This window comes from Lontra canadensis, unplaced genomic scaffold (genome assembly GCF_010015895.1).
Source record: "Lontra canadensis isolate GAN:19392208 unplaced genomic scaffold, GSC_riverotter_1.0 scaffold169, whole genome shotgun sequence".
In the NCBI taxonomy this organism is placed as follows: domain Eukaryota; kingdom Metazoa; phylum Chordata; class Mammalia; order Carnivora; family Mustelidae; genus Lontra; species Lontra canadensis.
Genome location: NW_022631163.1, coordinates 342,309 through 474,175, shown reverse-complemented (window position 1 = coordinate 474,175; position 131,867 = coordinate 342,309). Strand labels below are relative to the sequence as shown.

General features: G+C 43.4%; 2 protein-coding genes, 1 long non-coding RNA gene and 1 other non-coding gene across 11 annotated transcripts; all 4 read left to right on the top strand.

The window, feature by feature from the left end:
- Nucleotides 1-4,252: 4,252 nt before the first annotated feature.
- Nucleotides 4,253-4,386, top strand: LOC116860034. Its single transcript, XR_004381257.1, has one exon. It is a non-coding gene; the product is annotated as a small nucleolar RNA SNORA71 (small nucleolar RNA).
- Nucleotides 4,387-18,825: 14,439 nt separating this feature from the next.
- Nucleotides 18,826-96,778, top strand: RALGAPB (Ral GTPase activating protein non-catalytic subunit beta). Of its 7 annotated transcripts, none has more exons than XM_032845791.1 (32): nucleotides 18,826-19,063; nucleotides 33,085-33,300; nucleotides 36,252-36,454; nucleotides 41,344-41,507; nucleotides 43,123-43,309; nucleotides 46,689-46,820; nucleotides 47,488-47,666; nucleotides 49,078-49,226; nucleotides 49,354-49,570; nucleotides 51,820-51,855; nucleotides 53,063-53,264; nucleotides 56,062-56,229; nucleotides 56,746-56,860; nucleotides 57,234-57,381; nucleotides 59,963-60,027; nucleotides 61,218-61,347; nucleotides 62,451-62,459; nucleotides 63,127-63,248; nucleotides 64,724-64,906; nucleotides 65,947-66,098; nucleotides 72,404-72,591; nucleotides 74,935-75,041; nucleotides 76,855-77,007; nucleotides 79,107-79,316; nucleotides 81,378-81,536; nucleotides 85,177-85,342; nucleotides 87,941-88,063; nucleotides 89,652-89,788; nucleotides 92,875-92,983; nucleotides 93,776-93,854; nucleotides 95,024-95,172; nucleotides 95,870-96,778. In XM_032845791.1, exons 2-32 carry the CDS (start codon nucleotides 33,115-33,117, stop codon nucleotides 96,061-96,063), a joined length of 4,521 nt encoding a protein of 1,506 aa, XP_032701682.1. In that variant the 5' UTR covers nucleotides 18,826-19,063; nucleotides 33,085-33,114; the 3' UTR covers nucleotides 96,064-96,778. The 7 variants fall into 7 exon arrangements, with proteins under 7 accessions (XP_032701682.1, XP_032701680.1, XP_032701683.1 ...); XM_032845789.1 differs by having other exon boundaries at nucleotides 63,115-63,248; XM_032845792.1 differs by lacking the exon at nucleotides 62,451-62,459.
- Nucleotides 96,779-102,384: 5,606 nt separating this feature from the next.
- ADIG (adipogenin) lies at nucleotides 102,385-108,000 on the top strand. Of its 2 annotated transcripts, none has more exons than XM_032845809.1 (3): nucleotides 102,385-102,557; nucleotides 106,210-106,345; nucleotides 107,955-108,000. In XM_032845809.1, exons 1-2 carry the CDS (start codon nucleotides 102,431-102,433, stop codon nucleotides 106,302-106,304), a joined length of 222 nt encoding a protein of 73 aa, XP_032701700.1. In that variant the 5' UTR covers nucleotides 102,385-102,430; the 3' UTR covers nucleotides 106,305-106,345; nucleotides 107,955-108,000. The 2 variants fall into 2 exon arrangements, with proteins under 2 accessions (XP_032701700.1, XP_032701701.1); XM_032845810.1 differs by lacking the exon at nucleotides 107,955-108,000 and adding an exon at nucleotides 106,732-107,044.
- A 16,242-nt stretch (nucleotides 108,001-124,242) lies between these two features.
- On the top strand, nucleotides 124,243-131,404 carry LOC116860020. Its single transcript, XR_004381252.1, has 3 exons — nucleotides 124,243-124,372; nucleotides 130,869-130,947; nucleotides 131,317-131,404. It is a non-coding gene; the product is annotated as an uncharacterized LOC116860020 (long non-coding RNA).
- The last annotated feature ends 463 nt before the right edge of the window (nucleotides 131,405-131,867 follow it).

The following is a 131,867-nucleotide window of genomic DNA, read 5'->3' as shown; positions in this document are numbered from 1 at the left end:
TATACTATTTTCCATAGCAGCTGCACTAATTTGCATATTTTATCTATTTTAAAGTTTAAAAACTGAGGTTCAGAAAGATGAAGTCACTTGTTAATACAGCTAGAATGTGGTAAAGAAAAGTTTTAAGTATGTCTGTTGTATTAATTTCCTAAGACTGCCATAACAAAGCACCACAAACTGAGTGGATGACAATGGCAGAAATTTATTCTGTCACTATTCTGGAGACCCGGAAGTCTGAAATCAATGGTCAGAAGACATTCACAAGACAGGAGCGTGGTTGCTGCCCTTTAAGGGCACTGGGGGCCACAGCTGTTTCCACCTGAAGTTGCCAATATATTTTTAAAGATGTTTGCATCTACATTCATGAGATGGACTATAACTTTTTTTCCTTCCTTCCTTGCTTAATTTGGGAGTCATGGTTAATCTCTGAACTGAGAACAACTCCCTCTTCTTCTATTATCTGGGAGACTTCGTAAGGCTGAAAAGCTGGGTACGAGGTTTTCTTTGTGGAAATATTGTTAACTACTGATTCAACACTTTAAAATGTTCTAAGATGATTCAGGTTTTCTGTTTTTCCTTAAGGCAATTTTGCTATATATTTTTCAGGAATGTGTTCCTTTTATGTAAGTTTTCAATTTATTTTTCTCTAATTTCTTACTTTCTGCTCTGACCTGTCCTCTGACCGCTCTCTCACTCCTGAAAGTGTTTGTCTCTGCTGTTCTAAATGTGACCTCAAGGTCCTGGGATCCAGTCCCCCCTCGAGCTCCTTGTTCAGTGGTGAGCCTGCTTCTCCCTCTGCCTGCCTCTCCCTCTGCTTGTGAGTGGGTGCTCTCTCTCTGAAAAATAAATAAATATCTTAAACAAAAAAGAAAGGAAGAAAGAAAGAAAAAAAAAGAAAACAAAGAAAAACACTGTTATTCCCTCAGGCAGGCCCTTGCTGTCCACCCTGGCTAAATTTGTCCCCACTATTATACCACCCTGTCCCTTCCCTTTGTAGCACTTGTCATGATTTTTTAAAACTCTTTTTTTAAGAGCTTTTAAGGCAGATGTTTAACCAACTAAGCCACCCAAACGTCCTGATTAGTTATGATTTTTAATTATTGCATTCGCTGTCTCATTCCTACGAGAATATAACAACAAAAAAATCAGGAACCCTGTCTGTCTTCAATATACTTCCAACGCTTAACCCTGTCCCTGATACGAAGTTGCTGCTCTGTAGATTTTTCTGGGGTGTAGATGGAAGTCTAGATGAACATATAGATGTATGAATGGTTAGATGTGTGGGTGAGTGGGTGGGTGGATAGATGAAAAAGCTGGTGCTCCCTAAATAGTTTCCGGATAAATGGGTGGAGTGACGGGAAGATAAAAGGATGCTTGGGTACTTGGCCGCTCAGGTTTTCACCTCCTATCCACGAGGGGGCGGAAGAGACCGCGCGCGCGGGTTCAGCTGGGGAGACGCCGCTCTAAGCCGCAGCCCGCGCCCCAGGGACATTTCCGCCCGCGACCGGCTGGTGAGGAGGTTTCTTGTGGCTGCAGCTGCCTTCCCGCGCCGTCCCGAACCGTCCGGAACCGTGCTGCACTTTCTCTCGTCGTTCCCTCTGGTCCCGTCGACTACAGTCCTGGTGCCCCGGGTGAGTCACTACGGGGCCGCGCAGCACAGCGTCAGCGCTGCATCCCCCTCTCCCAGACAGGAGGAGAAACTGAGGCCCGAAGGGGCGGGGAGAGCCGGCGGAGGTCAGCCGGGATTCCGGGCTCCGCTCCAGGCTCCGCGTCCGGCCCCTCCGCCGGGTGCGGACCTCTCGGGAGGCGGGTCCTCGAGAAAGGGGCCCCGAGTCCGATCCCCCGCCCTCAGCTCGCTCGCGGGAAGGACTCGGATCCCGCCCGGGCCCCCGCGATTTGCTCACACACACCCACCTCCGGACCCTGAGTCCCCCAGAACCACTCTTCGTTTGCCTCCGAAGTGACCTGAGGAGCGTGAACCCGTTTTGCCGTCACCCGTCGTTAACCGAGAGCGTGAAAACGCCGGTTGGGCGGAGCTGTTGTCTGAGCTTTCAGTTGGGGGCGCTCGCAGGGCCCCAGAGGGGTAGCATGTGATTGCTCCCTCCCTGCCTGGCACTAAAGCCCCTTCCCTGTTGTCTTGCGTGCCCAGGCCGTGCGGACTCTGCGGCTGTCTGGGAAGCAGATGGAGACTGTCCCCTGGACGGCTTTGCGGGCCGTGCGGCAGGCAGCACCCGCTTCTGTCCCACAGAACCCTGATCCGCCGCGCCTGAGGCCGCCCCTGTGTGCAGGGGTGAGGCCTGCTGGGTAAGTGCTGCTGGGCCCGAGCCCCTTGACCAGGGGTGGGTTGCCTTCCTGCCACAGCGCGGGGAGGGGGGAGGTGATCCTGGAGCGCAGGTTCTGAGAGCCGCCTTCTTGAAAAGCGCTTGCGCAGAAGGGGGCCTGGTGTGGTAGGTGGGGTGGGTTTGGATTCCAGAGAGGTCTGGATTCAGGTCCTGGTTCAGCGGGTGGCCCACCGCATAACCTTGGCTCAGGTCCTTCCTTGTCCTGAGCTTCAGTTTCTTTTTAGTGGGGAAACTGCCAGAGCTCTGGGAGGACAGAGGTCTCCTGTGTGTCCTTTGTATTTGAGCCCAGGATGGGTGGCACATAGTAGGAACTCAAGCTGTATGTGTGGGGTGAATGAACACTGTAGGCGTTTTTCCCAGGAGCTGGTCTTCCCGTTGTTGATGGGAGATGGAATCTTTACATAAAGGGCTGATGATGCTCGGGGTCGTGGGCCTGGCGGCACCGCTTTCTCCTGCCTGGGAAGATGGCAGGCTGCTAACATGGGCTGCCTGTGTCCTGGTCACTGATAGTGCAAGGAAGGGATTTCCTGAAAGTGTTTCCCCATGTTTGGAGGGCCCTTTCCTGTCCCTTCCAAACCTGGAGAGTTCTCACATTTCCTCTTTCCTACCACCTTTTAGATGCCTTCTGTCACCTGTGCCAATGTCGTGCTCATGGGTGGTGTAGGCGGAGGATTCAGGGAAGGTTGTCCTGTGTTTGGAGTGTGCACATCCTCACCTTCCGGGAGTTTGCCCACGTTCCAGCTTCTCCACAGACACCTTGGGCCTCCAGGCCCCAGGGGGGCAGTCATGGGTGCATTAGTGTCATTGTTGGGGCTTGACTTCTGTCCGTGCTGTTGGGAACCAGTCTGTGCATGTTACTTGAGTTTTCCTCAATGTCCAGGAGGGTTGCTGCTGGGCAGCCAACACACACTCCCATAAATCTGGCCTTGGCATCCTTTTCAGCCTGGTTAATGATGCATTCATCAGCATTGGCCACCTGTCATAGGCCATGCACTCTCTCCCTCTTGAGAGTAACCTCTATCCTTCTTACGAGGAAATAGTGTGATTGTTGGGGAAATAATAGCAGCCAGCATTTGTTGAATGCTTACTTTACTCTCTGATAGCTACTGTGCTAAATCCTTTCCTGATGCCTCCCACGCCCTGCTGTGAGCAGGAATAAGTTGGGTGCCCATTCCTGGATTTTTGTCTGTTGCAGGTGAGCCCACCATGTGCAGAGGCATCATGGGAGTTCTCTCAGGAACATGCTAGACCCCAGTGTCCTTGAGATAAGATTTCTTGACTTTTCTCTAGAGTGTGGTTTCCTTGCATCTGGTACAGTCATGTGTAGGTTCCTAGGGGCTTCATGTGAGGGTATCGGGGAACTGAGAGGTGAGAAGGTAATGTCCGTGAGTCCCCAGATCTGTTCCTCAGTCCCAGACAACCTAGATCACATCTGGCCCTTGCTAAGTTCTCAGTGGCTGCTGCAGAGGAAGGGTCTCCAGAGTCCCACTGGGTAATGAGAGTTCTCTGGGGTATCTGCCTTCCATCTTTGGAGTAATGGCAGAAGCATGTTTTAATGGGAAATGGGACCTACACATCAGATACTCTTGTCCCTGGCTTTGAATCTCCTTGTGCTGCTCTCTCAGTAACCTATTCAGAACCTTATTTTCTTTATTTAAGAAGCACACTTAAAATAGAGGTGATTTCCGTGCTGCTTAATACCACAGGATTCCTGTCATTTCCAACCCTTAAGATTTTCCCAGCGTTTTTGCTCAAAGTGACTTCTCTGATTCCACTTGGCAGGGAGGCTCTATGGGGCTTTTGTAAGAATGGCCGCTCCTGAGGTCCTGTGCTCGGCTGGGTGGTTTCCCCAGATTCAAAAGGCCAGTAGCATTTGCTGCTCTTCCTAGGTCTCTCTCTGCCCTTCATGCACCTGCATTCAAAAGCGATCATGGGCTGCCTGTGCTCTGGTCATTGATAATGCAGGGAGAGGAATTGTTGAAAGCGGCTTCCCGTGTTTGGAGGGTCCATCCCTGTCCCTTCCAAATGCTGATGCCTTCACACACTCCCGCTCCTCTCCAGCTAGTGCTCTCTGGTCTCAGGCATTGAGGGCTGCTGTGTGAGTCAGTGACGGGACACAAATTTGATGGCCCAAATTGATGTGATGGCCCAAATGTGATGTGATGGGAAATAGGAAGGTATGGGGAGGTGGGGCAACACGAGGAGTTTGACCTTGGGGTGAGCACAAGCATCAGAGAGACAGATGTGCTGGCATGTAATGACAGTGGAGGGAGGCTGCAGTGGTGGCCTTCACTCCCAGCATGGGGAGTGGGGGGGGGGGGGGGCTCCGTGGGAGGAGCTTCTGAGCTTTAGCTCTCTGGCCAGCTCTTTGCCAATTGCTCTATCTGCTCTTGCCCTGAAAACACCCATTTTTTAATGGGTGTTTATTTTGACTCTGTGAGCATTGAGATTCATTTCTGAGCTGTTTGGTGTGAAAAAAGCCGGTGTGAAATCAGCTCGTGCCTGATTCATTGGGGCATTCTCATCGATAGCAGCTTAAAGATGAGACCACACTGGAACCCAGACGTCTGTTATGACCACCTGCTGCTCCATGGCGTTATTCTCACTCCAAGAGTGCTGCCTTGAATCTGGTGATTGTTGGCGGAAGCCAGAGGGAATGGAAGCACCGGCCCTTTCATGGTGAGCTGGGTGCCAGCTGCCCTGGGGGGACCTCCTCATGGTGAGTTAATGCCAAAGGGCTAAGTCAGCCTGTGTTTCTGATACGGAAATTCTAGGCTGCTGTTCTTATTGGACTTTCTCCTTTAGATGATGTTGGGGTTGATCGTGGGCGCTGGAGCGGCATATGGTGAAGAAGGACATTGCCGTGTGAAGCTTTGCCAGACCTCCTTGCCCGGTTGCCTCAGCACAGCATGGAAGGCCTTTTCCGTCTGTGTAAGCAGGCCCGAGGGAAAGCCCTGGCACTCTGGAAGTTTGAGTTCCAGAGCTAGAGACTTTAGCTGGTTCTGCCGCTCCCCCAACAGCTGTCACCAAGCCCTGTTGACCAGGAAGACCAGTTCCGTTCCACCTGGGCCATGTTGTCCAGCAGCCTCCACGTATCCCCACCTCCTCCCCCTATAACTTTTTAGAACCAAGAGTTTTCTGCACAGTGCAACCTTGTCCTCTCACCCACTCAATAAATTTTGAAACTGCCCTGCTGCTTGTTTTTGTTGTTTTTCTTCTCTTTTGAAGCCCATACCTCCATGTGCCAGTAAGGTAGCTATAAAGAAGGTGGGTCATGAACAAACCTCCCATTTTTTACTCACTGAGCTGTTCCGTTTAGTGCACTCCCGAGGCGCGCCTAGCGCTAGGCACTGGGATGTAGAATTTGGCCTAGGGGTTGAACAATCCCAAGTGCTTCTGGGGGGCTCAGGTTTGGGAGAAAAGGAAAACATTAGGAGTGTTGGCTGAAGGACATCTGGGCCCAGGCTTTGGAAAAGAATACTTTTTGACAGTGAGGAGGCAGGAGTGCCCTGAGTGCTGGCACCGGGGCTCCCCCGGGGGATTTTGGGAGATGGTTCTGAGCAGGGGCAGGTGACGAGCAACACCTATCCTTTGGAGAGCTCTGTGGCTGGGGTAGGCAAAGGCCTGGTGTTAGGATTTTTATTGCTGTCGCCACGAGGTAGATTTGGTCTCTGAGAGTCATGTTCAGTGTGCCTCGCAAACCTTGCATGGAAATTGAAATCACCTTGATTGGGGCTGAGGTCAAAACCAGGTGGTGAGGCCTACCTTTGTGAGTTCAGCACCATGACAGCCTCGGTCCACAGGAGGCATTCTTGGGGCAGAAGCGACTACACTGCCCACCAGCTCCACCAGAGGCCCTTCTTTCTCCCTCTCCCCTCTCCCGAACTCCTACCCGAGGACCTGATGTCACCCACTCTCTCTTGAAGGTCCCCCACCTACTCCACTCTGGGCCAGTGACCTCCCACCGTGGCCCTGGTCCCCTCGTGAAAAATGAAAGCGTTTTCCCCAGCTTGGCCCAAGTTCCTTTCCAGTGAGGTTCACAGCTGGGTGTTGCCTTGCTAGTGTAGATGTCCTTTCACACTGACCGGCCCCTCCTTGCCAGGCACCTTCCCGCCAGCTTTGGGTAGCCCCATGCCCTGCATTCCCTTCCCCTTTCTTCTGTTTATTTTCTCATGTTTTCTTAACGGCCTCCCTGCCCTGCACCTCAGTCCTGTGGCATTTCTGCTGCCGGTTGGTCCATGATCTGTAGGAGGGGGCAGCGACGAGGTGCTGGGGAAGAAAGGAGGAGGTGACATTGCCATGGTTGCTGAGATGGCCAAGGGAGGGGCGTCTTGGGGCTACGGAGGCGTGATCACTGACCGTGGCTTGGCCCAGCATCGCCCAAATGTCCTTCCCAGTAAGTTGAACTGGTCAGGTTGTGGAGTGTCAGCCATCGCTGCCCTGTTCCTGCAGCGCCTTAGTATAGTGGTGGGCCGGGGAGGTCAGAGAGGTCCTCGTGGCAGCAGCTGGCACACGGTCCACACTCAGAGCACAGCTCTCCTCAGTCAACAACTTGTTTGCTTTCAAATTGTGACCAATCCTTACCCCAGGCCCAGCCTCTTGTTCTGCCCTCCCCTGCCCTCTGCCCCCCTGGCCCCATCTGAGGGGCCCTAGTAGCATGGACATTCCATTCACCAGGGAACCTGCGGGGCCCTCCTCACTGCCCATGGTCTGCGTATCCATCCTTACCTCACACACCACGCCCTGGGATCACCAAAGGCCACAGCCATGCTACTACGGGAGGCTCCTGAACGTGCTCTCCTTTTCCTGGCCTCCCTGCTTGGCATGCGTCCCCCGTGTCAGAGGCTGGACTTGACTCAGCTTGTGTCCCTTCTTTAAGGAAACCCTCCTTGGCTAAACAGCAGCCATACTGGATTCCCTGCCCTTCCTTTCCTTCATACACAGTGTCAGTCACGTGCAGTACCATTCCAGATACTGGTCAACGAAAGAAGGCAAAAGAACAAACCCCTGCCTTCATAGTACTTAACATTTTAGAGGACAGAGACAGACCATAAATAAAGTACTAAAACGTGTAGCATGCTGGAGATGGGCTAAAAGGAAAAACAGGGAAAGGAGGCAGGAAATCTGGGGCAAGAGGGGGAGTGGCGCTTGGAACTGAGCAGACAGGGAAGGCCTCACCTGGCAGGTATGACTGGAGTCGAGGGAGGGCCTCTCACCTCTGGGTGTTCATGGCAGCCTTGCTGCCTCCATTACAGTGTAGATGGGGCGGTAGGAAGCTTTCCTCTGGGGTACCAGGCCCAGGGAACTGGGGGCACAGGAGGCCGAAGAGGACATCGCCATGCTGCATCTGGTTATGAATGTCTGTCACATGGCGAGGGTGGCGACCCACTCAAGCTGGTACTGGCTGGTCAGTCTAGGCTGTGTGTGTCTTGAGGGTAGGCTCCGCCTCTGCCAGCCCTGCAGCCCCTCCCCATCCTCCACCGCAGCTCAGTGGATAGGAAAGCCCAGCCACCCAAGGGCAGCCCTAACCCATGACTTTGGTCTCGGACTAAGAGCAGGTTTTCCTCTCTGGGAGTTGTGACTGGTCACGGGAACAGAAACTGGAAGAGACGGAGGGATTGAGTCCCTTTAACCACAGGATCTCAATTACAGAGCACTGGCTCCTGATGCAGGTGAGGGACCATTTCTAGAACTCTTCTAAAGGGAGGAGGATATTTCAGTTTCCAAACCACATCTGTGTTCTGCAAGGCCCAGGGTCTAGTTTGTCTGAATTTTTGTGAGATGTGGCCAAGTGACCAAAACTCCTGTCTTCCTTTTCTTTTCTTTTTTTTTTTTTTTTAATGATTTTTTTTTTATTTGTCAGAAAGAGAGCACACAAGCAGGGGGAGCAGCAGGCAGAGGGAGAAGCAGGATTCCCACTGAGCAGAGAGCCCAATGCGGGGCTCATTCCCAGGACTCTGGGATCATGACCTGAGCCGAAGGCAGACGTTTAACTGACTGAGCCACCCAGACGTCCCCCGTCTTCCTTTTTTTTTTTTAATCAGAAACCTTACATTTACCACCACCGTGCCATTTGTTACAATCAGGATTCAAGTGAGCCTCTGCCACTAACAGCCTGACGGGTACAGTGACTGACACATGCCAGGAGCTCAGTCAGCGTTCAAGGGTGAGGAAGGAGGCCAAGAGTGGTCTTGACCATGTGCACCAGGAATAGCTCCTGGAGGCCTCTCTGTCCCCGGGACTATAACTGCCATGACACCAGGATACCTAACTACACCTGGGAAGCAGCCTAACGAGATCATTTAGAGCCTGTTGAATTCTCAGTGTCCTTGTGAGACTGTGAGGCTGGAGCATGTCATTTTGCCTCCTTGGACCTCAGTTTCTGGCTCCGTACTTTGACCATCAGCACCCACCCCCACAGCAAGGACGAAATAAGTTGATGGATGTTCACTACATAACACAGTGCCTGCCTCCTGCTGTGCTCTCACTAAACGTCAGCCATTTTTATTGGATGAGCATGTCTAGCTTGTTGATGGTTAATATGGAGAACAAGTATATCATGATGACAGACTCATCGGTTAATGTGACACCACAAATACTTCCTTCTTTGCTAATTTGCAGATACCCCAGTAGGACTGGTGTTAATCATCGCCACCACTGATCAAACTTTGATTAAATGCCATACACCGTACTAAGGAAGCCTATAGATGTTATTACCTCATTCAATCTTCACAACAACCCAGTGAGGTAGATTTCATTATCTCCCATTTTATAAATGAGGAAACCAAGGCTCAGAGTAATGAAGGGACGTGTCTTACTTCTAATGAGTGGCTCAGCTGGTTTTCCATTGCTTGGTATATTAAGTAGTGAAAAATGTTGCAGGCTGATTTCATAAATAGCATGAGCATATCAGGTTGTCAGATGCTTGTTTGTGCTGGAAAACCAGAAATTAGGGTATGTTACTATTCTGTCCCATCTGCTTCACACTGCCTATTTTCCAGTCTTTCTAAAATATTCTCCATCTAAATCAACAGCTTTTAGCATTGAACTTGTGAACCTGACATGTACAGAGACAATACGCATGTTTCAGCCAACACCAGAATTTCAACTGTTGATCTTTACTGTTGTTGCTTTTTGCAATAGAGACCTTACATTTGCCACCACTGCTGCTACTGTAGGAGAACAGAGAGCCAGAAGAATGAAGTTTTACTCTTCCGTTCAAAAATACTGCCAGGCACTACGCTAAGAATAGAGATACAGTGATGAAAAAGAAAGTTTCTGCCCTGAGGATCACACACAACTACCTAAGATAGCAAGTTTTATTAATCCACACCCTACATTTCTATGAACCGTCACTGTATTCTCAGTCTTGCTGTAAGCTGGGCGTGCAGCTCTGACAAAAGCAGAGGAGGGGGGCTCATTGAGCTTATAGTCTAGAATAGCAATATCCCACAGAAATACAGTGAAACCCACAAAGGTAATTTAAAGTTTCCCTAGTAGTCCCTTAAATAAAAAGAGGATGAAATGCAGTTTAATACTGTATTTTATTTAACCCAACATATCAGAAAATATTGTCATTTCAGTATATAACTAATATAAGAAATTACTAATGAGATATTTTACATGTTTTGCCAAACTAAGTCTTTGAAATTGGGTATGTATTTTATGCTTATACATCTAAACCCACATCTGGGTTTCAATTAAGCACCTTTAGAATGTTCAGTTGCCACATACGGCTGGTGGCTACATTATTAGACAGCAAAGATCCAGGTGGTGAGAGGTTCAAGGCTAATTCCACGTAAGAAGAGTGTCCTGAGGATTTCTTCTCTACAGAAAGGTTGCTGCATTCTGTAGAGTCTTAAAGAAGCTTCTCTTGCCTAGGTCCCCCATTCTCTGGTACCCCACCTGGGGATCCTACATCCTGGCAGAGAAGGGTGGGTATACATTCACTGTGCTTGATGGAATCCTCGCATCATGTTCAGAGCCTTCTGGAAGCAGGAGACCAAATTCTGTAGTGCTTATCTAGTGCAAGCCCCACCTCCTGGAATTAAGCTTAGTGTGCCCAGAGTTTGTACATTCGGTCAGTCACTACTTGTTTATTGAGCACCTACTAAGTGTCTGCCTCTGGGGTAAGCAATGGGAACACACACCGGTGAATACAGGCCATTGTAAACTCACAGTCCTGTCATGATAAATGAGTAACCAACAAATGAAGAAATAAATGCTCTGAAGGACAAATGAAAGTTGCCATGGGACTAAATGGGGACACTGGAGATCTGTCATGGGGGAAGGGGTCAGAGAAGGTCCCTGAGCAAGTAGAATTACCTGCGCAGTGGAGGAGTGGTGCACGGGCGCAAGCAGCGTGGGGGACGTAGGGGGAGCTGGAGGAGGGCCAATGTGGATGGCATGCAGCATGGAGAACTGGGGCAGCATCCTGGAGTGAGTGTGACAGCACTGGCTTCGTTGTGCCACACACACCTAATTCAAGCCAGCTGCATAGCTTGGGTGACAAGTTTCACCCTCTCTGGGTCTTGGTTACCTCCCTTAAAGGAATGCGGTAAAGACATATGAAAACACTGATATAGCAGATGCCCTGATTCATTGTGAAATTATTGACCTCCTTTATCATTTATTAAAGATTCTTCTGCACCAAATCAAGATGGCCAAATTTTGTGTTTGTTTCCTTGTCTTGGGGACATTGGGGTTGAAGGCTCCAGAGCAGTTTTTAGAGAAGTAGAGACAGACCCTTCCCCTTATTGTTTTCCTTACTTTATTTTTACTAGAAGATTTGAACAACACACGCAACACACTTGAGTTTTAAAAAGAAATCTTTTCTTTTGGAATAATTTTAGATTTGCAGAAAAGTTAAAAGCCTAGTACAAAGACTTCCTATACACCCTTCACCCAGCTTCCCCTAACAAGCACATGGCTATCATGTAGCCACAGTATAAGTGTCACCATTAAGAAATTAATATTGGCACATGACCATTACCTGAACTCTAGACTCAGGTTGGATTTCACCAGCTTCCCCTGTACTGTCCATTTTCTGTGCCAGGACCTGATCTAGAACACCACATTACATTTCATCAGTGTGTATCCTCATCTTCCTCCAATCTGCAACAGATTCTCAAGTCTTTCCTTGTTTTTCCAGAGCTTCACAGTTTTGGGAATGTTAGTATTTTGTAGAATGTCCTTTCTTTGCCTTTCTTTGCTGGTTTCTCATGACTAGAATGGGGTTATGGGTTTGGGGAAAGAATTATCACAGAGGTGAAGTTCCTCTTGTCACATATCAGGAGCACATGATATCAACATGACTTATCCCTAGTGATATTAGCCTTGATTACTTGGCTAAGGGGAGGCTGACAAACTTCACTATAAAGTTCCTGTTTCTTCTTTTCCAAAGATTCTGGTCTTTGGGATATAGGTATGATTTTAATACATATTTTAGAAAACATGTTTAGAAATCTTTGCTCAACAGTGAGAGAGCATATATTTTCTCAAGCACATTTAGAACATTTCTAAATATTGACCACATTGTATGTTGCAAAGCAAATCTCACATACCAATGCGTCAGTATGATATAGACTACAATATGTGACTACAACAGAAAGGCATAAAACCAAAACAAACTTTAGAGAATATTCAGACTTGAATTAAATGAAAATACTATATATCAAAATTTGTTGAATGCAGCTAAAGCCTACGCAAGGAGTTTATAACCTCAAATGCTTTTGTTGAGATTTCCTACCAGTAAGGGAGCATGTGACCCATCACACAGGAGACTTACCTGTATTGACACCTGTAGACAGGAATTCAGAGGGTTCAGAACTCCCTACTGTTCTGGTCTTTGGCACTCCATAGCCATGAGGGAATCAGAAGGCCAGCTTTATTCCCTGGTAGCTTTATTGGGGAGGTCATTAAGGGTCAAGATGGGATTCCTTGAAATCCTTTGGAATGGGCTCATCAAGGGCCACTCCTCACCAGAGAAGGATATGCTAGGAAAACCTATCCATTTCCTTCCATTTTCTGTGGCATTGGCTCAGCCAAGCATCCCCAGCATCTCTGTTTCCCAACAGTAAACGACGATGTGAATGGCTCCCATGAATTGTCCAATGCACGACTCTTATGTGGCTGTCCTGCCCACCCTCAGTGGAAGATGGATGGGGATGTGCCCTGGCATAAACCCAGCATATGTCCCTCACTGTATGCAAAAAACCAGATTGAGTGTGAAGTCAGCAAGTCCACATACAGAGAGAGGCAGAGATGTAGAACAGGAAGTCTGGTGGCATTCCAGTCCCTGGTATGTGTTGTGTTGGGCCAGTTTGACCCCTGCCCTCCCCTTCACTTGATTCTCTAAGTTTTCCAAAAGTTATTTCTTTTGGAAGCATAAGTTAGGTTTCTGTCACCAGTGCATCCTGGCAAAAAGCCTATTTCTTCCTTAACTTGCCTCCAAATGGCCAGTTATTACGGTATTCCATGGACGCTTTGCATGGGGTGTTGTGGTCAGTTTGCTTATCCAGGCTGACTTTCCCCTGTATGACCCTGGGCAGCCTAGCTAGATTCCCGCAAACAGGCAGCATGTCAAGTTCTCAGAATAAACATGGTGTGATGGCCCTTGCTCATGGCATTCAGACAACAGTCCATTCTCAGTGGCTTGCCCTTATTTAGTCACAAAATTTATCTTCTGATCTTAAAAGAGCAGGCACACTCGCTCCAAGCAGGAAAGGAGTATATGTATGAATTGGACCTTTTGATGGGAGGGGATGATCTGGGCACAAGCAGCTACTCCAGTGGGGCCCAGATTGGCAAGCAAGACTGCCTGGAAGATGGTGCTTTCAAGAGTGGAGGAAGTGAGCTCAGGGAAACTCAAGGGGGCTACTGGGGGAAGAGGACACTAGCCAACGCAGCCCTAGTATGTGCAAGGCCTTGAGCAAATGTTTATTGCGTGGCTCCTTTCTATATAAGCAATTTGCTTAAAAATATATCACAAAATTCATGGGCCCATGTGGAATATAGTGGTTCATTGGTGGTGATTTAGAATAATGGCTAGGGAGGAGGTCCTGGGGCTGTATTTATCATCCTATCAGGGCACAGGAAGGTTCTTGGTAGTATCCAGACACGATCTCTTCCAGTTCCAGTCCAAGAATCATCCCTTCATTTTTTTTACTATAAAATTTGCCATTATTGCCTAATTTCATATTTCCCACTGCAAAAATATGCTATTTGGAACCTGTTATTACTGAAGCAATATAACATAACTTTGTAGCCTTCTAATATATTTATTTAATGCTTGTATATTATTACTCATGATGCTTCATCATCCATGAGCGGGGGTGTCGATACACTGGTTTCCAAGGACTCAGAGATTTTTCCTGGGACTCATTGGTGAGATCTACAAATACAAATCTCACCCAGAATGTGCAAAAAAAAAAAAAAATGTGCATGATAATTTATTTTCTGGTCATGTTAAATTTACCTTTTGGAATATTGTTTCATAAACATGGACAACACATCTTCCCATCATGTCTTGAACTCTTCAGGCAGTAACCACTGTGTTCCTAAAATGTGATTGATTTCAATGCTGACCACACTCACCTTCCACATACCACCACCAGCAGGGAGCACAGGAAAGGGGTCTGCAAGAAGAGCAGTCCCATTCATACAAGATACATCCACCCTTAAGCCACTTCTGTATGGCTTAAGATGATGAGAGCACCATGCCATCAAGTCCATCAGAGGTAAGAAAGTACATCAATGGGAAGAGCATGACTATTGCAGAGCAACATTTCAAGTCGTTGGAGGAGATAGGCATAGCAACTCCTGCCAAAGGGAGTGAGGTGACGTCCCTGGGGGCCAGCTGAGGAAGGGACTGCAGATCACACAGAGTAAAAGACCTCTGCTACTCCCCTCCCCCATCGCCCTGGCTGCAATAGGTCAGAGCAATCTGAACATGGCCTGAACACAGAGGTGCAAACCAACACTTAGGGCTACATCATGCAACTCTAGCCCAAGCATCTGCAGTGGACTATTGATAGCTCAGAGTCCTCAATTCAATGCTCAGAGTCCTGGTTTCAATGTGAGTGAGAGTCACCAAAATCATCATGCCAACACCATTTTGGGAGCCCAATCTCACACAAACTGGTGAAAGAAATTCTGCTAGCAAGAGTGAGTTCCTCACCAGGCTATCCTCCTGGAACCAGAACTGGCCATGAGACTCCAGAATGATTCCATATATATAAGTCCTGGAGCTCTTCAAGGCATCTGGTCAACCTCACACATAAGTGTTGGGGGTGGGGGGTGGTAAGACAGAAGGCTGAAGAGGTCTTCAAAGAGTGGAAATAAATATTGACTCACAGGTGATGGACTTGGGTCTGGGAGTGCATCACTCTGCCTGGATGGCAGTTCTGGCTCTGGCCAGTCTCAACCGCTGGAGTGAAGCTTAGAAAACTTCAGGGTGGAAATTTCTAGCTTACAAGACCCATGTGGGGCCTTTTCTGAATTGGGGCACCCTTCCAAGGTGGCATTGTTGGCCTTGGAGAGGAGCTTGGAAAAGTCTGAGGAATACCGATCCAATATGCAGCACTCGTTGAGGCATGGGGTCTGGGACAGGGGACTTCTTACCTAGATATAATGATGGTACTACCAATAGCCACTGGATATCATTCACTAAGACTTAACAGTAGAGCAAGAAAGTGGGTTAGATGCTGAGCCAATGAATTTCCATCCACTACCCATCCCCCACCCCACATCTATCCATCCATCCAACGAATGTTTATTGAGTACCTACACTGTGCCAGTATTGTTTTAAGTTCAAGAGAAATAGAAGTGGGTCTTCCCAACCATTATCCACCCCAAACTAGTTCTGTGTATTTTGAAAAAGAAGAAAAAATTGGCTACAGATGACATACCTCTCATACGTCTGTTAACAACTTTTCTTAATTATGGCTCTTGAAAGTGTTTTAATTACTATAAGTGCATACAATTTACCCCAAAACTTAGTGGTTTAAAACACTGACAATATTTATTTTGCTCATGAATCTGCTCTCTGGTCTGAGCTCAACAGGATTACCTTGTCTCTGTTCTGCTCGGTGTCATGTATGTTGGCATAAAAGCTGGGGACTGGAATGATCTGAAGGCTTCCTCGTTCACGTATCTGGCAATTTAATGTTGCCAGCTGAGACATTAGCTCAGGCTAATACCTCCACATGGTTTCTTCATGTGACCTGGGCTTCCTACCAACGTGGCGACTGGTTTCCAAGGGTGAGTATTGCAAAAGGGGGTAAACTAAGTGGAAGCTGTATCCTCTTTATGACCTAGTTCCCTAAGCCACATAGTATTCCTTCTGCCACATTGGCCAGAACAGTCACAACCGGACCAAGCAGAGGGAACATGGATCCTATTTCTCAGTGAGAAGAGTGTTGGTTACATTGTAAGAACTGTGGGATGGCTTTTGTATATCTTTCTTTCTATCCATCTACCTACCTATCTAGCCAACTTTGGAGAAAAAAGGTAATATAACTCCATTTTTCCTTTTCTGAATGCAACGCCTTTTATTTTTTGATTTTTTAATTTTTTTAAAAAGATTTTATTTATTTATTTGTCAGAGAGAGTGAGCACAGGCAGACAGAGTGGCAGGCAGAGGCAGAGGGAGAAGCAGGCTCTCTGCTGAGTAAGGAGCCCGATGTGGGACTCGATCCCAGGATGCTGGGATCATGACCTGAGCCGAAGGCAGCTGCTTAACCAACTGAGCCACCCAGGCGACCCTGCAACGCCTTTTAATACACAGTAAATAAGTACACAATGCAAAGTGATTTTTTTGACATAACAGTTTCAGAAGAAGAGACTCCCAATTTGTTCTACTCTTCTAGTTAGAAATTATGATGTGGAACACGTTTGAATTGGGCACTGTGTCTGGAGAAACCATAAGGTTTCCCCCTGTGTAGTGTTTCATGTTTCCTCAGTCTGTTGCAGTCTGAAACACTTTCCTCACATGTTTCAAAGTGTTATGTTTGATCTCCCCCCACCACAAGTGTGTGTGTGTGTGTGTGTGTGTGTGTGTGCGCAGGTTATAACTTTATTCTTATGTTGGTTTAAGTGAAGCCCTCAAAAATTTAAAAGAAAAATGTGCAGAAATGTATTACCTTTAAAAATGACTTTTGGAGGGGCACCTGGGTGGCTCAGTTGGTTAAGCTGCTGCCTTGGCTCAGGTCATGATCTCAGGGTCCTGGGATCAAGTCCCGCCTTGGGCTCCCTGCTCTGCGGGGACTCTGCTTCTCCCTCTCCCTCTGCCACTCTCCCCCACTCGTATTCTCTCTCACGCGCTCTCTCTCTCAAATAAATAAATGAAAAGAATGACTCTTGTGGCACATGATTGGCTCAGTCAGTAGAGCATCTGACTCTTGATCTCAGGGTTGTGAGTTCAAAGCTCCACATTGGGTGTGGAGCCTACTTAAATAAAAAAGAAAGAAGGAATGACTCTTGCATCTTTTCTCCACCAACCCCCACTAAATATTGAATCTTATCTTCTGAACAGTACAATAGTTCTTACACTTTGCATTTTATGTAAGAGCCATACTATTGACTTAAAATAATTTGTTATATAATTTTTATCTTCATTACTCCATTGATATATTTTTCTGTTAAAATATTTCGGTATCTTGGGTTGGAATTGAACATTTTTTTTGTTTTCCCATTAAAACTAATAGAAACATATAATCCTCATTTAACAGCTTTCGCTTAGAGTCAGAATTTTCAGAAATGAATTAAAGTCACCAGGGAGAACTAGATGTATTTTCAACCTCTCCCTAAGAGTTTTCAGACAGCTTCCTAGTCCTGTATCTCTCAATTTTCCAATTCCTACCATCTGTTGCTCTTTCAATCTATCATCCTCATTACAGCCCCTTACCTGTCTGATATTGTACAAGTATTCAATATTTAGTATGCTAGAAATGAGTCTGGTTGAAAGTAACATATATAACTCAGCGAACTCTGATCTAAATAAGATTTTCCCTATCTCACAAAACAAGAAGGTAGTCCAGGGTTTGTGCAGCTGCTTGAGTATGTCCTAAAGAACCATGCTTCTTTTATCTTTCTGTTCCACCTTCCTTAAGCATAGTCCTCCTCATGGTCTCAAGATGACTGCAGCACCTCCAGGTGTTGTGCCTGAATTCCATGAATGAAGTAAGGAAAAGGTGAAGATCACAAATGTCTCCAAAGACTTCCTTTTTACTCTGGAAGGGAAGATCTCCCTTCGGACTTCTATCTACATCCTATTGGCCAGAAACTTTGTTGTGTTGCCACTCCTAGCTGCAAGGGAGGTTAGAAATGGTATGCTTTGCTTTCCAGTCTCTGTAGTTCTGAAAGGCAAGGGATAGGTGGTTGGAATAGCTATTGAGTGAGCCTCTGGCAGTGTTCGTCACACTGTGTTTAATTGAAATGCATTGCTTTGACCCACAAAGTGTCCTGGATATAGCCCCACTCCTGTCCTGGAACATTCTTACTCCTTATTCCTCTTTCCTCTAACAACTTTCTTGGGGTGGGGTTGGGGAGGTGGCAAGGTCTTGGGGAAACACTCATATCTTTATGAGAATATCAGTTCCCGTGGTCTGTCCTAACTGAAGGTAAGGAGGAGTCAGCATTTTCTCTGCTCTCTTCAGCCTCAGACAACCATGCCTTCAGCCTACTCAACACCCTGATCCCCTATCTCTAAATATCAGGGACAGTCTCAAGGCCGTGGCTTCCCACCTCTTCTCTCTCAGCCCAAGTTTCCCCCTTTATAGTCCCAAGGCACTTGAGTTGTACCATTTAAGGGTATTTATTATCTTCTTCGTTGAGGATGAAACCAAATTATTGAGAGAGGTAATGTTTACAAAATCTACGGTGCATCGTAGGTGCTCAAACTGGTTTCTCCTGCTATTATTATTACTATTTATGTCTTCTCGCCTATGTCAGACTCAGCTCCTTAACCAGAGGCTCTGATGTCTGATTCATCCTTGTAGTCTGTTCCGGGCCTGAAATTGAGTATTTCTTAGAGTTAACGCTATGCCCAGGTAATAAGGGGGCAGTGAGAGAAGGGAAACATTTCAAAGAAAAGGTGCTGTTAACGGTGGGAGTGAGAAACTCCTAGAACCTGGGTGGGAGTCAGAATCTTGCACAGAAGTCCTTTAATCCATCCGCACCGAAAACTAGCGAAGCCTGGACTGATTCACAGGGACGCAGGTGGAGCACCCCCCACCAGGCGGTATTGAGATGAAGTAGACGCCTCCGTCACTTCACTCCTCCCACTCCATTTGATCCGGAAAGGAAGGAGGGACTATGCCCCGCACGGCGATCTGGGATAGCTGCGCACGCGCAGCTTCCGGCGCCGTGTCTCGGGAATTATTTGACGCCGCGGCTTCGGACCCGCAGAAGTCTCTGATCAGGCGCGCCACGCACGCGCGGTGGTTCACTCGGTTCGGGGAGTTATTTGACGCTGCCGCCCCTGGCAGTCGGAAGTTGCCAGAGCAGAGCCCAGCCGGCCGGCCCGACCGGCCTTCGTCGTCCCCCGGCGCCCTCGGAGAGTCGCTGACGGGTGGACGGACCGACCGCCTGAGAATAGCCGGCCTGGGCAGCAAAAGCGCCGGCACTATGGCGCGGGTAGCGTGAGGCGGAAGGCCGAGCGCGGCCGGCGGCGGCGGCGGCGGCGCCCGCCCTAGCGATGCGGGCCCCGCCCGTCGCCTCAGGTAACCGGAGGGCCCTCCCCGTCGCGGCCGGACCCTCCCCTCTCCTCCCCTCCGGGCGGTCCCGAAACGACCAAATCCCTGCCTTCGGAACCACGACTCTGCCTTTCTCGGGGGACTCGCGGGGTCCGGCAGAGCCCCGACCTAACTCGGGGTGGGGGTGCTGGGAGTCGGCGGCTTCTATCGGGTCTGTTCGGACTCAGTCTGGCCCTTGGGAGCTCCCTGGGCCGGGCGATGCGCTCTCCTGGCAACCTGGGGGAGGGGGGCGGGTCAGGAGCGAAGCTAGACAACTCCGGCGAGGAATTTGGTTTAGCAGAAGGGTTGCTTGAGTTGCTGCCGCCCTGTGGGGATGATGCTACCCATTGCACAATGACAGCCGGGTGAGGAAGAGTTAATAACGAGGATAAACAGCTAACCCTTGTTAAGCGCTCACTATATGCCAGGCATTGTGCTAGGCCATTACGTTCACCACATCTAACTTCACAACAAGCGTGTAAGGTAGGATGGTTATCCCCATTTTACTGACGATGCAACTGAGGCTCTGAATGGTTTGGTGACTTACTTGCCCAAGGTCGCATAGCTGGTAATTTGGACTCAGGCAGCCTGACTCCAGATTGAAGTTCTTAACAATTAGGTCAGTGGCTCTCCAACTTTGCTGCACGTTGAAGTCACCTGGGGCCATTTTCAAAGATTCCCGAACCTTAGGCAGCACACCCAGACTGATTAAGTCAGAATGTTTGAGGGGAAGGAGAGAGGAAGCCAAACCAGTATTTTTTAAGGAGTCCCATGTGATTCCAGTGTGTAGCAAACTTTGGGAAGTGCTGGGGTGGGTAGTCCTGTATCTCAGAAGACGTCTCAGTGTGCCTCCAGTTTAAGTGTGTAGGAGAATCATCTGGGAGTTTGTTAAAAATGCAGGTTGCACTTGCAAAGATGGTATCTTTAGGCCCAGTGACTACTCCACTTTGTGAAAACCACTTGGATGAAAAGTGACTTTGTCTACAGGATTTCTGAGTTGCTGTACCTTTACAGTGTATACATCTCATGTAAAACTGTTAGTTTGCAGTTTTCCTGAATGTACAGTACTCATGGGTCTAATGTCTTTAACTTCTGGGTCATCTTTGCATATGCTGTTCTCCTGCCTAGGCTATTCATGCTTTGTCCCCACTCCACTCAAATGCACACACTTCTGCTCTCTCTTGCACATGTGCACAGAGCTTTTTCTTCCAGTCTCTGGCTGCCTAACTCCCCACATGCCCTTCAGGATGCCTGTGTCTGTGACACTCAACTACCCTGGGTCGTTCTTATGTGCTGTTTAGCATCATCATAATGGAATTTACTAGTTCTTTGTCTGTGTTGCTTTTCTGTCTCTTCTGGATTATGAGCAACTTGAACTATATTATCTCTCTTCCTTCCAGTGTTTTGATACAGACTTACACTGGTTTTAGAGATTGGCATGTTTGAGTCTATTCTATGACCTAGACTTCACGCTGCAAACAGATTCTTCTCTATTTCCATTTTTGCAAAAGGTGTTTGGTAGTTCTTAGCCCATAGAGTTTTGTTCTTTTTGGTTGGAAACACTCTAGTTAGGGTCATTAATTTATCCATCTAGCAGTTGGACAAACACATTGAATTCTTACACTGGCATGGCACTATGTAGGATGATATGTAATTAGCATTGGTCAATTTTTTTTTAAATCTGATTTTATCATAATCAGATACGATCAGTTCTGCAGTGGAGACCTTTAATTTTCCTTAGGCCTTTGCATATGTTCCCTACCTCGTTGTCCAAAATAGTGTGTAGTTGTCATTTACTAAATGTTATTACCTCATTGGTACTCAGTAAATGCTAGTAGACGGAATTGGCTGTCGATGGTAGTTCATCCTGTTCACTAGGAGAGATGATACAAGTAGTACTTAATGAAGATGAAAACCTTGATGTCAGAGGATTTGACAAACTTAGTATATATTTATTTTAGAATAACTGAACTGCTATTGCCCAGCATATTTACTGATTTTAAAGAAAGGCAGGCCAGTAATTCAGATTGTATTTGTTCTTGGCTAGTCTTCGAACCACTTAAAGTTTATAAAAGGGAATGAGTGAATATGTGTGTGAAGATCATTATGAAGAGGTTTTTGGACAATAAAGATTTTTTTATAGCACTTAAATATGGTGAAGTAGGGGTCCCTGGGTAGTTCAGTGGATTAAGCCTCTGCCTTCAGCTCAGGTCTTGATCTCAGGGTGCTGGGATGGAGCCCTACATCGGGCTCTCAGCTCAGTGGGGAGCCTGCTTTCCCCTCTCTCTCTGCCTGCCTCTCTGCCTACTTGTGATCTCTCTGTCAAATAAATAAAGAAAATCTTAAAAAAAAATATAGTGAGGTATGTGGACTAAAAATATGTACGTTTTTAATAAAGACTTTCTTTAGGGACGCCTGCGTGGCTCAGTGGGTTAAAGCCTCTGCCTTCAGCTCAGGTCATGATCCCAGGGTCCTGGGATCGAGCCCCGCATCGGGCTCTCTGCTCAGCATGGAGCCTGCTCCCTCCTCTCTCCTCTCTTTCTGCCTGCCTCTCTGCCTACTTGTGATCTCTGTCAAATAAGTAAATAAAATCTTAAAAAAAAAAAAAAAAAAAGACTTTCTTTACCGGATAAGGGTTGTTATAGAAAGATTCTCTTGGTTCCATTTTGAACTGTTATGTCAATTTTTAGGCTAAAGCTAATAGAGAAACTGATGGGACAATTCTTGTTAAATTCAGATACTCAAGAAACTTGCCCTTGTTTCTCTCTGATCAGATATGAACAGAGTATCCAGTTCTGGCCTCAACGCATGGAAGAAACTCAATCTTTAAGCCTGAGGTTTTACTCTGTAATTGATATCCAGAGTAAAGGTGAAATATTTCACGTATTCTTTAAAGACCAAAAGTGGCTGCAATCAAGATAGCCTGAGACTTAGAAATGGATTCTGTTTAATTTGAGATACTCTTCAGTGTTAGCAGATGTGTTTTCTGACGTGTAAAAACCTTTTTAGGATAGAATACACGATTTCTTTTGGTACAAGATGATTAAAGTTTTAGAATTAAAGTACCTGGAGTTTAATACTAACTTTTTAGACATGAAGAAAGTAGGTAGTTTGCCCAAGATTACATGGTTAGGTTCTAGTACATCGGGCTAGAAAGCAGGTTCCTTCCTCTGCACGCAGGATTTCCTTCCACCTCCGTACCCCACGTGAGAGGATGTTTTGTTTGTTATATTGTGTGTGTGTGTGTGTGTGTGTGTGTGTGTGTGTGTTTTGGGGTGGGGGAAATGACAGAGTAGTCTATGTTTGAGATATTCAATTGGATGTATAGTGAATGCTTATTGTGTGACATGTACTTTATATCCTGAGAATACCAAAATAAATAAGACACAGGCTCTGTCCTCAAGGAGTCTATAGTCTAGTTAGAGTTGTAATAACAATAGAAGTGTGGTATCTTAGGCAGCTCTGCTGGGTAGAATTTTCTGTAGTGATGGAATTATTCTATCTTTGCACTGTCCGGTATGGTAGCCCCTAGCCACATGTGAGTACTGAGCACTGGAAATGTGACTAGTGTAAAGGAGGAACCGAATTTGTAATTTAAATGTGAGTAGTTACATGTGGAAATGGCTACTGTATTGGACAGAGCAGGTCTGAGACATAAAGGATGAAAAGTGTGGGTGCTGGTTGGAGGCGGGCAGGGTGTTCGTAGTATTCATGCCTTTTTTTTTTTTTTTTTTTTTTGACAGACTAGCAAAAACTACCTGTTTACCCTTTTAGGGAGGAATACAGGCACAACCTGTATTTCTTTCTTGTGATTCAGTTGTCTGATAGGATCCCCAGCAGAATCTGGTATATAGGTGAACACATTCCTTTCTGATGAAACTTGATTGATATTTGCCTTGTAGAGTCACTGAGGCTACAACAGAAATGTGAACTATAACCCTTCTGTCTTTATTTGTCATAAAGTTATACGGGTGACCTTGAGAGCAATTTGTGCTTGAAAATCCAGCATGGTTCATTTATTTACTCAGTATTTTGGCACCCTGTACCCTGTTTTCCCTAAGAGAAACAAGGCATGCCTGATAGTGTGTACTTTGCCTTTGTACATCTTAAAGTATGTTGACTTATGTCACTTTATTTGATCCTTCCCCCAAGTTACTTTAGGTACTGCAGGTGTTCTCCCTGTTTTGTAGGTGAGGAAACTATGACAAAGAAATGCCAGGTGACTTGTCCAAGGTCATAATGGTGAGGTATGGAGTCAGAACAAAAGGGAAGAGCATTGGACTTTGGAGCAAAAGATGGAGTTTCTTGTCCCAGCTTTACTGTCACTTAATATGACTCTGAGCAAGTTACAGCCTTTTTTGTTTCCTCACCTCCTGTCTAGTACATCTGTTTTACTGAACTTAATAAGCTTGTTATTGGAATAAAATGAAATAACATGTGGGAGTTGTTTCAAAATGATCAGTTTTTACAAAGGCACATTGTTATCAAGCAAGATCTCTAGTAGTTTTTCTCTTGTTTAATGCTGACTTCAAAACTCATCATGTCAGTTAATCATGTTAAATACTACAGTACTCTGGTGTCATGGATTTTCTCTTGACTTCCTCCCTGTGAAACCTTCCCTTGGGCAGCCATCGTGTCCTGTTTATATCTGCGTACCTATCCTAGGACAATACCTGACACATAACAGGGGTTTAATAAATGTTTCATGAAATAACTGATGTCTGGATTTACTTTATGAAGTCTTAAAAAATTGTTCTCTGCAATTAGACTTGAAGTTTCTTGGGAGCAGGGATCTTATTTATTCACTGTTATTCTTCCCTGTGCATGGTGTATAGAAGGCATGCAATAAATACTGGTTGAGTCAGTTGATGTAATTAATGTCAGACTGTGGTCTCAGTGCATCTGCCACTACTACTGTATTGATCATTTTGGTAATCTGTCAGTTAGACCAAGCCTTCAATGTTACTTTGTGGTAGTACCTACAAACCTTAAGCTGTTACCAGCACACAATCACCTGATAATAGAAACCTCCAGTGAGATTACCTAGAAAATGGATACATGTAGAGTTAGAAAGAAGTTAAGTGAACTGCAGGGGTACATTGTCATCATCTTCTCCTTCCTCCTGTCGTATTTACTTTTGGAGACTTCTCTGCTAGTAGCTCAGGATGATAGCTGACCGAGCCTATCTGGGAGTTGACCCAGGATCCTTAACTTAGCAGTCAGAGTCCTTAATTATCTAACTTCAGTTTTGTCTTTATTTCTCACTGCAGTGCCCAGTCCTCTCTGCCTCGTCCTCATCCTTACTTCCCTCCCCCTCAGTATATTAGCTACACTAGAGTTTACTTTTCTATTGTCCCTCAGCCTGTCTTGGATACTTACACCAAATTCTAGTTCCTACTGTATCATTTCTATGATAAAGTTAATATTCTCTCATTCTCTGCCCCAGGTTTTTTTTTTTTTTTTAAGATTTTATTTATTTATTTGAGAGAGATCACAAGTAGGCAGAGAGGCAGGCAGAGAGAGAGGGAGAAGCAGGTTCCCCGCTAAGCAGAGAGCCCATTGCGGGCCTCGATCCCAGGACCCTGAGATCATGATTTGAGCCGAAGGCAGAGGCTTAACCCACTGAGCCACCCAGGTGCCCACTGCCTGAGTTTTTATTAAATTAATTATAAATCTCCAATCCTAGCATTTGTACTCTTTCAAAATTGGTCACTGTTTATCTTTGAAATTTTATCCCTTCTACATACAACTTTCTTTCTTGCCGCTCTAGGTTTTTAGTTTAGGTTTTTTAGGTGCTTTTTTTGCTACTTGAAGCAAACACCCTTCCTCATATATTTTCCTTTTTTACCTGCCTCTTTTTACTCTCACCCTTATTCACTTAATTTTCTTATCTCTGTTAAAATTGTAACCTTCCTTCAATACCCTATTCGTTCTTCCTTGATCTTATCCTGTTGTTTTTCAGCTCAGCCCTTCTTTCAATCAAAAGTAATCAGTCCTCTGAACTTCTACAGTGTCTTGCCTATAGCTTACCACAATGGGTTTAGTTAATATTCATCATCTCTGGTAGATACAATAACAAGAAAAAAATATTTTCCTTGTAATGGGAACTCTTAGGATCTGCTCTCTTAACAGCTTTCCTGTATGTCATTCAACAGTGTTAACTATAGTCATCACACTGTACATTATATTCTTAGTGCTTATTTATCCTGTAACTGGAAGTTTGTACATTTTGACCACCTTCCTCCAATTTCCCCTCCCGAAAGTGCCCATCACTGGTAACCACAAATCTGATCCCTTTTTCTATGATTTTGGTGGGGTACTTTTGTTTATTTTTAAGATGCCACTTTTAAGTGGGATCATATAGTATTTGTCTTTCTCTGTCTAGCTTTACCTAGCATAATGCCTTCAGGATCCATCCATGTTGTTGCAAATGGTAGAATTTTCTTGTTTCTTTATGGCTAAATAATGTTACATTACACACACACCCCCTACAACTTCTTTATTCGTTCATCCATCAGTGGGCACTTTGGTTGTTTCCATGTATTAACATTGCTGTGAACATGGGGGTGCAGGTATCTTTTTTGAATTAGCATTTTCATTTCCTTTGGATATATTCCCAGAAGTAGAATTACTGAATCATATGTTAGTCCTTTTTTAATTTTTTGAGGATATTTCGTACCTTTTTTCTGCAGTGGCTTGTAGCAGTTTACAATCCCACCAACAGTGTACAAGGGTCCCCTTTTCTCCATATCCATGCCAGCATTTATTATATCTTTTTGATGATGGCCATTTTAACAGGCATGACGTAATATCCCATTTTGGTTTGAATTTGCATTTCCCTAATGACTAATGATGTTGAGTACCTTTTCGTGTAACTGCTGTCCATTCATATATAGTCTTTGGAAAAATGTCTGTTCAGATCCTTTGCCCATTTTTAATTGGATTATTTGGGGTTATTTTGCTATTGAGTTGTATGAGTTCTTTGTGTGTTTTGGATATTAACCCCTTATCACATACGTGGCTTGCAAATATTTTTCCCCACTCAATACGTTGTCTTTTTGCTTTGTTGATGGTTTCTTTTGCTGTGCAGAAGCTTCTCAGTTTCATGTGGTTCCACTTATTTTTTCATTTTGTTACTTGTGCTTTAGATATGATTTCCAAAAAAATCCATTACCAAAACCCATGTCAGGGAGCCTTTTTCCTATATTTTCTTCTAGGAGTTTCATGTCTTATAAGTAAGTCTTTAATCCATTTTGAGTTAATCTTGGTGAATGGTGTAAGGTAGGGGTTGTTTCGTTTTGTTTTGTTTTTTTTACATCTGAATATCCAAGTTTCCCAGCACCATTTATTGAAGAGACTTTCTTTTCTCATATATTTGACATTTTGAAATAAGGACTACAGAAATGTATATGTAGTTCTTGTGATTGTGTTCCTGACAGCAGTGTGTGGTATCAGCAGCCCAGATACCACCAGTGGCATAGCCTTTGGTGATGTGATTTTTCTGAAATGGTCAACAATTTTTTTTAAACAATTCTTGGTATGGTAATGTTCTGAACATAGAAGGTCCAGTCTTTTTGCAGTTTACACGATTAATTGTACTTCTGGAAAATTCAGTGTATATTAAACTAGCATAAAATATTTTATATTTTTGTATAAAATGGAGTTACATTTCTAGGCTTAGATAGTTAAGGACAGAATGATTTTTTGGCTGACATTTGATAGTCATGTGAAAAGTAGCGTAATTGTTCATTGTGCAGGACTGTCTCCTGGATTGCAGGATGTCTAGATTTCCTGCCTCTGCCCATAAATACCAGTAGCACACACAAGTCATTGTGTTAACCAGAAGTGCACGTCATATTTCCAAAATGGCCGCTAGGAGGCAGTTCTTTTGTATTGAAAACCATTGACTTAAATTCTTGAGTGTGTCTTAGTGGCCTTACCTGCTAATCAGAATTGAGGTTTTTTTTTTTTTTTCTTTTCAGAATTGAGTTTTATCACTTATTTTGCTAGCTTAATAGGTACAAAACAATGTCTTTGTTGCTTTGCTTTGTTTTTTTTTTTAATATTTTATTTATTTATCTGACAGAGAAAGATCACAAGTAGGCAGAGAGGTAGGCAAAGAGAGAGGGGAAACAGGCTCCATGCTGAGCAGAGAGCCCGATGTGGGGCTCGATCCCAGGACCCTGGGATGATGACCTGAGCCAAAGGCAGAGGCTTAACCACTGAGCCACCCAGGCACCGTGCTTTGTTTTTTTTAATTCATGTTTGTTTCCAGTGTTTATTTTCTCTTGTTTTATTTAATTTGTCTGTAATTATAATCACACTTTTGTCTTAATACTTTTTATTTATATGTATTTTGTTAAAATTTAGCATGTTTTTTCTGTTATATAGATTTTAATACTTAAGTTCAACTTTGTCACTGTATCTTTTCTGTACCTTCCTACTTTACATGTTTGTTTCTTAAAGTCTTTAAGAATTTAAGAGCTAGGGGCACCTGGGTGGCTCAGTAGGCTAAAGCCTCTGCCTTTGGCGCAGGTCATGTTCCTGGGGTCTTGGGATTGAGCCCCGAATCGGGCTCTCTGCTCAGCTGGGAACCTGCTTCCTCCTCTCTGTCTGCCTCTCTGCCTACTTGTAATCTCTGTCAAATAAATAAATAAAATCTTTAAAAAAGAAAAAAGAATTTAAGAGCTAGGGGCGCCTGAGTGGCTCAGTGGGTTAAAGCCTCTGCCTTCGGCTCCAGTCATGATCCCAGGGCCCTGGGATCAAGCCCCACATCGGGCTCTCTGCTCAGCGGGAAGCCTGCTTTCCCCTCTCTCTCTCTGCCTGCCTCTCTGCCTGCTTGTGATCTCTATCAAATAAATAAATAAAATCTTTTTTAAAAATTTAAAAAAAAAGAATTGAACAGCTATTAAACCTGTTTTGATTGGTCTTTCACAGTGTTGTTGTTAAAGAATAATACTCCTGTCTTTTTCAGAATTGGGAGGGATAGCAGCTATTTCTTAAAAATGCTTATTCCAAGGCCCCAATGCAGACCTATACAGAATTTCAGTTTCTAGTGATACGGGACCTAGAGATACGCAGCAGCAGCACCACCACTCCTGCCCTGCCCCTCCATGATTCTTACATGTGCAGTGGAGTTTGAAAGCTAGCTTGTCTTCTTTTTTTTTTTTGCGTTAAAACATTTTTTTTCTGCCAAAAGTGTGTTGTCTGGAATGCAGGCTAAATATTAATTAAATATTCTTTAGATATTTGGAAACCATTTACCTACCACTTAAAAAATTAATAGTGTAGGGGCACCTAGGTGGCTCTGTTGGTTGAGCATCTGCCTTTGGCTCAGGCCATGATCCTGGAGTCCTGGGATCCAACCCTGACTCCCTGCTCAGTGGGGAGTCTGCTTCTCCCTCTGACCCTCTTCTCTCGTGCTCTCACTCTCTCTCTCAAAGAGATAAAATCTTAAAAAAAAAAAAACAAACAAAACTAATAACATAAAACAAATGGACATTTCCCAATTTTATTTGTGTAGGACATGCAAAATTTTGGACATACCTCAGTGGAATAAAGGGAACTTTCTAATGTCTTCTGGTTTCCCACTGGTAAACCTGAACATTCTGAAACATTTATTTATATCTGTTGCATGCTAGGAACTACTCAAAGATTTAGGAAGTGAAGTTTTCACTCAGAAAAGGTTGACACTATTGTGGTGAAGATATCTTTACATGGTTAACAAATAAGTTAATGTGAAGCTTGATAAGACCAGCATGTAATAGGCACATGGAGGAGGCGTGATTCGAGGAATGTAGAAAAGCCTTACCAAAGGGAGGACATTTGTGCTGTTACTCGAAGGAGTATTATTTCATAAAGTGAATCAGGGTGGGGCGTGGCAGTGTAGTCAGTGGGAATAGCTTGAGCAGTAATACAGGGTATGAAAAACCTTGTTGAGTTTGAGTGATCCATTAGTAAGGATCGTTCAGTATCACTATGGATCACTAAGGATCCATCAGTAAAGGATCAGTGATCCTTTGTGGCCACAGTTGGGGGGAAGGGTACTTGTGGGAAAGTGTCAGTAGAAGATGAGGCTGGGATGGTAGAATAAGCAATTTCAATTAGATTCCTAGCAAGGTTTTGTTTATTTTTTTAATTGTATAAAATCATCTTAAATTTTATATAGAAGAATACATATATAATAATTTGGTCTGAGAACAGTCAATAAAGTTTTGAAAAAGAATAGGGGAGGTTGGGGGGCTTCCTTTTCAGATCTTAAGACATTCTATAAAGCCACCGAATTTAAATTATTAAGGCATTGGCATAGGAATAGGTAAATAGTTGAATAGAACAGATTCATAAGTAGATTCCTATATAAATGAGGATTTAGTATATGACAAATTGGTGTTTCAGTTTGGTGGGAAAGGATGTATTTTTAATAGATGATGATGGCAGAACTGACTGTACATTTATAAGAAAATAAATTGCACCTTTCCTATACCATTTACGGAAGTAAATTCCAGATGAATATAAAACTTAAGTGTGAAGAAATAAGCAATTGTTTTGCAGGAAGTCTAGGAGACTACATATACACTTTAGGGTTACGTTTTCACACTTTGGACCTAGTCCTATAATAAATGTATTTTATACTGTGACCCAGAAATATGCATTTATGAAAAGTGAAACAAATTTCACAGAATATTGGCTTTACTATGTCTGATGCCTTTATTGTATATCTTATTCCAGGTAATTAAAAACAAAAGTGTTACCCATTACATTTATTTCATGACCCACAGTTTGAAAAACACTGACAGAGGAGATGGGAGGCAGAAACCACCTAAGCCAGACTCAAGCTATAAAATTTAAATATGTGACCAGGAGGCGCCTTCGGTGGCTCAGTGGGTTAAAGCCTTTGCCTTCGGCTCAGGTCATGATCCCAGGGTCCTGGGAAGCCACACATCAGGCCTCTCTTCTTCCCCCTCTCTCTCTGCCTGCCTCTCTGCCTACTTGTGATCTACTTGTGTCAAATAAATAAATAAAATCTTAAAAATTAAAAAATAAATATGTGACTAGAACAATGAAATTTCACCGCATACCTATCTAATTGGCTAATAAAGAAAGAAAAAAGCAAGCAATTCCTGGCAGGAGATGGAGTGTGAGAGGAGGGAAGGGCGCTTATCCATTCCAAATGTAGATGGAAGGTGTTACAGCTTTTTTTGGGGAAGCAATCTGGCAAGACCCATTAACATTAAAAACAAATGCCCTTTGATCCAATCGTTACATTCTTGGGAACTTGTCCCATAGAAATTAAAAGGCCAGTGTTTATATGAATAAGTATGTTTATTGCATCATTTCCTGGTGATAAAAAAGTGGGAAATGAAATAAATACACATGTTGGGAGATTGGTTGAATAAGTTATACCACACCCATGTTGTGGAATGTTACACAGTCATTAAAAAGAATGTATTATTAGTTGGAAGGATGTTCATTAGGCATTGTTGAATGGGGAGAAAAAAAGATACAGAAAAGTGTACAATGCCTATCTATGCAAGTATGTAAAATTATTTTAATATGATTGAGTTAGGGTAGAGCAAACACAAGAGGAAACATTAGGTTGTGAACATGGATTATCTGTCTAGGGAAGTGAACTGTTTTGATAGGATATGAAGCCAAATAAAATGAAAAAGGTAAAGAAATTACACTGAAACAAAAGCCCTTGTGTAATATTCTTGTGCATTTACGTAAGAGACTACGTCTAGCGTTTATATTATACTGTGTATGCACTGCATGTATATGTACTTGTATATATGTTGACTAGAAGAGGTGAGAAAAAATGTATGGCATAGGAATATAAGTTGTCATCTGATAGGGACGGCTCCTTATCAGAAATTTCCCTTTTTTCCCCTTCCATTATTTTGGGAGGGGTGGGGAGGGCACTGGAATATCCTTGGGGGAATTCCTTATAAACCCAAGGAAACTGAGCTAATCTTAGTAGTCGAATCCACCCTTCCTTCAGATGGTAGGTACCTTGTTAGATGCTGGTCCAGCTCTCTTGCCTTCCCATTTTCAGGGCCTTTTCGTCCAGAGGAGGACATCAGATCTCAGAGGGTATGGAAGGGTGCAGGGCCCAGAGTCCATCAGATTCCCAGAGAAGCTGAGAAGATTGAGGAGGGTTGGGGGTAGGAGGTATGAAAGAGGGGAAGGGAACGTGGTGGGTTCCTCTGTACGGAAAAGAGAAAGAAAGGTAGTTTGGGACCAGTCTGTGAATGACTTTGACTTTCATGCTAAGGAGTTTCATCTTCATTCTTCAGACCTGTAATTGTCAAATGCCATATCCTCATGAAAAATACTGATACTTGTTGAGCTGGGAATGAAGTTTTTATTTTTTTTTTAAGATGTTTTTATTTATTTATTTGACAGAGATCACAAGTAGGCAGAGAGGCAGGCAGAGAGAGAGGGAGAAGCAGGCTCCCTGCCAAGCAGAGAGCCCGACGTGGGGCTCGATCCCAGGACCCTGGGATCATGACCCGAGCCAAAGGCAGAGGCTTTAACCCCCTGAGCCACCCAGGCGCCCCTGGAATGAGGTTTTTAAAGATAAAATTGAACAATGCTAGTCTTGCCCAGTATGAAGGAAAATTAGCTTAAAAGATAGAACTTTTTAAAGATTAAGTGTACCCATGTATTTTGCTTAAACTCTGCTGGCTGGGCATAAAGATTTCAGAACAAGTAGAAGTTGGAAGTTAGCAGAGATTAATTGGAAAGAGCTTAACCATCCTTGATTCTCTTCATGTTTATGATTGTAACATTTACATTGTATTCATACAGCTGTGTTTTCTGTGGCTGAAAGTTTTTCATTTTCATGATAGACAGAGATCATTTCATGAGACTGTACAGCACAGGGAGAAGCAGTACGTGCACAGAGAATGTATAGGATACGGAGAAGGTAGTACATGCCATGGTCAAGAGAATGGTTACCGGAACCCAACAGATAGGGATTAAAACCCAGCTCCACCATGTTATAGCTCTGAAGCCTCAGGTAAGCAGCAAACCTCTCCCTGTCTCAGCATTTTCATCTGTGAAATAGAGATAACATTCATTAATATTCATTGAGTTGGTTTTTTCCAAGATATATTTTATCTTTAGGGAGAGAGAGAGCATGCGCATATGCACCCACACACCCACAAACCCCCCCCCCCACACCAACACACACACACAAGTGTGGGGAGGGGCAGAAGGAGAAGGAGAGAGAGAATCACAAGTGGACTCCTGCTGTGTGTGGAGCCTCATATGGGGCTGGATCCCACCACCCGAGCTGAAACTAAGCTGGGGATGCTCAGGTGACTGAGCCACCCAGGCACCCCGATTCATTGAGCTGTTTTGGTGATTGCATGAGTGGTATGTAGTAAATGCTCAGTGAGTCGAGCTCTTAATATATTTTCTGAAGAACACTATGACTTCCAGGTGTTCCATTACTAGAAATTTGTGTGTCACTCCTGCAGGGAATGAAATATTCACAAAGAATTTTATGTTTGATTTGAGGACTTCAGTGGGAAATTGCAGGGGTATGTTTCTAGCATGTAATAGGTACTTGGATATTACTGACTGAAAAATCTAGATCTTGGAGTAAATTCTTTCCTTTTTCTTCCTTTCTAGTTAGGGCACTTCATTCTGTATCTTTTTCTCTCCTGGAACATAGAATGAGGAGGTCTCCCTCTTGTTATGAGAGCCAGATCAGATCATTTTATCCCCCTGCACAGTGGTATCTGTCCCAGTTCCGCTCCAGGGTTTCTGAGGCTCTTTTGGGGAGGTGCTCAGACAGCTGCTTCCCAGGGTCTGCCTTCCTACCTGATCTTGCTGTGAGGCTGTTTCAGGATATTTTCAAAACATTTAGATGTGTTTTTTTTCTGTCTGCTTGGTAGTGTGTTTGTAGCTGCTTTATCTTACCATGTAGGGCAAATCTGTGTTTTATTGATTTCTATTAATTTACAGCAGTGTAATTTAACAGAATTTTTTTTTTGTCTTTCCAGGTGCCATTTGGATAGTCCTTTAGCGGCACGATGTACTCTGAGTGGAGGTCACTGCATTTGGTGATTCAGAATGATCAGGGCCACACGAGTGTGCTGCACAGCTATCCAGAGAGCGTTGGGCGAGAGGTGGCAAATGCAGTGGTGCATCCCCTTGGGCAGGCCTTAGGTACCCCTTCAGTGGCTGGTAGTGAGAGTTTGTTAAAAACTGACAAAGAAGTAAGTGTTTCTTCATTTCATTCTACTGTGTGAAAACAGAATTTTGTTACTGAATAATTTATTTGACATTTTCCTTTTAATGGGTTTCTGTCCAATGTAGTACAACTTACTTAATTTTGACCTTTGGGCAGAGGGTTGGGGCTGAGAGTTCATGGGGGTCAAGGAATAGGTTGTACTGTTGTGTTGCTAGCCCCTTACTAGCCAGGCCCAATTCTTCACTTCAGCTGTGTACTCAAGACAAGGCTTAAATGTCAGGCTCTTTCCCCTAAGCTCTGGGCCCAGTCTTCAGATTTTTATTCAGAGCTATGTTTAGAAGGTCTTCACTGCTCCTCCCATATGGCCTCTAACTGAAGGCCTGTCTTGTGTCAAGTTTTCAGGCTACACATACACACTGAACTTGAGGCCCTCCTGTGTCTCCACGTCTGCCTACCCTTACCTATCTCTCAGGTTTAAGGATGCTGCAGAGCAGCTAAGCCCGTATGGCTGCGAGACCAAGTGTGTGGAATGGGGCTTGTGTTTGCGGTCTCTAAAGATAAGAGCTCTTAGAGTGGCTTGGCCTGGAGGTGGTCCTCTATTCTTGGGTTCAAGTGACTGGGCTGACGTGAAGTTTTAAGGGTCAGGTCATGCAGGGACCCTGAAAATGGAGGGATACAGGAACTTGCTAGTGTGATGTCTGGCTAAAATACGGGATTAGAACTTTGTTTTTGTGCTTGAGGAAGTTTATACAACCTTCAGACTTTGGGTTAGCTTATTTTCCAGACCCACTTTTTCTTCCCCTTACTTTTTTATTTCTTTCTGATGAAGGAGAGATTAGCCTTAATCTAGATAGAAGACTGGATACAAGACCAAAGCTTATAGCTCTAAAGGCAGTTTATTTACCCTCTGCAGGCCATGGGTTGCTGGAGGATGAAGCCCCTCAGTCTGAGGAGCGTTTTTCTCTCTTCAGAGTACCTTAGCAGAGACTTATCCTAAGGACCAGCGCTTGCCCTGGTGCACTCCTCTTGGTGGGTCTATAATCTTCTCCTGGGAAGAGATGGCACATGAGTGGATAGAGGTGCTCTGGTGCAGCCCTTGTTTGTTGTCCTTCCTCACCCTTAAAAAGATACGATAGAATAGTCCTTGAATCCACTGTCCTCTAGAATTGTACAACTGAACTATTATGAAGGTATCACCAGAGATATTTTCTCCTTTGTCGTTTCATCTGACAATCACAGACTTGCAGTCCCTTTTAAAATCCCTTCTTATGCGTGGTTCAGTTCCTCCTACCCTCCTATATTTGTCACAGCTTCACTGTGGTGTTAGAGCCTTTAAAGTTTATCACTGTTGTAGATAATACTGTATTGTCTGTGTTATATTGCTGTTAACATGATTTTACTCTTAGTCGTTTTAGTTGTTTTTGAGCTTAAAATTTTCTCTACCTGTATTTATCTTGTTAGATTCAACTTTTGTTTTAAACTGTCGAAGTCTTTTTGAATCCTGAATTTCTATATAACAAGTTAGCTATCCATTTTAGCTTTGTGATAGCTACAGATGGTTAGCCTATAGACTGTTTTTCTCTCTTTTCCTAAGTAAAAATCTCAGCAGGGCCTTTGGCATGCCACTGGGCACCTTCTTCAAAATGGTCTTGGTGCATTAACCCACTGTGTTCTCTCATCTTGTATTTCAACAACTTAAAATCCAGCCATTTTACCTTCCTCTGGGTCATAGGTCTCTGTCTTGTCAAAAGAATATCCTGTACCTGACCACGTTTCCTGATCCCCCTTAGCCAGACAAAGCTATTGGTGGAATATGGTGGGAGTAGCTTCAGATGTCTAGCTGGAAGATTAGGGTCCAAGTTTTCAGTTTTACCATTTCCAAACCAGTGACTTGGGCCAAACTGCTTAATCTTCCTAAGCATCAGTTTTCTTATCTATAAAGTGAGGATAATTTAACCTCTCACACAGGGTTATTTTGATGGTTAGATGATATTTATGAAAGTTGCTTTGTAAATTGCCAGGGTTATGCAATTGTCCACTGCCTTCATAGTAACCTTGTTAGTAAAGGAATGAAGCTTGACTGGCATGACTTGTTCTTTTTGAGTAGGCTGGTTCCCAGTGATCATGCTTCCGTTTTATAAGTGCTCACTGGTCATCTGCTTAGTAAGTTGTCCCACAGTTTCATCTGGAATTCACTGAAACTTTCCAGTCTACAGAATCTGGAATATTGTTTCATCCTCTCTTGCAAATTATGCTATTTTCCCTTTCTGCTTATATCATATTCATTCTTCATGACTGTAGGCAGTGGTTTGGTAGTCGCTTAGACAAGTTCTCTCAGCCTCTATGATGTGAAGCACGTGGGTCAAGGGCCTCGCACTCATTTAGTGCAACTAAGTGCCTTGTTAAGATCTTACCAGCTTAAGTCCCAATTGTGTGTGTTCTTACCTTCCCATGTTATTTTCTTTGGCAGAAAGAGTCACAGAATAAGAGTTGAGCAGGTCATATTCTTTCCTGTTGCTTGTTAATGTTGCATAATCTAGAAATGGAATATGATTGAATTTATATATATGATTTCCTAAATGACACACATACCTATATACAAATTTAAAGGAGAAATAAAGCTAAAATTTTCTGTGTTTCTGTGCCTGCAGTCTCTAGAGAAAATCAAGACAGCCCATAATTGCTTTTTATTTCACATAAGACAATAATAATATCTAATGGGCAATAGCCAACATGGGTTTAATATTTAGAAATAAATAATTTATTTTTTTCTTAAATATTTTGCTTAGGAAATGTCTGAGTATATTTTTTCCATGGAAAGTGCATTCTTGAGAATAGATCTGATGATGTAAAGTTGAGATGGTTATACTGTCACTTGAGAGGTTTTTGATAATAAAAGAGGTCAATATTAAATCAGTCTACTGAAATATAGTAGGGGTGTGTGATAGTGCTGTATGTATATTTTCTTTTGTTTAGGTGAAATGGACTATGGAAGTAATTTGCTATGGACTGACCCTTCCACTGGATGGAGAGACTGTAAAATATTGTGTTGATGTATATACAGATTGGATTATGGCTTTAGTATTGCCGAAAGATTCTATTCCATTGCCAGTTATTAAAGAGCCTAATCTATATGTTCAAAGTATACTAAAACACCTGCAAAATCTTTTTGTACCGAGGTAAGCTATACCTGTCTGGCCTTTTATCAGGATCATAATAAAATATTCGTAAATGTTACTATTTTATATAAATAGGAGCTGATTTCATTGTTAGTCTTTTGAAAAGTAACTATCATTACTGTTCAGAGAATGTATTAATATGAATGATAAGAGAGATGGGCTTATAGCATGTTTACTAAGTGTTTTTAACAAGTGTATGTTCATTAAAGGCTTTTGGTTTCCTTTCTAAGATTTGATAGCTGTTAGATATTAAAACGTTAGGACTCCTTTCCCCTCCATTCAAAAAACAAACTTTTGCCTATCATAATTTTTTTCTCCACTTAAGCTAAAGGCAACTAAACCTTTTACCTTAAAATGAATCTTTCCTATGAGAGAATGAAGACATTGAAGTAAGCAGACTTGAAATTATTATGGGCAAATTTGTAGTAGACCAAAAGATTTTGTTAGCAGTTTGTTACTGATTTTTTTTCTCCTATCTTCTGAGACGATGACCTTAAATATCATAATATGGGATATGTACCTTATTTGGGCTTCAAATTTTTTTTCCAGGGGCCCTTCGGTGCCTCAGTCGGTTAAGTGATAGCCTTCAGCTCAGGTCATGATCTCAGGGTCCTGGGATCAAGCCCCATGTCGGGCTGCCCACTATGGAGTCTGTTTCTCCCTTTCCCCTGCTTGTGCTCTCCCCCTCTTGCACTCTCTCCCTCTGTCTCAAATAAATTAATCTTAAAAAACTTTTTTTTTCCAATTCTAAAAGATCATATGTCATTGTAAAGAGTTTGGGAAATATAGAAAATAATGGAGAAGAAAGCATTAATTAGTTTCTTATCCATTCATGAGGATTTCCTTTAAGAAAAACCTGTCTTTAGCTGTATTTTAATGTCTTTGAAAGAGGCAAAGGAGCTTGCTTCCTTTTGGAAAAGTTCTTATTACAGCTTTTTCTTTATCAGATGATGAGAGACTTTAAATCATCCAAAACCACTCTATAAATTTTTAACCTTTTAAATTTATAAGGAAGAATACTTTGGAGGCCCCTGGCTGGCTCAGTTGATAGAGCATGCAACTCTTCATTTCAGGGTTGTGAGTTTGAGCCCTACAAATGGTGTAGAGTTTACTTAAAAAATTATTTTTTTTTAAACTTTATTTATTAGTGAGTGAGAGAGCAAGAGAGAGCACGAGTCGGGGCAGGGCTGGAAGGAGAGGGACAGGCAGATTCCCCACTGAACAGGAAGCCCAACTCAGGGCTGGATTCCAGGACCCCGGGATCATGACCTGATCTGAAGGCAGATGTTTAACTGACTGAGCCACATAGGTGCCCACCCCAAAAAAATTTTTTTTAAAGAGTTTTAGAAAGAAGTTTACTTTGTAAAATTTGAATTAAAAAAAAAAAACTCATTGAGAACTGTGATGTGTAGGATCGAGTATAAACTGCTTGCCTTTTGTGAAATGCTGGCTATAATCTAAACAGATTATCTGCTGCTAATTCTGCGTGAGCCCTGCTCATTGGTCAGACTCGTAAATTAAACATTCCCTTAAGACTCCTTAATGATCTTCCTCATCTCTCCTACCCTTTTGTCATCTTCTTCCTCTTCTCCCTCTCCTAGTTGTCCACATCTCATTCTTGTTGGTTCATCTTAAGTCCTGCCTTATAAACAGAAGCCTTGCTTGACCATCCAGCCCCATAGTGATCATACCTTTTCTGAACCAGTGTGGTACTTCCTGTGTCACTCTTTTTTTTTTTTATGTCTTCCCTATTTTATTGTTTATCTTTTTTAAAATGTGTGTGTCCTATTTCCCCAGCTAACCAGATTGAAGGCAAGAACTAGGTTTTACATATTTGGGGCTTCCACAGTACCTGGTGCAGTACTTACATTATTAGAGGTGTGAATTAAATATTTGTTGCTTGTATTTATTGATTTCAAATAGGAGTAGTAACAAGAAGTAGTTGACAGTGATTAACATATTATTGTGCCTAAGCAGACTCTTCTAAAATGGTGTAATAGTTTTAATGCTTTTGTCGGTCCATGTAGAAGACTAATTTACTGGCCTTTTTCCTTGGGCATGGGACAGTCTGATGAGTAGTATTGTCACTGTGTTGCTTTCCTGTTTGCTCTCTTACCACCTGTCTGTGCTCAATTCATTTGTATTGATGAAAAATAGCAATGACATTTGAGTTAATTGGGCTTTTGCTTTTTTTCCCTTTTGAGAACATGAGTACCTTGTTCATTAACTTTTTTTCTCAAGAGTGTGTGTGCATTCTTCAGAGAGGATATTGGACAGAGTCCTGGAGTTCTCCTGGCCAACAGTGTCTTAGGGAGCTGAATATTTTCAGTGCTAAATATTAGGAGTTATGATCTTCTCTCCCTTTTTTGGAAGTATCAGAGTTTTTGTTTTGTTTTGTTTTAAATTCAGATCACAAAATTGTCCTCAAGCTTACTTAGTTGTTTTTATAAAAAGTAACACTCAAAATAGAAGAAACTTTTTACCACTTTGCTAGAGATAAGTCAGTGGGGGTAACCTTTCTCTTTTTGCCTATCAGTTTAGTTTGATCTCTTTTGTTTATTTGCATAATAGAGTGAAGAGTGAATCATCTTTTATTTATTTATTTTTTAAAAGAGTTTATTTATTTATTTGACAGAGATCACAAGTAGGCAGAGAGGCAGGCAGAGAGAGAGGGGAAAGCAGGCTTCCTGCTGAGCAGAGAGCCAGATATGGGGCTCGATCCCAGGACTCTGGGATCATGACCTGAGCCAAAGGCAGAGGCTTTAACCCACTGAGCCACCCAGGCGACCCAAGTATCATCTTTTAAAATTGATTAGGGTTTTCATTACTCAAATATGTTGTAGTTTAAAAAATGTAATACTCTTCTAAAGCAGCGGTTGATAAACTTTTTTGATAAAGAGCCAGATAGTAAATATTTTAGGCTTTGTGGGCTATGTGGTTTCTGTTCTAATTACTCAACTCTGCTGATGAAGAGAAAGTAGCCACAGATAATGTGTAAATGAATGAACATGGCAGTATTCCAGGACAACTTCAACAAAACCAGATGGCAGGCCAGATTTGACCCATGGGCTATAGTTCACTGGCTGTTGTTCTGAGAACAGTTTTTCTGAAGATCATAAGTTCTTTTTGAAAATGTTGGAGGAGGGGCGCCTGGGTGGCTCAGTGGGTTAAATAAAGCCTCTGCCTTCGGCTCAGTTCATGATCCCAGACACCTGGGATCAAGCCCCGCATCGGGCTCTCTGCTCCGCTGGGAGCCTGCTTCCTCCTCTCTCTCTGCCTGCCTCTGCCTACTCGTGATCTCTGTCTGTCAAGTAAATAAATTAAAAAAAAAAAAAAGAATCTTAAAGAAAAGAAAATGTTGGGGGGGGGGAATCTCTTGTGTTTAGACCTTTCTGCTAATTTTTAAGCAAAAATGATGTTAAATGAAGTAAAGATGATCTTGTTTCTCTTAGCTTTACATACTTGAACACTGCTCCTGAATTTAGGTCTTCTTTGTGAGGCTACAGTTACCTACAGAGCAGATATTTCCTTTTGTACCAGTGGACAGGTACCTGGAAATAGTGGGTAGGCCTAGGTTACTAGCTTGGAGTCTTATCACTAGATTGGAAGAGTGTCAACCCCAGAGATATTCTTATTTCTTATTCTGGACTTCTTGTATGACTAGATGAGATTTGGGGCTATTATAGTTTGGTCCTGTTCTTCAAGTAGCCAGTGCCGCAGACACAAACTTATGCCTCATGGCTTCGCATGTACTGGATTCACCTCTAGCTGAATGTGGGACATCTCCCTGCTCTTTGGGGATCTTGGTCTTCCTAGGTGAGAGGTAGGACTTCTTTAGGAAAAACTTAGTGGTGTCCTTTGTAACTTTAAGGTAAGTGTCTGGTTTTCTGGGCCATAGCCCAGAATCTGAGAATCTTCTATCCTCAGGTTGGGGCAGGAGTGGTAAGTCCACTCTTTTCATTTTCTGGATTTTTTGAGGAAGCTCTGTTTTATCAGCTCTTTGTGATATAAGTCACAATATAGAAACTTGTCAAGATTTATTTCAGTACTATGAGTTACTAGGTTTCACATAGTGAGTCAGGAGGCCAACTCACCACTCACTTATGCATTGAATTTCCTACTATTCTCAAAATTCTCAGGTGGTCTGCTTTGCAAAGTAGGGATAAGGGGCTAGGGCTTGGACCTCTATCTTCTACTCTAGTCCCAGTACTTTGATCTGTTTTATGGTCCTATAGACTAAAGAGAGTTCTAAAACTTTTTTCTAGAGTATCTTGGGAGCCATTGGAACCCCCATCTTAGGTTAAGGTGCCTGTTTTATTAGAACAGCAGTAACAGGGTGCTCACTTTTGAGGCAGTTGCCTCCATACCTCATCAGTTTCAGGGACCTGTGAGGATATTCCCTTGGGTCTGTAGGCTCTTCTCTAGCAGACATTAGCCTCAAAGGGACTGTGAGCACCAAGAATTCACATTCTAAATTCTCGTGAATGTGTGTTTAAAATTTTTTTTAAAGAATACAAAGGGCATTGTGCTTCAGTGAGCAACAGAAGGGGCTGTGGGTATTTACTCATTCACTCAGGAGAAAATGGTGTGCCTGTTACATTGTCTGGTACATTTTAGACTTAGAAAATCCAGAGGTGAAACTTAGATTATACTGTTCCCCCCTGCCCGGGAGCTTTTCAAGCTCTCATAGGAGTGGTAGGTTGAGATCCCAGAGAGCCAAACCATGGTGGCAAAATAGCTTTGAATTGAAGAGGCTGCGCCTTGTCGTGCGTTCTGATGCTCTTAGGGCGTGTCATTGGACCATTGCTTCCTGTGTCCATAAGTCGCTTGTTGTCAAGCCTTTGCTTTCTCTCCTCAAGGCTTGTCAGTGATGTATCTGTCTTCTTCAGACAGGAACAGGGCTCCAGTCAGATCCGACTATGCTTACAGGTCCTGAGAGCCATTCAGAAACTGGCCCGTGAGTCATCCATCATGGCACGAGAAACATGGGAAGTCTTACTGTTGTTTCTTCTGCAGATTAATGACATACTTCTAGCCCCGCCAACTGTTCAAGGTCTGTTTATGTTTTTTCTAATTTATTTCCAAGCTCTGGATACAGTTCACTTTAAACTCACTGAGTAGTAGACTGTACGGATTTACACTTTGGGATGACATTGGACAAACCGAGGTTAACAGGTCTTAGAATGGAAGCCCTCATAGGCACAACATAAAGTTATTTTACTTTCAGTGATGATTTTGCTAATGTAGGAGAGATTCGGTGCATGAATGCATATTTGATAATGATAGCAATGGTAGGTTGTTCAGTCTATTAGGATAGAGGCTATATAAGAAACAGCTAACTGAAGTAGAACCTGTAAGTACAGTACCTGATTGCAAAGTAGTTATCAAAGTAGACATTAAAAACTTGACAGTGGCAGAAGATATTTTATCAGTAAATGAATCCTGCAAAATCTTAATGGTTCTATTTGGAGGTATGACAATATGCCACTCATACCTTGTCATTAAGAAGCCTCCAGTTTTATGCCTTCAGATTGTATTTTAGAAGCCCTGCTGTGTATGTTACAGCATAGTATATACAAACTGTAAGTTGATACACTAGTTCTAGGTTCCCTTGTTGCCCATTATCTGTGTAGTCTCTTAGTAACAGACATGCAGTGTGCACTTGCGAACTAGCACAAATGCAGTGTCCAGGAAAGTATCTAAAAGAAATCACAGAATTCCACTGTTGAAAAATCAGTCCATAGTAGGAATACCTTGTCTGTTATGATGATAGCTAGGCAGTCATAGATTCATTAGCTCTTTGGTACACAGTCTCCATGCCAGGAATCTCAGCAACTCAGCACAGGCAGTTTCTCCCCTTCTGGGGCTCATTATTGTTGAAACTTCATTTGTGCTCATTTAAAATATGCATCCTTATAACTTTTTTCCTACTATTCCCAAGTTTGCCTTGTGGAGCTATGCAGAGTATAGACCACTACTTTTCTCCCTAGTTCCAGGGCTCAGAGTGGAGGAACAGGTCTGTTTTCATGGTTGAGGCTCTGTCCTACACAGCACCGGTCCTTTTGCTCCCTTCTTTGTCTCCCTCTCCCCAAAGGGTAGCTTTCAAACACCTGAAAGTTTTACAACAAAGTTTGGAGGTAGAAGGACCTGGGTATTTGCTCTGATTCCTTTACTTATTGACTGTGTAAACTTGGAGAGTTTACTTAAATTTTCTCGTTTAAGTTTTCTCTTCTTCAAAATGTGTTTAATTGATAATTTGTAAAAGATATAAGTCTCTGTCTTGCAGAATTAGTGTGCAAAATATATGAGGTCATGTGCATAAACCAGTCAGCACAGAAACTGACCCAGTAGTCACACATCATAGACATTCGTCCTTCCCCTTCTCCTCTGTGTCTGTCCCAGTTGCTGGAAGATAAAGATCTTTGATAATAACTGAGCAGGGCAACTTGAAAACTTTGTAAATGATAATTGGTTGATGTCATCATGATTTTCTTCATAGGCCCTCCTAAGAATAGTTTCTCATTCTTACTTATTAAGTGGCTATTTGAAAGTCAGAACTTAACATTGCAATTATTTTGATTTTTTGACCGCTTATCCCAAATCAGTGAATTAAAGTTTGTTTGTTTGTTTAATAAGTATGCCAAAGATGTTTTCTTTTTGTTGGTAAGGTGGCATTGCTGAGAATCTAGCAGAGAAGTTGATTGGTGTTCTCTTTGAGGTTTGGTTACTAGCTTGTACTCGGTGCTTTCCAACACCACCTTATTGGAAAACAGCCAAGGAGATGGTGGCGAACTGGAGGCACCACCCTGCAGTAGTGGAGCAGTGGAGCAAAGTCACCTGTGCACTCACTTCAAGGTAGGTTACCATCATTGACTTGCCTTCCTTCATCCATCTGGTCTAAGGCAGCTTTCTCCTAGTTCCATGTCTTCCTGGGATTCTGAAAAGTCCTGTGTCTGTTATTACTTGCATTTTAAGTACAGAATCAAGCCACTTTTTATTTCTTTTTTATTTTTACGGTTTTTTATTTATTTGAGAGAGTGAGAGAAAGAGATTAGGGGAGGGTAGAGGGAGAAATAGACTCCTCACTGGGCAGAAAGCCTGATGTGGGACTCAATCCCAGTGGATCCATGACCTGAGCTGAAGGCAGATGCCTAACCGACTGAGCCACCCAGGCGCCCTCAAGCCACTTTTTAAAAATGGATATACAGTTTGGCTACTGCCTGGCAAATTTAAAACCTTTCAGATTAAGTAAATTTGGACAAGCAGATAAATTTTGCACCCTGCCTCCCTTGCCAAAATCCCATTCTTAATGTGATTACTAAAATACCGTGATTATTATTTTTTAAAAAACCATAGAAAGGTATAAAAAAATCAAGTTCTTTAGAAATGCTATTATATATATCTATACATAATTTTATAGAAATGAGACCATACTATAATGTGCCATATTATAACCAAAGTAGGTAGTTTGTTATATTAATTTTACCTTTTTTACCATTTATATGTAATGTGAGTAAACTTTAGGCTTTATTTTTTTTCGGACTTGTTTCTTCATTTCAGTTCTACGAATTTTCCCCTAAAGATTCTATTTATGTATGTATGTATGTATGTATGTATGTATGTATGTATTTAAGCAAGAGTGAGAGAGCACAAGAGAAGGGTGAGGGGCAGCGGGAGAAGCAGACTCCCCGCTGAGCAGGGAGCCTGATGCGGGGCTTGATCCCAGGACTCTGGAATCAAGACCTGAGCCGAAGGCAGATGCTTAACTGATTGAGCTACCAGGAGCCCCTAATTCTACATATTTAAATATGTAGCTTTAAAAGATGAGGATTCTTTTTAAAACATAATCACAGTACCAATATCATACCTAAAAAAATTAACAGTTCTTTAATATCAGCCATTCAATGTTTAGATTTCCCTTGAATGCCTCCGGTTTTCTTTTGTTTGTTTTTATGTTTTTATTTTTTTTATTTTTTATTTTTTGTGGTTGATTCCATTGAATCAAAACAAGCAAGGTTCACATATTACATTTAATTGACATGTTTCTTAAGCCTTTCTTAAGCTATAGGTTCCTACTCTCTCGTTTTTATTTCTTTGTGGTTTTTGTTGAAGAAACTGGGTTGTTTGTCTTAGAGTGTTTCCACATTCTGAATTTTTCTGATGATGTCCTAGTTGTGTTAATATGTTTCTCTGTCCTCAGTGTTTCCTGTCAACTGGCAATTAGATCTAGAACCTTCATCTGCTTTAGATTCCATGCGGGGAGAGGCAGTGTGAAGGCAGGAACAAATAACTTCTAGGTAGCATTATGTATCAGATGGTAGACTGGTCTTTTTCTGAGTTAGTGAAATGTTTATGTTTCTATCTTCATCATTATTTAAAGTAAGAAATGGAGGTTTTAGAATATTCTTTTGATTCTTTTATATCTTAGTGAATGTCAAAATTATAAATCTAGTTTCAAATAATACTTAATTGAATTTAAATGGAAAAGGTAAATAAATGAAAAAACAAAAATTTTTAGGAAAAAAAAAGTCATCTAAATAATACCTGTATCATGTTAAATAAATCAACTAATTTCTGCTCCAAAAAAATAAATACTTTTTATCTTGATTATAAAACCAATACATAATTTTTTTTTTTTTAAGATTTTATTTATTTATTTGACAGAGAGACACAGTACGAGCGGGAACACAAACAGGGGGATTGGGAGAGGGAGAAGCAGGCTTCCTGCCGAACTAGGAGCCCAATTTGGGGCTCGATCCCAGGACCCTGGGATCATGACCTGAGCCAAAGGCAGATAGATGCTCAATGACTGAGCCCCCAGGCACCCCAAAACCAATACATTCTTAAAATAGAAAACTTGGAAAAAAAATAGAAAACTTGGAAGATATGGGGGAAACTTTCCATGACTTACAGATCACCAGTGTTAACATTTTTTTTTTTAAGATTTTATTTATTTATTTGACAGAGATCACAAGTAGGCAGAGAGGCAGGCAGAGAGAGGGGGAGAAGCTGGCTTCCCACTGAGCAGAGAGTCCGATGTGGGGCTCAATCCCAGGACCCTGGGATCATGACCTGAGCTGAAGGCAGAGGCTTTAACCCACTGAGCCACCCAGGTGCCCTCAGTGTTAACATTTTAATGTATTTTTTCCATTTCTCTTTATAAAAAAAGTTTGAGATTATTCTATGTAGTATTACCTGCTTTTTAAATTTGATTCTGATCCCATTAATTACATGTACCTTTTCTATGATTAAATCTTGAGATACTTCGAATGCCTTTATAGTTTTTTGTTATATAAATAAATGAAGTTATAATTTATACAATAATTTCATTGTTCAGATGTTTATGTTCTTTAAAAATACTGTTTATATAATACTTTATAGAAAGTCTGTATACTGGTTATTTCATTAAGATAGAATTTCTAGACATAAGGTAATTGAGTCAAAGGGCTTTGAACAGTTTAAATACATTTAGAATAGGACTATTAAATTAATTGAATTGTTGAATTACTTTTAAGTATCTAAGGTACACTATAAATTTAAGGTACACTGTAAATTCTGAACTTCATGCAAGTTATATAGCAGTTATTATGGATAAATTACAGCCTACTTGTGTTGAAGGAGTTTGTAGTGGGATGAATCTTTTTAAAAATTAAATAACAATTTATTTATAATTACATAACTATAAACATCAGTTTCATCTATAATTATACAATTTACTAATTTATTTTCAATTATTTATAAATAAAAATTTAAAAATAATCCATAATTTTATAATTTGATATTTGTAATTTTATTTATTATGAAATTATATCATTCATATACAGTTTTATATATTACATATTATATATTAAAAAGCTATTACATTACTATAAGATCATAATATATGTATTTAATGTATATCATTATGTAGTTTTATAAATTATAGATACATTTATAATAAAATTATATAACCTAAAATATGAATAGGTATGTAACTAAATGACAATAATTTTTAAAATAAATGCATTATTCAAATGTTTAGACTTTTTTTTTTAATCTTACAAAACTGTATTTCCCTTTATAATTTGTCTCTTATCAACGAGGGTCTTCATTCATCTTACTCACTTCTTTGAGGTGTAATACGCATGTCATCTATTTTCTCTTGTATTTCTCTTATCATATTTTAATACTTCAATGTATTTTTCATACTGCTAAGAAATGAACTTGGTGGTGTGCATTTTTTTTTGTATTCCAGATTGCTACGCTTTACGTATGGTCCTTCATTTCCTCCATTTAAAGTTCCTGATGAAGATGCCAGTCTGATCCCTCCTGAAATGGATAACGAGTGTGTAGCACAGACATGGTTTCGCTTCTTACATATGTTAAGGTACTGTTATTTAGTATTGTGTATTCTCTCTCCCCGGTCTCTTAGAGCAGGAGCCACGCTGTAACTTTCGTGTTGGTGCTCAGTGTGTGATGGCTAAATACAGCCCTCAGATGGAGCCACATTAGACAATAGGCACATCTACATCATGTGCCTCCTGCGCTCCATGTCCCAGCAGAGTCAGGCTACCCTCAGCTGTGCTTGGTCTGTACTCTTGAAGCTTGTCCCTGTGGTACATGTAACATTTGTTTTCATGCCTACTGCTGCAGCCTGGATATTATCTCTCCCAGGACCTGCTCTCTCTTTATAGTAATTCTGTTCAATTCAGTATTATTGCTTCTTACTTTTCTACTAGCTACATCCTTATGTCCTGTGGAACTTTTTTTCTGTTGCATGCTGCCCTAATTCTTAAATCATTTCCTCTCCATATCCTCTCATTCTAGTTTGACTGGCCTTATTTTTCTGTTCTGTGTATTAGTGATTCTAAATTACCCTTTTTGTAAATTAGTGTGTTAACCATTCTCTATCTTTCTTCTTGTTTGTAGTTCATGTTTTTCATCTTTCAGTGATTTCAGCTTTTTAAAAATGTCTTTTTCTATGGTCATTTTCTATTTCCTTTAAAATTAGAAAGCCTTCCTGTGTAATTAATTTTTTTTCTCTTTTTTGGTAGTAATCCCGTGGATTTGAGTAACCCGGCCATTATAAGCTCTACTCCCAAATTTCAGGAACAGTTCTTAAACGTTAGCGGAATGCCACAAGAATTGAATCAGTATCCCTGCCTTAAACACCTGCCTCAAATATTTTTTCGTGCCATGCGTGGGATCAGCTGTCTGGTGGATGCATTCTTAGGTGAATTTTGTGTATGTTGCTAAATGTTTGGAGACCTACATGTAGATAAGTCTAGAGTATAGATTTAGAAACTATTATGGAAAGCCCAAAGAAAAAGATGGAACAGATTTGATTACATATGACAAAAGTAGGAAAAAATTATTTGCAACAAATGTAATAGCTGGAAAGCTTTCGTTGTCTTTATATAAATCAAAGTATGCTAAGAAAAAGAATAAGACTTGGTAGATAAATGGACAAAGGATATGAATAAATGATTTGCAGAAAGGAAAAGTTTATTCTCAAGAAAATACAGATTAAAATACATTAGGGGGTGCCTGGGAGGCTCAGTGGGTTAAGCCTCTGCCTTCAGCTCAGGTCATGATCCCAGGGTTCTGGGATCGAGCCCTGCATTGGGCTCTCTGCTCCGCGGGGAGCCTGCTTCCCTTTCTCTCTCTCTGCCTACCTGTGATCTCTCTCTCTGTCAAATAAATAAAATCTTTAAAAAATAAAATAAAATACATTAGGTATCATTCTTATTGTGTCACTGGGAAGCAGATTGCACCTTTTGTGAATCATTTTAAACATTTTGGGGTGACTGAGTGGCTCAGTTGGGTAAATGTCTGCCTTTGGCTTAGGTCATGATCGTGGCGTCCTGGGATCGAGTCCTGCAATGGACCTGTTGCTCCCCCCGCTGTGAGCACTCGCTCACGGGTGCTCTCTTTGTTAAATAAATAAAATATTTTTTTAAAAACCCCATTTTTCACATTTTAGGAATATGAAAAGTCAGTATTTTTAACCTACTAAAAGGTAATGATATTTAGTATCTATTTTTTTTCTAAAACATTTATTATGTGCACTTGTTAATACATTACATAGGTAATATATTAGTTTAAATTAAGTTTGGCTGCCACAAAATAACCGAAAATATCAGTGGTTTAAACAAGATAGTTTATTTTCACATATGGTAAAGCCAGGGCTAGCTAGTATAGGGCTGCTATAGCTGTTCCATCATTGTAAGGGACCCAAGGCCCTTCTATCTTGTGGCTTTTTGTGTACTCTCTCAGGGACTGTGATGGTTAAATGAGTTCTAACCATCCTGTTCAGCAGTTAGGAAGGGAGGAGAGTCTGTACTTGATTGTTTTTTTTTTTAAGATTTCTTGGAATACCCACCCAGCAATCACCCACTTCTCCATGGTCAGAACATAGCCACATGTAGCTGTAATGGAGGCTAGAAAATGTAGTTGTGTATTTTGGGTAGCCATGTACAGCTAAAATTTGTGTTTTGTAACTCAGGAAGGAAGAGTGAATGGATATTGGGAGGCATCTAGCCATGTCTGCTCTAGTCTGCCTTCATTGGTGTTATTTGAGGAAGATTTTTTTGACCACATGTTTGAAACTATGAAGAATAACTCCATTTGTCTTTTTCTTAAAGGCATTTCTAGACCCCGATCAGACAGTGCTCCTCCAACACCTGTGAATAGATTAAGTATGCCTCAAAGCACTGCTGTGAGTACCACCCCACCACATAACCGGAGGCACCGGGCTGTTACTGTGAATAAGGCCACCATGAAGACAAGCACAGTAAGTTTTCATTGCCATTATTATGCTGTATAGAGTTGACTTTCTAATCTGCCAACCTTTTAAAAAAGTCCTGCTGTTTTCTCAAACTTTTCTTGAGTGTGGATATATTCTTGTACTCCTCTGACAGGTTAGTACTGCTCATGCCTCGAAAGTTCAGCACCAGACATCATCCACCTCTCCACTCTCAAGTCCCAATCAGACTAGTTCTGAACCCCGGCCACTGCCTGCCCCTCGGAGACCAAAGGTTAACAGCATCTTGAATCTCTTTGGATCATGGTTATTTGATGCAGCATTTGTTCACTGTAAACTTCATAATGGGATAAACAGAGACAGCAGCATGACTGGTAAATATTGCTCAAGAAATATGTTATCACTTTTTTCTTTTCTTTTTTTCTTTTTAATCTTTCCTACCTGCAAGATTAATATGTATCTTCAAAAGCTTTCCGTCCCTGACCAAGCAGTATCTTGTGTTTAACCCCTTCCAGCTGCAGTAACAGAATTTTGGGTTTTCCTACCTGTCCTTTTTATGTCTGTTCTGTGAGGTTTGGCTTTTGTCTGGTTTTATTAGACATACTTCAGGTTAGCCACTTTTTGTTGAATCAAATTCCTTTCAGTAGGTGGCCGGAAGTTCCCTTCATGTCAGCCAGGATAATAATATTGATAGAAAGAATTAAAGATTTGATCAGAAATTTATTCACAAGAAGTGTTTTTCTTAGATCCTGGCAGCCATTCACTTATTAGTACATATAAATATTAGAAAATTTCTGCTTCATGAAAAACTCTTCCCAGGTTTTAATCTAGAGAACTTTATTTCAGAGCACACTTAAAAAAATACCATTGCTCTGGAACTAAATAAGACTGGTGGCAAATGATAACTCAACCCTGATGTCTTCATTTAGATTTTATTACAGAAATGACACTGTCTAAATGAAATCTGATTTATTTTTGTCATCTTACCACTGTACTTGGGAATGGTGGCACAGTGTGCAGGATGGGGGTGTGGGGTAGTCCAGAATGTACTGGATATTTATGACACATCTTCTGGAGAACAGTAATCATGGCTCGCATTTACTGAGCGGCAATGACTATGTGCCCAGGCACCTTGTTATATGCACTAATGAGTGTATTGGTTGTTTGGTAAGAAAGCACTTTTCCAACTGGGGTTAGGTGTAGATTGGGAGAAAAGGTTGCCTAATTGCATTAGTTTATGCATCTCTAGGGAGAATATTAGTTCCAAGGATTAAAACTAATGTGATGACCATAAAGGTCTCTGCTTTCTCTCAGAAATGCATTCTTAGCTATTTTATGAATCATCTCAGAACTAAGGTCTGTATGGGTATTATACATGTATAATCATTTTAGATGTTTTTAAAAATCTTTTAAATAATTTAAAAAGGTGTGAATATGAAGATGGTTTTGGGTATATAATTTGAGATTGCATGTTTGAGTTTACAGATTCCTTTGTTTATTTTCTTCAAATTCAGATACTTTATATTCTACCATTTCCATATTATATTTTATTTACAAGTTTGACTGTAGTGCTTATGTATGGATAAGTAAATGTACTCACTTATGACTAAATGAAAACTTTTAGAAAACCATTTTTGGCTTATATTTTCTTATGTTCATGTGGCTTATATTTTGAGTTTTCTGAACCATGTTTCTATTTATTAATTTGTATTGTATTTTCTATGATGAATCAGTCATATTTTTATTTTTATTTTTATTAAGGTACAATTCTTGTAATTATAACTTGGGTATCAAACTATTGACACTACTACAATCCCTGAATCCAGAATGGCTCAATCTCCTGCCTTCTTGGTGGGCTTGCTTAAGAGAATATACAGATCTTCTCACTCTCTGGGGAGTTTGTAACAGCTTTGCTCACCCTCTTGTGCCAAAAGATGGATAATTCAGATAATATGTGGGCAACCAGTTCTTACTTTTAACTCTTAACATTTTCCTTGGTATGGGAAAGATAGAAGCTCTTCTTTCTCCTGTTGTGTTTGGAGATGAGAAAGGCTGTTACATTACCCAGGAGATAGGAAGTGTCCTGGTATTTCACTGGGTTTGAGTGCTTCTGGGCACTGCTCTTGAACTTGTGGGGTTGGGAGAGGAGGGGCGGGGTAGAAGGTTCAGAAATACTAACACTGCTAGTGTGTTTTCTAAGTACTGGCTGCCATCAAGGAATTCTGCCATGCAGTTCACCTCTAACTTAAAATGTTTGCTTCTATGAACTGGTTAGCTCTAGACTAATGCGACATTACACTGTAGTTTGTAAAAGTAACATTGAGCTGGGAAGGGTTAATGAACTAAAATTTTAACGCACGTTATCGGCAGTTCAAAACCTCAATTCTTTGTAGTTGTGTAATTTTCTTCGTTCATTGTTTTGCATGATACAAAAATCATAATTTTGGATCTGAATGCACAATTTCCTGTTTTTGAATTAGCTTGTGGTATCATAAAGCTTTTAATCTAACTTTTAAAAAGCTAAAAAGCTTCTTAACTTATTGTAAAATTTCACCATCTTTAAAGTATTTTATAATTACTGCTGTCCTTTGATTTGTTTCCATTTATTTCTATTATCTTGCAGCATCTTTTATCCAAATTCTTCTTTCTTATAAATCTTGTAAGTAGGAACCAGAAGCTTCTCCTTAATTGCAGTCATGTTTTTATTTTTTTCATAATTCCATTAAAAATTTTGATTGTCATTGTCTCTTGTAGTTTTTGCACTTGGGAAGAAAAATACTTTTCTGTGTTTTGAATGGGGAAGATTGTTGGCAAAAGCAAATTAATCTGCCTGAATCAGTCCCATTATTTCTGTACACTAGTCTGGTCATGTCATGAATTCCAGGACTTTGCACTAACTGTGTTTTGGCTTTTCTTTTTTTTTTTAAAGCTTTAAGCTTATTTTTATACAGATTTAGTGTTTGATTTGTATGCATTCTGCATGTAGTGTTTTTCAAATGTATTATTGCTGGATAGCTTATTCAGGACTAAAAATGGCTCATGGGAAGTTGCATAAAGATTTATGCTTGACTCTGCATTCTATTAAAACTATTAAAAATAATTTAAACATTTCATGTAGAGTGATAAAAGATTTCAGAGTGATTTTCAATACACTGTGAAATCTTTTGTTAAAAATAAAAGCAACTTTCAAAGGGCTTCTGTTTCAGTGACAACGAATGACCATGATAATCTTTCTTACCAATCCAATTTTCTGATTTATCAACCTCAAGTTAGCTGCTGTCTGTGGTTGTTAAAATTCATTCTCATTTTGCTTGGTTGGGCGATTCTTTGGTGTGTGTTTTGGAGTTGGGTGGGTGGTGGGAATGCTCTCTCTTCCTCCCTATCCATTTCTCATCCTTACTTTGCCCTCTCCCTAAAGTATACAAACTGGCATGGGCTTGCCCATTCGATTATGATGTCTGTCTGGGTTAATGTGTAAATTGCAGTAGCTATTTTTCTTAATGTTTAAGTATCATTCTGCAGGGGGAGGAAAAAGAATAAATAAGAGAAAAGCCAAATTCTTTTATTATATATCTGTATTCACATACAGATATATACACATGTACTCTGCTGATCAAAAATTCAGTTGAAGAATGCTTCTAGTAGAATCTATTAAGCTGATAATACCACTGTAAATTGTTACCATTTTCAAAGAAGATTTCAGAGAGCCCCTTCTGAAAAAAATTAAGACGTAGTTGCCAAACAAAAGCATTATTGAATTCTATTTAACAATTTAATGACACCAACACTTGATCTTTGTGTCCAGGGTCCCATGAGCCTATTTGCATATTGACAAATATAATAAAATGCTCCTTTTCTCTCCTCAGCCATTACAACACAAGCTAGCATGGAGTTTCGACGGAAAGGGTCACAAATGTCCACAGACACCATGGTTTCCAATCCCATGTTTGATGCAAGTGAATTTCCTGATAACTATGAAGCAGGAAGAGCTGAGGCTTGTGGGACACTGTGTAGGATTTTTTGTAGCAAGAAGACTGGAGAAGAGATTCTGCCAGCTTATTTATCCAGGTCTTAGAATTTTTTTGTTTATTTTTCCATTTATATAGTTTTGATAGTGAAACTCTATTATAGCATGGCTTGGTAGGCTGAAGTGATAAGTAAATTTTGGTCTGAAATACTTTCAAATGTCTGTAAGTAATTGGAATTTTGGCTTGAAATTCTTGCATTTTACCTGCCTCATCAAATTTGGCAAAGATCCTTAAGATGCTTTTTATTTTAAAAGTATTATTTATTTAATCATATATGACTTTTCTTAATGATGGAGAGATTTGGAAGGATCACATTAATTAAATAGATTTTTAGCAGAATAGTAGGCATTACCGATGGTCCAGAAATGTTAGCTGTAAATCCGGCCTCTGAGGAGCTTATTTTCTCAAGTGAGCAAAGGCATGTACATAAGTAATAATGATCCATTAGTAATGGGAAGTTGGTAGGAGAAAGGCAGAGGTCAAGTGCTGTGGGCCTTCAGAAGAAGCAGCAGTACACACTTACCCCAGGGGTTCAGAAAAGAGTTACAGAGAATGGGGTGATTTTGCTGGACTTAAGAAGGATAGGTAGCATTTAGTATACATTAGCAGGTTGGGTATGGTCCTCTTACCCAAATAGGTGACTTCAGCTATCTTGGTAAAGGGCTTTGCCAGCCAATTCAGTTGCTCAGGCCAGAAACTAGGAGTCATTTTAGACTCTTCTCCCTCTTCATCTTTAGATGGTGAACCATCTCCTGCCTTTCTGTTACTTAACCCACTTTCTAATCTCCACTCTGTCCTCACCGTGACACTTTAGATCTTGTCACTTTTTTCCTAAATTAACTTGTAGCGGCCTCCTATTTTTCTTGACTCTGTTTTTCCTTCCTGAGCTGATCATTCACATAGCTGCTAAAGTGATCAACAAGACCATTCAGGTGTCCGTACCTGTTGGGTTCTCAGGAATGACGATTAAACTGAATTAGAGGGGACCAAGTGCAGAATCCTGTAGGCCTGAAACAAACTGGTACATGCAGGCAGCTAATCAGGGATATCTTAATGGGTTCTTGGCTTTAAGTAACAGGAAACCCCTCAGTGTGATTTAAGCAAAATGGTAATGAGTTATGAGAAACTGTGCTATTTAATACATTTTAAGGTCAGGGATTGATGTTTTGGTTCCTTACTTTATTTCAGCTCTTGCAGCAGGGCCTCACAAAGGGCAGGGATCAGAAACTAGAAAGTGTTCAAGGAACAAAACAATTTTCTTCCTTTCTGTTTCTCTGTCTTCATGGTCTCCTAGAACTGCTTCATTCTTCTCTGCAGATTATTTTCTTATATTCAGTAGTCTTCTGAGTTCCCAAATTCCATGGCTTTGGTCTAGATGACCAATTTCAGATACCTGGGAAGGAGGATCTGACTAATCAGGTGTCTTCCTGTGCTGTAGTCAACTACAGCTATGTGGGTGGGTCACATGGATGGCTGGAGCTCATCCCTTGTGGTGAGGGCATAGTCTCAGAAGGGAGACTGTGGGTTGGGGAGATACCCCGAAGAGTAAATAGCAATAAGGGAAAAGGCTGTGACCATGAGCTTTCTGTCTGGCTCCTAAGACCAACCGAAAGAGCAGATTTGTTACAGGGCAAGTGATGAACCTAGTTATGAAACTGTTGAGTTTGAGATGCCTATAAAATAAATATTAATCAACAAATATTTATCAAGTTCCTACTATGTGCCAGACACTGTGTATAGGAAGTACTGGAGTAATTAGTACAAATTATCAGTAATCAATAATTAGACATGACCTGCTTTCAAGTATCCAACATACTTTTGGTTAACAGGTCTGGAGCTCACTTGAGAGGCATAGGCTAGAGACTGATTTGATTATATTCAGGAGCTTAAAACCAGGTTAGTGCGAGAGAGAACCTAGAGTGCAGCTTGACAGCCTGTTGGATACCAGGATAGGAGGCAGGAGGAGTAAGAGTGTCTGTTACAGAAAACAGCTACAGAGGTCACAGAAGGAAAAGAAGAGAAGTGAGTAAAGGGTTGAATGCTTTAAAAAAGGCAGAGTAAGTTAAGACTTAGACATATCTTCTGGATTTAACAATTGAGAGGCTGTTGGTTATTTGCTGATGTGGTTTCAACTGAATTCTAGGAGTAGAAGCTAGATTGCAGTGTTTTGAGTAGTGACCAGGAGGTGAGGAAATTGTTTCCGAACAGGTTTGTGGAGAAAAGTGCCTCACAGTAGTAGAAGAGTTGACCGATGCAGTTGCTCTTAAATGATGGAGGATCAAATACGTAGTTGATTGGGGGTTAGGAGAGGAAGCTAAAAGAAGGTGGGCTCAGGTGTATTCCTGAAAGGAGTCTTACTCAGACTCACCTCCATGTCATGGTAAATGCAGATTTCTTTCTTTCATTGTCCCCCCAGAAATGATGGGGAAGGGGAAAAGACACAACACACACCTCTTTTTTTGTTTTTCTTCAGGAAGTGGGAAATACTGCAAAATTTTACTGGTATGGAATTCAGTTCACTAATTCCTCTAGTTTACTGATAATTACTGCAGTCATTTGTTTTGGTGACTTCATATGCAAGCAGCTATAACTGAGTTGCAAAGCTTAACATTACACGAGGGTGAATAGACATGAATCTTTTTTCTCTTTTCATTAGGAAAGATAATTTGGTTCTTAGTATATTTGCTTTTGAATTGTTCTAACTCTAGTAATACCTTTTAAAGGATAGAAATAGTGAAGAGTAGAAATAGACTTTCAGATGACTGTGTAGAAAATATTAATAATTATGAAAATAGTTGACCAGCAGTTTATTTAAAATTTTTTTCTTGCTTTCCTAGATTTTACATGCTTTTAATTCAAGGTTTGCAGATAAATGATTATGTGTGCCATCCTGTCTTGGCCAGCGTTATTCTAAACTCCCCTCCTTTGTTCTGCTGTGACTTGAAAGGGATTGATGTTGTGGTTCCTTACTTTATTTCAGCTCTTGAAACCATTTTGCCTGACAGGTAAGCTCTCACTCTGTTCTAGCATATCACTTGTGGGTTTGACTTGGTCGGTTTTTGTGCTTCCTCCCCAGTTTCCCAATTTATCCTATGCAGTTGTCTTCATCACTCAAGGGGACTCAGGGCACATTACGTGAGCATAGAACATCCAGGCACACCTCATCACTGAATTCATTTAGTTCTAATTTGTCTTGGGCATGTTGAATCCTTTTTGGCCTCGTCTAGAGAGCTAAGAACAAACCAGCCTGGAGGTCCTATTTGTATAGAGTAGATGAAACATTTGAAATCAATCAGTCAGGTTTTAGTTTTCTGTAACAGTTTAACATAGAAGTTCACACACACAGGCAGATTATAAACACCATGGAAAGTAGTTACTTCACTCTTTATGAAACCAAACCCAGTGCTTATATTGTGAAAAACTGACATAATGTATATTTGGCAATAGCTAAAAATAAGCTTTGGTTTGGAAATACCAATAGCTATTTCTTGTTTGTTTGTTTGTTTGTTTGTTTTTGGCAGAGAGCTCTCAAAATTCAAAAGCTATGTAAATCCAACAGAATTGAGAAGATCTTCCATTAATATCCTCCTTTCTTTGTTGCCCCTCCCTCATCATTTTGGCACAGTCAGATCTGAGGTAATGTTTTATTGAAGTTTTTTATATTTTGTATTTTATTTTGTGAACTTAAATCAAGTCAAATTGTATTTTAAAAATGGAACATGAGCTTTTTAAAACTTTTCTCAGATTATTTCAATCAAATCGACAAAGTTGATTTGTTTTTCTGTCAGCCAGCCAGCCTGGCTTGGTCTACTGTTTCAGGTGACAACAGCTAGTGAGAGCTAATAATAACATGTGTTCTGTGAGTTAGTGCCAGACTTAGCACAGGGGCTACTACCAGTCAGATCGAAAGCCTTGCCTGTTAGCCTGGTCTCTGTCCACTGTAGGAGTTGCTACATGGGCATGGTGCACCACAGCAGTTGATGGTGAATATTGTTTGTTTCTTCCATAGGTGGTCCTGGAAGGAAAGTTTAGTAATGATGACAGCTCTTCATATGATAAACCAGTAACTTTTTTGTCCCTGAAGTTGCGACTTGTGAATATACTAATAGGTGCCTTGCAAACAGAAACGGACCCCAACAACACTCAGATGATACTAGGTTTGTGTTCACACGGTTTTTTGTAAGAGAACCCATACGCTGTTGACCCCAGGCATGCTTGGAAGGCAGGGGTCAGTGATGAAGCCTGAGCCCAATACAGCTGTATTTATTCTGAATCAGAGGCAGAATATGTTTGCTTTTGCATGTGCAAAAGTTTAAAGGGGTGAGATGAGGGAAGAGAAAAGTGTTACAGTTATCTTAGGGGGTCATTTTTGCTTAGTTTTATTTGTGTTATTTTTCTCCTTCCCTCTTGTCTTTCCTCTCTCCTCCTTTCCCCTTACTCCCTTCTTCCTTTTCCCTCTTCCTCCCCCCCACCCCCATATCTGCGTTTTCCTCTGCATCCTGCCCATTGTGTCCATGGGGAAGAATTTTGAGTTCGGTACAAATCTGGACGCTGTGTCCGAACCCTGCCGGGAGAAAACTGAAAAATAGCTGTTGCTGTGCTTCCTCCCTTTTTTCTTAATGTTCTCTATTGGTCTCCTGATCATACTGATTCTCTGTTTTTAGTTTTTAAAAATTTTTTAAAGATTTTATTTATTCATTTGTCAGAGAGAGAGAGGGCACAAGCAGGGTGAGCGGCAGGCAGAGAGAGAAGCAGACTCCCTACTGAGCAGGGAGCCCGGTGTGGGACTCGATCCTAGTACTCTGGGATCATGACTTGAGCCAAAGGCAGACACTTAACTGACTGAGCCACAAAGGTGTCCCTGATTCTCTCTTTTAAATGGCTCATCATTATGCTCACTGCCATATATTAAGCCATATATATTGTTTTTCAGCTTGATTACTACAATTGTCTCTTTCTGTACTTCTGACTTTTCATCAAAGCCAAGAGCATGGCCATAGGTACAGGTGCTCTGTGGGCAGTACTAAAGAACTGAATGGTATGGCTTTTATCCTTGAGCAAATCTTATTGTAGAAAGAATATTCTCTCAAAGTGTCAGGTAATAACAGAGGGAAGAGCTGATTGCATGTCTTTTTCAGTGTCTTCACTGTTGAGAGAAGAAACCAACAGCAAGGAAGACCTTCATGGGGGGAAGTAGAGGTTAAATTTGATCTTGTAGGGCAGAATTTGAATAGGCAGAAATGACGTTAGGTTTTCATTTTAGGAGACGAAATGTCATTGCCAAAGAATTGGCGGTGGCAGGAATAGTTGGACTGAGTGTTCTGGGAGTATGTATAGTATGTTATGCAGTGAGAAGGTGGAATAAATAGGGAAGAATAAATCCTTTCATTTTGAAAGAGTTGAAAGGACAGATTAAATCTTGCGATGAGGGGGCCTCCAAGTTGTGTTTTACATTATTGAAATAATGTAGCACTTGAAATCAGATAATTTTCTACAGAGTTGTTTAGTTCTGCCTTACCCTTGCCCTGAAGAGCTCTGTGTGTACATTTCAAGGAAGAGTCACTTGTCAGCTCTTGCCATAGATTGGCAAAGTTGAGTCTGTCCTCTCTTTATTTATTGTGGACAAGAGTACTCCCACACTGAGATGAGAAGCAGTGTGCTAGGCTCATCATCTTATTTCTGTTCTAGCCTTTCTAGGGCTGTAAGTTCCTTGATAGTAAATATGTGCAGCTTGCCTTCAAAATATGCAGCCCTGCATATTTTGAGGGGTAGCCCTCAACCGTGTGGCTTTAATCATTCTTAAAAAGCAGTCTGATCAAGGGCACGTGGGTGGCTCAGTTGGTTGAGCGTCCAACTGATGATTTCCACTCAGATCATGATTTCATAGGTTGTGGAATCAAGCCCCACATCTCGAGCCCCAGGCTCTGTGCCCTGCAGGGAGTCTGCTTGAATTCTCCCTCTCCCTCTACTCCTCCCCCCACACATGCCCTCTCCTTCTCTAGCTTACTTTCCCTCAAATAAATAAAATAAGTAAATAAATAAATAAATCTTAAAAAAAGGGGGGGCAATCTGATCAGAAAGATACAGCTGTGATTTTTGTTATTTTTCCTTTATTTCTAAAAGAACAGAATCAGTTTTTTAAAAGTATTCCATAATATTTTTCTTAGTTTGGGGGTACCGGGATGGCTTGGTCAGTTGGGCATCTGCCTTCATCTCGGGTCATGATTCCGGGGTCCTGGGGCCCAGTCCTGCATTGGGGTCTCTGATTGATGGGGAGCCTACTTCTCCCTTTCCCTCTGCCTGCTGCTCTGAATACTTGTGATCTCTTTCTCTCTCTGCCTCTGTGTCCAATGAATGAATAAAATCTTTAAAATATGTATATATTTTTTTTCTTAGTTTGTAATAGCCTTGAAATTGAGATGCTTACATCTGGTCTGAAATGCCAGTTTAAAAATATCTGATAGTGGTCATATTTTTATATAGTTAAGTTTGACCTTCAAGTTTATTTTAGAAAATGTGGTTTTAAAACACATTTGATGATTGATGTGATGGCAGATCAGAATTAGGGCATTTCTAAAGAGTGTTTTTTTCATACCAGTCAATAGATTTATTAGTAATTTTATGGACATTTCAAGAGTAGTCAGCTAAAATCATATTCTTATCTCTTTTGAGATATGTTAGCCATTTTAATATTCTTATCATATATTTAAATAAAATACTTTTTTTTTCCTCTTACAGGGGCAATGTTAAATATTGTTCAAGATTCAGCACTTTTAGAAGCCATTGGTTGCCAAATGGAGATGGTAAGAAGCATACCACATGTTATCTGTCAGAATATCAGCATTTGATTAGATGTAAATTGCATTCCAAAATGTTTGTCCTTGTGATTTTTAAAGGCATTTGTTTCTAAATTCAGCTCATTGATTCAGAAGGATCATATTTTAAAATAAGTATTTTGAGGTTTTTTTACCTTTCAGTGTTTCCTTAGCCATTCATCAGGTCCTTGAGAGATTCTGCACGAGAGACATTTCAGCCAAATGCAGTCTTTATTTCTGGACAGTCTCTACTTAAAACTCTTAACTTCTTTATTGTGCTGGTGAACTGGCTTGAATAATCTAAGAAAAGTCCCCTATTCTATAATTCTTCCTAGTAGATCTAATGCTGTCCAGAAACAAGCATTGAGTTTATTCTTTTCCATCTCATCAGCTCTTTGAGCTTCCCTAGACCAAAGTTTGAAGATCCCCCAAAGCACCAATATTTCCAAATTAAAAAAGCTTCCTAGAGACTCCCACTGCCCGGTGCTTCTGGCTTCAGAATAGGTGACCTCCCACCTGGAGTAGAGACAGGAGAGTGGAGAAATAGAGTATTCTGGAATGAGCTGGATAGATACAGGATGGGTGATCAAATTATTATTAAGGAAATTATATTTGTATCCTAGTAGGTGGCTAATAATAATCAGCTGATCTGGATATAATGAATTTTGTTTATTGGGGGAAAAATGAGAGAAACCTTTAACAGATAGCCCCTACATGTCTAGGAGTTAATCTTTATACTAACCATGATATCTTATTGTTTGCATTCTATGATGTAACTACATTTGAAAGTTACTATTGCTTATTTGTGTTGTATTTTTAATAAGCTTGTACTCCTGAAGTTTTGCATAGGAGGTACTGGGTAATTCTTAAAGGACCCAGAGTCATTAGCTAGTGAAGTCAAGTGAAGATAGAAAAGGACTTCGGATGCCCCTTTGCAAAGAACACTGCGGAATGGACACCCATAATCCTCAGACCCTTCATACCCTTTAGTAGATGGTGTCTACGCAAAAACACCGGAGTAGTTTTAATCCCTGGTCAGTTTTTATCTGTGTATCAGGTCGTGCTCCTTCTCTGGCCCATTCCGTTTTATCAACATGGCTTTTAGTGCCTGACTTCTCTCTGTACTTGTCAATTTCGGGTGTAGTCCTCAAATATTTGATCCATTTTTATTTAACCAGGGTGGTGGAGAGAATAACCTGAAGAGTCACAGTCGCACTAATAGTGGTATTAGTTCGGCAAGTGGTGGAAGCACAGAGCCCACAACTCCTGACAGCGAAAGACCTGCTCAGGCTCTCCTCAGGGATTATGGTAAGCCGTGTTTGTTTTTTTGAAATCCAAAGACTGTTGAGTAACTTTTAATGCCCAGATACATAAAACAAAATCTTTTTAAACAAATTTGAATGTTCGTGATTTTAATGTATTTAAGTATTATACTTAAATGTATAAATTAAGTATAATACTTAGTAACCTAATACGTATTAGTCTAAAAGGAAACAAATCTTGTAAAATTACCTCTATCGCTTTTAGTAACTAGATTTTGGGTAGTTTTTTAGATGTTATAAATGATTACAGTGGGTGGCAATTTATGGGTTCTGTTACCAGCTACTGGTTATACAGAGCAGTAGAATGTGCTCTGCCTCAGGCTCTAATGAGAGAGCCAGCACATCAATTATTACAGTATGGTAAGTGGAGTGATAAAATGTACATTAGAACCCAGAGAAGAGAGTCTTTGTGTTCAAAAACTACACCCTACTATAACTGGTTAGATTTTTTAGTCACAAATTTTAAGCACAGGTGAAGAAGCATTTGCTAGCAGAGCATCCTATTCAGTGATGTCCTTTACCTTGGCAATTACTTTATGGGTTCTGTGAATTTGTGGGTGCCTTTTCTTTTATACATAATTATTAATATCGTGTTGAATCTCGGAGTGCTAGTCCAACATGACTGGAGTGAAATCTAGATCCTTAGATGTGAATTCAATTTTTTAATTACCTGGAGAATTCATGAGCCTAGGAGTCTAGGCATGTTTAAGTTTGCTTTCAGTATCCTTGAGCATGTCAAATACATTGGGTCATCGTGTGGTTATTCAGCAAATTTAAAAATTGCATTTATGAAGAAGTTATTTAAGTTGTTATTCATTATGTTCATGGGTTTAAATATATTATAGGTGAAAATTTCTTTTTCCTGCTTTCTAAAACACTTCTAAAGAACTTTTTGAATTATTGTACGTGTTCTAATATAAATGTTTGAAGTGATTATTGTTTGTTTCAGCCTTTTGAACTGGTGTTAGTTCTGGTTGTAATGTCGTTAAGTAGTTTTTACTAAGAAATCCAGATTTGTGTTAGTGTCGCATGAATGTCTCTCTTTAATGATCATTCCTTTTTCTGTTGTCACTGCCCTCTTTCTGATAGGATCGACAGGTATAATGTCCCTAAAGCTTCCTTTATAAATTCAATTTAATTTGTCCTAATTTTTTATTAGCTAAGTAGTGATTACTTTTAAATGTAGAACTGGAGGCCAAATAAAAACATGGCGACTTGGTTATTTAATTCTTTTAGAAGTATTAAAGTAGCTTTAGAGAATTAAATGTCAAAATATGTTTGAGAAGGCATTGCATGTGACTTTTGATAGTTTAAACCCTGAAAATAATTTCAGCAGATGTTTTAGGGTATTCTTAGTGTCTGAGGAGATTCTAAAATGTGAATTTTCTTTTCTGTAAAATTCCAAGGATATAATTGATAGCGTTTTCATTGTTTTTTTGAAAATGTAACTCTCTATGAGTTAATTAAGAAATTCTAAGATATATTGAACTGCCAAATCCTAGTGGATGTCTGTGTAAAAGTACCTGAGCTGGGAGCTAAAAGCTGCTTCAGTCCAGTGTGTGTGCCCTATGCACTGTTGTTCAGTCAGGCTTGATGCTCAGGCCCATGGGGTGGGGAGCATAGCACTGTGTGGGTGCCCGTCATGCTCACTGTGGCTGCTGTGGTCTGTGCCTGGTGGAATGCTGTGCTTCTTGTTACTAATGCTTAGTTGTTTTCCCTCCCTGTGGGATGTGGCATTGGGGTTATATCCTAGCTCTTAATACAGATTCAGCTGCTGGGCTCCTGATTCGCAGCATTCATCTTGTCACCCAAAGACTCAACTCCCAGTGGCGCCAAGACATGAGCATATCACTGGCAGCTCTAGAGCTCCTCTCTGGCCTGGCAAAGGTGAGGAGAACAGTCCCTTTATTTTAGCCCAATAGCTGTGGACCGTGAGTCCTTTCCCTGTATTGCTTTACTCCTTGATGTGGGTATTACATTGTTGCTCATACTCAAACATAGTTTTATCCAGAGTGCAAAAATGGGCCTCCAAGTGAAATTTTACAGCGTGAACATAACTTTTTAAAATAGGTTCAAAGATTATGAATGATACTTTTGCTGTTAAGTTATAGGAAACATTTCAATACTTGCTATTTATTTGCATGTGATAATAGAATACCTGTTGGTTTTGTATTTGCTTATAATACCCTTACATTTTCAACATGACATTTTGTGTCATTGTAGGATCATCTGATTTTAATAAATGCACACAAAAATATGAATACATCTCAAAATATTTATGCTGAATAGAAGCCAGGCCCCCAAAAAAGAATACATTTTTTTTTATATAAAACTAAAAAATGCAGATTAACCTGTATTGACAGAACGCAGATCAGTAATAACCTAAGGAAGGGGCATAAAGGAAGTGGAAGAGGGGATTAGAAGGGTACATGAGGACATTTTGGGAGGTGATGGATAGGTCTACTGTTTTGATTTTGGTGATAGTTCACAAGTGTATACTTATGCCAAAATTTTATGAAATTGTTCACTTTAAATAGTTTTAAATAGTTTAAATAGTTTCCTGTATGTTAATTATACCTCTGAGCAGCTACACAGAACTTTATAGCCCATAGAGCATCACTGAAGAGTTGGGTTAGGGGGCTTCAGAAATGTATACGCATCCCATTGCCAGCTATTCTTTTGATAGCTGGCAATGATGAATAGGTACACCCCAGGAATTTGGGTTTTTAGCCAATGAAAAAATATGCTAAAATGAAATAACTGTTTTATTTTATTTATTTATTTTTAAAAAGATTTTTATTTATTTATTTGACAGAAATCACAAGCAGGCAGAGAGGCAGGCAGAGACAGGAGAGGAAGCAGGCTCTCTGCTGAGCAGAGAGCCTGATGCGGGGCTCAATCCCAGGACCCTGGGATCATGACCTGAGACTAAGGCAGAGGCTTTAACCCACTGAGCCAGCATGCTTTCTGATTTTATAGAGTATTATGATATATCTGAAATATTCTGTTCCTCTGTATAAATATTTTATTTATTTATTTTTAAGATTTATTTATTTATTTTAGAGCGTGGGAGGAAGGGCAAAGGGAGAGTGGGGAGAGAATCTCAAGGACACTCCACCCCCTAGCACAGAGCCCGACATGGGACTTGATCTCACAATCCTGAGATCATGACCCGAGCCAAAATCAAGAGACGGACACTCAGTCGATTGAGCCACCCAGGTGCATTTGTGTAAATAATATTTTAAAAAGTGAGGCTTCCTGTGGTGTATCCCAGTGTCAGAAAGGTCAGGCTTCAGTGTAGATAGTTTGAAATTAGTACAATGGTTCCTGGCTAACTGTGTTCCCCATATGAATATGCTCAGGTGAAGGTGATGGTTGACTCTGGAGACCGGAAGCGAGCCATCAGTTCCGTGTGCAGCTACATTGTGTACCAGTGTAGTCGGCCAGCTCCTCTTCACTCCCGGGATCTGCACTCCATGATAGTAGCAGCTTTTCAGTGTCTCTGTGTCTGGCTGACAGAGCACCCTGATATGCTTGATGAAAAGGTTAGATTACTAGATCTTAAAACAGGAAGGAGAAACAAAAATGTGTGTTGGGACGACGCCTCTTAAAAGAGAATATTTAAATACAATATTACATACTTTAAACTGAATATACTTGTTATATTTCGGTAGAACACTTGTCCTTTTGAGCACAGCTCAAAAATTGTCATCATGCTTAATTAATTAATTTGGTTGCAAATTAATGCAATAGAGAATTTCTTTTGAAAGATAGAGCCTTCACTAATTTATCTGAACTATCAAGAAAATTCTTTCCTGAAAGGATGTGGTAGTTTCAAGATGGCCAAAAGGCACTTTGGTCACTCACTGCCAAACTTTGAAGGGCAGTTGGTAGCCAGGCTGAAAACCTAGAGCACAACTTGCCATTAGTGGTCTGGCTGTATATAAAAATTTCGTTTCACATATTTTCCACTTTCAGTTAGGCACAGATATCTAAGCTGGTTTCTCTTGCCATTGTTCCATTTAATATCTTCCTTATAGGGAGGCAGACAGTTATCAAGAATTCATAGTATAAATAAGAGGTATCAGGCCCATTGAGTATTTATGGAGAGCTTTATATCATTTTAAAATAATATTGTTGATTAAATCTTCGTTACTTTCATTATGGCTTCTAAAGTTATGGTACCAAAGAATTGCTTAAGAATGTCTGTAACTGATGAACTTCCCTTTGGATAATCTAATGTCTTAATGTCTTAAACCACCCCAGGTTTAACTGAATTACTGTTCTCTTAAACTTGGGCTTTCGTGATTTTTGTAGTTTGTGGTAATTTTATAAGAATTATGATTGATAAGTTTGAATTCAATTTATCATTATTATTTAACTGAGCATTCAAATACAGTACTTTAAAGAAAAATTAGGGGGCAAAGTTTATTATATTATTGTGAAATTAATGTACACCTATTAAAGTGAGAAGGAAACTGCAGCCCACCACTAAAACACAACCACTATTGCATATTACTGTAGTTCCTTATCTTCTCACAAAATAGGTGTATTACAAAAACTGATTTGCCTTTCCTGCTTCTAGGACTGTCTTAAGGAGGTATTGGAGATTGTGGAACTGGGTATTTCAGGAAGTAAGTCCAAGAACAGTGAGCAAGAGGTCAAGTACAAAGGAGATAAGGAGCCAAATCCTGCGTCTATGAGGGTAAAGGATGCTGCAGAAGCCACCCTAACATGGTATGAAAGTGACTGCAAAGGGATTGCGCCTGGCAATTAGATGGGGTTAGCTATGATCCATGTTGTTTCCTCTCCTCCCCAGTTGTTCAGCATGAAGTGATGTAACCTACTAGGATGCTTTTTCTTTAGAAATAAAATGGAAAGGAAAAACTTATTTTGGGGACCAAAAGAAACCAGGAATGTGGGGCTGAGAGTTTGGGTCCTTGTTTTTCTGTGCTAGGTGGCATTAATTGAAGTCTTATCATGTTAGAGTTAGAAAGGATCTTGGGAGACCCTTACTCTTCCTCTTCGCTTTGGTGCCTGAGTGCAGAGATGGAATGAATCTGCCTGAACTCCCTCTATTAAGTCTCCTGTTTCTTAGCTCAGTGGTGTGTATTCTGTTACATTTATAGTACATATTAGAAGTGCATTCAGTCAAGATTTATGAGCTCCCTCTTATGAACTTGTAATAGGATTGTAAAGATACATCAGGTTTGGTCACCACCCTAAAAGAGCTTCTTGTCCACTATGGAAGATGAGAGATGAGCACAAATAGCTATAATGTTAGGTGGAGAGTAAGTGCTGCAGGAAGAGACGCATAATAACATGCTTGACAGGGGAAAGGAATACTACTAGACAAGGGGAAATCAAAGATTTCTAGAGAAGATGACTTTGGATCTGACTTTTACAGGATGGGTGAAGTTTCATGAAAGCTGGATTACAGAGTAGGTAAGGCAGCAAGAAGATTTCTAATCATTTTGGTAGTGAGGGGATGGAGACAGGTTGGAACCTTAGCAAAGGTTAGAGATTTCTTAGCAGAGATTCCTGAGAGAGTTTGCATTTGGCTGATAAGTGGGGAGAGTGGAAAGAGGGAAGGCAGGCATTTATGGATTGAAGGGAAGGGTTGAGTGGAGATGATTAGGTAGAATCACAATACAGATGGAAAGATGGGGCTTATGAAAGGGTAATTGTGGGTGAAGACACAGAAAACATAAAAGCAGGAAGGAGGATGTCAGGTCAATCAGTATTGGCTCATCTTGATCTTAAAGTGGTGGGCTACACTGCTTGCAGATTTGTATCTAAATCAGCCCTTACCAGGATCCCAGAATCTTTTGAGTTCATTGGTCTATTTATTACTTGGGGCATGGACAGTAAAGTTGGATTTATTTCTCTTACTCATGGGCTTTGGTCATTCAGTACATTTTTAGAATCATGCATGCATTAGTTCAGTCTTGCTTACTGCACTAGCTAGGCTTTCTGTGTGCTTCTGGAGGTTTGGCTAATAGTTAGAAAATCAGAAAAATGTGAATGCAATTGTTTAAACATGTACTTACACAGGCAATGAGTACTAGAAATAATAAAAGTTGGGAGGGGTACCTGGATGGCTCAGTATCTAACTCTTGGGTTTTGTTGTTGAAGATTTTATTTATCTGAGAGAGAGAGTGTGCGTGAGCAGAGGAAGGACAGAGGAAGAAGCAGACTTCCCCCGAGCAGGGAGCCTGATGCGGTGCTTGATCCCAGGGCCTTGAGCCAAACGCAGACACTTAACTGACTGAGCCACCCAGGCATCCTTCCAGCTCTTGGTTTTTGGCTCAGGTCATGTAAGATTGAGCCCCGAGTTGGGCTTTGCGGCCAGCGGAGAGTCTGCTCAATGATTAACTTCCTCTGCCCCTCCCCGCACTCGTGTGTGTGTGTGTGTGTGTGTGTGTGTGTGTGCGCGCGCGCGCGCTCAGGCACGCACACTCCTGCATGCACGCATACTCCTGCATGCAATCATATGAGCATGTGCTCTCTCTCTTTCAAATAAATCCTTAAAAAAAGTTCAGAGAGAAGACCATTTGGGGGTGGGGTAGGCTGAAAAGCTTTATAAAAGAAATGAGCTTTAATATGTGCCTGGAAGAGTAAGAAGGATATGGAGAGAAAGAGGGAGAGCCGTTCTCACTGGGAACTCTGTATTATACAAAAGTTAAGTTGGCTGTATCCTAGCCTGGGTGGGGCATTCCTGTGAGAATATGACGCTGTAAGAACTGGATATGTGCTCAGAATGAGTAGTGAGCCCTGGCTTCCAGGCAACCTAGCTAGTGGTTATCTAGGTGGTTCATCTGTTTTATCTGCAGCTGTCTTGTTTCTTCTGCCAACTCCACAAATGGTATCTCCAGTTACCAGTTCTGAAGAGGGCCCTGCAGAGTACCGTCATCATGAAACCTGTCCCAAATCAAATCTCTTCCTCAAAATTACTGCTTTTTGTCTGCATCGCTGCTGTTTTCCGGTTATGCAAACACAAACCTTTGTCTTTTTTGTCTGATTTATCTCTACTTTTTCTGTCATTCCCTATATGAAACCAGTGACTAAGTCCAGTAGACTTTATTTTTAGAAGTATTTCCTCCATCCCCTCTAACCTCGGCATCCTGGTCTAGGCTCTTCTCACTTCTTGCCTAATTTCCCTGTTTTTAATCTCACCCTGTTCATCTTGCATTCCATTTTTTAATTCATCCTTAGGCACTGTTGTTTTTTTTTTTTTTTCCTGCTGCTTAAGCGATTGAAAACTGAATAGATCTCTGTTTCCTGCCATGTTGTTTGAACTCCTTGTCTGGTTGTCAAGTCTCTCCTTATTCTGTCCCCACTCATACTGTCTGATCTTTCCCAGCATATCCCTTTTGCCGTAGAGGGACCTGACAGGCCATTTGTGGGCATGCTCATACCTGTCTCTGTGTGTTCCCTGGGTTTCATGACTTCCCTCTTGCCCTTGTGCTCACATCCTCCCCTGCTGTGTTCACATCACATTTGGCTAGCTCCAGGGGACGTTCCTTGGCTATTCTGCTTCTTAATGATAACTCTTTTCTGTGCCTCTGTGCTCATTCAGTCAGACCCAACTGCATAGTATGGAATTCTATACTGTCACGATCATATCTGGTTATATTTGATACATGCTAGTGTTGTCTCCCTAACTTGGGTAGAGGCGACATTTCTTCTTCAACACCTCTCACAATGCTAAGAATAGTAGCATCTTCTCCTTCATGTAATAATACAAATTCAGAGTTAGGACTCTTGGAACACCTTTCAGCAGCCCCTCTGCCTAAGCCACCTGTAAGACACGTATACTGAGTTATTTAGTCTCCAATTTTGAGATACTCTAACCCCCAGGGTTCCCATTTCATTTTTATTGTTTGTTTTTTTTTAAAGATTTTGTTTATTTGACAGAGATCATAAGTAGGTACAGAGACAGGCAGAGAGAGAGGAGGAAGCAGGCTTCCTGCTGAGCAGAGAGCCCGATGTGGGGCTTGATCCCAGGAGCTGAAGGCAGAGGCTTTAACCCACTGAGCCACCCAGGTGCCCCTTCATTTTTATTTTTAAAATTTTGATGTTTACATTGAACTGAAATCTCTCCCACTTTAACTTCTACTCACTATTGGTTCTAATTCAAATTCTTGCTAGTGGAGTCCTCTTTCCAGGTGGTAACAATGTCTGACAATAGTGCTCATGAAGATAGTGATTTGTTTTTGTCAGTATGTTAAGCTATTTGTTATAAGAGCTTCAAGTACCTTTGTCATCCTGGTCATTCTTCTCTCAGCGGTGTGGGTTTCACTACTTAGGTACCTCTTAAAGGCACTGAGTATAATATTTTAGGTGAGTTGGATGATCTTTACGCTCTGTAGGATATTATATTTGGATTCAAATGTACTTTGAGGTTGCATTGGGTTTTGAGAACTTACAATTTGCATGAAGTAACTAAAATTAGAGTCTTTTTCACACATTTATCTTTTGTCTGTTTTTCTCATCGTGTACTTACTTGTTTGGGGTATTTGGATGTACAGAACTCTACATTTAAACTTGAGATCTCTTTATGTAAGATTTACCTCATTGTTTGGATCCCAACTCTTCCTGTGCAGTTCAACTTTTGGTCAACCGCAGATTTAATGAGCCTGCTATGTGTGTGTCCTAATCAAAGACACTGGTGTAAATTCTAAACAGAGGTAGACCCACAAAGCACACCATCAGAGATTTCCATTCAGGTTGACAGGGATTTTTCAATGTCATCTCCAAGGTTATCACCATACACTGTCAAATACTTGTATGTCTTGATTTCAGAGACCATGCTCTGGCCTTTCCAGTCTAGTCACTATCAGAAGAGAAAATGTTGTTAGGCTGGTGTGATTTGATCTCAGTAACCCATTTCCTTGCCAGCAGCCCATTTGATATTGTCTTAGAATCTTGCTTGGAATATGCCAACTCACATGGTCCGTATACTTTGTGACATCTGTCTTTGTCCCATATTAGAAAACTGAAGTCACATTTTCCCATTTCTGCTTTGCTGGTATATCACCTGTTTTTCCACAAAACCTTAGGGGCTTGAACTCACCATCAGATTCTCCTGGTCTTTGAAATTTTTAGACCATCCTCCTCCTAGGAGGAGAGAAAATTTTAGATGGAAAACTTCTCGAGCAGTTGCCTTCCATTGTCAGAGGTATTTGCATTCAGGCATTAGAATGAAGGAGAAAGGGAGAAGCCACTCAAGCTAAGGATTGAGATGACAAAAATGTGTTGGGGAGCGTTAGTTTTCCAAATGAAGTGCGTTATTGGGAAGGCCTCGTGGCACACTGGTAGTATGTTGGACTCCAAATGAGATGCATATGAGGGGTCAGGTGATACTAGGACCACAAGGTAAAATCATTACAAGATACTTTCTGTGCTTCAGTTTCTTCATTATAAAATGGGAATAATAATAGTACTCACCTCAGAGGGTTGTTCTGATAGCTAAATAAAAGAATGTGTGTAAAGTGCTTAGACCAGTGCTTCATGATAAGAGCCAGTTATTATTTTTTATAGTTTTTAAAATTATGTTGTGTTAGTCACCATACAGTACATCATTAGTTTTTGATGTAGTGCTCCATGATTCATTGTTTGCGTGTAACACCCAGTGCTCCATGCAATCTGTGTCCTCCTTAATACCCACCACCGGGCCAACCCATCCCCTCACCCTTCTTCCCTCTAAAACCCGAAGTTTGATTCCTGAAGTCCCTAGTCTGTCATGGTTTGTCTCCCCCTCTGATCCCCCCCCTTCATTTTTCCCTTCCTTCTTCTTATGTCCTCCATGCTATTCCTTATGTTCCACAAATAAATGAAACCATATGATAATTGTCTTTCTCTGTTTGACTTATTTCACTCAGCATAATCTCCTCCAGTTCCATTCATGTTGATGCAAATGTTGCGTGCCAGTTATTATTACTGTTAATTGAATGTATGCAGAAATCTCTATGGACATAAACATTTCTGAATGTTAAGTTTTATTTGGTTGAATTCTGGTTTACAAAACATTTTTTTCTTAAATATTCTTATTTAGTAATTATAGGTGTTTTGTAAATTGTACTATTAGTGCCTTCAGTCTTTTTTTTTTTTTTTAAGATTTTATTTATTTATTTGACAGACAGGGATCACAAGTAGGCAGAGAGGCAGGCATCGGGGGAGGGGAAGCAGGCTCCCCGCTGAGCAGAGAGCCCGATGAAAGGCTTGATCCCAGGGGATCCTTGGGATCATGACCTGAGCTAAAGGCGGAGGCTTAACCCACTGAGCCACCCAGGTGCTCCAGTGCCTTCAGTCTTATCTGTAAAATTAGGATAATGTCTCCTCAGGGCCACACAGTGAGAAGGCAGCCAGCCCTGGTTCCTGGTTGCTTAAAAATCACTTATCACATCTGACTCTGAATTTCCTAATCTGAAATACTAGAATACTTTAGCTAGCATAATCCTGACACCTGGAGCACTTAACATATTTAAAAAATATGTTTATCTTTGGGAGTGCCACAGTTTCAAAGTGTGATGAGTGGGTTCTCTGGATAGCAGACTCTGAGAGAAATTTCCTTGCAAGAAGTTTATTGGAGGGTGCTCTTAGGATCAGCCTCTCTGTGGGAGTGAAGGAGGCAGGACTGAGCAGAGGGAAGCACTAAGCTGGGGCAGGTGCAACAAAGAGCTCTGGGGCTGGGATGGGACTTGATACCCCCACATCACCCTTTCTCTGACCGTGAGCTGTCCCTGGACAAAGCAGTGAATTGGGGTGAGGTACTGCTTCTTGGCTGAGAACAAGTCCTAGAGAGGGATGCAGCTGGAAGCTGTGGCCACCATCTCTTTGCATCTGGGGGACGGGAGCTTTCAGTCTTGGAGGCAGGAATCTGGGGCGCACACCATGACACCTGCCACAGGGAGTAAATCTGACTTGCAAAGTGGAAGCATGGCTGTGGTCACTTAAAATTCAAAGAGCCACATTGATGCATGAGATAAACTTAAGGTTTTGCTTTGGGGATTAACTGTTATCTTTTACATTCTCCATAGTATTATGCAGTTGCTTGGAGCATTTCCTTCACCCAGTGGTCCTGCCTCTCCTTGTAGTCTGGTGAATGAGACCACTTTGATTAAATACTCCAGACTGCCAACCATAAACAAGCATAGTTTCCGGTACTTTGTCTTGGATAACAGTGTCATCCTGGCAATGCTGGAGCAACCTCTTGGAAATGAACAGAGTAAGTTTCAGCACTTTGGGCCTTTTCCACTGCTAAATTGATATGTTCGTCAGTGCTACTCTCGGGCTGTTTCCAGGAATAGGGAAGGAAAAGGCTACAAATGCACACAATTCTGCATTTGTCAAAATGTCTCCTAGCTGTGTGATAATAGTAACTGGAAAAGAGAGGGTCAGAAAATAGAATACATATATTAAATAGAATCTCTTAGACGCTCTTTGTCTGTATCTGAATACCAGAAAGGAGCTCTGTAGTTCTATAAAAAGCTTATTTTAGTGTTGTATTTTCTCTTTTGTACTGTGCATAAAAATTGTATTACTCTTCTTGAACTTTGGATCCTGCCCTTCTCCTCTTGTGGCCCTCACTCCCCGTTATTGTATTTTAGCTATCTGTGCCACCCAAACAGGTGGGAAATTTGAGGAGTCATCTTGGCCTGCTCCTTCCTGTTTCTCCCTTCCATAATTGGTGTCCAAATTTCTGCTTACCCAGTGACTCTTGCATCTTTTTTTCCTCTGCATCCCTCCCAATACATCCAAATGCAGGGCCTTATTATTTCTTATTGAGATTATTATAGTTACTTCCTATAGTTGCTTCCTATTATAGGTCTGATTCCCCCTCCTCTGGTTCCAAAATGTCTTATCCCTACCCCGTCCTACTTACTGCCACCATTATAGTCTTCCTCAAGTATGGATCTCACCATGCCATGCCCTCCTGAAAACCCTTAAATGATTTTCCATTGACACAGCGTACACTTGTTCCCTCCTCAACTCCCCCTCCCCCCCACCCCACCGTAAGCCATCTCAAGGTATATGACTACCACTGCAACCCAGGCTACTCAGAGTACATTTTTTTTTCTGATGGCTGTTGGAATCAGCCAGTATGTAAAGGAAGCATGTTCTCAGAGATCTCCTTATTTCTGGGAAAGTGAAGGTTATAGAACCTATGGGCAGAGAGGGTCCAGGGAATTCCCACTGTTCCTTCATTAACAGGTAAAGAAATGGAGGCTCAGAGAGGATGTATATGACTTGGTCAGGGTTACTCAAGAATGTGAGGTGTGACTAGGACTAGTGTCCAAATTTTCTGAGTCTTATACTGTGCTTTTCTGTTGTCCCTGCCCCGTAGGATTTTCTCAGTAATTAAAGACTTATTAACCTTTACAGAGGTGAACAGGGTCTTACAGTCCCATGCAAATTCTGTTGAGACTATATGGGTAGGATCTCATGAATCCATAAAATGAAAATGAGACATTTCCCTACAGTTCAGAAATGAATGAATACCATCACAGGTTTCCCTTGTATGGAGCTAAGGTACCATGACTTTAATGTAAACAGATGTGGCCTTTAATCCTTTCCCAGCTCCAGAAGTTCTAGTTCCAACTCTTCCCTGCATGTGCTTCTTTCTTCCCTGTCCCACACCTAGGGCTTGCATCACTTTTTTCCCTGGCTTGTGCCTAGAATTCATGACTCCTCCAGCCTTCTACTCCCGGGCCACTTCCTGAGGAGTGCAAAATCTCAGTGTTCCCTTTAGGTTTCCTAGCCTGAGGGGTAAGTGTCAGTCCTCTTCCAGATTTTTTAGGACTTACCTACTCTCATTCCTAGTAATTTCACTGCATTGGAAGTGTACTAAAAATATAAATAGTTGGGATTTTATAGATTTGCAAGAACATTTTGATAGTTTATTATAATTAGTAGCAGAAGAAGTGAGAAAGAAAAGTTTGAAAAAGTTTGACTCCCATACCAGGACGAAAGAAGGGAATAAAAAGGAGGATCTGGGTCACTCGGGAAGTCCATCCTGAGTTTCTCCCCATTGCCCTCCCCCTGCCCAACTCCCCGCCCCTGAACTTCCCCTGGGTTAGAACAGGGACCGCCTGTGGTGGATAGCAGTACAAAGGCATGGGGGAATGCAGCAGCAGCACTGCTGACACCCAGTCTGTTTTTCTGGACTAAGAGTATTAGCTAGGACAGGGTCTGCCAAAAATGTGTGTACCACTGGAGGCATGTGAGATGGTGTTAGTCAACACGTTGATAAACATAATTTTATGGATTGTTAAATATGTGTTTAAAAAATAAATTATTAGCACACCAAAACTCACAGTTTTCCACTTAAAGATACACAGTTTCCTTTTTGAATAGATTTAAATTTAAAAAAGAAAGTGATTGATACAAAGTAAGATAATAGTACTTACAGTATGTGGATATGGCAGAAACGGCAGAGGTAGCACACAGACAAGAACACTGTGGCTTTCAAACACTGTGCTGGGCTTGGATTATTAGTGGTTGATAATACGTGTATTTTAAATGGTTGTTGTCTGAAATAAAAACTTTTTACACCAATATTTTATTTTAGATGATTTTTTCCCCTCTGTCACTGTGCTGGTCCGGGGAATGTCTGGAAGACTTGCTTGGGCACAACAACTTTGCCTTTTACCCAGAGGAGCAAAAGCAAATCAGAAGGTATCCATTTGAAATTACAGGGAAGTGACTAGGAGCGAGTGAGTGTGTGTGTGTGAGTGTTTGTGTGTTATGATTTAAAGGTTAGATAACATCTCAACAAAGTTCATTGGTAAATGTTTTTGATCCTAGCCAGGGTTCAGTCATTTGGTTCACATCAGAATCACCTTAGGAGCCCATAATTCCCACATCCACTAAATTAATCTTTAAAGACATCTTCATGACAGGTATATTTTCAAAAAGCTTTCCAGGTGATTCTGAATCTGCTTATGATTAAGAACTGTTCTGAGCCATGGCCTCATTTTTTTATGTTGTGTTAAATATAATAAAACTCAGGTATGTGCTGTATAGGAAAAAAATTTGGCCAGACTCTTGCTCTCTCTGGCAATAGGACTTAGTTTCACGTTGTTTTTATATGATTTATTCCTGTATAATTGGTAATATGCCCTATAATTTTTTAATATGCTATATAATTTAATGAAATCTTATTTGGGATGGCATAGTTTATTTTCTTTGTACTGTTTGTAATTTTGTGAATAAAAATTTGCTCATGGGAGAAGGTTGGAAAATTCAGATAATAAGGAAGAAATTTTGAGTCATCTGTACCCTGACTTTCCAGATGTAGTCATTAAGTATTTTAGTAGATTTCTTTACAATCTTTTTTCCCTTTCTGTACACGGTAATATTAAATGGAGTTTGAGTCCTTTTTGTATACTGTTCTTTTCACTTAACAACATTAGAAGCTTTTACTTACATTATAAAATTTCTTTAAAACATGACTTCATTAAATGTGTCACCAGTATTTAAGAGAGACAGCCACAAAATTGGAGCATGTGTCTAAAATCTTTTAACATCCTAGGTGTCTGGTTTTTTTTGTTTTGTTTTGTTTTGTTTTTTTTTAAAGATTTTATTTATTTATTTATTTGTCAGAGAGAGAGAGAGGGAGAACACAACCAGGCAGAGAGGCAGGCAGAGGCAGAGAAAGAAGCAGGCTCCCTGCTGAGCGCGGAGCCCAATGTGGACTCAATCCCGGGACCCTGGGATCATGACCTGAGCTGAAGGCAGCAACTTAAACAACTGAGCCACTCAGGCGTCCCCTAGGTGTCTGTTTTAGATGAACTGTGTTTCTGCCCTGTGAGGAGCACACCCCTGTTTTTGCTTGGTGGCGTCATGCAGATCACATTCTGTCAGCACCGTAAGCCAGTAAATTAGCATTAAAGACAGGAGGAAGGAGATTGGGAAAGGAATTAAAATTTGTTGGTGCTTTAATATGTGTCTTGTACATTTTTATTTAATCATTACAATATCCTGATGATGGATATTTGCACTTTTCAGATGCAAAAACAAAAGCCACGCAGTTAGTGGATATTAAAGCAAGGATGTGGAGCCATGAGCATCTAGATTTGGTTTTCAGTTAGACTCTGTCTAGAGAGGCCCAGGGGACCCAAATTTCTGCTTTCTTTATATCGGATGTTTTGAGAACCTTTGGAGAAGAGGGAGATTTGAGCCTTAAGTTCTGAACTGCTTTATCCATTGGTTTACCACTTATTGGAGATTCTGGCCTGAGGCTGTTAGAGATATACAACCCATAAGTCACAAAATCTGTAAAATGATGAACATTTTTATAAAAATAAAAGAGTACACTGGTATACGGGCTGTTTACCTTTAGTGTTAACAGTGGTATTTGCAGATTCTTCCTGAGTTCCAGTGTTATGTAATCCTAGGGAAACAGGCATCTAAGAGACCAGGAAAGTATGTATCATTACAGATGACACCAAATGTAATGCACATAACATTATTTGTTTCATTTTAACAGCTTTTTGTACCTGAACCTCGTCCAGTTCCTAAAAATGATGTTGGATTTAAATATACTGTCAAACATCGACCATTTCCTGAAGAGGTGGATAAGATTCCTTTTGTGAAAGCAGATCTGAGCATTCCAGATTTGCATGAAATTGTCACTGAAGAAGTAAGATAAGTCATTGTCAGCTGTTGTTAAAGGAATGATGATAAACATTCTTGAACAACTGCCGTGGTTGAGACACTGCTTTTTTTTTATGTTACTGGAGATGGTTCCTAAGATGACCTAGATCTCTGTCATCCAGGTTACCATGTAGTAAGACAAGTGTAGTTTGTAGCTGATTCAAAGGACCTGGACCTCTCTTAGAGAGGCATCTGGGCCAGTCTGTGGTAGGTTTCAGCAGGATGGAGACATGATCGCACTCTGGAGGGCATTCGGATAAGGGAAACCCAATTCAGAGATTTGGATGACCATCCAGGCAGGGAGAAGGAAGGACCACCTGACTAATAGCAGAAGTTGAAACACATGGAATGTACTATAGAGATAGACCCAAGCAGTCTTCAATTGATGAGAGAAGGAAAAAAAATGAAGAACTTAGATTCTGAAGCTGAGTGACAAAGGAGATGTCAGTGCTATTTATAGAAATATGGATTATTTAGGAAGAGGACAGGTTTGGCAAGATGGGAAAGATGTATTTGGTTTTAGATTTAGATAATTAGATTAACTAATAGGTATCTTTAGATCAGGAGAGAAGTTTAAGAAGCAGGGGCAGAAGTATGTCAGGGCATGAGAGAATAGGGCAGGAATGGAGGCTGCTTCCTCTACAAGAGAGATCAGGGAGAAGGAGCGCTAAGTAGAGGCCTCTGGATTTTGGCATGAATGTACAGGTGACCTTTGAGAGCAGCTCCAAAGTCTGTGACACTAGTGTAAGGGGCTGGGGGATGACTGGTTAATGAGAGGCAGTGAACATAAATTACATGGTTAGCAGTTAAGAGAAGGGTACAAAGTGGATAGCAGCATGAGGAAATGGCCTAGCTAAGGCAAGGCAAAGCTAGTTTTTACTTTTTTCTATTTTTTAAACTCATAGGTGTGAGGAATATGAACATGCTTAGAGGCTGAAAGGAAGGAAGCAGTGGAGAAGGGCCTGTGTCTGCTAACACTGTAAGATGGTCTGGGAAAGCGCTAAGTAATCGAATAAGAGTCTGAGTGACTCTTAAAAAAAAAAAGAACCATATTTCTGGTAAGACAGGAGAGAAGGAGTGAGCAGGTGGAGATTCAGAGACATTTGAAGGTGGAAAGGAGAGAAACTGAAGGAGCTCATGTAAATTTTAATTTTAGTTCTTAGCAATGAAATAGGGAATAAAAGATAGCTCATAAAATTGCCAGGCAGCCCAGCCCAGGTTAAATAGAATCGTCTATAGTGAAATTACTTAACTTCTGTGCTGACTGTCTTCTTCACAAGTCCTTGGGATCTGGAGGCATTAAGTAAAAAATTTGAGTGGTGTAAGAATATGGAAGAATAATGGCCATTTGTATGTTTAGAAGAGGGTACCAAGAAGTTAGATTCGGTGGGGGTTAGGTGGGTTGGTTGGCATATAGATGAAGCCATGATACTACTAGCCTGGGACAACATGAGGAGGGGTTGAATGCCCACAATGGTGGGAAAGCACAGCTCTGCGAGTGAAGGTGTGGGAGAGATACAGGAGGGGGCTTGTGGTTGGAGAAGGGAATCTCATCATTGTAGCTCTTGAAAGTACAGCTTATCCGAGGTACAGAGTGTTCTCGTGGACAGCCCAAGTTGTGAGGGTTGAGGAGGTTATAGAAATACAAGCCAGGCTATTGGAAGGATCATTGCTTACCACAGAGGATCGAGTTAGACTAGGATCGAGCAGAAGCGAAGCAGGGGGTAGGGGAGATTCTCTGAATCTAGTGGAGTAATCCATTCAGATGAGGACTTTGAACATGAGGGGCTGCAGGGTGAGGGTGGACAGTGGTGAGGGAGAGGGAGTGGAAGCAACAACCCCTACCCCTTTCTTTCCCATTTGAGGGGAAGCAGAGACAGAATGGTTTCATTTACAGTTTTTTGGGTATTTGTTTTAACCTTGAAATGTGTTTGCTTGGTCGCATTCTCTACTGAAACTGTGTTGATCACTGAAAATTATCTGCATTTCCTTTGTTGCTTAAAGCTTTATTTTTATTCTTAAATTAAGATTAATCCTTTTACTTTTCTGATAGTTCCAAAAAAGTTAAAATTTTGTTTATTTCAGTTGGAAGAAAGACATGAAAAATTAAGGAATGGCATGACCCAGCAGATTGCTTATGAAGTACACCTTGAACAACAAAGTGAGGAAGAGCTGCGGAAGAGACGTTTTCCTGATCCAGTTACGGATTGTAAGCCTCCACCTCCTGCCCAGGAATTCCAAACAGCACGCCTCTTCCTTTCTCACTTTGGATTTTTGTCCTTAGAAGCACTGAAGGTAATTTTCCTAAACCTCTATGAGTAAATATATTCATAAGTTAACATGGAGTTGATGATAGCTAAAACATTTTTATGAGGACAGAAGGAATTAAATAAATAAATCTTATCCTGTATGCGAGTCAATGAAATTCTGTGGTGCTGTAGTTTTTACTCTGCAAGTCCAAGACCGTTTGTCCCATGAATCCTTCTGGATTGAGGGGACAGTCCCCGTCTGAGGGGGCTGCTTTGGTAATACACCTAACACTGAAATTTGCTGAGTAGTGTAGGGCCTATATCACATGTATAAATGAAATCTACAGATAATTAGAACAAGAATGTTAAAAATCTTCTATCAACATTTATGACTGAAGGTACAGGCTACAGTGGGCTCTGCTCTTTCATGCCTCTTCTAAAAAGTAACAAGTATTTGTGAGCCGAGAAGTTCTTATGTTGTGCAGGTTCTAAGATCAGACTGGCTGGGTTTAGGTCCTGACACCAGTGCTTGCCAACTTTGTGGTCTTGGGCAATTGCCTGACGTCTCTGACTCTTAGCTCCTCATCTGAAACGGAGACGATGAAAGTCCCTGCCACACTGTGGCTGTGTGAGGCTGCATGAGATATTTCATGCAGTGCTTAGAGCACAGCCAGCCAGCCTGGAAGGTAAATATTGCCATTCTTCTTCTTCTTTTTTTCTTTAAGTAGGCTCCACACCCAGCATGGGGCTTGAACTCCCAACCCTGAGATCAAGTGTCACATACTCTACTGACTGCACCAGGCAGGGTCCAGATATTGCCATTTTTCTTCTTCTTCTTCTTCCTCCTTTTTTAAAGATTTTATCTATTTGAAAAAGAGAGAGCACAAGCAGGGGGTGGGGAGATGAAGGGGGAGAGGGAGAAGCAGACTCCTCACTGAGCAGGGAACCAAATGTGGGACTAGATCCCAGGATCCTGAGATCATGACCTGAGTTGAAGGCAGACGCTTAGCCTACTGAGCTACCCAGGCACCCCTCTTGCCATTATTCTTAATTCCATTATCCTTAAAACAGTTTTACAAGGAAAGTGATACTATCCCTGTTTTACAGATGTGAAAACAGGCTCAAAAATGTGAAATAGCTTGCCTAAGGTGGATTTGGAGTTTGTAGTAAGGCCGCTTTGTTTTGAAAAGCTACAATTGAAGTGTACCAGGGAAGAAGTTGCTCATTGTAGAAGTTGTCCCCTGCTTTTACTCCCTAGCAGCTACTTGATTAAAGGTCAAGGGTTAACGTTTTTTAGGAAAGCAGGGGTAACATTTCTGATATTGGGTTTCAGCACGTTGATGGAAAATGTTCTGAGTTGTAGAAAAGTGAGTTGGTGGTGGAGAGTATGAACATTACTCTGAGCTCACACGAGTCGGGGGAGGGGCACAGGGAGAGGGAGAGAAGGAATCTCAAGCAGGCTCCAGCACAGAGCCCAGTGGTGGGGCTCAGTCTCACAATCCTGAGATCATGACCTGAGCTAAAAACAAGTCAGCTGTTTAACTGACTGGGCCACCCAGGCACCCCTGTGAAATTTATTTTTTACTAGAAAGCGTGATAGATTACAGAGAAAATAGGATTCAAAATTATATACATAGTATGATCTCAATTGTCTTTGAAAAAATTATATACAGGGCGCCTGGGTGGCTCAGTGGGTTAAAGCCTCTGCCTTCGGCTCAGGTCATGATCCCGGGGTCCTGGGATCGAGTCCCGCATCAAGCTCTCTGCTCAGCGGGGAGCCTGCTTCCCTTCCTCTCTCTCTGCCTGCCTCTCTGCCTACTTGTGATCTCTGTCTGTCAAATAAATAAATAAAATCTTTAAAAAAAAAAAAAGAAAAGAAAAAATTGTATACATAGTATGATCTCAATTGTCTTTGACAAAAAAATAGTTGAAAGGAAGTATATAAGAATGTTAAATAGTTTTTCTAGTTTAGGATAATGGTTGTATTTATTCCTGCTACTTTATAATTTTTTTACTTATATATATATTAAACTATGAGCAAGTATTGCTTTTATAATTAGAATAATGAAAAGAGATAATAATTTCTCCTTTCTTCCTTTGGTGGTAGGAACCTGCAAATAGTCGCCTACCTCCTCACCTTATTGCACTTGACTCCACGATACCTGGATTTTTTGATGACATTGGGTATCTGGATCTCTTGCCATGTCGTCCCTTTGACACAGTTTTTATTTTCTATATGAAACCAGGTCAGAAAACCAACCAGGAGGTAAGATTTCTGCATTTTGGGGATAATTTTTTATGCTATAAATGTTAAAAAGTTTTACTTGGCTGTGTTTATCCATAGTGGTAGGTAGGTTATACGTGATGCTTAAAGACTGTGAACCAGTTCAGAATGGAGTTAATGAAATCGTGATGCTCAGAGTCCTAAGCCTTTTGACTCTCAAAAGAACGTGATGTAGAGAGGAGCCATAATGTGTCTTTCTTCCCCTTAAAGAATTCAGATTCCAAAAGAAACTGAAATACAGAAGGTTAACCACAAAAAGCTTAAGGTGAAAAAGAGCAGATATTTACTGAGCATCTTCAGTGTCTGGTATAGAAGTGAGTAACAGTCTTTCCTCTCAAGGAGCTTACCTTGCAGGTAATTTCACAAGCAGATAATTTCAGTTGAGGCGTGCATAGCGTGCAGTGGGGAGAAGAACACCTGAAATAAAGGACAGAAGCAGAAGACTTGAGTAAAACTTAAGTTAAAGAAGACTTAAGTTGGTGCATGTATCAAAGAGAGTAGGAGAAGTATGAAGAAAAATATAAGATAAAGGATAATGGGAAAATGGAGAATAAATGACAAGAGAGTTAAAGCATCTTTTGGAAACGAATAGTTGAAACATGGAATTGGCAGGCAGCTACGAACTTTTGACTAGGAAAGGGCCAAAGGAAGAGTCACCAAATACAGTATTAGATGTACAGGGCGCTAGGACTGCATGGTCTCAGAATTTTACTGTAATCCTTGTAACACTGGTAGCTAATCAAATTGAACACACCATAAGAAATTTATCAAAGTCACAAAATGTTTATTTCTATTAGAAGCACTATTTCAGGTAATTGGTAAACTATTAGAAAATGAGATTGATTTATGAGATTTATGAGAGATTTATGAGATTTATTATAATTGGTGAACTGTTAGAAAATAGGAGATTTCTCATCTCATGCTGTTGACTCAGTAAATATTAATTGTCCACTGTCAGTTGGGTGCCAGGGTTGTAGTGGTGAACAGGATCTGCAAGGTATCTGACATTCCAGAACTGCCGTCTAAAGGGGAAGACAGGTGACTAAAGAAACAGCCATAGTAAAGTGTGCTAATTAGAAGCATTTTATAGGAGCCATCAACAGGAAAACCTAACCTCCTTTTGAGAAGGTTAGGAGGAAAATATTTTAGCTGTTATCTGTGGTTATATTGAGAGTGGGTAAAAAGGGAAAAGCAGGTTTTTTTTTTTTTTAAGGTTTTATTTATTTATTTGACAGAGAGAGATCACAAGTAGACAGAGAGGCAGGCAGAGAGAGGGAGGGAAGCAGGCTCCCAGCTGAGCAGAGAGCCCGATGCGGGACTGGATCCGAGGACCCTGAGATCATGACCTGAGCAGAAAGCAGCGGCTTAACCCACTGAGCCACCCAGGCGCCCCGGAAAAGCAGGTTTTTACTAACAAAGTTGTAGCATGTGTAATGGCCCTGGAGGTTAAGAGAGAATTCCGTCTTCACCAAATTCACTGTGGAGTCCAGTATACTTGGAGCTTGGGAGAATGTGGGCTTATGATGGCTGGAGGTGAGACTAGTGGACTCCAGGTATTTGAAAGAACCTGAGAATGGGGTTGATTGCAGAGGTTGGGGATTTGTTTGGAAGAAGTCTCATGCATGGTTCGTATGACAATAGTAGGGTCATTTTTCTCCTTCCTGTAAAAGAAGACACAGACTGTTGAGATAGCTCTTAAACTAATTCCATTTCCTTAGCTTTCTAGGCACTGAGAGGGATGAGAGCATCGCACAGTCTGCAGCCTCCTATAGAATGTCTGAGTCCCACCTTCACTAGCCGCAGGATAGCTTTAGGGTAATTTCTAGTCGCCAGCCAGGGCCTGCAGGTTGAATCTGCTCATCTGTTGTGTCTTGACTAATTTTTCAGAAATTGTTTATTTAAAACTTCCACTTTTGAATAACAATTTTAATTGAAAGAAAACTGGAAGTGGCTGTCAAGTCAGTTTCCTTACGCTTACAGGACTGTGAAGGGCTGTGGGTGAACTACATAGGGTACTTCTAACAAGTGTTTAAGATGTGATGGCCTGGCAAGTTTCACCCAGTGGGTTGACAAGTAACAGAGGGAACACCCCATATTTTGATTTGCTCAGGCCTCTGTATGGTCTTGAATAGATTAGCACTGATGAGCCACACATGTGACTTGTAGACCGACTCCATCACTGTCATTTGGAGAGTTTTAAGAATAGTGATTCCAGGATCCTACTTTTGCTGATGATAGAAGGTCTGCAGTGGTCTAAGAGAATCTCATGTTTAAGATGTTGCTCAGGTGGCAGATTTATGTTTCCCTGGTCCTATAGAATCAGTGTCCGCTCACCCCTCTCTGAATTCAAGAATGCCTCAAATCTCTGTATGCTGATTTTGTTGATTATATCAACAGTGTTATCCGTTGCTGTGTTCAGTGTCAGGCGATCCTTTTATTCTTTGCTTTCATGTTGTGTGATCTGCTTATGTGTTTTATAGATGCAGTTCATACTGCAGACTTTTAATATTACTGATATTAGATTATAGGTTGAATGATCTTAGATTAAGAACTGTAGTTCAGATAAATCCCTTAATAATTTTAGTCATTTATTCTCACAAGGGAGTTAACATTGAATACAAAATGAAATAAAAGTTAAATGTTTTTATAATTATTAAATTAAAAGTTTAGTGAGACGTTCAAGAAAAAAATATTCCCTTGCTGATTTTGATACATTCCCCCCTTTTCATTTATAATTTGTAGAGGATTTCTCATTTTCCTTCCGTTAGCGTAGGGTTTTCGACAACAGTACTATTGCTATTTTCGGCTAGATAATTCTTTGTTATGGAAGCTGTCCTACAAATAGGTCACTAGATGCCAGTCGCACCCCACAAGCGGCGGTGACAGAAGTGTCTTCAGACATTCCAGTTGCCCCCTGGAGGGGGATTCACCCCCATGGAACTATGATTTTAGGGACTTTTCTTTTTGAGACAAGTAAAAAGCCCAGGTATTAAATCTTGTATTTAGTGAAGAAGGGAGAACCTTCTGGTCATTCTGTTTTTTCTGGAATGGCTGCATTCTCTTTTATGGACTTGGAGAAGGATGTTTTCTTGCTTATTTGTTAATTATACCTATTCTTTATTGAATTTTTTTGTACTTTTTATATCCTTTCTTATGATGTGTAATAAAATAATCACATACCTGTGTAATGTATCTCACTAACCAGACAGTAAAGTCTGTGAAAACAGGGACATCGCAGTTTTAGTTTACTTTAAGTAAACTTGTCTGGTTCAATATTGTTTTGCAAGAGGGGAAGCTGAAGTCTTTACTTGCTTTATCGCAGCTACTCTTCGCAAACATCATTATTATCCCTACTTTAAAGTTGAAGACACTGTAACAGTGAGGTTAAGAAACTTTCCCAAGGCCCAGCTAGGATTTGAACCCAAATCTGTCTTAACTAGAAGCATCATTTTTAACCAAAGGGATGTATTCCCAAGTTTATTCTGAGCTTAGACTTAATTTGTCAGATACTTTAAAGCTAACGGATTTTGTGGAGATTTATTTATTTATTTATTTTCAAGATTTATTTTGATATGCTCTTTTGTTTCCTTCACTATGTGCTGATGATTGGTATGTATTTCAGATTTTAAAGAATGTGGAATCTTCCAGAAATGTTCAGCCACATTTCCTAGAATTTTTGCTTTCCCTTGGCTGGTCAGTAGATGTGGGCAGACACCCGGGTTGGACTGGGCATGTTTCCACCAGTTGGTCTATTAACAGTTGTGATGATGGTGAAGGACATGAACGAGGTAAAACTCATAATGGTCATTGTTTTTCCTTGTTTTGTTACTTTTGGTTTCCCCCCTTTACTATAAGTTGGTAGTCTTATTTTACAAAGAAACAAACCAGAGGTATATTAAAACTTTTCTTCCCCTAATTCAACTCCTCACAAGAGGCCACTTAACACTAGTTTGTATATTCTTTCAGATGTCTTTTGTGTAAATGGGGAAAAAATTATAGACACATAAAGGTAGTTAATATAAAATTCATGGCTTAACTATCACAAGGCTGATAAGTTCCCTTTTATATTGTGAGTAAACAAATTCTGTTTTGTGTAACAGTATTGTAATAAATCAAGATTTATTTGCTAACAAGTTTGCTAACATATATTTTGCCCAATACAGTTTTCTATTAACAGGTGTGTTTTATAGATATCGTGGCTATCGTTAAAGGTTACACTCTTGGGACATTATATAAAAGCCTTTGTAGTAAACACCTGACTATCTTGGAGAGATTCATGCCCATATCTACAAATCTTCCTGGGGAACTATAATAGAATAATAAATACCAGGGCAAGTATGAATTTAAACTTAAGACCTTTGCCCCTCCTGGCTTTTTTTCTGAGGGCTCCTAAAGTCACTGGAGAGTTAATATTATCTCTGAAGTGGGTGATACCCCCAGTGCTTTGAATTGTCAGAGTTGCTCTGTTAACCAGATTATACTCTCTCAAGGTTTCCCACTGAATACCATGGCGACTTGTGACCTGTCATTTTTTCTGATTTCGGTCAAGGTTGAATGGAACTATTTGGGGATATACTCTAATCTTAATTTCCACATATCCTTTAATAATATGCTTGGGTATATTTAATTCCTATAAGTAAACTGATAAAGAATATGCATATTTTTCAATTTGATAAATGTATCATTGGATGCTTATGGTTGCAGTAATAGAAAACTTGACCCAAACTGGCTTATATTTTAAAGGTCATTTATTGTCTGATGTAAATTAAAATTCCAGAGGTTAGTGTACATTTTTGTTGTCATTTAATCAGCACCCTGTTCCCTTTCTCTGCAATTTACCTTTAGCTCTGCTGTTCGTATATTGATTTTGTCCCTAGCCTGGCTTCTCTCATAGTATGGAAGGGCCGTTCCAGGCTTTACATTCACATACCAACCCTAGCCCGAAGAGGAGAGATTAGCTGGGTCTCAGTACCTCCGTACACTCAGGTCCTGAGATACACAGTGATTTGGCCACTCCAGACCGTTGCTATGGCAGGAGAGATGGACCGACACTGGTAGAGAGCTGTAGACAAGGTACAACCGGTATGAAGGGTCAGTTTCACTTACAGTTCACACCTGCTATAGAATGCAGGAGGATGGAGTGGGTGTTGGGGCAATAACCAAAGTGTCTACTATAGTAGACGCAATGTGCCTTCCCAGTGTCGAAACCAGAAGCTGGCAAACTACAGCCCATCCCATTTTTGCAAATGAAAGTTTATTGGAACTCAGCTACACTTGTTTACGACTGCTTTCGTGCTATGGTGCTCTCATACTTGAGTCATTATGGCAGAGACCATTTGGCCTACAAAGCCTTATTTACTATCTGATCCTTCACAGAGAAAGTTTGTTAACTTCTGGTCTAAACTTCTGTGTGCCACATCCTCACCAACATTAAGTATCTACCAGTCTGTTAGCTGAGAAATTTTGTTTTTTGTTTTTGTTTTTTTTTTTTAGATTTTATTTATTTATTTGACAGAGATTACAAGTAGATGGAGGGGCAGGCAGAGAGGAGGAAGCAGGCTCCCCACCGAGCAGAGAGCCCGATCCAGGGCTCGATCCCAGGACCCTGAGATCATGACCTAAGCTGAAGGCAGAGGCTTTAACCCACTGAGCCACCCAGGCCCCCCCAATTTTCTGTTTTTAATTAAGATTGAGTTTCAGCATTTTTTCATATTTTTATTTCTCTCCTGAGAACTAACTTGTTCATTTCCTCTTCCCAGTTTTTTTCAGGTTGTTGTTGGTCTTTTATGTATTACTGGTAGGGCATTATGTTCATTTTAATTGAGAACTATACTAGCTCTCAGGAATGTTACTTTTGTTCTTTCATTCTTGCTGGCATGGAGCAGATACTATTACTCAGAATGCCTGTATGTTTTATGTTCTGTCACTGACTGTTGGGGAAGGTGGAGCAGGAGCAGAGCTGAGGAGCAGTAGAGAGAGACCAGAGACAGGAATGCCTTGAAAGCAAGAGTATGAAACACACAGACACCTGCCCTAACTCTGTTCAGAGGTTTGTGGTGGTTGTCTTCCTTTGGATTATTACCTCTTCCCGAAAAACTGTTTTCATAATCTACCTCATACAGATGAGTTCAAGGCTTTGCTAATCAGAAGTAGCCTAATTTAGAGTAGTTTCAGAAACTGTGAATTTAAGATTTTATCATTTAAATTTAGTGTAAAGGCATATAATGAACACTTATAGTTTATTCTTCTTAAACACTCATTGGTTCTTGCTGGAAATGTGCCTTCTGTCGATTTCCATTTTATTAACCAGTTAAAATTTCATGAAGCAGGATGAAACTGATTTTTCCCCCTTTTTGGAGCAATAATGTAGTATTTCTCATTCCTAGATGAAGTTATTTCTTCTGAAGACGTTGGGGCTAGCATTTTCAATGGACAGAAGAAGGTGCTGTATTATGCCGATGCCCTTACGGAAATAGCTTTTGTAGTTCCTTCTCCTGTGGAGTCCTTAAGTAAGAGCATTTTTTGTATGGTGCTGTTTTAAAATCTATTTTTGTATTCACTGGTTTGTGCAGTATTTTTGCATTGGGAGATATTCTGAAGTCATCTAAGTCACTGTTTAACTTCTAAGGCATGGTAGCATTTAGATTATGCAGAGGTATAGGATGTTAGCTCTTCTTAACTTTCTTAAGAACACTAGTTAAAGACAGGTAGACTGAACCTCCCATAATAGTCTTTAAGTAGAGAAGGGGACCCACTTCAACCTGGTTTTTGTCGTTCTTTAATTAATATGTGGAAGGCTTGTTTTCCAGTTTATTCATTTTTTTCTCTATTTATGAATGAGCTCCCCACCTACTTGCCTCTTTCCATGTGAGAGCCTTACGTGGAACCTCAGAGAATCCTACAATTGGAAGATAGCATCTGGCTGATCTTCTGACACCAAGTAGGAGAAACAGCACAGCCTAGAAAAGGTGGCGAATTAAGTCTGTTCTTCAAAGGATCAGGAGTGATTATTACTTCTCAGTCTGAACCATAGTCTTATCTTGCCAAGAGCCTTTGCTCCTCCCAAATTAAGCCCATTTCTTTGTGCCTGACCAGGAAGTAGGTGGAAAATTTTTACCTTCTTCATTGAGACCATCTGCAGGATGGGCTGCTATATACGTCACACTGTTATGGTCTCATCTCTAGGCTAATGACTTCTCTCATGCCCTTATGCTGGCGGCCTCCTGACCTTTGTACTTGGGCCTTTGATTTCCTACACCAGCGCCCCCCGCCCCAACCCCTGTCTTATATTCTCCAGCCAGTTGTGTACCTGGCAAGAGAGACCTTTCATGGTCTAGGTCAGTATCCCTAGCAGCTGTTTGCCTTCATGTCAAGACTGTGATCTACTACTCTAATTCCAGAAGCCAGGCCCCACTTGTCCTCTCTGAGTTGAGTCCCTGCTTCATCTCTAGCCCAGCCTGTTTGCACCAGCAGAGCTAGAGCTTTGTCCTTGTACTTCATTTGCCACAGTTGGGTCTTTTTCACCTCTTGTCAGGAAACGTCCTGTGTGCTGACTGTACCCCTGCTCCAACTCAGCCTCCTCCGGTTTCTTGAGATTTGTTTTTGTGTTTGTTTTTTCCGACTCTGTGCTTGTCTCTAAGCAGATCACTTCTTAATCACAGAGACTAGGTACTCCGTGGCTTTGGAATGCCCCTGTGCCACTTGGTACCATGCTACAGGATTGAATATGTAATCAAAATATTTCAGAGAGTAACAGATGGCTTATATTCTGCATCTGAAAAGTCAAAATATTTTCTAGTCTTACCTCAGTTATCCTGTAGCACAGGAGCTGACAAACTATGGCTCACAGGCCAAAATCAGACCACTAAGTACAGTTTTCCCATTTTTAGCGTTGTAAATAAAATGCAGAGAATATGCCATAGAGACCTACATAACCAGCAAAGCCTAAAATATTTCCGACCCCTTACGGAAAAAGTTTACCAATTTTTTGTCTAGAGGCATTACTTCTCTTAAGTGACTTAGGTTAGACCATTAGCATAATTAAACACTTCTCTAAAGAAATAGTAAATATAATTGATTTTTTTCTTTACTCTATAGCTGATTCTTTGGAAAGTAACATCTCGGACCAAGATAGTGATTCAAATATGGATCTTATGCCTGGAATTCTAAAACAGCCATCCCTGACACTTGAGCTTTTCCCTAATCACACAGACAATCTTAATTCCTCACAGCGGGTAAGTAACTCTGTTGATAGAGCTCTGAAAATTTGTCATGCAGTGGGAGTAATTATAGAATCATGCCTTTAGTCACTTTTTAACTGTAATGTAGAGAGCAATAATAGCAGTACTGATTCATTAGTATCTTAATTTTTTAAAATCAAATTCTCACAGTTTTCTTTTTCTCAGCTTGCAGCAAATACACAAATAAGACAGCCCCTGTTGTTTTCCTTGGTTTGGCCATTTTGGTACCATGCTTGGGTCTCTCACCCATTCCTTCTCAGGCTTAAGTTTTTATCTTGTCCCTGAAATATCCATTAAAGGTACAATAGTAGTGGGGTGCCTCGGTGGCTCAGTTGGTTAAACATCTGCCCTTTGACTCAGGTGATAATCTTGGGGTCCTGGGATGGAGCCCTGCATTGGGCTTCATGCTCAGCAGGGAGTTTGCTATTCCCTCTTCCTCTGCACCCCCCCCCGCCTCTCCCCACTCGTGCACATGCTAGTTCTCGCTCTCTCAAATAAATAAATAAACCTTAATAAAGAAAAGTACAACAGCAGCTGTATGGTCCACATCTTTAATCATGCAACATTCAACTTAAGTCTACTCTGTACAAATGGTAGCACTTTGGAGACTAGCCCAGAGTATGACTAGATGTAATGAGTGAGACACACAGCAGCCACTGCAAGAAGGGAACATTTTACTTCTATATGATTTTTCTTGCCATATGAGTAGATGTTATTGTCTTTATTTTTGTTTTCTCCTCATATTACCTCTTCATCCTTACTGGAAAGTGGACAAGTGAGTGATAGGAGGGTATGGGATCCTTTCATAAATGTGAGAAGATTGATTTGTAACAAATAATAGAAAGACAAAAGAAACGTAAACTTGATTGAAGCAGAGGTTTTCTTGGCAGGAGATTTCATGTACATCTTTTCCTGGTGGGGCCTGTAATTGATTATTCTTTCCTGTTGATGATTCTTCTGTTGACATCTGTAATGGACAGTTATTCATGTAATTGCAGTTGGGTGGCATGGCTCCTTTTTCTAGCCTCCCGCTTTAGTGAGGTTTCCCTTTGTTAATTTCTACACTACTATCTAAAATAAAAATGTTATCTCAATAGATGCAGAAAAAGCAGTTGACTTTAAATTCAACATTCATTCATGACTTTCAGCAAACTCTGAATAGAAGAGAACTTTCTGAACCTGAGACCGAGCTCTACTGGAAGCCTAAGGTTATACTATACAGTATTGTTGACTGCTTTCCCCCTGAATGGAGTACAAAGCAAGAATATTTGCTCTCACCACTTGCATTCAACATGGAGTCCTATAGAGGGAAATATGACAAGAAAAAGAAATAAAGTGCATAAGTATTGGAAAGGAGAAGTAATACTGTATGTATTTGCAGATGACATGATCATATATGTAGAAACCCTGAGGAATCTTTTTTAAAAAATCTACTAGATCTGCTGAGTGAGTTTATTCAGGTTATAGGAAAAAAGGCCACCATGTTAGACTGAATTCTAAGATAGCCCCCAGGGACTCCTGCCCCTGTATGATGTCCTCCCCATGTGTGTGTGTGTATAACCTGTGAATATGATGAGCTATCCTGTGATTATGTTCTATTATACAGCAAAAAGGATTTTGTGGGTATAATTATTAAGGTTACTTTGAGTTAATCAAAAGAGATTACCCAGGTAGGCCTGACCTAATCACAGGAGCCCCCCTGCTTTTTTAAGATTTTATTTGAGAAAGAGAGTGTGAGAGGGCATGATAGGGGGAAGGGCAGAGGGGGAAGCAGACTCCCCACTGAGCCGGGAGCCTGATAGAGGGCTCGATCCCAGGACTACAGGATCATGACCTGAGCTGAAGGCAGATGCTTAACCAACTAAGCCACCCAGGCATCCCATAGGAGCCCTTTAAATCTAGGGCTAAAGTCAGATTCAGAGCTGACTAGGAGCCATGGTAAGAAAATGGTCTCTGAGTGTGGCTGGTGTCTGCCACCCCTTTGGGGGAGATCTCTTAGTCACAGCCATTTTCTGTGACTGCCAGAACACAAACAGAAATGGAAATAAGAATCTAGGGGAATTGCCATGGGCTCTGTCATCTGAACACAGGTATATTTCTGTGCTAATAAAGCAGTTTTATTTTTAAAATTCAACTTAGATATGAGATTCTCTCTTTTGTCCACGTAGCTTTGTTTAGGGCTTTAACACAAACTCATCCCTACTGTATGCCCTCACAGTGGTATTGCTCAGCGCCAGTTTGCTAAAGGGCAGCTGCAGAGGCCTGCTAGCCCTTCAGAGAAACTTCATGCCGATCAGGTAGGCAGGGAAGCCAGAAGCAGATTGCATGATAACAAAGACACAAGCAACTCTTTTTTTCATTCTGTTGACAAGAAAAAGGACTTTTTTGGCCTAGATTGCAGTAGGAAACCTCTGGCCTAGAAATGAGAACTAGAAGTAACTTGCTGATGGGACATTTTAGAGATTAGAATCCTCAGGCAAACCAATGACGTTGCTGAGGTGAGGAAAGCATTCTGCTTACTGGCCGAGACTGTTGATAGACTCAAATCCTCTGAAGCCCTCATTAAGACATTGCCTGCAAATTTTTTAAAGATTTTATTTATCCATTTATTTTAGAGAGAGAGAGAGTGCACGCTAGCAGGTGGAAGTGCGGACAGAGGGAGAGGGAGAAAATCTCCAGCAGACATGGGGCTCGATCCCACAACCCCGAGATTAGGACCTGAGCCGAGTCAGACGCCCAACCGACTGAGCCGCCCTGGCAACTCCCCACCAAGTTTTATTTTTATTAATGTATAATGTATATATGTATAATGTATAATGTATAATAATTGGTCAGTATTCCTTATCTTCTTTGGGAATCTAAGACCCTCGTTTCTTTGTACTAGGCTGAGACGTGATAAACAGGAGTCAAAGAAGAGCTTTTTTGCAAATATATTTTACTTTTTTCCTGAAGTGATTTCCCGTGACCTGATATTTACATCACTGGGCAGCTTGATGAATATGTGGTTGGGTCATTTTATTAAGCCACTTCTTTTTTTTCCCTCCCCCTTTTCCTTTTCTGCTTTTCTCTACCTCATATAGCTTAGTCCCAGTTCCAGAATGAAGAAGCTGCCTCAGGGTCGCCCTGTGCCTCCCCTTGGACCTGAGACAAGAGTTTCTGTAGTCTGGGTGGAGCGCTATGATGATATAGGTACTGTGTAAGGACTTTGTCCATAAGTAAAATTATTGTAGAATGACAGTGACTTGCTGAATGTCTAAAGAGAGGAAGGAAGCACAGATGTGGTGTGGTGGCCAGAAGCTGGGGCTGGAGTTCAGCAAGCCTGGGGTGGCATCCCGGCTCCACCCCTCACTCAGTTTCTTTAAGCCTTAGAGTACTCATCTGTTAAATGGAGACACTCATGGCATCTCCTAGTCATGATGATTTGATGAGACTAGTGGATGTAAAACTTTTAGCTATTCTTGATATCACAGTGACTGGCTTGTTGTGAGTTGGTCCCACTCCATGTAGCTCCCGGTCATCCCAGGACCTCTGGAAAGGGGAAGGGGGAACAGTTCCCTCACCTCTGGATGAACCCTACTGTCTAGTTCTGGTGTAAAGATTAATTTGTCCTTAGGAATTCTGCTGTGGGTAAGTTTCTCATGATTTTTATGTAAGCAACATAAGAGCATTAGAAATGCATACTTAGCCTAGTATCTCATCCAGCTCAGGGTTTGTGGAAAAGTGTGATCATTGCTTTCCAACCAAGCTCTCAAAGACCACAGATCATGTTCTATAAATACTCAGCTTTAGATGCACTTAGCTAAAATTTGTCTTGAGGGAGATTTCTTTTTGGTAGGAATGGTCAGGATTATGTATTTTAGGATATCACAATCCATATATTCATTGCACACTTGTATAAAGAGATTAGGAAATTAGATTTCATACTATTTACTTTAGAAATATGAGGGAGATATTAATTGTAATGCTGTTACTTTCTTCCAGAAAACTTTCCCCTCTCAGACCTGCTGACAGAGATCAGTACTGGTGTGGAAACTACTGCAAACAGTAGCACTTCTCTGAGGTACACTCTTTATTTGTGTCAGGCTCACCAGCATGTCTTGAAGCATAGAAAAATCTATTCGTTACAGTATGTCAGTTGTGATTTCAAAAAGATAAGAAAACAAAAGGGATGGAGGCAATAGGAAATAAACATAAGGAAAAAAACCAAGTTGGTAGATACATGCATAAGGTGATAAATTAACAGGCATTTTAAAATCGCATAATTAATTGCTATTTTCTATTCATCTGCAGCAAAGAGAAAAATGAATAGGTGGGAGCAGTTAAGCATTAATGAAGACTGTAACAACAGACTGCCAATATTAGATAGAAGTAATAGAGTTAAATTGGTCAAAACATTCTGGATAGTTAAAACGTCCTAACTAAATGAGCTATTTAATGGGGAAATATTTCTAAGTAAAATGTAATGTTAACCTTATTATAGTAGTAAGATTCCTATTTTAGCTGCCCATACAAAAAGGATAAAAGGGTATAATTAGATTCTAAAATTAGTAGCAGTGTATCTCTATAGGCTTTATAGTCTCAAGACTTTTTGCTTGCTTGCTTGCTTTTGGTTTAAATAGGTATTTTAAAACAATTCACAAGAAGTGCCATTATCATCTCTGTTTTACAAATGGAATAAAATGGGCTGATAGAAATTATTCTTCAGTATCACACGTTCAGCAAATGAAAGAGAAGGTGATCTGAACTCGGGCTTCTGACCCCAGATGCCAACCTTATTTCATACATCAGAGATCTGCCCTTGATATCAAGTTACATAACCTGATTTGTATTGCATGTAAGATGAATTGTTCCCCACAAGGAGGAGGAACTAAGTGAAAGTCCCACAGCTGGTTGCTGGATCTACCCCCCGCCCCCCGCCCCGAGATTCCTCTCCCTTTGCTTCTACCCTGTGTCCCTAGTGGTTTTAAAACACATTTTTAAGCCCTTTTTTATTAGTTTGAAAAGCCCAACTGCAGTGATGGGCATTTGGGCCAGGTGTTAATAGGGGTTTGGGGTGGGGTGCAGCAACATGGGCTCCCAGAAGGAGGATTCTGAGCAGAGTGACACGTTGGGTCCTATCAGACTACATCAAGCATGGCATCAAGTGTCCTTAATTTTCTTAAATTACACATGGAGAACTTCAGCTTTTATGTGGTTGGGGTAAAAAGAGTTTTCTTTTCTTTTCTTAAGATCTACCACTCTTGAAAAAGAAGTTCCTGTCATCTTTATCCACCCTTTAAACACTGGATTATTCCGGATAAAAATTCAAGGAGCCACTGGAAAATTTAACATGGTCATCCCGCTTGTGGATGGGATGATTGTCAGCAGGCGAGCACTTGGTAAGACCTTCATATATGGCCAGAGTTAAGGTTTCTCTCTTTTTAAAAATTTATTTGCTTAAATATTTTTATGAACTAAGAAGTAGAAATAAGGAAATGGTGATATTACTTAATAGATCCTACATGTAGAAAATGCTGTGGTTTGGGGCACCTGGATGGCTCAGTTGGTCAGGCGTCTGCCTTGGGCTCAGGTCATGAGCTCAGGGTCCTGGGATCAAGTTCCCACATCGGGCTCCCTGCTCAGTGGGAAGTCTGCTTCTCCCTCTCCTTCTCCCTGCTCGTTCTCTCTCTCTCTCTCGCCGTTGCTCTCAAATCAAATCTAAAAAGAAAAAAAAGAAATTGCCAACATTCTTGTTAACTAAGAAGCATGTTTTGTTCTTTTTTAACTGTGCTTCATCTACTTAAGTACATGTAGAACTATGATTCACAAACTTCCAGGCCTAGAAAATCAGAGAGCTGTTTATAATCCAGGGCAGGAAGATGGGTTGTCAGACCAGATTTACTTCTGTTTTCCCTGGTTTATTTCTTCTAGCAGTTTTGTCTCAGTAGAGTGTTGTCCATTTCTCTAGGGACGAGAAGTTTTGCACATGGAATGAGCTAGGTTTGACTTTGTAGAGAGTAGTTCACTTTGAATACCGATAGTTCACCTAGACAGCTTGTTACTCATGTTCAATTTAATACCCTGTGTTTTTTCAAGGTTTTCTGGTAAGGCAGACTGTAATTAATATTTGTAGAAGAAAGAGACTGGAGAGTGACTCCTACAGTCCACCACATGTCCGCCGGAAACAGAAAATCACAGACATCGTCAACAAGTACCGGAATAAGCAGCTGGAGCCAGAGTTTTATACTTCACTTTTCCAGGAGGTTGGACTCAAGAACTGCACTTCTTAGACACTGTCTGTCTAGGACTTTTGAACTCCAGTTTGGGGCTATGATATCAGAGCAAAACAATTGGATAGGTGATCACTGTAAAAAGAAAAACCAGTCACTCCCCAAGAGCTTACTGTTTAATCACCAGAATAGAAGAAACACATTATAAACCCATTTGATAGAAGACTTTTGGCTTTCTAGTGAAATGGGCTCCCAGACACAATCATATTCCTGCTGGTAATGATGATATACATTTTAGCCATAAACTTTCTTTTAAAAGTGACAATTTTAGTTAAATATAAGCCTTTTGAGGAGAAAGGCTTCCTGCATCTCAGTTAAACACGTGCATTGGTAGTATCAAATTTGCAAATTAGAAGTTGAAGATAGTTTTATACTTCACTTTTTAGGAGGTTATGTTCAGAATTAAAATCTGTCTCAGAATCTTCCGGGACATTCAAAGACTCATGCTGATAATAGCATGGAGGAAAAGGAAAGAAATCTCAGCTTTCTGCTCACTTGTAAGTTCATTTGTCGTCCAGCTGTCCAACTGACAGAAATGAGCATAAATGTGTTTTGTTTGGGTAAGAAGCCTGACATTAAAATATTTCATGTTTCCTCTCCACATTTCACAAAGTTATCGTCCTCATTACTGCACAGATCTATCTGAAGGCCTCAGTTTCTGGGCAGCCCAGGAGCAGATCTACATTGGAGGCATGGCTCTGTCCTTTAAAGGGGACACAAGTGGCACTGGGGTTAGAAAGTGAGACAGCAGTGATGCCTCCACTCTCTCCATTGCTGTGTGGCTTGGGACATGATGACAGGCTAAGCATTCGTAATTCCTTGGTAATTTCTTGGTTAAATTTTAAGAAATGGAAGTTCGCAACAAGGGTTGAAAATTACTTGGTTTCATCCATTGACTCTTATTTCAGGACCAAGCAGGAAACTGCAGTAGTTTATGAAGGATTCTAATTTGGGGTTCAGGAAACAGCCTCTCAACTCTACTAATTCAGATCTCTCCCAGAGCGCTCCTGGATTTCATCGTAATTGACAAACATTAGTGACCACCCCCTAGGGTGACTGCTGTTAGAAATGGTTGTTGTTGTCATGTTTTCTGGACTTTTGCCAGCCAAAGGCACAACAAATCCCTGCACGGGTTTTGGAAATATTTCTGTTACCTCACTGCTACTTTTCTGCCAGGGATAAATGTTTTGAGGTGGCCAGACCCAGAACAACCTTCTGAGGATTCCTGTTACAGTGCTAGAGTATACACTACTCATTTCTCCTATTCTTCCATGCTTTCTTCTTTATTAAGATTATTTTATGTTAAGAAAATAAGTGACATTTGAAGTCCAAAGAGGAGTGCTCACAGCTGTGTTAGGGGTGGTTTTCCATGTGAACTCTGGAGTCAATAGACTGTAGGTCAGGGCTGCGATGGCGTGTTTGGTTTGATGTTTGGGGCGTTCATTTGAGGGTGGGGGGTAATGTAGGGCCTAGTTCCCCGTGCAGATATTTCTATTCCAAAAGTATGTGTTTTGTCATCTATGAGCAAGAAATTTGGGTATCATAGCAACTCTTGGTTTTAAGTTTGCTCTACCCGTTCCTTCATATTTGTTTTAAGCTCAGGTAAAGATTACCTCCTTCTTCTGTGACTCCAGTTTCCATTCAGGGTATGGTGTTTTTGAATAATCGATTTTCTTTTTAATCTGGGCAATAAATTGATGTTTCCAGGTGGTAGCATGGGGGTAGGGGGTGTAGGACAAAGATGAGCAAATTCTACTCTAAAAATGTTTTATTAACTCAGCAGGTGTAAAGTGAAGTTTAACAACTTTCATGGAAATTCCAGATTGACATTTCAAGGGAAAAATGGGCCTTTTTTTCTGGTGGACTTGAACAAAGAAGGCTTAAATCAATAGGCAACTCATAACATTCCAGAGGTTAAAAATAACTGATGTAGGTGTGCTTCCTCAGTGTGATTCTTCAGATAAAACCTTTAGCACAGATTTACTGTCAGCAAAATATACTGTGATGTGCGTGTTGAGGGTAGGCTTCCTGATCCTTCCATTTGCTCTCATTTCTGGCAACGCTTTGTAATTCTGCTGACTTGAGAAGTGAATAACCGTGTTGAATGCTGTTTGTAATCTGGAAGCCTATGATCTCCCAGGGAAGGAGGGATAGATGCAGAGCTGTGCAGCCCCCGAAGGCATGAGACCCCAGTGTGTACAGCACAAATAGAACATAGGGGTACATCTACCTCATGAGGTGCCCCTTCCTTCTGCTCAAAATAACATTTACCTAAAAAGGGAGTGCGGTAAGAACACTTGGAACCTTTCACTAGTATGGGTTTGAGTTCATGGTCACTAAGTTCACCCAACTGCCTTTGTTAGAATCACTTCGAGTAGAATAATGCCAGAGGAGCGTATTTAGTCCCTAGTGATAACCTTTAGTAGTCCACTCGATAAATTTGCTAGCACGTGTTCCTAACCTTCAAAGGGAAGCCAGGACCACTTTGGTCTGTGGCTTAAACAGTATAGTTGCTGCATGTGACAGGTATTATCAGGGGGTGGATGAGTGTGGCATTCGGTGACAAAGCATTACCCAAGGGGCAGAGGCAGGTAGCCCCTCGTAGTCCTTTCTCCTATTCGGGAGATGGGAGCTTCCCTCCTCCTCTCTGGTTGGGAGCACTGACGCCAGTGAGGAGGCTTTGCCTTTTCTTGGTCACCCAGCTCCCACTTTTGTCCTGTGCTTCCTCCTAAGACCTTCTCCTACCTAGCACTGGCCCCGAAAGGAATAGTTACGTGGTGGGTTCACCCCCTCCTGCGCTGGCCATACACAGCCACGTGCGTGCGTGCTGTCCTCCATTTCCTGGTCCTCGATTTCAGGGTAGCCCATTCTCCTCCGGACTCCCTTACAAATAGAAAAGACCTACGTCTTTGGCCAGTAATGTCGGTTGCCCGCAGGCTGTGTATATGAGGCCTTTATGAACGGTTACTTTCTGCCTGCTGTGGGGAAGCATTTGTGAGGCTCTACAGAGTGATTTTCGGAGAGACCGTCTTCGGGAGCATTTATTTCCATTGGATGGTAAGACTTTACCCAAGGTGGAAATCAGCCTTGCTCAAAGACCCGCTTTGAGTAGATAGTAAAGATGTATTGGGGGTAATTTGACACTCCTGCTGGCAGTGGTTCTCCATTCAGCATTTTAAAACCCATTCATGTTATATCTTCCTGAAAAGATTTATGTGTTTACATGAAACAATAAGTTGAATGAGATGGTCTGTTCTAAGGATTTCCATGACAGCCTCTTTTCCTGAGATGGAGAGATTGGAGGTAATCCACCCGCTCAGTGTGGAATCAAACTGTGGGTTCTCGGTAGCTGAAGAAGCCATGTACTGTATAGTGTTTTTCTCAGAGCATCAGCTCACGTTCCTCAGATGCTTTTCTTTTTTTAATGGTGAGGGAAAAGGTGTAATTTGGGATTCCACAGTGCCTTGCATATAGTAGGCGCCCAATAAACATTTGTTGAAGCAAACCAAGTTTCCCAAGTCCTTGCCTCTTGAAGTGACCAAGAACATCTTTCTCCTCTGAAGGGCTTGGCAGTTGTGGCTAAAAAATAAACAGTATCATTATTTGCTTGAAATCATATATACAATTTGTATGAATTTCGGTATGTTGCCAAGACATGATCTTTTTCTTATTGTATTTTCTGTAAATATTTCTGGCACTGAACTGTAAAGTAAAGGCGAAATGTAAATACGAAGGTGTACCTGTGTCCCCTCGCCTCCTGTGTTTTCTCTTCATCGGTTAGGGAAAAAGGCCCAGAGGCTTGTTTGTATTTATGCCGATCCTTTGTCCAGAAGAAACCCATGGAATATTGAATGTAATACATTTAGTCAATTAAATTTTAAGGAGATTCTTATCTAATAACGTTGTGTGTGCTTTTGGTGACAGGCTGGGTTTTGATTCCTGCACTTGGTGTTTCTCATTTACTCTTTCCAGGGCTGTGTGCTCTGCTTTGACCTTCCTAATTTAGATCTGTGGGTTTTCACACTGGTTTTGTAGAGTTTCATGGAATACTGAAAGTTAGATTAATTTTTTAACAGAATTATAATTGACATGCAGCATTATATTAGTTTCAGGCTACAACATAGTGATTTGCTGTTTTTATACATGATTAATTGATTACTTCCATAGGTATAAGTTACTCTCTGTCACTGTACAAAGTCATCACAGGGCTTGTGTAATGAAAACACTGCCAGCAGAAACCCGCCGTACAGAGGCTTGTGTTCACCGAGGGGCCAGCTGCCTGTATCTTAGGGACACAGAAAAGCAGCTTTACCTTCTGCCTGCCCCAAATCCGGGCTCTGCCGGGGCTAGCAGTCAGGAAAGGGGAGACGCAGAGGCAGTCATCCTCCCCCCACCTACTGTCCCGTGAGTAAGGTTGGCTCGAGAGGGTTCCACACAGCCTGATTAGCACCTTCCTACCAAGACCACACATGTGGGGAACCAAGGAAACAGCAATGAGAATGGTTAGGGTTCGTGCCTCTGCCAAGAGCTGTCCCTCCAGCCTATCACTGACTTGACGGGACATTAACAGGTGACTCTCCGAGCTGCCTTCCCTGCAATGGTGCGTCCACGCCTGCTCTGCCCACAGGACCTCTAGCCGGTCCTTGGTAGCCAGGGAAGCATCAGGCTGATTGCACAGTGGTCCTGTTTCGGGCTCTGGTGAGAAAATGTCCGTTCAAGCTTTTCCCGCCAGTGCTGCTCAACCCCTTTGGGACTCAGTGTCAAAGGATCCCCACCCCCACCCCAGCCCAAACCTCTCCTGGTCATGGCCTCTGGGCTCGGAGTAGCACAGCCTGCCAAGGCGCTGTTCCTCTTGGACACACACTGTGATGCCGTCTTGCTCGGGCTGCCCCTTCTGGGGATTCCAGTCTCTGAGTCCCCGGGCTAAGGCTCTAAGCACTGGCCCCCAAGCTCCGGCTCCTCCCTCTCCTCCTTCCGCCCCTTCCCTACTTTCCCTGTGGCTGGCCTCTTGCCTTTCTCCCTGAGCTGGTGTCCTCCTGTAAGGGAGTCCTTCCACCCCAAGCCTCCCCCAGGTCTACCACCCGATTCTTGAAGCTGCTCTCCCAGCTGGAACCGCGTCTGCCTCACTTTCTGACCCACGCTCTGTAGCTGCTGTGGCGCCGCAAACCGGGCTGGATCAGACTGGCTGCTCGTTGGGCCTCGCCCAGAGTTTCTGAGGGGAGCAGGGGCAAGTGTAGGAACTGGTGTGTTTCACGGACACTTGCCGGTAGTGACTGAGGTAGCTGGCCCAGGACCCTTGCGGGGACCGAGTGCTTCTGCCTCGCTCCATTCCACAAGCAGCAGCCGTTCCACCTGTGAAGTCTGGCCAGCGTCTCCCTCCAGCTCTGGGGTGGCCGGGCCCTGGAGGTCCTCCTTCCCGACACAGGGCCTGGCACATGGAGGTGTGCTACTACACGAACGAACGAATGACAGGTGAGGTGGGAAGAGAAGACGGCATTGGGGGAGTATTCTCTCTACTTGGGAGACAAAGGAACAAGGCTAACTACTTAGAAGCCCCTCCCTGAAGACTGTCCGAAGGAGACCTGCCAAAGTTTCCAGAGTAAACAGTCATTTATTGAGGGCCTCCTATGTGTTAGAAAGTTTGTAAATGGCAGCCCAGTGACCCAGGCTGGCCCAGCAGACTTGTTTTCTTGAGCTAACAGTGTCTCAGTGCTTGATGCAACATTTTTAAATTGGAAGATTTTGCATAAAAATGCAGATTTGGGGGGCTCTCTTAGGAAAGGAGAAGTGCCAGTACCAGGCCTGCCTTTCACACACAGTAGTTACTGCCTGAAGCTGCGACAGCTGCCTGCTTCTATGCACCAAACTCCGACCAGGTCGCCGCATCCCCCACTCCCAGTGCCACCAAGTGCACACGTGGGCACCTGTAGCCAGAAGGACAGGCCCTGGGATCTGGCGGGCTCCTGAAGGAACCTGTGACCTCAAATTCTTGAGTAGCCACCTGGGGTCGATGTTTATCCCATCATTTATTCTTCTAGCAGCTTGCTGAAGTAAGAATTCTTTCTATCTTACAAGAGGATCTAAGGAGGTGGTGTCCCATGAACCCATAGCATCTTAGCAGGGATTCCAACACAGACCTGCCTGCCTGGAAGCCTGGGCTTTTTGTTCTTGGCCAAACTGTCTCACTGCCAGTAGTTCCTACTCGCTTGTCCAAAACAGCTCTCCCTTTGCCTGAAAGACACTGACTTCCTCGTTAGGTCACCCGCTCAGTCACAATTGAGCTGAGAGCAGAGTGTGGGCCAGCCCACTGGGTCCCCAGGGCAGCCCTGCCAGCCCAACCCAGGCAGCCCTGGCTTAGCCACACACCATGAAGTACCCTCTGGTGCCGCTGGTGAACGACCTCACGTTTTCTTTCCTGGTGTTCTGGCTCTGCCTGCCCGTGAGCTTGCTGTTGGTCCTGCTGATCGTCTGGCTCCGCTTCTTACTGAGCCAAGGTGAGCTTCCTGGGCTGGGCCCTAATCCTGGAGCTGAGCATGGGGTCCCAAAGCTGGGCAGGCAGGTCCTGAAGCAACGGCAGAGAGAAGAGTTTCCTTCATGCGCTTTAACCGCTGGCAGTCGCCCGTAGGAGCAAAGGATTCATTGAGTAGTTTAGAGGCCAAGAGTGAGCCCCCGAGTTTGGGAAGCGGTGTGTGTGTGTGTGTGTGTGTGTGTGTGTGTGCGCGCGCGCGCGCGCGCACACCTATGTCCCCTCATAGCTACTGCTAGCACAGAAGGTCTTCGGCACAAATCAAAAAGAGGTGGCCCCTGCCCCCGGATGAATTAGTAAAAGGGGCCCTTTGCTGTGACCAGCCAGGGCACAAGGCAGGGGGAACAAGCCGTGCGCTGGACTTGAGCCCCTCCCAGTGCTCCCAGTAAATAACGTACGCGATGGGATATGGCAGCGCCAGGCAAGAGACCCCTCACGCTGCTTTCTGCCTGGACTATGCATCAGGGAGGCAGCTGGGTTCTCGGGGTCGCTAGATCATGGAGGCTGATGGACGCTTGTCCCAAACTCGGCATGCCCCCCAGAGCAACAGGAGGCAGGATGAAGCTGGCCAGAAGGGAAGCTTCGGGCTAGTGGCAGGGATGGCCTTCGGCTCCACAGGTGTCCTATTCCCCTGGGTGCTCCCCTCACCATGGAGCCTCTTCCTGGGGACCGTTTGACCTCCCACCTCCTGCTCCGCAGTTCCAAGACCTTTGGTCAGCGAGGCAGGGAGGGTGCTGATGTGCCACCAGCTCTGGTCCGATGGCACTGAGACGGGGTAAGCGGCTCATCCCCAGAGCTGCCCCACGTTCTCCAGTGTGGGGGCTGCTGATGGTGTCATTACTGGGAGTTCCTGGCGAGAGCTTCTGGAAAATGTTTAAAGTACATTCTCATATTCCTGGGGTGGGCTGCCACCTTCCCTGAGGGGCACAACTCGGGCTTTGGACTGGTGGCTGGTGGTGGACAGAGCACATGTCCGTGCAATGGCTGCAAAAGCCGTCTCTCTGGAGTCTAGGATGGGGCCCACATTTGAGCCTTGGCCCTTCATCGTTCGGAATAACTGCTAACCTTTCTTCCACACCGTACAAAGGGTGTGCTGAACACTGATGTGCATCATCTCATTTAATCCTCAGAATAACCTGCGAAGTAATCCTTATCACACAACTGAGGAAACTGAGGCTCAGGAAGAGCCACGTTCCCAGGTCACACACCCATGAAGTACTTGAGAGTGCCGGTTATCTGGTGTCACCTCCTGGCTCTGCCTCCCAGCAGCTCTGTGACTTTGGGCAAGTCCTCTCTGAGCTTCGGGTTTCTCATCTATAGGATGGAGAGAATATCGGTCCCTACCCTTTGGGGCTGTGGAGAGATGCATGTGAAGGGCAGGGCGTCGAGGACATGTACATGTGTGGCACATAGTAGGTGCTTATAGGCTGAGAAATAATCCATTTCAGTGACAGTGTAGACGAGGTGGGAGGAAGCATAGGCGTGTCTTTGGATGGCTTCTCCAGAAGCCAGGAGCACCTCCCCTAAGGTCTAAGGCACTAATCTCCAGCAGTTCATATTCCTTGAATGCCCTCCTCTAAAACCGTCTGCAGCCTGCCCTGTCCTGACCTTGTCTCAAACTTCCTCCCACATCTCACATGGCCCTTTGCAAAAAGGCATTTGGAAATTTGCAATGACCAGAAATTGTCCTTAAAGCGAGATAAGCAGTCTCCTCTCAGGGGCCCATCTGCTCAGAACTCTTAGTATTGTTGTCCTGGTCATGTCCTTGTGCCAGGGTCTGGGCCTGCCAGGGTTTGGGGGAGCTGCTTCTCAGGGACATCTGGTCTGGCAGTTTTCTGTTCTGCTGTTGATCTCACTGGAATCAGTGTGGCCTGGAATCAGGTGTGAAAAGCAGGCAGGACTAGCTCTGACCCCCCCGCTCAGCAGGGCCGTTCCAGGGCCCAGAAGGCAGCCGGTTTGGGCAGGGAGTGCCATGGGGCCCAGGAGGACACGGTTTCTCAAGTAGATGAGGGAGCAAGGGGGAGGAGAAGGGAGCTGCCCGGCAAGCTTGGCACCGAGGCAAGAAAAGATCGTGGGCAGCTGAGCCCTGGAGAAGCTGGCCAGTGGGGACTACTAATTCCGGACCATGCCAGGAGAGAGTATGCAGCCCCGTGTGCCCTTCAAGGGGAAGGTGCTCCCCTGAGGACATTTCCTTTGTGATCGGAAAGGAATTTGCAGCAAGAAGAAGAGAAACCTCCGAAGAGATGGATTTAGGGCTGAAACATGCCTGTCCCGCCCACCTCGGGGTGATCCTGGGAGCGAGGGGTTAAATGCAAAGCTCCCTTTGAATCCCCTGACTTCGAACTGGTGCAGCCGATGGAACAGGGAACCGCAGGGCCCTGGTGCTGGGAGGCCCATCAGAGTCCAGCCCCACTGCTTCCTGGCTGGGAGCCTGCACGTTCCGCCTTCCCGAGCCTTCCTCACCGGCAAATTGCAACAAACATTAGTAATTCCTTCAAGACGTTGTCGACCGGATTAAATGAGAAAATGCACGTGCCATACTTACGTGCCATACTAGCACTTAGCATGTGTTCAAGAAACAATCACGACCTGTAGTGAAGAGTGGACCCTTCAAGCCCTCACACTGGTTTGTAAATCCTCATCACTCCCTCTTCATAGGGCTGTAATGTGCCCATTCTACAGATGAGGAAATGAAACCCGCCTCTCCCGTCTCCTGCTCTTTGTCCACAAGCGGAGGGCTCTCTTCAGTCTTCATTACTTCTCTGCCATCAGTGAGAGACTCCTTCGGAGTATAGTAAGGAGGAGGATTCCCCTCTCCCTTCTCCATCCTCCTCCACCTTGCCTTCCCCGGATGAGTCACGGCGGCAAGCTCACACACCTATCTAAAAACACATGCAGGTTTTCCAAAAAAAAAGCCTGGGCAGATTGGTACTTGTTTTTCAGTAAAAAGGGGAGGAGATCCAAACCTATACATTTCTCTGAAACTTGCTTGTGATGCATCATGGACATCCTGCAAGTCAAAGGCTACAGGTCTCATGTTTGTTTTAACAGTTACTAACATGGCACTGGATGGAAGCGTGGCTCTGTGCAGTGCAACTGTGCCACCCTCCGTCACCCAGACCCCTCATGATGGACACACACACACACACGCACGCACGCATGGAGTTTCCAGTGTATTTTGTTGTTTGTGCGCGCTTCACCACAAAGCAGTGCTGCAGGGAAATGTTGCACATACGTGTTCAGACACTTGTTAATAAGTGGACCGGTGGACAAATGGATGGATGGGCCAGTCGCCGGGTGTGTGTCTCCCCAGTGCCCGCTCTTGGACCATTCCGAATACAAATAGGTTGTTTGTTTGCCTCGAGGGCCTGTCCCTATTTAGTAGGTGTGTGTGGGCACTTTCTGAGTCCTAGGACAACCTTTGTTGGTCCCGGTCACCTTCAAGGTCCTCAGGTCTTCCTGAGATCTCAGGGCTGTCCCATATGTCATGATTCTGTCTTGTCCCCTTGGTCTCAGATAAGGTTACCAGGGATGCCCAGGCTTGGCAGGGGGCTCCCTTGAGGTCAGGGGTAGGAGACAGGATGTGACCACCCAAGATGCCTTATCTTGTACCTTCACAGATTCAGAGGAAAATGACTCAGATGTATGCTTTGACTGGGAGCCTTGGAGCAAAGCCCCAGCCCAGTTTTGCTGGAAGGGGACACTCCATAGCTAAAAGGAGGAGAGGCCCTGCCTGTGAGCCTTCTGTTCAGTCAGGTGAGACCCTTGGGGAGTTGGGGCACGGGGGCAGGAAAGGGGAGCCTCAGGTCCTACCCAAGGCCTGGGTGGCTGCCATGTTGGATATCCACTCCCTCCACCAGGGGACAAGAGCTGCTTGTCTTTGCCATGTTGGAGAACCCTCTGCTTCATTCTTTTGGAGACATGTTTTCACCATTTTGGAGGACCAGACTTCTCTGCCATGAAGAGTACCTTCATAAAGTTTCCCTAGCCTTTACCTCCGTGACCTCACCTCCCACTGCTCTCCTTACAGAGGGTCTTTGCCCTTGCTGCTTCCTCTGCCTGGAATTCTTCTCCCCCACATCCACTCAGTGCACTCCCTCGCCTCTGAGATTGAGCTCAAATGTCCCCTTACTCTGCTCTAGATTGTCTTCTGCCATAGCATTACCACCTCCTCACGTGCCCAATAACTGATGCTCCAAATCCAAAGCCCTCCCAGCACTCCTGACACACAGCTCTTTGGAGGAGGAATGACACAATCCAGTGATGCAGCTCGCTGATAGTCACTGGACACTTACAAGGCACCAGGGCCTGTGCCGAGCACTTCCCTTTCACAAGCTCGTCTATGAGATCTTACAAAGAGGGTATCATCCTTACCTCCACTTTGCAAATGAGAACCCGAGTGGCAGAGCAGTAAGTAATTTGCCTGGAGTAACGGGGCCCTGGCACCCACTGATAACCTGGAAAGGTCTCAGCCACTCCAGAGGAGTGGAATGTCAGCCCTGTCCAATGACCCCGGGACTCTAATCGTCCTTCTCAGCTCTGTTGTCTCCTTGACATCTTTTCATGGCTGGAAGGGGAGTCTTGATTCCCTTGGGTACCCAACAAAGCAAAACACTGCCCCTGAACTTCTGCCAGCTTTCTCCATCTCCATGAATAGCACCTCCATGGATTGATCTCATTGCTTGAGCCATAAACACCAGAGTCAGTCTTCGTGCCTTTTTTCCCTCCCAGCCCACATCCAGTCCATCAGCACGTCCTCAGCTCTATCCCTCATGTGCCCAATTCCCTCTGTCCCCACGGCCACCCCAGCCTGATCTATTCCAAGTCTGCCGATGCAACGTGTTCCCAACCCCCTCTGCTCCCTGTGGGTCACAGAGTGGAGCCCCTGCCTGTGTGGGGTGAGAAGCAAGGGCCCTCACTTAACCTCAGTTACACTGATTCTTAACCATTCTGGGCCATGACTTTGACAGCCGAGGGTGATTTCCCTGGAAAAACACACGCGAGTGCTTGCACTCAAGAGCACGGTGTTCAGGCCCAGCTTTACGATGGTAACCTGTGCGGTCCCATGAGGTCCCATGTTTCGAAAAGCCTCGTGCTTGCCTTAATGATCTGCCGTCTCTCGTCTTAAAATTTTTAATTTTTGAATGAGGGGCCCTGTACATTCATTTTTTCAATGGGCCCACAAATTACATAACCTGCCCTGTTTGTGTACAATTAGTGGGGTTAAGGAAAGGAGACTTTTGGACTCTGCTCCAGAACCCTGTCCCATTCATATAGAGCCCTTACCGCCCCATCATGTATCTGTTCCTCTCTCACTCTTTCATTCCATCGTCATCTCTAGACTCAACCTTCCATGCTTTTCCAGCCTGGCTTTCCTGGAGTCAGCGGAGCGGTGGCAGTAACCGAGCTGGATGGGAGAGACTCACCGATGAGGGAAGAGGACTCTGGCGAATGTGGTGCTTCCCGGGGGTCCCCCGACTCCGCTCCTCCACCGACGGACTCAGGAAAACCTCCAGAGGACCCAGCTCTTCTCTCACTACAGATGACCTCCCAGGGTCTTGGGGAGGAGCCTGAGCCTGTGAGGATGGGCTAGATAAACAGGCATGCGGGGAAAACAGGCATGCATGAACTCAGAGGAGGTCCTAGGATAGGGCTGGGCCAAAAGGTGTGGGTCCATATTAAAGAAACGAGGAGTTTCCTGTGCTCAGGAGACCCCTGACAAGTCCACTGGGCCTGGCCAGATCCATTCATTTAATAAGCTGTGGGGTCTGGGCCCAACCTCTGGCACTGACTCCACATGTCCTTGACCATCTTTGGGAATTCCTGACTTTCTCCCATCCTTTCAAAGGGTTGGGGGATTCTTGCTCCCAGCTTCCATTCTATAATTTCACACTCCTTGATTCACCTTTAGGTTGACTTTAATAACAAATACTCATTTTGTAAATACAGAGCAGCTACCATATGCTAGTATAAAATTAACTCACCTTTCATGAGCACCCACTGTGTACCAGGCACTTTTCCATGGGCTTTATACAGGGGTTTTAACCCTCACAAGAATTCTATGAGGTAGGGTCTTTGGTTATCCCCCTGTTTCACAGAAGGGGAAAATGAGGCACAGAATGACCTCATTTTGTGGCTTGGAGCCACGCCAATGGAGTTGGGCTTTGAGCCAAGACCCTGACTCCACTGTGCCAGGTCTCACCCAGTGTGGGATGTGGGGTGGTGCAGGCAAGGAAGTGTTCTCTCCTTTGCAGAAATCCCCTGTTCTTACGTCCTCACTAGCTTCCCAGGGGCACCAGAGTTGATGGCAGGAGAAGGGGACAGGCCCTTCTGGTGTCCCCTCCTCTGCCACCTCAGATCCTACCAGTCAGGAGTATGAATTATTAGCTCGTCTGGAGTTTGGTCTCCCCGGCTCTGCTTTTTCTGCCCTGTCAGACGGTCCATCCAATGCACAAAGTAGAACATGTCTTTCCCCCTGCTTCAAGCCCTCTATGGCTCCCTATTGTCCTAGGGCTAAAGTCTTGAGTTCCTTGTGTGGCTGCCCTTTGGGAGCTGAGCCCCACTAAATTTGCAGGACAAGTTTTCTGTTCCTAACGACAATGGGAACATCCTTGAACTTTTATCTTGGTATACAAGTGTGCTTCTATCTAGGGGATAAATTCTGGGAGAAGTTGTTGAAATTGAGACCTATGTGTTTACATTTTGCAGATGTTGCTAAGTTGCCCCACTATATGGTAACTCCGAGGGTGTACATTACGTGCCTGTTCCCCCAGGCCTTTCCCCTACTGTACAGGTATCCTCACACACACATATTCTCCCCCATCCCTTCACCCCACCCCACCTCTCCCTCCACACATGCCTTGTTCTAGCTGATGAGATTTTGGTAACCTGTGTTTTCCTGGGAGCTTTCCTGGCATTGAAATAAACACTTTTGGTAACATACATCCCCTGTGGCTGGAGCTTCTCTCAGAATTTGTCTGGCATTTTCTCCAGCTTCCCTGCTCCGTAGAGTCCCATGCACTGCTTGGTCGCCTCTGTCCCCTTTGCTGTGAGGGAACATGCTGCAGGTCGGCCTCTGTGCTGACCTAGAAAAGCCAGATGAGCCATCAAGCCCCACCCGCCTGCCCCCTGTCACTCTGGAGGAGCCAGAGAAGCCTCCTGGTGGGGGGGCTCAGACCTTGAGGGAGAGTGGGCACTGCCTGTCTCTGCAGGGAGGACCTCTGGCCATGAACCTGGGAGCACCTGCTGCAGAAGGCAGGGGACACAGCTCCTTGTGACTCCTGGCAGGTAAACAGCTCTGGATGGTAGTTGGTGGGGGCTGTGGGAAGAAGCCCTCCCAGCTCTGGGTGGAAGGCTGAGATCCCGGGTCTCTGAGGGGTATGGATTGAGGTTTCCTTTTCAACATTTTGTTCTATAAGGCAGATGTGTGTGTGTGTGTGTGTGTGTGTGTGTGTGTGTGTGTGTGAGAAACACAGCCTGTGAGCCTCTAGTGATAGGCTCTCCAAGAGACATCATCCCGATTACAGCAGCCATGGCTGAGTGCCTGCTGCTCTGTGTCTACCCCAGGGCTATCCACTCCCCGTGAGTTGTCTTATTTGACCCTCCCAACAACCCTGTGAGGTGGGTCTTAGTTTCATTTTCCGATGAGGAAACTGAGGGTCAGAGAGGTTAAGTAACTCCCCCAAAGTCGCACAGCCTGGAAACGGCCTGCTTTCCTGACTGTAACTGAGAGGTATATCTGAAGATCCCCAGGGATATCCTTCGCTCTTCCTAGCCCGGACGATGCAACTGAAGGTTGTGCCATTGATGTTTGTAAGACACACGAGTAAACTCAGGACAGTAAGTAGACGTGGCTCTCTCTTTGGACCTCTTGTCATGACACATTTCCCAGGCATGCCCATATTTTCCACCTCTAACCGGAAGCTCTGGGACCCTCCCTCTCCCCCTCTCCAGGACCCTCAGTGTCGTCCTTGGCAACTTGAGGCCAATCCTCTCTGTACTCCTTTCATGAGGCGACCACCACAGAGCAGCACAAACTGGGTGGCCTAGAACCACAGAAATGGATTGTTCCACAGGCTGGAGGCCAGGGGTCCAGAAGGCGCTGGCAGGACGTGCTCTCTGAACCTGCGGGAAGGATCCAGCTTCTAACAGCTCCAGATGTTCCTTGGCTTCTGGCTGTATCCCTCCAGCCCCTGCCTCCCTCTTCACACGGCCTTCTCCTTGTGGGTCTTTGCACCGTCTCCCTCTGTGTGTGTCTGTCTCTATGTTCAAATTGCCCCTTTCTATAGGGATACGTCATTGGTGAGGGCCCACCCTAAGGACTGCATTTTAGCTTGATTACCTCTGTTGAGACCCTATTTCCAGAAGAAGGTCCTATTCTGAGGTCCTGGAGGTTATTAGGACTTGCATGTGTATTTTTAGCAGGACACAATAATCCCTACCTCCCTCTTCTTTGAGGACTCCGTGTGGTCGTGCACAGAAAGCTCTGAGCACAGGGCTGGGCTCACACTTTGTAAATGCTCCGTAAACTGCCACCAAGAGAGCAAAGTTGAGCACCCGGAAATAAGGTGCTGGGTATACATCCTGTGCCAGGCACAGTTTGGACCCTTGACACGTATTATCCCACTGAATCCTCACGGCCACCCCTTGAGACAGGCAAGATTTTCATCGAAATGACACAGAAGCTGTGACTCCGAGAAGTTAAGGCACTTGCCTGAAGCCAAACAGCCCAAGTGGCAGAGCTGAGGCTCAACCACAGGCCTGTGTGGCTCCATCCATCCCACCAGGTGGAACACATGTATCCTGGGGAGCAGGAGATGCTCAGATGGGGAGAAGGGCAGGGTGGAAATGCTGTGCACGGAGCACACAACCCTGGGAAGCTTTCTGGGTCTGAGGGGCATGGAACAGGGCTCTACAATAGTCAGGAGGTGGGCTGGATTACAGGCTCCCTGGAGAGGTGCTGGCAAGCTGCCAGGATCTGAGTCATTCCACTATGACCTGATCCACTTGACTGATACTCCAGGGCTGGGACCAGGCCCAACAGGGGCAGAGGGATGTTGCCCAGAGTGAGGGCACACTTCATCCTCTTCTGAGTAAGTGTGGTTCTCCAGGAAGCTGAGAAGTAGTACTTCCTTAAAGAAGCTTACTCAAGACTCAGGATACTCTCTCTTCATCCTTGCTTTCCAGGGGTTCCCTACACCTTAGCAAGGTGACAACAAGTTAGGTTTTCTGTTCTGGACCATAAGTTCATTTACTCGGGTACTAACTTATTTATTCATTCAAGCATTTATTTATTCCTTCACTCATTAGCTTTTCTATCCATTTGCCTAATGGCTCACTGAATTCTTCATGCACTCATTCATGCTCTAACACATTCATATACACAGCCATCATCCATCCATCCATCCATCCATCCATCCATCATCCATCCATTCATTATCCATCCATCATCCAACCATTCATTATCCATCCATCCATCCATTATCCATCAATCCACCCATCATCCATCCATCCATTCATCCATTCATTATCCATCCATCCATCCATCCATCCATCCATTATCAATCCATCCATCCATCCATCCTTCCATGATCCAACCATCCATCCATCCATTATCCATCCATCCATCCATTATCCATCCATCCTTCCATTATCCATCCATCCATCCATCCATCCTTCCATTATCCAACCATCTATCCATTCATCCACCCATCTAACACTTACTAAGCATCTATATGTTTTACACACAAAACTACTTATGGCTCCCAAAGTACTTTTCACCCATTTTCGTGGCTATTTCAACTTACCTGTTGGGAAGGAGGGCCTCTGCACCAATGGGACCTCCAAATACTTGACCTTCTGGTGGCTTGGTTCCAGAGTCTTGTCCTCAGGAGGACCTTGGGAAGACTGGACAGTTAGTCATCTGCATGGTCTTAGTTTCCATGTGAGAGCCAGTGACATTTACCTGAGACTTGAGGCTCCCAACAGAGTCTTTGTCCTGTGGGGCCCTTACCATCTTTTGATGTGAGAATCATGCATAGTCCTGGGCACTGTGGCTCCCCTGAGGTATTATTTCCAGTTATTGGGCTCCATTTCTTGCTTCTCCCTGGACAGAGCAGGCTATGGTGACCTATGGACTTGGGCCCCATCCTTGAACTGCTCCCTGGGGCCACTCTTAGTGTAAAGTCAACTATGCCCCCCTGGGAGGGTCATTAACACTCAGAGACCTTGAGGAGGACAGGGCGGGAGCCCAGAGCAACCTGGGAAAACACAGGCTTGCTTTTCTGCTTCCTGGCAAATGTTACCATCCCCATTTCAAGGAGGAGGAAATCAAGACATAGAGCAGGTGGGCGGCCTGCTCAAAGAGTGGCCAGGCTGGGGTGAAGATCCCTGAGTCATCAGTTACTTTTTCTGGCTATGTTAGTCAGGTACTTTGTTAATTCAGTTTAATTTAAAATTGGATGGCTGCAGGTAATAATGCAATGCAAATAATATTTCATGACTTTTTAAAAGGTGCCATTTTTACTTCACTGTGCGCTGGTGGGTGGGTGGGGGGGCGGTCTGTCTGTGTGTGTCTGCTTGTAGGTGGCCCCAGCTGAGACAGGCTCACAGGAGAGGAGGTTGGACATTTGGGGGCGTCTGGGAATTTAGTGTGTGACAGAACCCTGCAGCCTTCCTCCTGCGTGCATCGTTGGTTGAGTCAGCCCCATGGTGATGGGAGCCCTGTCACTGAAATAGGAGCCGTGAGGGTGTCAGCCCTTTTCCCTGCACTCCTGATGGAGAGGCTGGACCCCAGTGCCCCTTGCCTCACCATGTCCCTGGATCCTGTGAGCCCACACCGCCGGGCAGCCCGGGCACTGTGCAGACCTGGGCTGAAGGTACAGTCGTCAAGGAAAGAGAGTGGGGAGGTTTGGGCCACTGGTGTCTCAGGTCCAGGCCTGAGGAGTAAAAGGAATAAGATGAGGACCTTAGAGGGGTATATGTTCTGTCAGTCCCTGCAACACCCCCGTGAGGGAAGATTCTCCTCCTATCCTACAGATGAGGAGACAGAAACTCAGAGAGGTCAAGTAAATGACCCAAGGTTCCAAGCTGCCAAGTGTTGGGGGTGTATTTCAAACCTTGGTTGGTGAACTCCAAATGAGACCCTTCTGGGACACACATCGCCCTGGACTCCGACTCATGCCTTCCGCAAGGGTCACTGATTTTCAGATTCCAAGGGATATGAGGGATGCCCCCCACCATGTGTGTTATATTAGAGACCCAAGAGTTTATTTAGGGTTCAGGATTCAGGACCTTAAGCTATGGGGTCTCAGCTGGGTCCATGTAGCTCTTTTATGACCAAACTCTACTTTTGTTGACAAACACCCTATGATGAAAATTCAGGCTGTTTCTTTTCTTTTTCTCCTCCCTCCCTCCTTTCTTTCTTTCCTTCTGCCTTCCCTCCTTCTTTTCTTTTGCTATTTTAACTATATGCATTGTCTTAGGCATATATATCTTTGTGCACTTACCTTATGATAAATTCCCAGAACAGGAATCACTGAATCCAAAGGTCTGTACCTTTAAAACTGAATCATATCACCCAGTGGTTTCCCAGAAGTCTGTGTCCAATTACAGACTCACAGTGTGGGTGCCGGTTTGGTATTTTTATGTTGACATTCTTGACTGGACAATACTGCTCTTTTTAGCCTATGCTAATTGTATCTTTTTCTTAACTCTGCTTTCTTTCTTTTTTTTTTTTTTCTAAAGAGTTTATTTATTTATTTAGACAGAGATCACAAGTAGGCAGTGAGGCAGGTGGCGGGGGGGGGGGGTGGCGGGGAAGCAGGCTCCCGCTGAGAAGAGAGCCCGATGCGGGGCTCAATCCCAGGACACTGAGATCATGACCTGAGCCAAAGGCAGAGGCTTTAACCCACAGAGCCACCCAGGCACCCTAACTCCACTTTCTTATGTAAGTGCCATTGAGCAACTTTTCACATGCTGAGTGTCTGGTAGATCACAGAAGCAGGAAGACCATTTTGAGTCTAGTGCGATGGTCTAGGTTCTGATAAGTGACTTGCCCAGCTACACACAGATAACTCATGTCATAAGTCATTTTTACAAAGCCTGCCTAACCTCATGCTCTGTTCATGTGTAGCTCTGAGGTCTTTGCCACGGGTAATGTCACCAGTCTTTCCAGATATCCCGGCTGCTTTAACCCCTCAGGCACACACCCCGGTATGCAAACCCAAGGACCAAGAGATCGCTGTGGGCAGTTTAAATGCATCAGTGGTTGAAGGTCAGCCTGAAGCTCAAAGTCTAGCTTCCACCCTTCCCAGCTGTGTGGGGCTCCAGGGAAGTCACTTAAGCTCTCTGAGCCTCAGCTTCCTTTTCTGTAAGATGGGGGCAGCTTTCTCTGCCTTCTCTGCTTGAGGACCCAAGGAGATGAACGCACGGGCAGGGTCTGGCACAGAGCAGGGACATGGGGAGCGCGCTGGATGCCCCAGACATTAGCGCTCTGAGGGATCGCTCTGGGAAGGACACAAATAGCACAGACTTATTTTCATACAGTAAGTAAAGTCAGGCCTCCTGACTCCTTGCAGTGGAAGAAAGATCTGCATTTGAGCCCTAAGTCCTCCGCTTACTTACGTCACCCTTCTGAGCCTGCGCCTTCATTTGCAATGAATACTGTTCTGATAGTTGTTGCTCACACATGCCCTCCTGGATGTCCACCACGGATTGGCCATCTGGCGGCTGCATTCCAACCACTTTTGCAACAGATGGGCTGGCAAGCAGCTTCTTTCCAGGACTCACCTGGGCCGACTTGCTTACAAACCAGCGAAGGGCAAGTCCCTTCTGATGGGCTCCATATTTCCTCTCTTGCCCTACAATGAAGCAAAGGGAGAAGCTTCTCATTATGCTGAGGGGTTAGGTTAGGGCCCTTCAAGCCTCTGGAATTCCCCACCCCTAATTCCCCTCCTGTCAAGCATTACCAGCTCCACCCAGTTTGGCCAGCAGATACTCATAGGTTGTGAAAACGTCTTCTTGACACTTGTCACCTCTGGGTATTAGCGATCTTTTTGGTGTTTGCCAATCTGGTGGGTGAAAATGTTTCATTGTTCTAATTTGTGTTTCTCTAATCACATCTTTTCACATGGAGCATTTACATTTTATCTCCAGTGGCTGTTAATTCATATCTGTTGTGTACTTTCCTATGAGATGTTTTTTGAAGGTATTTTTTCTTTATCGATTTCCAGGAACTCTTTATATAGATTAGGTAGTAACCTTTATCATTTGTTGCAAACGTCCTGTCAGCTGATCACTAAATTTGTGTATAGTGTCTTTGTTATACAGGAATTTTGAATTTTGGTGTGATCAAACCTTTCATATTGCTGGTTAATGGCTTCTAGATTTTATTTTGCATGGGGAGATCTCCATAACCCTTTATTTCTTTCCAACTTCATTCTCATCAAACCCTAATGTAGCCTCCCATCCACCCGGGGAAATTCCTTTGTACTTACCAGCATAATAACCTGCTCCCCTTCCCATGAGCGCTCTATCTCATTCCCTCCCTGGTGTTCACTGACCCTTTAAAACTGAGTCCCAAGGTTGCCTCCTCCAGGAAGCCGTCTCTCTTCAGCCCCCTCCCACTCTTGTTCCTGTTCTGTCCCTCGGGGCTGTTTGCCTCATTTTAGGCGGTTTGTAGGCTGTGTTGAAGCACAGTTTTGCTTTTAGACATTTGGTAGAGCACTTCCTAGGGGCCAAATGATTTGTATGCATTGCTTTACTTCCTCCTCACAACCTGTGTATACTAGTATCATCCTCATCATGCCCATTTTGCAGGGGGAGTTGAGAGACTAAGATATTTTCCCATGGTCACATATCAAGAGGACAGACCCAGACCTAGATAGTCTGACTCCAGGGCCCGGAGTTAGACTAATCACATTTCAAGTGCTCGGGTAGGCACAGGTGACCAACACAATTCCACATGTTGCCCAACATATAAAATAATCTGATTAAGTGGCTCAGGTGAGGACAAGGTAGTGTCCATGATTTTCCTTAAAGGAAGGACAGCGGCAAGCCTCAACACCATGGGAGATTTCAGACCCTCTCTGGCAAGCAGGGCAGGGATGCACTGCTGGCTGGAAAGCCCGCTGGAAGGGGTGGCCACAACCCAGCTCCCTCTGGTGGGCCCACTAGTTCTCTAACCAAGTGGTTTAGGTTGTTCAATAATACACTGTCTCTGTCGGCTATCACTGTGTAACAAATGATCTTGAACTCAATGGCAATCATTCACTAAACAACGCTCATTACTCAAGCCATGTGTCTGCTGGCTGGCTGAGAGTTCACTGATCTGGCCCAGGCTTTGCTGGGTGGCCCCATTTCAAGCTGTGGGTCTGCCTGAACTTGCTGCTCCTGCTGGCTGGGCTCTGGTCTGTCCCATATGTGTTCATTCTGGGACTCAGGCTGCAGCCATCCTTGGACAGCAACTCCCATGGTGATGGGAGCCGCTGGAGGGCCAGCCCCATCATGCAGGCACATTTCACACCTTGGTGTATCTCATGTCTGCAAACATTCTATGGGACAGAGCATGGCATGTGCCCAAAGCCCACGTCAATAGATGGGTGGGGGGCAAACTCAAATGACATAGGGATAACACAAGCTGCATACTTAGAACTCTTTGTCAGGAAGACATTTTCAAACACTGTAAAATGCAGCGCTGGGACCAAAAAACTAAGTTCCTACCAAAAACCTCCTCCGGTAGCCAGGGATCAAACTGTGCAAATGCCAGATATCTGTGGTTTTTCCCTTCTTGTACTTTTGCCTGTGCCCTCTTGGGAATTGGGGTGGTTGTGACTGGGTATATGTAACTAACACCTCTGAGTATCCAGCATGTGTCCTCATTCCACACTGAACCAGAGGCTGATGTCAGCATTTTAGCAACTAGCTCTGAAACAACCCAATTCCCAAAGCACGGGCTGGTCTGTTTGATTTCCTAAATGTTTGTAGAGGATATAAAAGATAGGGTCACATCACGTGCCCTATGGCCATTCCTCCCATGGTGGCCGTTCTTGGCGATCCACTCATCCTCTGTCCCTCCTTTATCCTCACCCCTTCTTCTTACCAGCCCCTGGGTCATCTACTTGGCCAAGGAGACTTTGGCATTTCCCCGACAGTGACCTCCAGTTGCTCCTCCAGCATGCCCCATGGGGATTTATCTCAGTCCATTTTGCTATGACATTTGCTAATTTTTTAAAAAGATTTTATGTATTTATTAGGAGAGAAAAAGCACAAGCAGGGGGAGGGTTAGAGGGAGAGCAGACTCCCCACTGAGCAGGGAGCCTGATGTAGGTCTCAATCCCAGGACTCTGGGCTCATGACCTGAGCCGAAGGCAGCCGCTTAACCGGCTGAGTCACCAGGCCCCTCTGTCTATTCCTAATGATGGGCCAGAGGGAATCTTCAAAAGTGTCAGAGCAGCTGGTAAGAAGCAGAGCTGGGACTGAGTCTAGGCTGGTGGTATTCCCTCCCCAGCCTCTTGCTGCATCTGGCCAATGGGCTGGAAAAAAAGAGAGAGGGAAGGAAAAGTCACAATTAAGAAAAAAAGTTGCACAAAGGCCTTATTGCATAGTGGTTGAGAACGTGGGCTATGGAGCCTGATGCCTGAGGTCAGAGCCCTGCCCATTTACTAGACAGGTAATCTTGGACAAGTTCATTTCTGCGTGCCTCTGTTTTCTCCCCTGTAAAATGGGATTATAAGAATAAGAAATTGTTGTGAAGATGACATGAATGACATTGGTTTTTAATGTGCATAATTCTGCCCCCCTGGAGACATGTGACAACATGTCACTGTGGCCACATCGCCTGTGCTGGTATCCAGATCCTTCTCCCAAACTTACGGTTGCCTCTATCATTCATGATGAGGGGAGCAGTGATGCTGTCACACTAATGACAATTGTGGCAACGGCTCCTATTTCCCGAGCACCCAGGGCAGGCCAGCTACTTTGCCTGGCTTCTCGGTTACCCCTCTTGTGATGCTCACTGCGACAGTAGCTCGGATTAGCCCTCCTCTGCAGAGGACACAGAGGCTCAGGGAAGTGAAACATCTCTGCTGAGATGCAAAGTCAGCGTGTGGAGCTCAGCTTCTGTCTAACCTGGATGCCCAGTCCTGCCACCTGCCACTACTTCATCGGAGTCAGGGAGGTGACAGCAATGGCAGGGTCTTTGAAGGGAATGAAGGGGGGCCCAAGAGCCTGACTGCTACCAGCCAGCCAGCCGAGCTGGAGAGGAGGCCTGGCCACACCTCCCCTGGAACTCCCCTAGTGAGACATCCTCGTCCCTCGGTCATCCTGTCTGTGCAGGCTCCTCGGCCCATTCTCCAGCCGCTGCCTCCCCCCATCACCTGATCCTTGGGCGCCTGCCGTGACCCCACGGGCAAGAGTCTTCCCAAGTCTGTCTTGCAAAGTTCCTGTCCCTACCACCTTTTCCCCACTGCACGGTTATGGAAACTAAGGCCTGGAGTGAGAAAGGGAAACATCCACGGTCACACAGAGAGGAAGGATTAGGGGGCACAGACTGCAGCTGAGAATTTGCAGGATCTGCGTCCTCCCACAGGTCACCTGGAGGGACAACCAGCTGGCGCGTGGCTCATTCTGCTGCTGCAGAGCAAGAGCTAGAACCCACTCATCGGCTGGGCAGCCTGGGCAAGTCACTCGTCCCGTCTGAATGTCAGGTGGAAAGTGCCCCGAAGCGACAAGTATTTATCGAACTGACATTTGTGGAGGACCTCTCAGTCCAGCACTGTACGTGCCCCAGCTCTCTAGAAACTATGTGGGAGCTCAATCCACATTTGCTGACTTCCCTGAGTATCTCTTAAACCACACTAGGGGTCTCTGTGGGACGAGGAGGAAGCGGAGGCTTTCCAGGTTCACAGGCTCCCCAAGGTTACTTCGCTAATATAACAGCTCTAGGATTCAAAGTCACACCTGACACTTGAGCCGAAGTTCTTACCTTCTAAACTTATGGATCCCGTTATCTATCGCTTAGTGGGCGTGTGGTAAGTGCTCAGTAAATGCCTAAAAACAAAATTACAACGAGAGACCATCGTGCTGTACGCTTAGGATCTGTGCGCTTTTCTGCGTACACGATACCTCAAAAAAATGTTGACAACAAAAGCAAAAAATGGGTTGTGTTTGTGAAGCTCGGAATGAATTTTGTGGACGCGCCGAGTGCCCCAGTTGTGCTAAACTGAAGATCTGTCAGCGCACTGCACGCCGTGATCTCAGCGCAACAATCCTTTTAGAACTGCTGGTGTTTTATTTTGTGTCTGTTTTCTCCTGGGCCCCTGTCTGACCTCCTTAGAAAGTTAACCCAGAGAAATGGCGACGGCTCCTCTCTCACTCTCAGCTGTCAAATCGAGACACAGTTACTGTCTTCTGTTTGGGTTTAGTCACTGAGGTTTTCAAATTGTCAGGAAAACACACAGATGCCGGCAATTTTCAAGCGAAATCGCAAAACAGCTAAAGAAACCAAACTGAGCGCCAGCATGCGGGACCAAATGGATTCGCAGGAGGGGTGCCGGCTAGCAGCTTTCTCGAAAAGCATAAATAGAGTGGAACAGCCAATTTTATAATTAACTGGGAATCGGTCCCCAGTTAAGCTTCTGCTCAGTGAGAATGGCCAAGCCGTTCCCCCAGGGGAGAGCTGGTGCCCTGCCTCTTCCCTTGGGCCCCAGAGGACCTGAGAATTCTCGGCTTTACCCCGTTTGAGTGTGTTTCGGGATGTGAGTGTTTATCGCTTGGAGTCAAGCTCAGTGTGTGGGCAGGACACTTGGGAGAAAGGCACAAGCCATGCGTCAAATGAACACGGAGACTCTTATTCAACCGTTATTAAGAATTTCCTGATAATGACTAAACCTAGTGGGAGGCCCTTCTAACCGAGGGACCGTGTCTACATCCGTGACCCTGATCCTGGGTATACTGGATCACACCTCCAGAAGCTGGGGGGACATCAGGAGGTGGGATCTCAGGTTATGGGCAAAATATAGCCTCAGAGACTCAAGGGCACAGGACCCACAAGAGGGAAGCCAGGGAGGCAGCAGGAACCAAATCAGCACCCCGCCCCACGCTGCAACATGGACCACAACAAACAAATCCAATAGAACAATCCTTTCTGGAAGGCAATTTGGGCAAGAAGTGTCACAATCTCACAAACCCTTTGTGCTTACAAATCCGCCTGTCACACTCTTTTCTACTATTACCTCTACACAAGGGAACATGATAATGAACGTGAGGGCGCTTATCGTCATGTTACTTGCGACTGACAGATAGAAATAATCCAACCCCTGTCAAAGGGGAGGGTTACTGCTTCCCCACGAGGATCTTTCCTGAATATGCGCCATGTAGGTGACCCTCTTGTGACTCAACTACTCAATGACATCATCTAGGACCAAGTTTTTAAGTTTTCTATTTGTGTTGAGTGTGGGACCCACTTCGTTCTGAGCCTGGATCACCACTGTGTGCTTGCCACCTCCGTGGGGCTACCCGCTCTGCGTCCTGGGCTAGAGCTGGTTGTCTCTGGCCTAGAACTCCCAGCCAAAGTCCTGCATGTTCCCTTCCTTGAATCAATTATTGTGGCTGGAGGAATGCACCTAATGTTTCTTTTCTTTTCTGGTTTATTGTTTGTTTTTTAAATAATAGCTTGACAGAGAGCTCATCCATGGATGGCTTTCGGATGGAGGTCGAGTGGATCCAACAGAGGAGTGAGCTGAAGGAAGAGGGTGCAGTGGGGGTGAAAGCCAGCTTCCAGAGGGTGAGGAGCCCTGGCTGGGGCCTGATGGGTGCTGGGGCAAGGGGAAGAAAAACATGACAGGAGCCAGACGGGAACAAGAACAGGAAGGGGCTCTACCTCGCATCTGGACTGATGCAGTATCCTCTTCACCGGTTTCCCTGCCCTCCCCTTGCTCCCAGCCGTCCGGTCTCTCCCTTTTCCATGCAACAGTCATATGATCTTTTTATAATGTAAATTAGATCATGCCCTCCTTAGATTAATTCATTTAGCAAATATTGATGAGTGCCTATCACATGCCAACTACTGTTCTGGACACTGGGGATACAACAGTGAACACTGTTCACTGTTCAAAGCAAAATCTGTCCCCTCGTGGAGCTAACATTCTAGTGGAATTCAAAGTGCTCTGCTCACAAGTTAGATGTCTCCCCATCTCTCTGAGAGACAGACAACCCTGTGTCCTTGTTACCTATGACTGCACGGGCACCCAAAACTCAGCAGTGTAAAGCAGCATTCACTGTGATGATAATGATGATGACGACGACAAGGACAATGGTGACGGCATCATCCGGGGCTTGACAGGGCTCAGCCGGGCCCTTCTCACTCAGGGACTTGAAGGGACGCTCCACAAGCCTGGGGTCATTGCCCATCTTCTTTACCACTGCCTCCTCAGTACCTAGACCCAAGCCAAGCACATTCTCATACTCCATCCTTATTGGTTCCGTGAAGGAGGGAATGGAGACAGCATCCACACGGAAACCTCCTTGGTTTAGAATACAGTTCAGCTACGATAGCCCCTGGTTTCCAAAACATGTGGTTGTATGGGAGATGGGGTCCCCCAAGGGCCTGATGGTCTGCCACCGCGGCTCCAGTGCAGAATACACATTGCTGGGCACAGAAGAAGTGGTTTGGGGAGATGCCCCCGCTGCAGGAAACCAGTCAGCCATCATGCATTCGCCAGCAATCTAATTTCACACAATCCAAGGGATTGGGGCTGGGGTGGGTAAAGGAGAAACCCATGTGGACGACTAAATAGACCCAGGAGCTTTTTTAGACTCACAGGACAGTGGAAGCCTCTGGGTGGCGCAGGGCCAAGAACGTTAATATAGTCACTGTTTCTCATTAACTTCTACTTACTACCTGTGGTGATAGATATTCCCTTTAGTGGTTAGGATATTAGGTTTCTTTTCCAAGAACAGATGTAAGTAAAAATGTGGCCCTTGATTAGGGAAAAATAGTAAGGAAACAATTGTACGGGACTAATTAGATACAGATAAAAATGATAAAGGTGGTAGGTAAATGTCTCAATTTCATGAAACACTGATTCATTGAAAAGAGCTGCACAAATGACCTGTGGTTAGCAGGAGGGAAAAGTCTCCTAGCATTACAGTGACATCAGTACCTCCACCTGCCAGAGGGGAGGACCCACAGAGCTGTGTCTGCCCTGGAAGCATTTCCTTGGCACCCAAGTACAGGGGAAATGTTCGAAGACTACGGTGTCTGTCTTATGTGTGCGATCCAGGCTGCCATAAAGGCAATTTGGGGTTTTTAAACCACTGGCACCTGGTCCACTAAGTTGGTCACACTGGGCACAACCATATATCACGCCCCCAGTCGGCTCACATGTGTGTGCAACTTCCTTCTTGAGCTCTCATCTGTTCGCCGAAAGAAGGAAGGAACACAGCAGGCCAGTGTTTCCCAGATGCTCCAGGAACCTGGGGAGGATGTTCCAAGTGCAGTTTCCCGGGCCTGGGGCCGAGCTCCTGGGTGGTCTCTGGAGGTGGGTCTCAGGACAGATCTGGATGAACGGTTTTGCGGTGGGAAGCATAGGGGGAAACATAGTGGAGGGTGTCTTCTATCGTAAATAAGGTCTTGAGTAGAAAGGGACTTTCCAAGGGGACACCAACGGCTTGCCCACACTCTGCAAAGCAGGGCCCATGTGATTCTGTGGTGGTCTCCGCCAGATCTGGGAGAAGGAGTGAGTTCATTGCTACATTTCAGAATCAGTACATACGGGGGCCTCCTCAGCCTGCTCTGTTTCCCAGCGGCGGCAGTGTTAAGTGTTGACATCTAGCTAGTGGGTAATCCCATCAGTATCCCCCCTATTCTCAGGTGTTTTACTAGATCTCCCCATTGAAAGGTGTGGTTGGTGTTAGGGGGTCCCGTGGTCGGATATGTGGATGCCCCTTGCGTACACGGGAGTATGTATTCTTACATGTGGCCTTGATGAGTGCCTGTGGCTGGGCACGGAGCTGTGTGTGTTCCTCTGGGTGTTCTCCTCTGTTGGCAGGAGAAGCCGAATCCCAGTGGCTGCAGGACACAGGCCTGTCAGGCCTCCTTGGTGGCCAGAGCTTGGGCCGTGGCCACCAGGGGCTCCCGTCCACCCCGACGCGGCCCCAGGCGGTTGCCGTGTGCAGCCGGCTGCACATCTCTGCCTGCTAAACCTGCAGACAATACCGGGCACCTGCCAGAGATGTCGGGGACACCCGCAGGGTCTTCCGATCAATGGTGAGGAAGTGTCATAAGGTCACGGCAGGCCCTGTCTCCCTGGGGCCTCTGGGATGTCATCACATCCTGAGCACAACAGCAATACTACGGCAGAGCTGTGTTGGCGCGCACACGTACGTGCGTGCGTGTGTGTGTTTGCGTGTGCGCGTGCGTGTGCGCGTGCGCACAGACGGCAAGACTGCCCATCTGGGTGCTTGTCAGCCACTGTGTTCCCATGATGCGTGTAGGTCTTCAGCCCCTGTGGGGTCTTGGGCAGCTCCCTGAGCTTCAGCGGCTCTGCCTGCGAAGGGGTTGGGGACCGCTCCTGCGTCCCGCGGCCGAGCACCCCGTGCTTCCTGCACTACTAACTGGGAGCCGTTTGTCCTTTGCATAGGACGCGTCTTCAGAGATTGGGGCCTCGGGTATGAAATGGACCCAGCTCAGGTCCAGGACCTCGAAGTCTCCTCCAGGTAAATGGCCTGCATTCTCCAGGCGTCCGCATTCTCCACCTGCGCCCCCGGGGCTTGCACTCTGAGGTAAGAGAGGGCGCACCCCTCTGAGTTTTTCCATCTTTCTGCGGGTTGCTGGGGTAAAGGCCTGAATCCTTGGCCTCACGGCTTGCTTCCTGGAGTCACAATCTCAGATCCTAATCTTGGGCAATTACTACTGAGTTACGTGGGCCTGCGCAAGGGCACAAGCCTGGGAATTTGCTTCTTGGGGCTCTGGGCTTGGAGTCAATGAGGGGAGGCAGCCAGGAATGTGTGCCTCTCTGTTCTGTTTCCAGTCAGCAGCGAGTGGGGGTGGGGTGCATCCCCGCGGATGCTGCTGGGCTCCTGCCGGGCGCTCGCTGCCTCAGGGGAGGCACCTAGCTGGTGAGCTCGCTGCCCAGAGGGGTGGTGGCTGGGCCCTATCCTTTGGCACCTGTACATCTTGCATCGCCATCCTCACCCCTGCTGAGCTGCGGGGCACTGTTCACTCGCTGAATTCCTAGCACAGCTCTCTGCCCGGTAACGGCCGTGCTGGGGCCTGGGGAGCGGAGAGCTACAGGCATTCATGCTCCTTCTTCGGTCTATGTTCATTTATGTTCTCTGTTTTTACGCTTAGAAAGTCCTCCTTAATCCAGCAAACTGAAAACTGTCCACCTCCAGGTATTTTTCCTAGTTTTTTAAAAAATTCATTTTGGTGTCTGGTGTGAGAGAGAAACACCCAACTCCTGCCCTTTTCTTTCTCCCAGAGGGCTGAACTGTCCCAGCACAGTTCCTTCCACATGAGGACGTCATCATGTATAGCTATGTTTTAAAGATTGAAATAAAGTGCATGGTAAGGTGGGCAAATATTTGCCATGTGCAGCTGGATGCGTGCACCTGTTGTTAACTCCCACCAGGTCAAGGTCTAGATCGCTTTCAGCACCCCTGAAGGCTCCACTGTGCCTTTCCTAGTTAATCCCCACTGCCTAGGGCAGCCACTGTTGTGACTCTTCTTATCATGTATAGGTTTTCCCAGGTCCTGCTGTTACCAAAAGGAAGAGGTTCCTCACTGACCATATTTTGATGTCATTGGATAACCCTAGGTAGCTGGCTCTGGGCCTTGTTCCAGAGGCTTCCATGCACTGGCTTGTTTCCTTCCCTCACCCTAGAAGGTGGGTGCTGTCACTGCACCCCCACCTCACTGGTCGGAAAGGAGCAGTGAGGTTCAGAGAGAAGTGAGAGAGCCGGCTGATCCTGAGGCCAGGACTGGAGCCCCCAGCAGCCCCACCCAGTGCCTTCCTGGTGGACTGTTACTGTCCACCGCTTAGGAAATATGCCCCCTCCCCCAGTAACCTCTACTCCACAAATAGAATGTTTCTTTTTCTTTTTGAGATAAGTTTAGACTCACAAGAAGTTGCAAAAATAGTACAGAGTTCCCATGTACTCCTTACCTAGTTTCTCCCAGGGAAAATATCTTATGTAAGCACAGTACATCAAAATAATTTTTTTTTTAAATAATGACTTTCTATTTCTAAAGCATCAGAGATAATTAATGCTCAACATTATCTTACCTTCTAGCCTTGATCATTTGATTTCCCGCATTAACCCATGATGGATGATGATTAATAATCTGGAGATACTATATATGGATGTTTTACCATGGATCAGGCATTATACTCAGTACTTTACCTTTATGATTTTCATTTCTTTCTGCTATGTGGGCAATCATGCCCTGAAAAAATAAATAATTATAGTAGTTACATGAAACTGTGTTTCATATGCTTTATCTAATTTAACGCCCCCCCCAATCCTGTGAAGTAGGTCCTGTCATTAGCCCCATTTTACAAGTGAGACTGTTGACACAGAGACAGGTAAAATGATTTCCCCAAATCCATAGGGAACATCAGACTTTGAACCCAGAAGATGTGACACCACAGCTCACACCACAAGCACTAGGCTGTATGATAGCCACAACATTGTTACCTACAAGCACAACATGCTTCCTTTCCCTTCTTAGGGCACTGGAATGGGGCCCTGGGGAATACGCTGGTCAAGTTGACCAGCAATACTAAACAAATCCATCAGTCCCTCCCTCTTGCTGTCTTTGACCTCTGGCTGCAGGAATGCCTCGTGCTGCCCGCAGAACCCTACTATGGCCTCTAGACAGCGCAGTTGAGTATAATTTATTTTTTCAATTAATATTGTCATTATTCAGAGTAATAGGAAGAGGAGCATTGGATCCATGGGTGGCACTGCCAAGGGCAGAGACAGATGGGGCAAGAGAGAGCAACAAAGGACTGGAATAGAAGCAATGATAAGAGGCCCGTGCGGTGTTCCCTCCTGTTGGAATGCAAGTAATAAAAACAGCTTCCGTTTATTGGGGCCTCGCTGTGTGCTTGGCACCAGAAGTACTTTGTACCCGTTAGCCCATTTTACAAAACCCTATGAGGCAGGCACTATTTTACGGTTAGAGATGAGGATTTAGAACCTCAGAATGCAACCTAATCAGTCAGAGATAGAGCTTAAACTTGAACCTGGGATGGACGCCTGAGCCCCAGTCCTCATCGCCTCTGTTACCCACCCCCCAGTAACCTCCTGCGGGGGATGGGAGAACCTCAATGTCCTCACCAGACATGCAGCTTCAGCGATTGCCTTTTTTTCTTTTAAAGATTTTATTTATTTGGAGAGAGAACAAGCAAGCACATGAATGGGGAAGAGGGAGAGAGAATCTCAAGCAGACTCCACACTGAGTGCAGAGCCCAATGCAGGACTTGCTCATAGGATCCTGAGATCATGATCTGAGCTGAAACCAAGAGTCTGATGCTTAACCGACTGAGCCACTCAGGGGCCCCTTGAGCGATTGTCTCTACTTCCCTCCCTAGGAGTTTAGGATTCCCAAAGGCAGACTTGGCTTGACGAGGATAGAGACTTCTCCCTGCAGGATATGCAGACGATCCCTGCTCTGGCCCTCTCGAGCTGACTGTGCTCTGCACCAGTGAGGCTTGGACCTGAAGAGGAGCAAGGTAGGGAAGCGGAAGGCAACTGGTCAGCAGTCCCAGCTCCGAAAACCCTGTGGATTTCTCATCCAAGTAGCTGCGTGGAAAGGAAGCATGCTTAGCTGCCGTATTTCTTCCTGTTACATATAACAGTAACAAATATATTATGTTATATATAGAATATATATGCTGTTATATGTGTGTGTGTATATATACATATATATATATGTATATATACACACACACACATATGTGTATATTTCTGCATCTGAAAACAAACCTGCTCATTGTGGGAAATTTGGGAAATAGAGCAAAATACAAACGGAAAGATACGATTCAGATTTAAGTGCTGTCAGCTCTCAGTGCATCATCTTCCTGTGTGTGCGTGTATCTTTTTTTCAGTAAATATTAGAGAATTATGGACATTTCCCATTGTATCATTCAGCTATTGCCACAATAATGCCTCATAACAAACAATCGGCAAACTCATGATTTAAAACAACAATTACTCACTCTTGTTCACATGTATGGTGGTTCGGCTGACCTAGGCTGGCCTTGGCTCAAGCTGTTGGCTGGGGCTGGGTCTGCGTTTCATGTGTCTCATCCGCCTGGGACCAGCAGGCCATCTGGAGCCTGTCTTTATAGCAATTAATGGCAGAAGCACAAGAGAGCAAACCCTACCACATAATGCATTTTTAAATTTTTTTTAAAGATTTTATTTATTTATTTGTCAGAGAGATAGAGCTAGAAAAAGTACAAGCAGGGAGCAGAAGGAGAAGCAGGCTCTCCACTGAACAGGGAGCCTGATGCAGGACTCGATTCAGGACCCTGGGATCATGACCTGAGGCAAGGGCAGACACTTAACCGACTGAACCACCCAGGTGCCCTGACACACAATGCATTTTAAACCTCTGCATGCATCATGGAATTTATTTATCCATGGGTCAAAGCTATCACCGGGCTGACTAGCAAAGCCATGGGGAAGTATTTTCTGTTGCTTTATGGGAAGAACTGCAAATTCATATGCCAAAAGGTGTGGCTACAAGGCTGGGTAATGAACTTGGAACAATGTTACCATTTATTACAATAGTAATAACATTCTTTGGAAACGTGATTTTTTTATTATGTTCAGTTAGTCCCTGTAGAGCACATGACTAGTTCTTGATGCAGCAGTGTTTAGTGATTCATTATTTTAAGTATAACACCCAGTGCTTATCACAGCACGTGCCCTCCTCCATACCCATTACTGTGTTACCCCATTCCCCACTCTCCTCCCCTCTGAACCCCCCAGATTGTTTCTTAGGGTCCATAGTCTCTCATGGTTCATCTCCCTCGATGATTTCTCCCCCTTTGGATTTCCCTCCCTTCCCCTGTGGTCCTCATGCTATTACTTATGTCCACATATGAGTGAAACCATATGATCATTGTCCTTGTCTGCTTGACTTACCTCACTTAGCGCGATCCCCTCCAGGTCCGTCCATGTCAATGCAAATGGTGGGTGTTCATCCCTTCTGATGGTTCTGACGGCTGAACAATAGTCCATAGTGTAGGTGGACCACATCTTCTTTATTTATCTGTCAAAGAGCATCTTAGCACCTTCCATAGTTTGGCTCCTGTGGACATTGCTGCTATGAACATTGGGGTGCATGTGCCCCTTCTTTTCACTGTGTCTGTATTTTTGGGGTAAATACCCAGTAGTGCAATTGCCGGGTCGTAGGGTAGCTCTGTTCTTAACATCTTGAGGATCATCCATACTGTTTTCCAGAGCGGCTGCCCCAGCTTGCATTCCCACTAACAGTGTAAAAGGGTTCCCCTTTCTCCGCATCCTTGCCAACATTTGTTGTTTCTTTTTGAAAACGTGATTTTTACTCACGGTATTATTTTCGTCCTTAGGGATATATTCTTTTTTATTTTTAAGATTTTATTTATTTATTTGACAGACAGAGATCACAAGTAGGCAGAGAGTCAGGCAGAGAGAGGACGAAGCAGGCTCCCTGCGGAGCAGAGAGCCCGATGCGGGGCTCGATCCCACGACCCTGAGATCATGACCTGAGCCAAAGGCAGAGGCCTTAACCCACTGAGCCACCAGGCGCCCCCTTAGGGATATATTCTAATTTATTTAGCCATTTCCTTATTAGTGGACATTTACTATTTCCCTGTTTCTGCGACTGTAAAACACAACCACTATTATTGTACATACAATCATGAGTGCATCTTGGATTATCTGAAATAGACCTGTTAAGTTCTTGGTGTTTGTTACCCTTCAGTCGTGTATGAGAGTGTTCATTTCACTGCATCATTGTCAACATTACACACTGAATTTTTTATTTGTGTACTTAAAAAAAGAACAGGGGCACCTGGGTGGCTCAGAGGGTTAAGACTCTGTCTTCAGCTTGCGTCATGGTCCCAGGGTTCTGGGATCAAGCCCTGCATCAGGCTCTCTGCTCAGTGGGGATCCTGCTTACCACCACTCTCTCCCTGCCTCTCTGCCTACTTGTGATCTCTCTCTCTCTCTTTCAAATAAATAAATAAAATGTTTAAAAAAAAAAACCAGCAAGAACATAGTGGGTAAGACAGACCAGGGGTGGGAGTTTTGCAGAGAGAGGGGTAGAGAAGTAAAGAGAGAAGGAAGGTAGGGTAGATTTGGAAGGAGGAAGTTTCCCCAGAAGACTGTGAGACAGGATGAGTAGGAAGACCTGGGGATACGTCTTAGGAACTTGGCGCATGCCTGCAGGGCTAGGCCCTCTGCCCCAGACCACTGGTACGTACCTTACCCAGCACCCCCTGGCACAGCATCACCTTTTCCTTTTAACACCTTTTAAAGTCCAGCTGAGACTTTCTGGTCTGTGATGCAGCTAACATTTTCGTTATTGCCGAGATCAAAGTTTCTGCTCGAGAGACGTGAAGTTTGAGCTCAGCCATTCTGCAGAGAGCTCAGTCCCCACGCAGGGAAAGGAGTCGGACTCACGTCGCCCAGACGATCCTGCAGGCCAGAGCCCGACTGGCCTTCCACAACATGAAATGCCCCTTCTGCTCTTGACTTCCCACAGAAACATGGCTTTCAGCATGCCGCTTGACGCCCTGCCAGAAGCTGACCACAGAGCCCTCCCCAGCCCCCGGGTCCTGCTGGTCCTCCACGCCGTTAATTGTGCCCAGATTTGGCTCATTGAGCCTGTGAGAGGCTGTGTCCGAGGCCACCATTGGGAGATGTCTAGCCCAGGGGCGTAAGAACATGGGCTTTAGAATTGGACTCCTGGTTTCAAGTTCTGGCTCCGACACTTGCTAGTTTGGAGACTGGGGATGAATTTTTGAACCTCCGTAAACCTCCCTGTCAAGATCTGTGCAGTGAAGTCATAATAATAGTACCCTCCTTTTATGAAGGACTAAGTAAGAGAAATGCATATGAAGCTCTCAGAGCAGGGGCTGGCTTCTTTCTGGAAGTGGCCAAGAAAGCTGTTACCCTCCTCGTAGCTCTCTCCTCTTCCCAGTTTTCATGGGAGACAAACACACCAGTTTGAATCACACTTTTCAGGGGTGCTGGTTTAAATGCTGGCTTCCTTCTCTCATAGCTGCTGTCCTGTGTTGGAAAAGAGAGAGCTGGACATGGAAGGCATTCTCAGAGTGCTTGGATCCCAGGCCAGGGTCGAGGTAACGGTTTGGTTTTGGTTTCCCCCATGTCATCGAAGCTGCATCTCTGAGTTAAGCCATGGGAGAAGCAGTTCCCAGCTTGTCTGTGTTCTGCCTTGGGTCCTGTTTGGGTCAGGGAATTCCAGGAGGGTGGAAAGCAGGGAGGCAGCAGCATACAGCACAGGGGTGGAGTCAGCCTGCCAGCATGTCTTGGGTGAAACTTGTGCCATCACTTACTGCCGTCACAGTTCGGCCATTTACTCTGCATATCAGCCCACAGAGATGGTGCTATTGCTTTCCAGATGAGGAAATGGAGGCCCAGAGAAGTGGTAGAACAACTTTTCCTAGAGCCTTGAGCCAGCTTCTCACTGATGCCCCTCCTTCTTTTAGGGGATGAAACAAGAGCCGGAGAGAGATTTCTCCACTGGCCTTTCTGGCTGGGACAAGGTTCACCACAGTGACACGTCCCATTTGCTCAAGAGCCTCCCATTCGAGGATGTCCCAGCCCTTTACATTTGCAGAGAAGAGCATTTGATGCCACTGACCTTGGTTGGAGAGGCGACATGCTGGGAAGACAGGACTACCTCCTCCCTGTGACCTTGAGCTGATGGGGGAGGATGTACGTGCATGTACATGTGTGTGCCTGTGTATGGTGTGTACCGTATGTGTGTGCATGTAGTGTTTGCATGTACGCGTGTCACGTGCACACGTGCAAGTGTGCGTGGAGTGTATCGGGTATGTGTGTGTGTGCATGGGTATACAGTAGTGTGCCTGTATGTGTATGTCAAGGGCATGCGTGTGTGTGGTGTGTAACGGGGGAGAAGAGGAGGTGCGGCTTGCTCACCGCAGTCCTCATTCATCCTCCTACAGACCAGCTTTCTTCCCTTAATGACGGCGGTGGGGCCGAGCTTATCAGATTCAGTCCATTGTGTATCAGCAGG

Bases quoted from the DNA above. Each gene is read 5' to 3' on its own strand.
- RALGAPB (XM_032845789.1), top strand. From the start codon at position 33,115: ATGTACTCTGAGTGGAGGTCACTGCATTTGGTGATTCAGAATGATCAG. The intron at 56,861-57,233 runs GTAATGTTTTAT...TTTCTTCCATAG, and splicing joins TTGGCACAGTCAGATCTGAG to GTGGTCCTGGAAGGAAAGTT. The intron at 93,855-95,023 runs GTACACTCTTTA...TCTTTTCTTAAG, and splicing joins AACAGTAGCACTTCTCTGAG to ATCTACCACTCTTGAAAAAG.
- ADIG (XM_032845809.1), top strand. From the start codon at position 102,431: ATGAAGTACCCTCTGGTGCCGCTGGTGAACGACCTCACGTTTTCTTTC. The intron at 102,558-106,209 runs GTGAGCTTCCTG...GTACCTTCACAG, and splicing joins CCGCTTCTTACTGAGCCAAG to ATTCAGAGGAAAATGACTCA.